The following is a 144,179-nucleotide window of genomic DNA, read 5'->3' on the forward strand; positions in this document are numbered from 1 at the left end:
AGTTTTGTTTAACTGATTTCTTTGCTCCGCCAACTGATAGGTGGGACCCAGAAACCATGTGACAATTTAACCAGTAAACAAGTGCCACGTCAACTATGTGGCCGGTCAGTAGGGTGTAATACGGTGCTCTACGATGAGCTAGTGATCATATAGTCGATGCGAAACTATATATAGTGACCGTAAAGAGCATATTGTTACATACATTGACCGCCAGTGTATTTTTCTTGTTTCAAATTAAGCCATATTAATCGGAAAGGACGCAGTATGGACTACTACTAGTACTAGTACTGCTTTGATGTGTCTCATCAACTCGCCAAACAAGGAGAAGCTTGCTTACTACGCCTCTCCCTCGCCCATGCGCGCGGTGGTTGCCAGGACGAGGAGAGGGTTTTGACTACAGCGCCCTCTCCCTCTTCCTCTCCCTTGCCCTCGCGGTGGACGTGCAGCAGTTCAATCGGTGTCAGATTGCCAGACGCATATTGTACTGTAGTATCATCATTGTTGGACCTTCCGAAGAGGCGAAGAGGCAAGTGCAAGGTTCACACGAGTATGAACTGTTGAACCTCTCGAAGAGGCAAAGAGCCAAGCGCAAAGTTTTATAGGAGTTGTCGTCCTAGTAGGAGTGTACTACAACTATAGCGAACGATGCTACTGTATGATGCCGCCACATCACATATATCCAAAGCTGTGCCACCTTTTTTTCTCAAAGAGCGTGTTGGAGCCCGTGCAACAACCACACAAGTTGCACGTACACATAACACATTTACTAGTAATAAATTCTAAAGTACAAATGCCAGTATGCCACACAAGTTCATCTCCAATTCATGTGATAAATTTGTGCATGACTAGTCTACATATATTCACAGCGCTACCGTTCACAATTACCGTTCTCCACTTACACGTTATAGATGGGCTACATGCATGTCCTCCTCCAGGTTCCAGTCCCAGGTGTTCTTCATGGATGGCACGATCCATAGCAATGGGCAACGGGAATCATTGTCGCAGCTTTCTAGTCTGGTTCCACACGATGGAGACTCATCCAAGCTGAAGCGGCATAAATCAGGGATAGCGTGTCCCAGCATGTCGTTCATCCGGCGGTGCGCAATGAAGACACAACCATGCTTCATGAACGGCAGGCCTTCCGCGTCGTGCACGGAAGATGGCATCCGCTTCACAATGGGGTAGTTGTCCCCGATGAAAAGCGAGTACTCTCCAAGAGTGTTCCTCGGCACCCACGTAGCATTACGGGGGTCGAACTCGGCGCCGTTCATCTGGTACACGCGGCATCCCAGATCTGGACACATGGTGACGTACATAGTCAAGGTCCATGCATAATAATGTTGTGCTCAAATATGGCAGTCAGTAATACTGTGCATCAAATAGTACTACTCCGGTATAGAGGAAGTAAAATAACCGACTTATTATATATAGCCACTCTTGGCTACATGGATGAGATAGTAAGACATGGAAAAACAAAAATGGTGGCAGCTAGTGGGTTCAAGTCTTCAAGGGCCCAGCTAGCTATACGCGTCCTCCAAGGTAAAAAGTACTCCTACTAGTAGTACTAAGTATACTTCTAGTACAACAATGAAAGAGAAGGCGAGAGGGTTCAAAAATGGAATACCTGGGTAGATGGTGACGCTCCGATCGTGGTAGATTGTGTGATCATGTTGCACATCAGTGGTACCATGGGTAACGACTGCTAAGATAGTTGATCCCAATATGACAAAGTCAGCTACAAGATTCCAGGTTAGACCGAATCGCGGATGCAAATGCACATCCAGGATCGGCGATCTTATTTTGATCGACGGATGACTGGTCCCTGCAAAATAGTGGAGTACCGTTAGGGATGCAAATGATGGTTTGTGCATTCCGTTTGTAATCTCCCGTACTGTAGGATGGCAACCAGATGAAACAAGTCCCCTAGCTTGTCACTGCGAAGATGCGTCCTAGATGGCGCACGGCGTCTTCGAACGTGTAGGGGTACAAATCTGCCGCCGCCAACATGCGCCAGCCTCTGCCGTTACTGCGTCTTGCATTGATGGCAATCCTTATGTCGAACACCGTGATGAGATAGTAATCGTCGTAGCCGCGTCGCTTTGTCGGCGGGTCCACAATTGCTATCTTCTTCAATCTCATGTAGGCATCATCATACGTATTCAAGCCCAGCCAGTCCGGAAGGCCGATCCCAATGGTGGAGAAGGGGTCTATCGGAACGGCCGCACTGCTGTGGATGTTGTGTAAAATGATGGTGGTATCCGATTGGAGGTATGGAAGCCAATCTTCATTGGCACCGACCCAGACCTATATATAAGATGGTGGGTAGCGGAGAAATTACGGGATGGAAATGGAATAACTAAGTACTACATGATCAAACTCCATTACTGACCTGATCATCGGACAAAATCCGACTACCTCTCAACGTCGGCAACTCTATCGGAGTCAACATGCAACCATGGCTAGGGAGCGGTGGACTATTCGAAGGATTGTCCATAGAAGAACCATCTCCTCGAGGACGCATGGAAGACCAACAAGCATGGCCTTTTCCCAAACCTGTTTAAGCAGTGTCTTAAAAATGTTGGTGCAGGAAGCACCGAGTCTTGCGGCGGTGAGGACGTCGGAGCAGCGTGCGATTTCTCCCAGAGGATCGTCGTCCAAGGTCTCCTAGCCCCGACGAGGAGGAGAACCGCCTGGCGAATCCATGGGAGCAGTGACGAACTGCCTTCTCTTCGGGGGGAGGGGAACTGGCGAGGAGGAGATAAGAGCGTAGTAACCGCAGGGCCTCGTCCCTTCCAACTGTAGATCGTTCCTCAGCGAAGGGGTGAGGCTATTATTTACTACTAGTACTAGCATTATGGAACGTTATGGGATTGCATTATACTGTAAATAATAGCACTAGTAAGAAATTTTTGGCACTGGGTAGTAGTTTTTGGCGTGGATTAAGAAATTTTGGGTATGTTTTTGCCATTTTTTGTACACGCCAACTAGTGTCAAAAAACGTTTTACATTATGTGACGGAGGAGTACGTACTCGTACTGTAGCAGTACCAGTACTACTTTTCCCAACTACGAGTATTAGTCCGATGTACTATACTTCTAGTCTAGTCTAGTCTAGTATAGTGCACCAGTTTTGAACTCTTGAATCTCAGGGCCAAGGAGCTACAGTTGGAAGTGGAGGGTACTACTATTCTCTAGAACCATCACTGTACTATCAATGCAGGGGAAGTACACCTGCGTAGTGGCCTAGTGGGTACTCTCGGTGCTATATTCAGCCACTCCTCTCACATAGGAGTAGCTGGCCTACTCAGCCGCTCCTCTCACGCACACACTAGTAGTCTGTTTATCAGTGACGGTTACTGCGGTCTGCGGGGGCAGAACATTTGAGTTATTTGACACAGCGAGACTAGGCTTTTCGCTTCCATTTGTGGAGGTGTAATGGATCTCGTCGAACTTTGTTAGTAGTTCCTTCTTTATGAATGAGATGAAGCAAAGCTTTTGCCTCCATTTCAAAAAAAAACATGTCAAGAGGAATTTCTTTTATAGTAGAGCCGATAATGGAGTGAAGTCCATGCGTGCAACGCCACAAGCTACAGAGTACTAGTAGTACAACACTTTACATAGAGTACGGAGCCATATTGCATAGTTCCCAATGCCCGCCAGGCTTTTTCGGCACCTCGGGCTTAATTTGGAGGCGCTAGTTTAAATATGCTACTACTAGCTGATGAGGAAGCTGCAAGCGAGGTGCGTCTAGGGCGAGCACGCGAGCCACGGGATGCTGGGAAGGAAAACCCGTTCACGTGGCTAGGCTGTCCAGTGCACCCAGATTGTGGGGCCGCACGTCCGTTTGACTTCAAAACTCAAACTACCCATGTAAAATATTGGCTCGCAGCAAAGTGTAGTACTAGTACTATTTTTTAAAAAAAGGCCGCCGTGCGTTCGGCCGAGATCGAACACACAAAACGAGGTATACACTCCCGCGACCACTAGTAGTACTCATTCGAGTACAACGCAACCTAGAATCGCCTTTTGTCGCTAGTAGTATGTATATAGTTCCTTAAAAGAACCCCTAATAATGCAAGAAACCACTAAAATGCCAAGAAACTACTACCACTTGCATACGTGGCAGACTTAAGATAAGACTACCTTATCAACCATTGTGCATGCTCTTACCAACCAAAATCCTCGAGTGACCTCCTACCTCCGGCCCGTCCACCTAGTCATCCTCGGCCATGGGACGCAGCTACCACTGCCGGCAAAAGGCGAGGTCAAAACCGCCGGCGGTGCAGAGCCCATGTTGCGGCAGCCCGGATGCCAGCTCCGTCCGGCGCTCGTAGCCGCTAGCTAGCCAAGATAGCTCCATCCAGCTGCTTGTCTGTAAGGTTTGCTAGCTAGATTGGCACGGCAGCGCGGCGGTTTGCTCGTGCGCGCCGCGCTCAGGCCAGCCATCTGGCTCGAGCGAAGGCCAACGCGGCGGCTTGCTCGCTCGTGAGTCACGCTCGGGCCAGCCTGCCAACCCGTGCGGAGGCCAGCGCGGCGTCCGGCCCGTCCGGCAGAGCGGCGGCCAACTCGCTCATCATCGGCGCCACCGACAAACACGCATCACTACTGTTTGAAGTAATGTTCAGGAAAAATAATGATTTGAGGGGGAATAATAGGATAGAAGGTCAGATGTGGCTCCCTCGTGTCAACGGTCAAACAAAATGTGTTGATTTAAGCTGCCTCGTCAGCACGGACATGTGGGCCAACCCAGTCATAAATGGGTTTAAACGAACCTAATCGGTATGAGTACTAGGTAGTACTACCTCTCTCTCAGTTTACACGGCGTGCGCGTACCCCTAGGTCATCAATTTGACCAACCTAATACAAGTCATATATTACAAAAAATATACCAACATAAACTATGGAGTTTCTACTTTCAAAAGGTATAATTTTTGTGCTATATAGTTTATATTAGGGTGATAAAATTGACAACCTAGATATACGTGCAAGACTTGTAAACTGAAACGGAGGTAGTAGTAGTTTTTGGCGTGGATTAAGAAATTTTGGGTATGTTTTTGCTATTTTTTGTACAATAGATTCTTCCTAGGGCTGGTTGAAAGTGGTAGTTTTTTGTTAAATACTCTACATATTGTAAGTAGGAGTGGAAGTTAAGCTTTGGAAGCCAATAAGCAAGGCTAGTTACATAGTGCATATGTGTACATGATTGAAAGTAAATATCAACCATGAGTGACTAATATCTTGATGGAAAACTCAAAACTATGGAATACTAGAAAAAAATACATGGTTCGAAATACTAGCAATGTTCATGTCCGTTGCAACGAATCATAATTAGAATAACACTTATTCACAAACTTGGTACAAAACACCCTAATTTTGATATACATATGTATATTATGTTTCAATTATAATATATTCCTTGGGCTGTTTTGGTGAGGTCAGGGAGGGATGTGGTTGGTTTTAAGATACTAATTATGGGTTTTTCTACAAATTGGTAGACAAGTGGGATGTTGGTGAGAAAAGGCAACAACTTACCTCACAATCATATGTAGATCTAATGGTCAGAAACGACGGATGGCAGACACACCAGCATCACCAACTTAGTCTTGTGTAGGAGTACTAGCAAGATCCGTGCATTAACGGAACATCAAGATGCATTTTTTTATAAAAACAATTGTTGTGATTGACCCTTGCGGGAGTAATCCCATGTGTAAAAACTAATGATATCTCGAGAAATATGAGATAAGGTGAAGAGGAGTTGGGTGTGGTGGTCGGACTGAGCGGAGGCATGGGGATTGACGACACTGGCAGCGGCCACTAGGCCAGTTTGTTCCAGAGGCTTCCTTTCTTAATTGCTCAACAATGAGGTTTGTTGGAGATAAGGATGAACAAGGGAAGGCCTTGTCTGCAAATGTGGAGAGAGGTGCGGGTATCTTTTAGTTTAATTTCCATCCGTCAGATATATATCAGATGGTCTATATTGCAAGATGGCACATGTACCATCATCACCAACTCGGTTTTTATAAAATAAGAAATATAAGTATGGAGATACAAACGTATTATCGATACTTTCTTTCGTAAACTAGCATCTACATTCTATTCAACGCCTCGGCATGTGGGGCCTTAGCACAATGACTTCTCGACTGTGTAAAACAAAGATTTTCCCATCGCCGACAAGGAGGGGGTGACGGTGGCGCACTTTTTGGCTTGCTCTAGTCCTAGTAGTCATACTAGGTGGTCTAAGCACGTGTAGATTTATTCTTTTTCACGTCTCGTGTTCGCCGTACTGCCACGATTGTTGATGAGTAGACGGTAAGTTATTCATGGGGAAACCCTTGTTGAGCGTGTTTGCGAGAGAGAGAGAGAGAGAGAGAGAGAGCGTGTGCGATATGTTAGAGACTGAGGCAATGATAACATATTCTTTGTGTCTATGTGTGTGGAGGATAGAGAGAGACATGTACATGGGGCTTTGTGTTGTGTAACGTGGAGACACATATACATAATTAGAGAGTGAGTGTGTGAGATACACATGCGGACATGGGGAGAGATGAGGATCCAGATAAATGGGTGTTTGTGCGTGTCTGTGTGTGTTTGTGCACGCGTTTGTGTGTGACAGGGAGAGAGTGTATGTGGAGTAGAGAGACCACTGATGATGTAAACCTAGTATAAGGGAAGGGGGAATGGTGTGACATGTGTAGTAGCGAGATAGAACGGGTGCGGGCGGGGGAGCAGACTATTTGGAAGAGACATCGAGTTTGTGTGTGGGAGAGGGGTGTGAGAGCGAGAGAAAGAGAGAGCTAGCAACGAGAGAGAGAGAGAGAGAGAGAGAGAGAGAGAGGAAGAGAGGGGGCGAGAGGGGTCGTTTGTGTGCATAAATGGCGTATAGATAGGGAGACAATGTTGATGTTGTCCGAAATTGGCCTATGAACGGAGACGCAGGGGAAGTGAGTCATCGTGTGTGTGATAGGGACTTCATGAGAGATCTAGAATAGATGGTGTAGAGAACAATGTGCAAAATCGAGAACGATTATACATTAGGGAGCTATGCAAAGAGTCACGACATATATGTATACAGGGAAGGAGCTGGGGCGGGTCCGCATGTGGGAGAGATAGAAAGAGGAGAGTGGTGCACAAGGAGACAAAGTGTGCTTGTTTGCAGTGGGGGTGGTGTGTGAGGTGAGTGCGCGAGAACCACATAACTAGGGAGATAGACGTTTGGGGGCGACGTTTTGTGTGTATGGGAAATATACACTCTACATAGTGCGTGTGCTTGGGTAAGAGAGATAGCGGGAGACCTAGAGAGTGAGGGAAGAGATGTGTGCATGCCCGGGAGACAAAGTGATAGAGACCTATGTTGGGGTCTGGACTTTACAAGAGAAAGGGGTGTTGATGTGCTCGTGTGTTGGTGTCTGGGGGAGAGAACGACTTCTCTATGTGTGTGTGTGTGTGTGTGTGGTGGGGGGGTGACTTCAGATAAAGAGTGAGGTGTCTATATTTGAGGGACTTTAGCGTAATTGAGATATTGTGCACTCATGGTTGATCAATTTGTTTCACAGTTTGTACTATGAGATAACGATACTTTCGAACATGCGTGATATACCTTGATGTACCAGAATTACAAACCTAAGATTGGAATTTTGGAATTTGACTCCATCATTAGCTTTTGTCATTCATTTAAACAGAGGTACATTTTTTAAGCCGGAATTTCGTGATTTCAAATTCATATATCAAACCTAGAGATATACACATATGGGCATGTTCAAACTTTATAATCATTCACTTTATTCATACACATAAACATTTTTGCTTTTGTCATCATATTTAGGATAAACACATTTGGAATTTCATTTGAATTGGACCATATGATGGTATTTGCTTGTAGTAGCTCAATGATCCATATTTGAATTGAATGGACAATCTAAGTTTCGAGTTGGAGACATTGATTTTCAAAACTTGCACATTTTTTTTGCATGCAAAACAAACAAATTGTCGGCCATGATATCATAGTCGGCCGTACGAGAGCAGAATACTTATAATTTTAGGCGCCAAAAGCTTTCAAACTTCCCGCTCACATCAAAATATCATGCGCCCGAAAGTTTAGCCCTGGATATTCCTGTTTTAACCCTGCCACATGAACGGAAAAGGGCTGCTTTGGTAACTCCATTGTTTTCCCCTCTTTGCCCCCAACATTCTTCCCTAGAGCCCCTCCCCTTCCCCTCCCCGACCCCTCAACCATGGCAAGCCGCCGAATCTAGTCCTCCGCCGCAGCGGTGGACCTCACACCCCGCCGGATCTACCTTCTGCACCTTGGAACCCCCAACTGCCAACTCACCACTTCACCGGAGCCGCTTCAGCGACTGGCTTGTCCACCACTCCAGATCTCCTTGACCGCCATCATGGTCCACCGCATCAGATCTGCTTAACCGGCACCCTCGTCCACCACAGTGTACGCCCTTCACAGACTCCCTCGTCCGCCCCTTTGCTGACCCTTCATACAAGCCCTCGTCCTCGGCAACAGATCCGCCTCACCGAAAGCACTGTACAATGCACCCGCCGAAGCCTTCGTCCACTGCACCGGACCTGCTCCATGGACGCCATATTCAACTACACCGGCCATGCTTTACCAACGCCGCAGCCTCATCAGGTTATTTCGATATGTACTCCTTCGGTTTTTCTCTTTATGGTGCAACTGTTCACTTACCACAGATGAGCTTTCTTGTATGTCAACAGGCACCGCAACCGTAGCACCGGAGCCGCTTCAGCGACGGCGACAGCCGGCCCAAACTCAACCGCAACACGAGCACCATCGACGATCCTTAGCTATCAAGTACGACAACGATACCCATACGCCGCCGAGAATCAGGTACTATCATCCAATGGCCAGGGCCTATGTTCACTTTCCTAGCATAAGCACCGCACCTTTGAATTTCTTCAGGGCATCATTCAGTTTTTCATGGGACGCGTTATTCTACTTGCACCTGTAGGGCCATACTTCTGGCAGTGAACATGTTACATGTGCTAAATTACATACCAGTGCACATATAGTTAATATGCTTTAGTTTTGTCTGATGCCACCTATTTGTTCCATCAGACAGGTTAATGTTCTCTATGCTTAATTACACATCAGCAAACTAGCATGTGGTTCCGCTGCTTTTTGTTCATTTTACCCTACATTTTCTGATGCTAGCTATTACATCACTGCTCCGAGCCTCTGTTCATTACTTGTTTGTGTGTTCTTGATCTTCCCTAGTTGCATGACTAATTTGATGCTTCTATTAATTATGGAGCTGCCAACCCCATCAAGCAAAATATTTGTTCTTTTGGGGTTGGCACCTCGAACAAGCATAAAAATAGAGGGAAGCAGATATATTGTCGTGTATGCACACACCCTTATTTCATTAGTTTAGATGAACCATTGATGATCAATTCGGACCAGTGCATGCGATTAAAATTAATTTTACCTAAATAGATGGTGCAGAATAAACTATAACAACTAGATTTGCAACCACAGGATGATGACGATATTTTCAAAGAACATTGCAACAGCAGCTAGGCTTAACAACAACATATGGTAAGCCAATGTGTTTTAGTACATGTGAAATGTAATGCGAGTGGGCTGCTTTCCTGGCTTGTGCCCTCAACGTGTAATCCTACCGAATTACAAATAGTTCAGTTGTCTGCTTTGCTGTATTTCTTGATTCGAATGCTTGTTTGTTGTTACACTATACCTGAGTTGGCCAATATGTCAGCAGTGCCTGTTGTACTATCGTAAAGAAATGCGTGCCTATTTCATTTGAGTCCTTAACTTTTCCTCTCAACTTCATCACAAGACTGTCTTTGTAGTTTATATGAGGCCACACTGTCAAGTGCTTTCTCAGATTATTTCAACTGCTTAGATTCCTTGGCAACTTAAATATAGCGGTTGTACACTCCCTTTCAACTAGGGATGTCAACTGGGTCCCGTTTAATCCCAATTAAAGTCCACTAGTGGTATGATAGTTCAGAAGAGTTTTTGTATTTTGAAGAAAATGAACTAGGGAGGTAGCAAAAACTAACTAGATGGGACTGGCGGATGTCGTTTATTTGCCACTTACATCCCTAGTTCCATCTTACCATTTTAATTTCTTTTCGGCTGATGCTGCTTCGAACCATTCAAATATAGTTTGCCATGCTCGGCAATAATTCGTCCGTCGTTTACCATGTAAGCTTACTGCCTGGATCAGATGATAACTATCTCTTACTTCTGTCTAGCGGAAACCTTTCAGGATGCCATTCACACTAGAACACAATGTACAACCCCAGAATCTATTTGTGGAAGCAGTGCGCCATCCATGTTACAAGATGGAAGCAGTTTAGAGGCAACACCGCCGGAGAGCAGTCTGAGCACAGCTATTATAGTGCTTGAGGCTCTACTAGAGGCAGAAAGAGATGGTGTGGCTGCCATGAATGAGGTAATCTTTATCTTGAGGCTGGAAATTACGGAATTAGCTGCACACATTATGCAAGCAACCCAAGAATTGGAGGAAGTAAGAATGTTGCATTTGAAGACGGAGGAGGTCCTGCTGTTTCTGCTATCTGAAGCCCAAGGTAATCCCGGTTCTTCTTTAGATACCAGTTGAAATTGTCATTAGATTATTGTACTTGCATGTTGTGTCATGTCTCTGAATGGATTATGTTGCAAGACCCCTATGTTGTCTGGAATTCCATGTTGTCCATGTGTTGTAATGATCCGAATTTTTTAGGCAAGGTAATCCTCAGTACTTGTATGATTGACATAAGGTGAACTGTTTTTCATGTGAGCATATTGTATTGGATGAAATAACTATTTGAATCAGAGTGTATCCAACCTACTAAATTCGAAGACCACAGAATTTCTAAATCATAATCATATATAAAGGTGGAATAAATCTTTGTTGTGGTGTTGAAGAAATAAATAACAAAATGTATAATTACCTATGGATATTCGTAATTGAATACAAATTGGATTTGAATTTAGTTTGCCATGTCCCAGGGCAAACGTGAATGCTAATTCTCCCAAGTTTTGAACGAAGCGGCTAAACACCCACTATAATTTGTGGGTTGCCCGAAGCAAGTGTTTGCGAGATGGAAATTACTGTCTACCCCTGACACTAAGTACATCCTTATCGACCGGATTTACACTGCTGTCGATAGGGGTAGACTAGTAACTTCAATCAGACGTGACACGATGGCCTATGAGCCCATTCAGACACGGTGGGTGCCCAACGTGGGCGGCAGAACACATTTGATTCAAGCTCGTCCGAAAGACATGTGTCTCTTCCTCCATTTCCCCATTCATACACGGTGGGCGGCAAAACAAACTCTCCTCGTCCGAAATCGATGTAGGCTAATATTTTAAATAGGAGCAGATGTGTAACTTCCATCAGACGTGACACAACCGCCCTACCTGTCAGCCCCGTTCGTACACCGTGGGCGCCAACCATGGGCGGCAAAACACCCTCTCCTCGCCCGAAATAGTTACCGGCAAATATTTGGGAGATGCGAGATTACCGTCCTATCCCCAACCGACTCGATGTCCGAAATTATAAATTGGGGAAAATTCGTAACTTTCCCCCATTTCAGAGAAGCGCGTCCCAAAGTTTGAGATCCCCCCTCCCCTCCATTTCCCCATTCATACACCGTCGGCGGCATGACAACCTCGGCACTGCGGCTAGCCTCCTCCGTCCGCCACCCCATCCTCCACCTTGCCGGAGCTGTTACCCCTACCCCGTCGTCCACTGCAAGAGATGGACGTCTCTCATCCACGGCGCTGGACCAGGATCCTTTCATCGCCTCCTCTCACTTCATCGGCGCCGTCATCCACCTTGCTGTTGCCGCTCCTACGACCGCCTCGTCCACGGCAACAGGATATATCCCCTGACCCGGCTGTCTGCCGTCTAAAGTCTTCTTCCCCGCCGCCGACAGCCATCGCACCCGCAGCACCCTCAACATATCAGCATAGGCCTACACGGCGTCACAAGAGAGGTGGTACTCTTCCATATGTGCTTAAGTTATTGATCTCACCCAAAAAATTGATCGTAATTTGTTTACTGTACTTTTCTTGTTCGTACCAAATCGTAGTGTCTAGTTGAAAGCAAACATTGGTTGCGAAGTAGCTTTGTGCGGTTTGCACCTTCAGATCCGCCATGGCACAGGCACTATACTCGTAAAGCTTATGGTTTCCCCCCCTTTATATTCACTACCATCATCGTAGCTGCTTCGTGTCGTGCTAGCACTGCTCCTCAAGACCTCAACCCAAAGCTTACGTGTTGAAATACGAATCTGATATGATGCTCATATCACTAAAATAGAGAATGTTTAATTGGTCACCTAATGTTCCTATATTCATTTCGAAAAGCATGTGCGCCACCCACTGGTCCAGCTAGTTTCACTTTCCTGATTTTTCTCTTGATGCTTAGGGTTTTCCCCTTTTATCTACTCTACTATGATCTGCGTAGGTGCTTTCTGTCGTACTGGCATTACTCCACCCTTCAAGCTAAACAACACAACACTCAGAATTCAAAAGCTAGTTGTTCAAATATGATTGTGATATGATACTGATATTAGTTAACCGACACTTTTAATTGGTTAGCTAAAGGTCCCACTTGAGTTTCCAAATGCATGTCGCGACATATAGAGAGACAACATAATTGCATTTCTTTGTCACTTGTTGACCGTACTTTCTTGTCCATACCAAATCTTAGTTGTTATTTCAAAGCAAACACCGGTTGCTAACTACCCTTTGCGCGGTTTGCAGCTTCAGATCTGCCATCCCACTGCCACGGTCAAGACTGTACTCATCATGCTTATCTTTTCCCCATTTTATGATGACCACAATAAGCCTATGTGGTTCGTGTCGTAATAGCACTGCTCCACCCATCGAGCTAAACAAGCTTAGTTGTACAAATTCATATATGATATTATTGCTGATATTAGTAAAACTGAGAGAGGTTTAATTGGTGAGCTAAATGTTCCTACTTTAGTTTCGAAATGCATGTGAGCCACATATGGAGAGACCGGGAAGAATAGTATTTCTCTGTGCGCTCTGGTTCATCATGGGTGGCCAACCGACATTGTATTGGAAGACCTGTAATATCTTCAACCTGCTTGCTCTTCTGCTCTTCTTTAAGATGATACTCTTCTCTTGCGGTCGACTGGTCAGGTCGAGTTGTTCTCCCTTAGTATATTTTGAATCTGTCAGGTCAGGTCAACTTGTTCTTCTTTACTATATGTTGAAGCTATCATCTTCGAAGTGTCATCACTTCTGGAGCTCTCATATTTTGAGTAGTAGGCCACATTATATTAATGCACACAACAAATTACAGCATGCATGACATCTTTTAAAAGAGTTATAGAGATAGCACAAAGGGGTTTACAGGGAGGCAGTATTGGATTAGAATCACTTCTGCATTACATAGAAAATCTCACTTGTTTTTATGTTTTCATGCATGTCAGATATTGAACATTATCAAAATAGATATGAGAATGGGCGCACGAGAGGAATATTGCGGAATGATCCACTGGCTAACAAACTTGGCATAGTGGAGGATGGCCTATCTTATTCACCCATCAAGGTGCTTGCTCTAGTTTTGCAAAGTTGTATTGGTCGCACATATTTTGCATCTGACCTCTTGCATTACTTCTACTTTGTTACACCATCTGCATAGTTTAAGCATCATATATGATTATATGCCATACGTATCCATTTTCTGTACCTATTCCATGTGTCGTCACACTATGTTTTTCCAGTCAAATGTTGTTCTTTCGTAATAGATGTACAAAAGGAAGAGGGTGAGTGCAGATCCTCAAGGAGTACAAACTATGTATTTGGAAAAGGTAGTGATACCTGTTAAATCAGATAGATCAGTAGCCACAGAAAACACAAGCCCAACTGTACCACACTTTACCCCTACTCCAGTGGCCAAACCCCTATTAGAACTGCTGGGAGCCCAGCGTCAGGTACTGTCTATGATATCAATTCAAAATTTGAACTCCTAAATTTCTTCTTGTGCCTTACCTTCTCTCTTGTATGACAGATGAATCTCCTTGCTCAAAGGATCATACGATCTCAAAACAATAATGGGCTCTGCATTTCTCTCGTCAGTACCTCTCTCCCTTTTGCCTTGTAATGCTGTACTTAATTAATTGCTATCTGATTATGTATCATCAGTCTGCACCTGAGCTTCATTATCCTCTATTTCTTCCAATATTATTTGATCTATATTTACTCTTTGCAAAATGTAGAATAATGGCAACGCTTATAAAGAATTTTCTTTGGGGAATTTATTGAATTATCCTTCCATCAACATGGAGAAGGGCTTTGTCCAGCCCGTGTTAGCATGTAATGTAAGTTCATCCTTCTCAAGCCTTCAAACTTTGTTCTAGTACAGAGTTGGATAGGCATCATTTCCTCCACTGCTGTTTGATTTGCTGTTTACATCTGATTGGATGTTTGCAACAACTACCAGTTTCAAATTGTAGTTGTAAAAACATGTTCCTTATGCAAAACAGATCCATTTATTTGCTTATATAATTGTGAAACATGTTACGTGTCTCCTTGTTTCTCTTTCAGAGTCGTATCTCTTACGCCAGGCAGAACTTTAGGGAAGATAGTGAGCCAAACCATCTTGTGGACAGTGAGATGACCCCAAGGTCCTGTCTTGATGAAGACAGTGAGTTGAAGCTACTCACCAGCAGGTGTGAGACAACCTCTGTGTAGTCGCTGCCCCAATCAGTTTGACTTCTTCAGTCTCAACTTAAAGCAGAAAGCCTTGCTTCAACTCAGCTCCGACTTGAAGTCAAAGATGCAATGAAGATGTCAGAGGACTGCCGTGTGCGCCATCAAGCCTTAAATCTCGTGTTGATGCATCTATTGTTGACACAACTGAGGTCTACTCAGCTTCTTCAGCTGTTTGGGGGGCCCTTCCTGGCCAGGCCTAGTGCCTTCTGAAGTGTTCTCAGATTTGTATATTCTTTTGTCGGCGCGTTTGTTTGCACTGGTGGCGAACTTTGATGCCTAGTGGATGTAATATGTGATAGTCATGATAGCCTAGCGTAAGTTGCTTGCTTACTTATTTCCTTGTTGTCTTGTTTATTTGTTTGCTTGTAGTCATTGTAGTTCTTTTTCCACGGTTTGCTAGTGGCTGCAATAACCTATTTTTTAAAACTAGGCTACAATAACCATGGGCTAATATTTACTGTAGTGACACTTGGCCTCCTACGGGCCGTAGAAACAGTGGGCCTTCTAAGGGTCGTAGAAACAATGGGCTTTCTAAGGGCCGTAGAAACAATGGGCTTTCTACGGGCCGTATCATCAATGGGCGTTATACGGGCAGTATGATAACATGGGCCAATAACAGGACGCATTATGGCCGTAAATGGGCTAGAGTTGGAATCGTCCGTTCATGGGCCGACCATAATGGGCCATCAATAGGCCGTATTTCATGACGCTATGAAAACGGCCCAATGTATTAACGGACCACAAATGGGCCGACTGTAACCACGGGTTGAATTTGGCCTACAAGCAAAAAATGACAGTAACGGGCCGTAAGTAAACGAATGCTGGAAATGAGCCCAAGAATAAATGGGCTCCGAGAAGGCCGAAAGATAACATGGGCTGGAAATGGCCCAACGGAGTAACGGGCCGTTAATGGGTATAAAGTGATACACTTTTCATTACGGGCCAGTTTCACCACGGGCCGTTAATGGGTGTAAAGTGATACACTGTTCATTACGGGCCAGTTTCACCACGGGCCGTTAATAGGCCAAGAGTTACATAGGGCCTCATATGGGCTGAAATACGTCATGGGACATACATGGGCCAAAAGTGAAAACGGGCTGGAATCATATTGGGTGGCCTAGATGACGCTACTGGGCCTAATTCGGATAGGGCGTAACGGGCCTTAGGTTAGCGGGCTGTAAATGGGCTATATGCGAACAGGCCATTAACAGGCTTTCCATGGGCCAGCCCGCCACATTTTGACCAAGTCAAACGGGCCGGCCTTTTCACAGGAATGGGCCTCTGTTGGGCGGTGCCACGTGTCGACGTATCATAAGCGCCTTCCGTCCAATGAGTGGATGACATCTGTCCCAACGATGAGCAGACACGTGTTTCCTCCAGCCAATGATGATTTTACACGTGGAAAATCCCCATTGGTCGAGGCTGTTAATGGGTTATCGGATCCAAAACCCGACCCGATAGCTTAACGGCGTTCCGTTATGGTGGATGCCATGTGTCGATCACCATTGGCGAAAGCACTTCTGTGACGCGCGATTTATCGTCATGGAAGTGGACACTTCCGTGATGATAATTTTGGTAATGTCATGGAACACTTCTACGATAGCACAGGTATGACTATCTTGATTCTATCATAAATTTGTCATGGATGTACATGCATGACAAAAAACACGACCTACTGTGACAAACACGTATCATCACGGAAGTGTATTTTTTTGTAGTGATAATGATATTCACCGCGCGCCTCAGCACTCATTGGATTGCAAACATCAAATGTATTACTTCCAACAAGTTGCTCTCTTGTTCCATCTCACTGAATACGAGGCCTTCAGTCATCTTGCCCATGTGGTATGATTTGCACGTCTCAAGTGATTCAAAATCAAGTGAGTCCAAACGATCCATCTGTATGGAGTTTCTTCATGCATATATACCAATAGACATGGTTCACATGTCTCAATCTTTTCAAAAACGAGTGAGTCCAAAGATCCATCAACATGGAGCTTCTTCATGCATTTTATACCAATATGACTCAAGTGGCAGTGCCACAAGTATGTGTTACTATCATTACTATCTTATATCTTTTGGCATGAACATGTGTATCACTGCGATCGAGATTTAGTAAACCATTCATTTTAGGTGCAAGACCATTGAAGGTATTATTCAAATAAACAGAGTAACCATTATTCTCCTTAAATGAATAACCATATTGCGATAAACATAATCCAATCATGTCTATGCTCAATGCAAACACCAAATAACAATTATTTAGGTTTAACACGAATCTTGATGGTAGAGGGAGCATGCGATGCTTGATCACATCAACCTTGGAAACACTTCCAACACATATCGTCATCTCACCTTTAGCTAGTCTCCATTTGTTCCATAGCTTTTTATTTCGAGTTACTAACACTTAGCAACCGAACCGGTATCTAATACCCTGGTGCTACTAGGAGTACAAGTAAAGTACACATTTAATATAACGTATATCCAATATACTTCTCTCAACCTTGCCAACCTTCTCATCTCCCAAGTATCTAGGGTAGTTCTGCTTCAGTGACCGTTCCCCTCATTACAGAAGCACTTAGTCTCGGGTTTGGGTTCAACCTTGGGTTTCTTCACTAGAGCAGCAACTGATTTGCCGTTTCATGGAGTATCCCTTCTTTCCCTTGCCCTTCTTGAAACTAGTGGTTTCACTAACCATCAACAATTGATGCTCCTTCTTGATTTCTACTTTCGTGGTGTCAAACATCGTGAATAGCTCAAGGATCATCATATCTATCCCTGATATGTTATAGTTCATCACGAAGCTCTAGTAGCTTGGTGGCAATGACTTTGGAGAACCATCACTATTTTATCTGGAAGATAACTCCCACTCGATTCAAGCGATTGTAGTACTCAGACAATCTGAGCACATGCTCAATGATTGAGCTTTTCTCCCTTAGTTTGCAGGTTTAAGAAACTTGTCGGAGGTCTCACATCTCTTGAGGTGGGCACGAGCCTGAAATCCTAATTTCAGCTCTTGGAACATCTCATATGTTCTGCGACGTTTCAAAAAATGTCTTCGATGCCTCAATTCTAAACCGTTTAACATTACACACTGAACTATCACGTAGTCATCAAAACATGTATGTCAGATGTTCGCAACATCCACAAACCACGCTCGAGGTTCAGCACACCGAGTGGTGCATTAATGACATAAGCCTTCTGTGCAGCAATGAGGACAATCCTCAGTATACGAACCTAGTCCGCATAATTGCTACTATCAACTTTCAACTAAATTTTCTCTAGGAACATATCTTAAACCAGTAGAACTAAAGCGTATGCTACGACATAATTTGCAAAGACCATTTGACTATGTTCATGATAATTAAGTTCATCTGATTATTTAATGAACTCCCACTTAGATAGACATCACACTAGTCATCTAAGTGATACATGATCCGAGTCAACTAGGCCGTGTCCGATCATCACGTGAGACGGACTAGTCATCATCGATGAACATCTTCATGTTGATCGTATCTACTATACGACTCATGTTCGACCTTTCGGTACCTTGTGTTCCGAGGCCATGTCTGTACATGCTAGGCTCGTCAAGTCAACTGAAGTGTTTTGCGTGTGTAAATCAGGCTTACACCCGTTGTATGCGAACGTTAGAATCTATCACACCCGATCATCACGTGGTGCTTCGAAACAACGAACCTTCGCAACGGTGCACAGTTAGGGGGAACACTTTCTTGAAATTTTAGCGAGGGATCATCTTATTTATGCTACCTTCGTTCTAAGCAAATAAGATGTAAACATGACAAACATCACATGCAAATCATAAAGTGACATGATATGGCCAATATCATCTTGCGCCTTTGATCTCCATCTTTGAGGCGCGGCATGATCACCTTCGTCACCGGCATAACACCATGATCTCCATCATCATGATCTCCATCATCGTGTCTTCATGAAGTTGTCTCGCCAACTATTACTTCTACTATTATGGCTAACGGTTAGCAATAAAGTAAAGTAATTACATGGCGTTTTCAATGACACGCAGGTCATACAATAAATTAAGACAACTCCTATGGCTCCTGCCGGTTGTCATACTCATCGACATGCAAGTCGTGATTCCTATTACAAGAACATGATCAATCTCATACATCACATTCTTTTGGGCCATATCACATCACATAGCATACCCTGCAAAAACAAGTTAGACGTCCTCTAATTGTTGTTGCATGTTTTATGTGGCTGCTACGGGTTTCTAGCAAGAACATTTCTTACCTACGCAAAGCCACAATGGTGATATGCCAATTTCTATTTACCCTTCATAAGGACCCTTTTCATTGAATCCGATCCGACTAAAGTGTGAGAGACTGGCACCCGCCAGCCACCTTATGCAACAAGTGCATGTCAGTCGGTGGAACATGTCTCACGTAAGCGTACGTGTAAGGTCGGTCCGCGCCGCTTCATCCCACAATGCCGCCAAATCAAGATAAGACTAGTAACGGTAAGTATATTGAACAAACCAACGCCCACAACTACTTGTGTTCTACTCGTGCATAGAATCTACGCAATAGACCTAGCTCTGATGCCGCTATTGGGGAACGTAGCAGAAATTCAAAATTTTCTATGCATCACCAAGATCAATGTATGGAGATTCTAGCAACAAGAGAGGGAGAGGATGAGCATCTTCATACCCTTCAAGATCGCTAAGAGGAGGCGTTACAAGAACGTGGTTGATGGAGTCGTACTCACGGCGATTCAAATCACGGAAGATCTGATCTAGCGCCGAACGGACGGCGCCTCCGCGTTCAACACACGTACAGCCCGGGGATGTCTCCTCCTTCTTGATCCAGCAAGGGGAGAGGAGAAGTTGAGGGAGAACTCCGACAGCACGACGGCGTGGTGGTGGTGGAGCTCGTGGTTCTCCAGCAGAGCTTTGCCAAGCACTACGGAGGAGGAGGAGGTGTTGAAGGAGGGAGAGGGCTGCGCCAGGGAAGAGGTGCGGCTGCCCTCCCACCCCTCCACTATATATAGGGGCAAGGGGATAGGGGGAGGCGCCCTAGGGTTTCCCCTAGGGGCGGCGGCCAAGCAGATTGGATCTCCCTAGGGAAAATCCTAGGGAGACTTGGCCCCCAAGCCAAGTAGGTGGAGGATTGCCTCCAAGCCAGGTGGAGGCACCCCACCTCCCCAAATAACGTGGGAAAGGGTGTGGGGGGCGCACCACCCCTTAGTGTGCTGGTTTTCCCCTTCCCCTTTGGCCCATGAGGCCCTCCAACACTTGCCGGGGCTCCCGAAACACCTTCCGGTCATGCTGGCCATAGCATGGTACCCCCGGAACACTTCCGGACTCCAATACCCTTCGTCCAATATATCGATCTTCACGGCCGGACTATTCCGGAACTCCTCGTGACGTCCGGGATCACATCCGGGACTCCAAACTACTTTCGGTAAACACATACTATTTCCCATAACAACTCTAGCGTCACTGAACCTTAAGTGTGTAGACCCTACGGGTTCGGGAATCATGTAGACATGACCGAGACATCTCTTTGGCCAATAACCAACAACGAGATCTGGATACCCATGTTGGCTCCCACATGTTCCACGAAGATCTCCTCGGATGAACCACGATGTCGAGGGTTCAAGCAATCCCGTATGTAATTCCCTTTGTCAATCGGTACGTAACTTGCCCGAGATTCGATCGTTGGTATCCCAATACCTCGTTCAATCTCGTTACCGGCAAGTCACTTTACTCGTTCCATAATGCATGATCCCGTGACTAACTACTTAGTCACATTGAGCTCATTATGATGATGCATTACTGAGTGGGCCCAGAGATACCTCTCTGTCATACGGAGTGACAAATCCCAGTCTCGATTCGTGCCAACCGAACAGACACTTTCAGAGATGCCTGTAGTGTACCTTTATAGACACCCAGTTACGTTGTGACGCTTGGTACACCCAAAGCATTCCTACGGTATCCAGGAGTTGCACAATCTCATGGTCTAAGGAAACGATACTGGACATTAGAAAAGCTCTTAGCAAACGAACTTTACGATCTTGAGCTATGCTTAGGATTGGGTCTTGTCCATCACATCATTCTCCTAATGATGTGATCCCGTTATCAATGACATCCAATGTCCATAGTCAGGAAACCATAACCATCTATTGATCAACGAGCTAGTCAAATAGAGGCTCACTAGGGACATGTTGTGGTCTATGTATTCACACATGTATTACGGTTTCCAGTTAATACAATTATAGCATGAACAATAGACAATTACCATGAACAAGGAAATACAATAATAACCATTTTATTATTGCCTCTAGGGCATATTTCTAACAGTCTACCACTTGCACTAGAGTCAATAATCTAGTTCACATCACTATGTGATTTTAATGAATCCAATACCCATGGCGTTTGATTATATCTCACTTGTGAGAGAGGTTATTAGTCAACGGGTCTGAACCTTTCAGATCCGTGTGTGCTTTACAAATCTCTATGTCATCTTGTAGATGTAGCTACCACGCGCTACTTGGAGCTATTCCAAATAGCTGCTCTACTATATGATCCAGTTTACTACTCACAGTCATCTGGATTGGTGTCAAAGTTTGCATCGACGTAACCCTTTACGACGAACTCTTTTACCACCTCCATAATAGAGAATATTCCTTAGTCCACTAGTTACTAAGGATAAGTTTGACCATTTTGATGTGATCCATTCCTGGATCACTCTTGTACCCCTTGATTGACTTCATGGCAAGGCACACTTCAGGTGCGGTACACAGCATAGCATACTGTAGAGCCTACGTCTAAAGCATAGGGGACGACCTTCGTCCTTTCTCTCTCTTCTACCGTGGTCAGATCTTGAGTGTTACACAATGCTCACACCTTATAACACAACCAAGAACTCCTTCTTTGCTGATCTATTTGAACTCCTTCAAAATCTTGTCACAGTATGTATTCATTTGAAAGTACTATCAAGCGGTTTTGATCTATCCTTATAGATCTTGATGCTTAATGTTCAAGTAGCTTAATCCAGGTTTTCCATTGAAAAACACTTTTCAAATAACCCTATATGCTTTCCAGAAGTTCTACATCATTTCTGATCAACAATATGTCAACAACATATACTCATCAGAAATTTTATAGTGCTCCCAGTCACTTCTTCGGAAATACAAGTTTCTCATAAACATTGTATAAACCCAAAATCTTTGATCATCGCATCAAAGCGTATATTCCAACTCCGAGATGCTTACTCTAGTCCTTAGAAGGATTGTTGGAGCTTTGCATACTTGTTAGCATCTTTTAGGATTGAGAAAAACCTTCTGGTTGTATCACATACAAACTTTCCTCCAGAAAATTGTCGAGGAAACAATGTATTGACATCCTATCTGCAAGATTTCATAAATAATGCAGTAACTGCTAATACAATTCCAATAGACTCTTAGCATCGCTACGAGTGAGAAAGTCTCACCGTAGTCAACTCCTTGAACTAGTCGGAAAACATCTTAGCGACAAGTCGAGCTTTCTTAATGGTGACACTTACCATCATTGTCCATCTTCCTTTTAAAATCCATCTGTACTCAACAGCCTTAGGACCATCGAGTAGTTTTTCCAAAGGCTATACTTTGTTTTCATACATGGATCCTCTATCGGATTTTATGGCCTTGAGCCATTCGTCGAAATCCGGGCCCACCATTGCTTCTCCATAGCTCGTAGGTTCATTGTTGTCTAGCAACATTACCTCTAAGACAGGAGCATGTACCACTCTGAAGTAGTACGCATCCTTGTTGACCTACGAGGTTTGGTAGTGACTTGATTCGAAGTTTCATGATCACTATCATAAGCTTCCACTTCAATTGGTGTAGGCGCCACAGGAACAACTTCCTGTGCCCTGCTACACACTAGTTGAAGTGATGGTTCAATAACCTCATCAAGTCTCCACCATCCTCCCACCCAATTCTTTCAAGAGAAACCTTTCCTCGAGAAAGGACCCGTTTCCAGCACTTTTGCTTCCGGATCTGAAATAGGAGGTATACCCAACTGTTTTGGGTGTCCTATGAAGATGCATTTATCCGCTTTGGGTTCGAGCTTATCAGGCAAAACTTTTCACATAAGCGTTGTAGCCCCAAATTTTTAAGAAACGACAACTTAGGTTTCTCTAAACCATAGTTCATATGGTGTCATCTCAATGGAATTACGTGGTGCCCATTAAAGTGAATGCGGTTGTCTCTGATGCCTAACCCATAAACGATAGTGGTAATTCGATAAGAGACATCATGGTATGCACCATATCCAATAGGGTGCAATTATGATGTTCGGACACACCATCACACTATGGTGTTCCAGGCGGTATTAGTTGTGAAACAATTTCCAGAATGTCTTAATTGTGTGTTAAACTCATAACTCAGATATTTATCTCTATGATCATATCATAGACATTACATCCTCTTGTCACGATGATCTTCAACTTCACTCTGAAATTACTTGAACCTTTTAATAATTCAGGCTTTTGTTTCATCAAGTAAATATACTCAACATCTACTCAAATCATGTGTGAAGTAAGAACATAATGATATTCACCGCGTGCGTCAGCACTCATTGGATTGCACACATCAAATGTATTACTTCCAACAAGTTGCTCTCTTGTTCCATCTCACTGAATACGAGGCCTTCAGTCATCTTGCCCATGTGGTATGATTTGCATGTCTCAAGTGATTCAAAATCAAGTGAGTCGAAACGATCCATCTGTATGGAGTTTCTTCATGCATATATACCAATAGACATGGTTCACATGTCTTCATCTTTTCAAAAACGAGTGAGTCAAAAGATCCCTCAAACATGGAGCTTCTTCATGCGTTTTATACCAATATGACTCAAGTGGCAGTGCCACAAGTATGTGGTACTATCATTACTTCTTATATCTTTTGGCATGAACATGTGTATCACTGCGATCGAGATTCTAGCAACAAGAGAGGGAGAGGATGAGCATCTTCATACCCTTGAAGATCACTAAGTGGAGGCATTACAAGAACGCGGTTGATGGAGTCGTACTCACGACGATTCAAATCACGGAAGATCTGATCTAGCGCCGAACGGACGGCGCCTCCGCGTTCAACACACGTACAGCCCGGGGACGTCTCCTCCTTCTTGATCCAGCAAGGGGAGAGGAGAAGTTGAGGGAGAACTCCGACAGCACGACGGCGTGGTGGTGGTGGAGCTCGTGGTTCTACAGCAGAGCTTTGCCAAGCACTACGGAGGAGGAGGAGGTGTTGAAGGAGGGAGAGGGCTGCGCCAGGGAAGAGGTGCGGCTGCCCTCCCACCCCTCCACTATATATAGGGGCAAGGGGAGAGGGGGAGGCACCCTAGGGTTTCCCCTAGGGGCGGCGGCCAAGCAGATTGGATCTCCCTAGGGAAAATCCTAGGGAGACTTGGCCCCCAAGCCAAGCAGGTGGAGGATTGCCTCCAAGCCAGGTGGAGGCACCCCACCTCCCCAAATAACAAGGGAAAGGGTGTGGGGGCGCACCACCCCTTAGTGGGCTGGTTTTCCCCTTCCCCTTTGGCCCATGAGGCCCTCCGACACTTGCCGGGGCTCCCGAAACACCTTCCGGTCATGCTGGCCATAGCCTGGTATCCCCGGAACACTTCCGGACTCCAATACCCTTCGTCCAATATATCGATCTTCATGGCCGGACTATTTTGGAACTCCCCGTGACATCCGGGATCACATCGGGACTCCAAACTACCTTCGGTAAACACATACTATTTCCCATAACAACTCTAGCGTCACTGAACCTTAAGTGTGTAGACCCTACGGGTTCGGGAATCATGTAGACATGACCGAGACATCTCTCAGGACAATAACCAACAGCAGGATTTGGATACCCATGTTGGCTCCCACAAGTTCCACGATGATCTCCTCGAATGAACCACAATGTCGGGGGTTCAAGCAATCCCGTATGCAATTCCCTTTGTCAATCGGTACGTTACTTGCCCGAGATTCGATCGTTGGTATCCCAATACCTCGTTCAATCTCGTTACCGGCAAGTCACTTTACTCGTTCCATAATGCATGATCCCGTGACTAACTACTTAGTCACATTGAGCTCATTATGATGATGCATTACTGAGTGGGCCCAGAGATACCTCTCTGTCATACGGAGTGACAAATCCCAGTCTCGATTCGTGCCAACCGAACAGACACTTTCAGAGATGCCTGTAGTGTACCTTTATAGACACCCAGTTACGTTGTGACGCTTGGTACACCCAAAGCATTCCTACGGTATCCAGGAGTTGCACAATCTCATGGTCTAAGGAAACGATACTGGACATTAGAAAAGCTCTTAGCAAACGAACTTTACGATCTTGAGCTATGCTTAGGATTGGGTCTTGTCCATCACATCATTCTCCTAATGATGTGATCCCGTTATCAATGACATCCAATGTCCATAGTCAGGAAACCATAACCATCTATTGATCAACGAGCTAGTCAAATAGAGGCTCACTAGGGACATGTTGTGGTCTATGTATTCACACATGTATTACGGTTTCCAGTTAATACAATTATAGCATGAACAATAGACAATTACCATGAACAAGGAAATACAATAATAACCATTTTATTATTGCCTCTAGGGCATATTTCTAACAGTCTACCACTTGCACTAGAGTCAATAATCTAGTTCACATCACTATGTGATTTTAATGAATCCAATACCCATGGCGTTTGATTATATCTCACTTGTGAGAGAGGTTATTAGTCAACGGGTCTGAACCTTTCAGATCCGTGTGTGCTTTACAAATCTCTATGTCATCTTGTAGATGTAGCTACCACGCGCTACTTGGAGCTATTCCAAATAGGTGCTCTACTATACGATCCAGTTTACTACTCAGAGTCATCTGGATTAGTGTCAAAGTTTGCATCGACGTAACCCTTTACGACGAACTCTTTTACCACCTCCATAATCGAGAATATTCCTTAGTCCACTAGTTAATAAGGATAAGTTTGACCATTGTGATGTGATCCATTCCTGGATCACTCTTGTACCCCTTGATTGACTGAATGGAAAGGCACACTTCAGGTGCGGTACACAACATAGCATACTGTAGAGCCTACGTCTAAAGCATAGGGGACGACCTTCGTCCTTTCTCTCTCTTCTACCGTGGTCAGATCTTGAGTTTTACTCAATGCTCACACCTTATAACACAGCCAAGAACTCCTTCTTTGCTGATCTATTTGAACTCCTTCAAAATCTTGTCACAATATGTATTCATTTGAAAGTACTATCAAGCGGTTTTGATCTATCCTTATAGATCTTGATGCTTAATGTTCAAGTAGCTTAATCCAGGTTTTCCATTGAGAAACACTTTTCAAATAACCCTATATGCTTTCCAGAAATTCTACATCATTTCTGATCAACAATATGTCAACAACATATACTCATCAGAAATTTTATAGTGCTCCCAGTCACTTCTTTGGAAATACAAGTTTCTCATAAACATTTTATAAACCCAAAATCTTTGATCATCGCATCAAAGCATATATTACAACTCCGAGATGCTTACTCCAGTCCTTAGAAGGATTGTTGGAGCTTTGCATACTTGTTAGCATCTTTTAGGATTGACAAAAACCTTCTGGTTGTATCACATATAACCTTTCCTCAAGAAAATTGTCGAGGAAACAATGTATTGACATGCTATCTGCAAGATTTCATAAATAACGTAACTGCTAATACAATTCCAAGAGACTCTTAGCATCGCTACGAGTGAGAAAGTCTCACCGTAGTCAACTCCTTGAACTTGTCGGAAAACATCTTAGCGACAGGTCGAGCTTTCTTAATGGTGACACTTACCATCATTGTCCATCTTCCTTTTAAAATCCATCTGTACTCAACAGCCTTACGACCATCGAGTAGTTTTTCCAAAGGCTATACTTTGTTTTCATACATGGATCCTCTATCGGATTTTATGGCCTCGAGCCATTCGTCGAAATCCGGGCCCACCATTGCTTCTCCATAGCTCGTAGGTTCATTGTTATCTAGCAACATTACCTCTAAGACAGGAGCATGTACCACTCTGAAGTAGTACGCATCCTTGTTGACCTACGAGGTTTGGTAGTGACTTGATTCGAAGTTTCATGATCACTATCATAAGCTTCCACTTCAATTGGTGTAGGCGCCACAGGAACAACTCCCTGTGCCCTGCTACACACTAGTTGAAGTGATGGTTCAATAACCTCATCAAGTCTCCACCATCCTCCCACCCAATTCTTTCAAGAGAAACCTTTCCTCGAGAAAGGACCCGTTTCCAGCACTTTTGCTTCCGGATCTGAAATAGGAGGTATACCCAACTGTTTTGGGTGTCCTATGAAGATGCATTTATCCGCTTTGGGTTCGAGCTTATCAGGCAAAACTTTTCACATAAGCGTTGTAGCCCCAAATTTTTAAGAAACGACAACTTAGGTTTCTCTAAACCATAGTTCATATGGTGTCATCTCAACGGAATTACGTGGTGCCCATTAAAGTGAATGCGGTTGTCTCTAATGCCTAACCCATAAACGATAGTGGTAATTCGATAAGAGACATCATGGTATGCACCATATCCAATAGGGTGCAATTATGATGTTCGGACACACCATCACACTATGGTGTTCCAGGCGGTATTAGTTGTGAAACAATTTCCACAATGTCTTAATTGTGTGTTAAACTGATAACTCAGATATTTATCTCTATGATCATATCATAGACATTACATCCTCTTGTCACGATGATCTTCAACTTCACTCTGAAATTACTTGAACCTTTTAATAATTCAGACTTTTGTTTCATCAAGTAAATATACTCAACATCTACTCAAATCATGTGTGAAGTCAGAACATAATGATATTCACCGCGTGCGTCAGCACTCATTGGATTGCACACATCAAATGTATTACTTCCAACAAGTTGCTCTCTTGTTCCATCTCACTGAATACGAGGCCTTCAGTCATCTTGCCCATGTGGTATGATTTGCATGTCTCAAGTGATTCAAAATCAAGTGAGTCCAAACGATCCATCTGTATGGAGTTTCTTCATGCATATATACCAATAGACATGGTTCGCATGTCTTAATCTTTTCAAAAACGAGTGAGTCCAAAGATCCATCAAACATGGAGCTTCTTCATGCGTTTTATACCAATATGACTCAAGTGGTAGTGCCACAAGTATGTGGTACTATCATTACTATCTTATATCTTCTGGCATGAACATGTGTATCACTGCGATCGAGATTCAGTAAATCATTCATTTTAGGTGCAAGACCATTGAAGGTATTATTCAAATAAACAGAGTAACCATTATTCTCCTTAAATGAATAACCATATTGCGATAAACATAATCCAATCATGTCTATGCTCAATGCAAACACCAAATAACAATTATTTAGGTTTAACACGAATCTCGATGGTAGAGGGAGCATGCGATGCTTGATCACATCAACCTTGGAAACACTTCCAACACATATCATCATCTCACCTTTAGCTAGTCTCCATTTGTTCCGTAGCTTTTTATTTCGAGTTACTAACACTTAGCAACCGAACCGGTATCTCATAGCCTGGTGCTACTAGGAGTACAAATAAAGTACACATTTAAATGAAAAATATTCATTTTGCCTCTTAAACCCTAGCTAAACTCTTTGACCTCCAAAGCAACCCTCATTTCTGTTTCCCTAAAAATCTTGAGAAAAATCCCAAATATTCTTTGGACCCTAGGGCACATTTCTGAGCAAACATATTTCACGACTCTTTGGAGTATTTTGGTTACAGAAAATATTTTCACTTCTGGGCTGAAATGGTAGTTTCTACAACAACTACCTTTTTACTAGCTCCAATGTAGCTAGTTTTCCCTGTGCTTATTCACCTTAGTAAGAGTCAGTAGAACCCCCAAAGCTCAGCCCTTGAATCCCTGTGGTGTGACCACAGTAACTGTTCAAAGTTTCTGTCCAGAAACTTAACCTCTTCACCATTTCACTTCTACTACACCTGGGAACAAACCAAGCCGTGGTAACACCCTAGTTTACTAAGGACTACGCGCCAGACATCATGGTTAGTGCATATGAGGCATGATGTCACGGTCCATGCGGTGACCGCGTTCGTCCGAGGGTGCTGGCATGCCAAACGCGCGCTCTGCGCATCGCCAGTGCCTCTGTGGCGCGCGTGCTCGCTGCTCGGCCAGCCAGAGCGTGTCCCCCCTCGCCACCATCCTTGTCTCCACCCCCTTTACTCCTCCCTGCCGCTCGCCGACGCCGGAGCTCGCCGCAGTGAGCAAGGGCAGGGTCCGGCCAACGGCACAGTGCCCGCGCACTATGTTCGTCCCTTTCCTCCTCGCTCCTGTGCTCGTCCGCGTCCGTGCACAGCTCCCGCGTGAACCCTGTCGCCTTCCCCCTCTCTCTCTGGCACCATTCATCGCCGGGCACCGGAGACAGCTCTCCTCCGGCAGAGCCCGAGCCCTCCTCGCCGCCCCGCCTATAAAACCTCCCTCCACAGCCTTATGGAGCATCGCAGCTCACCACCACTCCCTCCTATAGCCACTAGAAGCCGCAGCACGGCCGGGCAGGCCGCGGGCTGCGGTCCCCGAGCCGAGCTTGCCGGCGATCCCCTCCAGATCGTCCCCGCAGCTTCGGCCGCCCCAAGCCAAGGCGACCCCGCCAAGGCCTCCGCGTCTCCTCCGTGACGCTAACGCGCCAAGCCCAAGCCCCTGGAGCCACCGCTAGCCGTCATCTTCCTCATCTCCGGCGACCACCGTGTTCTGCCTCCGCTTGCGAGGAAGAATCTGATGTCGTCCGGTCACCATTAGCCAAGCTACGGGTACTGGCAGTAGCGCAAGAACCTTCTCCGTTGATCCCTCCCTCTCGTTTTCCTCCAAGATGCCTCAACACCGGCGTAAGCTCCGGCAAAGGGCCGCGCCTCTCTGTTTCTTTCTCCCCTCCCTCTGACCTGACTAGCCGAGCCCGCTAGTCAGCCACTCTGCGCGCGAAGCGGTATGAGTGGTGGCGCCTAGGGAAAATACGCCATCGACGTCACCCCCCCCCCTCTGTTTTCTTTTTCAAATTTACTTAAATTCCAGTAGCATTCAAACAGCCATAACTTTTATTCTACAAGTCCAAATGCAGTGATTCTTTTTGCATTGTGTTCTTTGTCCAAAAATCTAACGGCTCCCAAAAGATGGGATTTTTCCTTGCTGTCTAGATTTTCTGGCAATTTTCAGAAGGTTTCTTGATATTTTTCAATTGTGGTTTTTGAATGTTTTCAGAGGAACCAGCTTGTCTTGAGGATCACCAGGAGCTTTGTGAACCTCATCAGTATTAAGGCAAGCCACAATAACATTCTCATGGTGCCACTTCAATATTTTTGATTTTTATACTTTAACTTATGAATATTGGTGCATTCAAATTTGTTATATAATAAGTATATTATGTTATATGCTTGCTATGTTAAAATGCTTGAACTTCAGTGTGTTTGAAGTAAATATTGTTGGTAAGATAATGAGAACTGAGTTGCAAGAGTTAAATAAATAATATGGTCATAGAATTTGATGAGTAGTTTAAATATTATTTTGCATGAGATATAATGATGGTTATGTTAGAAATAGTTCTGGTATGAGTAAAGAGAGGTTTTTACCAGTATAGTAGCATGAGTTTATGTTGGCTCCGTCGGAGCGCAGTTGGTGCAGTTTTGCACGGTTATGTGTTGCATATATTAAGTGATGCATGGTATGGCAGTATGACAATGGTTATTTTCTTTTTACACTAAAGTTGAACCTGATTAATAATTCAACTTGAACATGTTGCTGACCGGGACGTGGTGCCGGTTAAACGAGTCTTTCCCAGTGTAACCACATTTGCCGGTATGGGACGGCCTTAATGCGTTTCATTGTCGTGCCTCTGGTTGGTACCTCAATTTAGGGAAGGTTATGGGCGTGCTGTACCCTGGCCCGGTAGGCAAGCATAATCTTGTGAGCCCGTTGTTAAGTTAAGTTTGGTATCGGATCCCAGTGTGGATCGTGGCCACGACGGTGGTCGAGGTGTCTGGAGGTAGACACGGGGCCACCCAGGACTAGCCCGGTGGGGTCTGAGTCAGAGGGGCCGGGAGAGTGTCATGACAGTGAAATGGTTTCTTCGGAACGGTGTTGGTCCACTCAGATTGGAGAGTGAGGCCATGGGTTCCGTAGTGTGGGTACAGTGTACTAACCTCTACAGAGTGTATTTAATCTATCGATAGCCGAGTCCACGGATACGGACACGCTCAAAAGTAAGGTACACCATGGGTCAACACTTAATAAATATGCACACTAAATTGCACTAAGGATGACAGTGAGGTCATCGTGTTGAGTTGCACATGAGTTGTCGGGTTGTGATTGCCATAAGGATCACGGGCCACAAGTTGGTCGGGTTGTGATCGCCGTAAGGATCACGGGCCACGAGTTGGTCGGGTTGTGATCGCTGTAACGATCACGGGCCATGAAATGGTCGTGTTGTGATCGTCGTAATGATCACGAGTATGTTTTGGTAATATTATGTTTGTTGGTCACACCGGGTAAGCAAGTTGGGAGAATGAGTACCTGTTGAGAATAGTCACATCATGTTGGTTATATAGTTGTATTGTTGATTAAATTGGATAAATATCATAATATTGTCTGTCATCTTGTTTATGCTTATTGTGAGCTTGCAAGTACATTCAATGTACTGACCTGGCATGTCATGCCAGATTTCAAGAAAGTTCCGTTGGAAAGGAGTGTTGTCCGAGTCTAGACCGTGTCACGTCTGTGTCCTTGTGCTATGGAGTCCCGCTACGATGTTGTTCCGCTGCCGAGTAGTTTTCATGATCGAGGCCCCTTTATGTTCACTAAATAATGTACATATTGTTCAGCCGCACCGTGTGTGCCTCTTGGCCTCGCTAACTGTTGTAATATGAACTATGTTCCACTAGCCTGAATAAAGCGGTTGTTTTCTATACCATGTCATTGTGTGTTGCCAGAAGACAAGATCTCTGGGCTGGTAATGCAAGGTAAACCGGTCGCTCTGAGCCGGGGTGCCACAATGCTTGGTATCAGAGCCACGCTGACTGTGGGCCATGCTAGACTAAGCCGAGTTAACTGGACGCTAGATATGAGTTGTAGCTGAGTGCCGGTAATAGTTGTAGCTGGTTGTTGCATTTCTTGCACTGATTATTATTTTTCTATGCTAACCTGCTAATGGTTGTGAGTGTAGATGGCTCCGGTGCTGTATCTGTGCCAGGTGCAGCTGATGCCGTACACGTCGCCACATCTCCTTCGTAACGTGTGGCGTCGGCTGTACCCTCACGGAGACGATCTCGTCTATCGTGTGTACCGAGAGCGCCTAGCTGACTCAGTGTATGAGTATCACATCGTGGTTACTCTGCGCACCAGTTCCGATTCCAGTTCTTACACTCGTACCTCTCGTAGCGGCTACACTTCTTCCGCTTCTCGGGCTTTCCAGTTTGCTGCATTCGAGATACTTGTTGAGCTCCGCTACAACGAGGTCCGAATGCAGAATCACCCATGTTTCCATTCTTACCCTTCTCTCCACGATAATGGCAGTGTTTGTTTCCCTGTCATTGATCCGGAGTCCGATAGTGTCACTAGCCACCTTTCTCGCTACATCACTGCTAGCTATTTTCTGATCTACGAGCTGGCTCGTGAGCTGAGTCATGTCCGTACTGCTTTAGCCTCTACTTTAGTCTCTGCTCGCTCAGCCACTACTTCTCCATCTATGGGAATTATTCCCTACGTTCCTGCTAGTTCTAGATCCCCTGTTTCTCCGGTTACTCCCCTGAGTAGCTCGGGCACTGCGACTGCGAGTCCCCTTAGTGCTCCTGTAGAGTGGGTTTCACTCCTCGCCACTCCTGCAGCCCCAATGATCCGCCCTCCACCTGCCCCTGAGGGAGAGCCCTCGAGGCAGCGTCGTCGTGTCACTTTTAACCCGGAGGTCTCCGTTAAACCCTGTTAGTTCTGGATCCGAGTCCGCATCAGGAGAGGACCCCGCAGCACCAGCCGAGCAGTAGAGCTTTCGAGTATTCTCAGTTGTCGGGATGGAGTATGGTTGTAATCGTGCTAGTCATGATGTCTCGTTTCATGTATGAGGGTAGTTGGACCTGGCATGTTGTTATCTTTCATGTATGAGTCTATGTATAATTATGTTGGACTTTATTCGCCGTATTTTCTTCGTCTTTTCGGTTTCGCTTGGTTTTTGTTGCTGGCTTCTCCCTAGTTTTTGTTGAATGCTTCTCATCTCGGTTGCGTTGACTTGGGAAAAATCATATTAGGATGACGCGGGGAGGCTGCAGTAGTAACGTTCGTTAGGGTTCTCCTGTTTGGCGTTCCGCACGACAGGCAGGACAATCACCCGAGCCATACGTTCCACCACTGCCTCCACCGCCAAATCCGCCCTCCACCGAGTAAATTATGCGTATGTTCGAGGAACGATGAAACAATGATCTAATGGAAATATCCAGAAGTATTCAAGCAATGGTTGGGCAGAATGGGAATCAGCCTGCCTCTCACTCCAAGCTATCTGATTTTCAAAGGACTAAGCCTCCCAGTTTCAGTAAGGCCATTGATCCCTTGGATGCAGATGGTTGGTTAAGAACCATGGAAAAGAAACTTGAGGTTGCTCGAACTGATGAAGAGGATAAAGTTCCATTTGTAACACATTATCTAGAAGGCGCTGCTACCATATGGTGGGAAAGTGAGAAAGCCATAGGGACAAAAAATGCAGCAATTACCTGGTCAAGATTCAAGGAGCAATTCTGAAAGTATCACATCCCTGCGAGAATTATGAAGACCAAGCAGCGTGAATTTCTAGCGCTCCTCCAAGGAAGTCAGTCAGTGGGAGAATATTTACAAAAATTCAATCACTTGTCACGTTACTCTCAATATGACGTGGCCACTGAAGAAAGGAAGATGGACCGAATTCTTGGTGGATTAAACCCGCAACTTCGTTGTGCTCTCAGTATGTTCGACTTTCCAGATTTCCAAACCCTGGTGAACAAGGCTTTCATTGCTGAAAGGGAACACAAGCTCGTGTCAGATACTAAGTCTGCCCATACCGATCACAAATGCAAGTTTGAGCCCAAGAAGGAAATACAACCAGCGCAGAAGGTTCGTACCTGGCAGCCAACTCCGATGGCATACCAGCCCAGTTGGCAACAAAATGTTAACAAGACCACCACCCAAGTGAAGAATGATGTGCTCAACCCAGTTATGGAGAATCGCCTGCGCAACAATTCCTGTTATAGTTGCGGACAAACCGGACATTATGCCAAACAGTGTCCCAAGAACACCCGGACCAATGCTACGTTCAAGCCTCAAATCCATTATTTGGAAGCCGGTCCAAGTCAGCACGACGTCACGGGATACGCTCACCACATTTCAGCTGATGAATCCCAAGAAAATCCCGAAGTCATCATTGGTATGTTCCATGTTAATAATAATTTTATTTGACTCTGGGGCTTCCCACTCTTTTATTTCTCAGAGTTTTGTCGCCCAAAACAAGTTTCCTTGTTCGCTTTTGGGCAAGAATATGTTGGTACAAACCCCAGGATCTATTATTCAAAGCAATCTTGTCTGCCGCAATTTGGAAGTCAGGATCAACGAAACCGTTTTCGAGGTCTTTGATACTAATTGAGTCTGAAAAATTGGATGTCATCTTGGGTATGAATTGGCTGACTCAGTACCAAGTATGCATAAATTGTGCGACCCGGGAAGTCAATTTGACCGGACAAGAGGGACAAGCTACCAAGTTTATTGCTCGTAGAAGCATACCCTCCAAAGAAATGGTTTTTACAGCAATAGCAGAAATGGAATTAATTCCCGTGGTCAGTGAGTTTCCCAATGTATTCCCAGAAGAACTGCCAGGCATGCCACCTGACCAAGAGCTTGAGTTTGCAATAGAACTTGTGCCCAGAACCACACCAATACACTAGAAATATTATTGAATGCCGTCATCCGAATTGGTGGAGCTAAAGAAACAGCTTGATGAAATGCTCCAAAAAGGATATATCCGCCCCAGTTCCTCGCCATGGGAATCACCCGCTATTTTTGTGTACAAGAAAGATGGCAGCCTTCGTATGTGTGTGGATTACTGATAGTTGAATGATTTCATGATCAAAAACAAATACCCTCTACCAAGAATTGATGATTTGTTTGATCAGCTCAGTGGAGCCAAGGTATTCTCAAAGATTGATTTGCAGACTGGATATTACCAGCTCAAAATTAAAAAGGAGGATATTCCCAAGACCTCGTTCACCACTCGCTAAGGTCTTTATGAATATACCGTCATGTCCTTCGGCCTCACCAACGCCCCCGCCTTCTTCATGCACATGATGAACAAAAGTGTTCATGTATTTCCTCGATAAGTTCGTGGTCGTCTTCATCGATGATATACTTATTTATTCAAGAAGTGAAGAAGAGCATAAAGGACACCTCCACGCAGTACTACAACGACTCCGTGAGTACCAGTGGTATGCCAAGTTCAGTAAATGCGAGTTTTGGCTCAAGCAAGTTGGATTCCTCGGGCATGTACTATCCGCTGAAGGAATAGCCGTGGACCCAAGCAAATTAAAATACGTGCTCGACTGATTGCCACCCGCCACCGTGTCTCAGATCCGGAGTTTTCTTGGATTAGCCGGATATTACTGTCGTTTCGTTGAAGGGTTGATGTATATTGCGCCGGTATTAGCACTTCCAGATATCTACCGCAGCTTTGACATATATTGCGACACTTCCCGACAAGGACTTGGGTGCGTGCTTATGCAAGATGGCAAGCTAGTAGCCTAGGCCTCACGGCAGCTACGACCCCATGAAGGCAATTACCCCACTCATGATTTGGAATTGGCCGCGGTAGTTCATGCTTTAAAAATTTGGAGACACTACCTCATTGGAAAAAGGTGCCAAATCTTTACCGACCACAAAAGTCTCAAATACATATTTACTCAGCCTGATTTAAACCTCCGTCAGCGAAGATGGCCGGAGTTGGTCAAGGATTATGATCTTGGAATAAATTACCATCCGGGTAAAGCCAACGTGGTTGCTCATGTACTCAGTCGAAGGCCCGTCAGTTTAAACGTCATGCTAGAGTCTCTGCCTTCCGAACTCAAAGAAGAAATTGCTCAGCTCAACCTGGTCATTGTTGGGGCTAGTCTTGCCAATATTCTGATGGTCGCTCCTACTCATGAGGAAGAAATCCACAAGGCCCAGCCCGACGATGCCAAACTGCAGAAACGCATCAAGTCATCCGATTTTTCGAAGGATCAGTACGGTACCCTCCGATTCAGGGGAAGAATTTGTGTGCCTAATCAAGCTAACCTAAAGCATAAAATTTTGTCAGAAGCCCACGAGTCCTCGTATTCAATCCACCCTGGAGGCACAAAAATGTATGAAGACCTTCGACAAATATTCTGGTGGGATGGAATGAAGAAAGACATTGCTTATTTCGTGGTCTGTTGCGACATATGCAACAAAGTTAAGGAGGAATATCAGAAACCAGGCGGACTTCTCCAACCACTGCCCGTGTCACAATGGAAATGGGACGATGTCTGTATGGATTTCATCACAGGATTACCCAGGACCCGACGAGGCAATAATGCGATCTGGGTCATAGTGGACACGTTAACCAAGGTGGCTCACTTTCTCCCAGTCAAAACATCATACCGAGCAGATGAGCTTGCCCGACTGTATGTATCCAGGATTGTCAGTTTGCATGGAGTTCCCAGAACCATCACTACTGACGAAGGCTCACTTTTCACCTCTACTTTCTGGACTCGTCTCCATCAAGCCCTTGGGATGGAATTAAAATACAGCACTGCTTATCCTCCTCAGACGGATGGGCAAATGGAAAGAGTAAATCATATACTCGAAGATATGCTCCGAGCCTGTGTTTTAGCCCAAGGACCACAATGCGAAGATTGCTTGCCATACGCCAAGTTCTCGTATAACAATGGGTTCCAGACCAGTTTAAAGATGTCACCTTATGAAGCTTTGTATGGCCGTAAGTGCCGCACTCCATTAAATTGGTCTCAAACCGGAGACAGCCGTATTTTTGGAACAGATCTCATGCTGGAGGCCGAAAAGCAAGTCAAGGAGATCCGAGACAGATTACAGCTGGCCAAATCATGACAGAAAAGCTATTACGATGCAAAGCACCGGCAGATCAGTTTTGAACCCGGAGAACATGTCTATCTTTGAGTCACCCCCATGAAGGGAGTAAGAAGATTCCAAACCCGTGGAAAATTGGCACCCAGGTTTATTGGTCCATTTCCCGTCATGACACGAGTAGGTGCTGTGGCATATCAGTTGGAACTGCCTCCGGAACTGTCCAACGTGCACAATGTGTTCCATGTTTCACAACTGCGATGGTGCATCTCACCACCCAAGAAAAAGACCAATTTGACAGAGATAGAGCTAGCAAAGGATTTGACCTATGAAGAGAGGCCAGTGAAAATTTTGGATCAGATGGAAAGAGTCACTCGCAGTAAGTCACGAAACTTTTACAAGGTTCAATGGATGCATCATACCGAGTCAGAATCAACCTGGGAATCAGAAGAATTTCTAAGGGCATGTTATCCAGAATGGTTTTCCCAAGCAACCGAATCTCGAGAAAGAGATTCATTCTAAGTGGGGGAGGTTTGTCACAGCCTGGTTTTTGCCCTTTTCTTTGCTTGATTTTCAGTTGAGTTGATTTTGGATTTGGAGTTTTGAATCATTCCATTTGGACTTGATCACTTGGGTATCCCTTGATTTTCACCCAAGTGCCCCCTCTCCTCTTCTAATCCATCATTTCACCCCTGGCCAACCCAACAATATTGTTTGGAATATTTTTCTTAGATGAAAAATATTCATTTTGCCTCTTAAACCCTAGCTAAACTCTTTGACCTCCAAAGCAACCCTCATTTCTGTTGCCCTAAAAATCCTGAGAAAAATCCCAAATATTCTCTGGACCCTAGGGCACATTTCTGAGCAAAAATATTTCACTACTCTTTGGAGTATTTTGGCTACAAAAAATATTTTCACTTCTGGGCTAAAATGGTAGTTTCTACAGAAACTACCTTTTTACTAGCTCCAATGTAGTTGGTTTTCCCTATGCTTATTCACCTTAGTAAGAGTCAGTAAAACCCCCAAAGCTCAGCCCTTGAATCCCTGTGGTTTGACCACAGTAACTGTTCAAAGTTTCTGTCCAGAAACTTAACCTCTTCACCCTTTCACTTCTACTGCACCTGGGAACAAACCAAGTCGTGGTAACACCCTAGTTACTAAGGACTACGCGCCAGACATCATGGTTAGTGCATATGTGGTCTGATGTCACGGTCCACGCGGTGACCGCGTTCGTCCGAGGGTGCTGGCATGCCAATCACGCGCTCTGCGTGTTGCCAGCGCCTCTGTGGCGCGCGTGCTCGCTGCTCGGCCAGCCAGAGCATGTCCCCCCTTGCCACCATCCTCGTCTCCACCCCCTTTACTCCTCCCTGCCGCTCGCTGACGCCGGAGCTCGCCATAGCGAGAACGGCCATGGTCCGGCCAATGGCACAGTGCCCGCGCACTGTGTTCGTCCCTTCCTCCTCGCTCATGTGCTCGTCCGCGTCCGCGCACAGCTCCCGCGTGAACCCCGTCGCCTTCCCCCTCTCTCTGGCACCATTCATCGCCGGGCGCCGGAGACAACTGTCCTCCGGCGGAGCCCGAGCCCTCCTTGCCGCCCCGCCTATAAAAACCTCCCTCCGCAGCCTCCTGGAGCATCACAGCTCACCACCATTCCCTCCTATAGCCACTAGAAGCCGCAGCCCGGCCGGGGAGGCCGCGGGCTGCCGTCCCCAAGCCGAGCTCGTCGGCGATCCCCTCTGGATTGTCCCCGCAGCTCCGGCCGCCCCAAGCCAAGGCGACCCCGCCAAGGCCTCCGCCTCTCCTCCTTGAAGCTAACGCACCAAGCCCGAGCCCCTGGAGCCGCCCCTAGCCGTCGTCTTCCTCATCTCCAGCGACCACCGGTATCTGCTTCCGCTTGCGAGGAAGAATCTGACACCGTCCGGTCACCATTAGCCAAGCTACGGGTACGGGCAGTTGCGCAAGAACCTTCTCCGTCGATCCCTCCCTCTCGTTTTCCTCCAAGATGCCTCAACGCCGGTGTAAGCTCCGGCGAAGTGCCGCGCCTCTCTGTTTCTTTCTCCCCCCTTCCGGCCTGACTAGCGGGGCTAGTCAGCCACTCACTACACGCGCGAAGTGGTATGAGTGGTGGCGCCCAGGGAAAATACGCCATCGATGTCACCCCCCCTCTATTTTCTTTTTCAAATTTATTTAAATTCCTGTAGCATTCAAACAACCATAACTTTTATTCTACAAGTCCAAATGAAGTGATTCTTTTTGCATTGTGTTCTTTGTCCAAAAATCTAACAACTCCCAAAAGATGGGATTTTTCCTTGCTGTCTAGATTTTCTGGCAATTTTCAGAAGGTTTCTTGATATTTTTCTATAGTGGTTTTTGAATGTTTTCAGAGGAACTAGCTTGTCTTGAGGATCACCATGAGCTTTGTGAACCTCATTAGTACTAAGGCAAGCCACAGTAACATTTTCATTGTGCCACTTCAATATTTTTGATTTTCATACTTGAACTTATGAATATTGATGCATTTAAATTAGTTATAAAATATTCTGTTATATGCTTGCTATGTTAAAATGCTTGAACTTCAGTAGTAAATATTGTTGGTAAGATAATGAGAACTGAGTTGCAAGAGTTAAATAAATAATATGGTCATAGAATTTGATGAGTTGTTTAAATATTATTTTGCATGAGATATAATGATGGTTATTGTTAGAAATAGTTCTGGTATGAGTAAAGAGAGGTTTTTACTAGTATAGTAGCATGAGTTTATGTTGGCTCCGTGGGAGCGCAGTTGGTGTAGTTTTGCACGGTTATGTGTTGCATATGTTAAGTGATGCATGGTATGGTAGTATGACACTGGTTATTTTCTTTTTACACTAAAGTTGAACCTGATTAATAATTCAACTTGAACATGTTGTTGACCGGGTCGTGGTGCCACTGAAACGAGTCTTTCCCAGTGCAACCACATTTGCCGGTATGGGACGGCCTTAATGCGTTTCATTGTCGTGCCTCTGGTCGGTAACTCAATTTAGGGAAGGTTATGGGCGTGATGTACCCTGGCCCGATAGGCAAGCATAACCTTGTGAGCCCATTGTTATGTTAAGTTTGGTACCGGATCCCAGTGTGGATCGTGGCCACGATGGTGGTCGAGGTGTCTGGAGGTACACACGGGGCCACCCAGGACTAGCCTGGTGGGGTCTGAGTCGGAGGGGCCGGGAGAGTGCCATGACAGTGAAATGGTTTCGTTGGAACGTTGTTGGTCCACTCGGATGGGAGAGTGAGGCCATGGGTTTCGTAGTGTGGGTACAGTGTACTAACCTCTGCAGAGTGTATTTAATCTATCGATAGCCGAGGTCACGAATACGGACATGCTCGAAAGTAAGGTACACCATGGGTCAACATTTAATAAATATGCACACCAAATTGCACTAAGGATGACAGTGAGGTCATCATGTTGAGTTGGACATGAGTTGTCGGGTTGTGATCGCCGTAAGGATCACGGGCCACGAGTTGGTCGGGTTGTGATCGCCGTAAGGATCACGGGCCACGAGTTGGTTGGGTTGTGATCGCCGTAAGGATCACGGGCCATGAAATGGTCGGGTTTTGATCGCCGTAAGGATCACGAGTATGTTTTGGTAATATTATGTTCGTTGGTCACACCAGGTAAGCAAGTTGGGAGAATGAGTACCTATTGAGAATAGTCACATCATGTTGGTTATATAGTTGCATTGTTGATTAAATTGGATAAATATCATAATATTGTCTGTCATCTAGTTTATACTTATTGTGAGCTTGCAAGTACATTCAATGTACTGACCTGGCGTGTCATGCCAGATTTCGGGAAAGTTCCATTGGAAAGGAGAGATGTCCGAGTCTAGACCGTGTCCACGTTGGTGTCCTTGTGATATGGAGTCCCGCTATGACATTGTTCCGCTGTCGAGTAGTTTTCATGATCGAGGCCCCTTTATGTTCACTAAATAATGTACATATTGTTCAGCCGCACCGTGTGTGCCGCTTGGCCTTGCTAACTGTTGTAATATGAACTATGTTCCGCTAGCATGAATAAAGTGGTTGTTTTCTGTACCAAGTCGTTGTGTGTTGCCAGAAGACAAGATCTCTGGGCTGGCAATGCAAGGTAAACCGGTCGCTCTGAGCCGGGGTGCCACATAGATATACCAAACCCTCCGTCCGAAATTACTTGTCGAAGAAATGGATGTATCTAGACATATTTTAGTTCTGGATACATCCATTTTTTCATTTGTGCAACAAGTAATTGAGGACGGATGGAGTACTTAAAGGGGAAAGAGCCTAGGTTGCAATTCAACATATTGGCAACACGCAATGCCTCTATGGTAGACCCACCAGTGACAATAACTTCACTTTTAGAGAAATTAATTTTAAACCAAAAAGTGCCTCCAAATAGAGGAGGATAATATTCAAGTTAGCCACACATAAGTTGTTCGATTCCACCAAAATGATAGTATCATCAGTGTATTGAAAGTGAGACACCCCAAAGAGGATCAAGTGAGAGACCACTGGGGTGATGTGACCAGAACTGGCAACCCTATTTAGGAGGCAGGATAGAACATCAGCAACGAAATTGAAGAGAATAGGAGAGACGGGGTCACCTTGCTACAACCCAGGGCCGTTAGGGAAAGAGGGGCCAACTACCCCATTAACGCTAACTGTTGTGTGTGTTGGGGAACGTTGCAGAAAATAAAATTTTTGCTACGATTTCACCAAGATCCATCTATGAGTTCATCTAAGCAACGAGTGATAGGAGAGAGATGCATCTACATACAACTTGTAGATCGCGTTCGGAAGCATTCAAGAGAACGGGGTTGAGGTAGTCGTTCTCGTCGTGATCCTATCACCGGAGATCCTAGCACCGAACGGACGGCACCTCTGCGTTCAACACACGTACGGTCAGCGTGACGTCTCCTCCGTCTTGATCTAGCAAGGGGGAAGGAGAGGTTGATGAAGATCCAGCAGCACAACGGCGTGGTGGTGGATGCAGCAGGACTCCGGCAGGGCTTCGCCAAGCTATTGCGGGAGGAGGAAGAGGTGTAGCAGGGGGAGGGAGGCGCCAAGACACAGTGTGTGGCTGCCCTCCCCCCTCCTTTATATCGGCCCCCAGGGGGGCGCCGGCCCTGGGAGATCCAATCTCCCAAGGGGGGCGGCGGCCAGGGGGGTGGAGTGCCCCCCAAGTTAAGTGGGGCGCGCCCCCCACCTAGGGTTTCCAACCCTAGGCGCAGGGGGGGGGGCAGGGGGGTGCACCAGCCCACTAGGGGCTGGTTCCCCTCCCACTTCAGCCCACGGGGCCCTCCGGGATAGGTGGCCCCACCCGGTGAACCCCCGGGACCCTTCCGGCGGTCCCGGTACAATACCGGGTGACCCCGAAATTTTCCCGATTGCCGAAACAGCACTTCCTATATATAATTCTTTACCTCCGGACCATTCCGGAACTCCTCGTGACGTCCGAGATCTCATACGGGACTCCGAACAACATTCGGTTTGCTGCATACTCATATTCATACAACCCTAGCATCACCGAACCTTAAGTGTGTAGACCCTATGGGTTCGAGAGACATGCAGACATGACCGAGACGGCTCTCCGGTCAATAACCAACAGCAGGATCTAGATACCCATGTTGGTTCCCACACACTCATCGATGATCTCATCGACTGAACCACGATGTCGAGGATTCAAGCAACCCCGTATAATATTCCCTTTGTCAGACGGTATGTTACTTGCCCGAGATTCGATCGTCGGTATCCCAATACCTCGTTCAATCTCGTTTGCCAGCAAGTCACTTTACTCGTACCGTAATTCATGATCCCGTGACCATACAATTGGTCACTTTGAGCTCATTATGATGGTGCACTACCGAGTGGGCCTAGTGATACCTCTCCGTTATACGGAGTGACAAATCCCAGTCTCAATCCGTGTCAACCCAACACACACTTTCGGAGATACCTGTAGTGCACCTTTATAGTCACCCAGTTATGTTGTGACGTTTGGTACACCCAAAGCACTCCTACGATATCCGGGAGTTACACGATCTCATGGTCTAAGGAAGAGATACTTGACATTGGAAAAGCTCTAGCTAAATGAACTACACGATCTTGTGGTATGCTTAGGATTGGGTCTTGTCCATCACATCATTCTCCTAATGATGTGATCCCGTTATCAACGACATCCAATGTCCATACTCAGGAAACCATGACTATCTGTTGATCAACGAGCTAGTCAACTAGAGGATCACTAGGGACATGTTGTGGTCTAAGTATTCACATGTGTATTACGATTTCCGGATAATACAATTATAGCATGAATAAAAGACAACTATCATGAACAAAGAAATATAATAATAATCCTTTTATTATTGCCTCTAGGGCATATTTCCAACAGTCTCCCACTTGCACTAGAGTCAATAATCTAGTTACATTGTTATGAATCGAACACCCATAGAGTTCTGGTGTTGATCATGTTTTGCTCGCGGAAGAGGTTTAGTCAACAGATCTGCGACATTCAGATCCGTATGTACTTTGCAAATATCTATGTCTCCATCTTGAACATTTTCATGGATGGAGTTGAAACGACGCTTGATGTGCCTGGTCTTCTTGTGAAACCTGGGCTCCTTGGCAAGGGCAATAGCTCCAGTGTTGTCACAGAAGAGAGTGATTGGCCCCGACGCATTGGGTATGACTCCTAGGTCGGTGATGAACTCCTTCATCCATATTGCTTCATGCGCTACCTCCCAGGCTGCCATGTACTCCGCTTCACATGTAGATCCCGCCACAACGCTCTGCTTGCAACTGCACCAGCTCACTACTCCACGATTCAACATATACACGTATCCGGTTTGTGACTTAGAGTCATCCAGATCTGTGTCGAAGCTAGCATCGACGTAACCCTTTACGACGAGCTCTTCGTCACCTCCATAAACGAGAAACATGTCCTTTGTCCTTTTCAGGTACTTTAGGATATTCTTGACCGCTGTCCAGTGTTCCTTGCCGGGATTACTTTGGTACCTTCCTACCAAACTTACGACAAGGTTTACATCAGGTCTGGTACACACCATGGCATACATAATAGATCCTATGGATGAGGCATAGGGGATGACACTCATCTCTTCTTTATCTTTTGCCGTGGTCGGGCATTGAGCCGAGCTCAATCTTACACCTTGCAATACAGGCAAGAAACCTTTCTTGGACTGATCCATTTTGAACTTCTTCAAAATCTTATCAAGGTATGTGCTTTGTGAAAGACATATGAGGCGTCTCGATCTATCCCTATAGATCTTGATGCCTAATATGTAAGCAGCTTCTCCAAGGTCCTTCATTGAAAAACCCTTATTCAAGTAGGCCTTAATGTTGTCCAAGAGTTCTATATCATTTCCCATCAAAAGTATGTCATCTACATATAATATGAGAAATGCTACAGAGCTCCCACTCACTTTCTTGTAAACGCAGGCTTCTCCATAAGTCTACATAAACCCAAACGCTTTGATCATCTCATCAAAGCGAATGTTCCAACTCCGAGATGCTTGCACCAGCCCATAAATGGATCGCTGGAGCTTGCATACTTTGTTAGCATTCTTAGGATCGACAAAACCTTCCAGTTGCATCATATACAGCTCTTCCTTAAGATAACCGTTAAGGAATGCCGTTTTGACGTCCATCTGCCATATCTCATAATCATAGTATGCGGTAATTGCTAACATGATTCGGACGGACTTAAGCTTCACTATGGGAGAGAAAGTCTCATCGTAGTCAACCCCTTGAACTTGTCGATAACCCTTAGCAACAAGTCGAGCTTTATAGATGGTGACATTACCATCCGCGTCCGTCTTCTTCTTAAAGATCCATTTGTTTTCTATCGCTCGCCGATCATTGGGCAAGTCAGTCAAAGTCCATAATTTGTTTTCATACATGGATTCTATCTCTGATTGCATGGCTTCTAGCCATTTGTTGGAATCTGGGCCCGCCATCGCTTCTTCATAGTTCGAAGGTTCAACGTTGTCTAACAACATGATTTCCAGGACAGGGTTGCCATACCACTCTGGTGTGGAACGTTTCCTCATGGACCTACGAAGTTCAGTAGCAACTTGATCCGAAGTACCTTGATCATCATCATTAATTTCCTCTCCAGTCGGTGCAGGCACCACAGGAACATTTTCCTGAGCTACACTACTTTCCGGTTCAAGAGGTAGTACTTCATCGAGTTCTACTTTCCTCCCACTTACTCCTTTCGAGAGAAACTCTTTTTCCAGAAAGGATCTGTTCTTGGCAACAAAGATCTTGCCTTAGGATCTAAGGTAGAAGGTATACCCAATGGTTTCCTTGGGGTATCCTATGAAGACGCTTTTTTCCGACTTGGGTTCGAGCTTTTCAGGTTGAAGTTTCTTGACATAAGCATCGCATCCCCAAACTTTTAGAAACGACAGCTTAGGTTTCTTCCCAAACCATAATTCATACGGTGTCATCTCAATGGATTTAGACAGTGCCCTATTTAAAGTGAATGTAGCTGTCTCTAGAGCGTATCCCCAGAATGATAGCGGTAAATCGGTACGAGACATCATAGATCGCACCATATCCAATAGAGTGCGATTACGATGTTCGGACACACCGTTACGCTGAGGTGTTCCAGGCGGCGTGAGTTGTGAAACGATTCCACATTTTCTTAAGTGCATACCAAATTCGTGACTTAAATATTCTCCTGCATGATCCGATCGTAAGAATTTTATCTTTCGGTCATGTTGATTCTGTACTTCATTCTGAAATTCCTTGAACTTTTCAAAGGTCTCAGACTTGTGTTTCATCAAGTAGACATACCCATATCTACTTAACTCTTCAGTGAGAGAACATAACGATATCCTCCGCGAGCCTCAACACTCATTGGACCACACACATCAGTATGTATGATTTCCAATAAGTTGGTTGCTCGCTCCATAGTTCCGGAGAACGGAGTCTTGGTCATTTTGCCCATGAGGCATGGTTCGCATGTGTCAAATGATTCATAATCGAGAGACTCTAAAAGTCCATCAGCATGGAGCTTCTTCATGCGTTTGACACCAATGTGACCAAGGTGGCAATGCCACAAGTATGTGGTACTATCGTTATCAACTTTACATCTTTTGGTATTCACACTATGAATACGTGTAACATTACGTTCGAGATTCATTAATAATAAACCATTGACCATCGGGGCATGACCATAAAACATATCTCTCATATAAATAGAACAACCATTATTCTCGGATTTAAATGAGTAGCCATCTCGTATTAAACGAGATCCAGATACAATGTTGATGCTCAAACTTGGCACTAAATAACAATTATTGAGGTTCATAACTAATCCCATGGGTAAATGTAGAGGTAGCGTGCCGACGGTGATCACATCGACCTTGGAACCATTCCCGACACGCATCGTCACCTCGTCCTTTGCCAGTCTCCGCTTATTCCTTAGCTCCTACTGTGAGTTATAAATGTGAGCAACGACGCCGGTATCAAATACCCAGGAGTTACTACGAGTACTGGTAAGGTACACACCAATTACATGTATATCACATATACCCTTGGTGTTGCCCGCCTTCTTGTCCGCTAAGTATTTGGGGCGGTTCCGCTTCCAGTGACCCTTCCCTTTGCAATAAAAGCACTCAGTCTCTGGCTTGGGTCCATTCTTTGACTTCTTCCCGACAACTGGCTTACCGGGTGCGGCAACATCTTTGCCGTACTTCCTGAAGTTCTTCTTACCCTTGCCCTTCTTGAACTTAGTGGTCTTATTGACCATCAACACTTGATGTTCTTTCTTGATTTCAACCTCTGCTGACTTCAGCATTGAAAATACTTCAGGAATGGTCTTCACCATCCCCTGCATATTGTAGTTCATCACAAAGCTCTTGTAGCTCGGTGGGAGCGACTAAAGGATTCTGTCAATGACCGCCTCGTTCGGGAGGTTGATCTCCAGCTGGGACAGGCGGTTGTGCAACCTAGACATTTTGAGTATCTGCTCACTGACAGAACTGTTTTCCTCCATCTTATAACTATAGAACTTGTCGGACACTTCATATCTCTCGACCCGGGCCTGAGCTTGAAAAACCATTTTCAGCTCCTCGAACATCTCATATGCTCCGTGTTGCTCAAAACGCTTTTGGAGCCCTGGTTCTAAGCTGTAAAGCATGCCGCACTGAACGAGGGAGTAATCATCAGCACGTGACTGCCAAGCGTTCATAATGTCTTGGTTCTGTGGGATGGGAAAGCTTCACCTAGCAGTCCTTCTAGGACATATGCTTTCTTGGCTGCTATGAGGATGATCCTCAGGTTCCGGACCCAGTCCAAATAGTTGCTGCCATCATCTTTCAGCTTGGTTTTCTCTAGGAACGCGTTGAAGTTCATGTTGACATGAGCGTTGTCCATTTGATCTACAAGACATATTTTGCAAAGATTTTAGACTAAGTTCATGATAATTAAGTCCATCTAATCAAATTATTTAATGAACTCCCACTCAGATTTGACATCCCTCTAGTCATCTAAGTGTTACATGATCCGAGTCGACTAGGCCGTGTCCGATCATCACGTGAGACGGACTAGTCATCATCGGTGAACATCTCCATGTTGATTGTATCTTCCGTACAACTCATGTTCGACCTTTCGGTCTCTTGTGTTCCGAGGCCATGTCTGTACATGTTAGGCTCGTCAAGTTAACCCTAAGTGTTTATGCATGTGTAAAACTGTCTTACACCCGTCGTATGTGAACATAACGATCTATCACACCCGATCATCACGTGGTGCTTCGAAACGACGAACTTTGGCAACGGTGCACAGTTAGGGGGAACACTTTCTTGAAATTATTATAAGGGATCATCTTATTTACTACCGCCATTCTAACTAAACAAGATGCATAAAACATAATAAACATCACATGCAATTATATAAAGTAGTGACATGATATGGCCAATATCATATAGCTCCTTCGATCTCCATCTTCGGGGCTCCATGATCATCTTCGTCACCGGCTGACACCATGATCTCCATCATCATGATCTCCATCATCGTGCCTCCATGAAGTTGCTCGCCAACTATTACTTCTACTACTATAGCTAACGATTTATCAATAAAGTAAAGTAATTACATGGCGTTAAATCATTGACACGCAGGTCATACAATAATTAAGACAACTCCTATGGCTCCTGCCGGTTGTCATACTCATCGACATGCAAGTCGTGATTCCTATTACAAGAACATGATCTCATACATCACAATATATCATTCATCATTCATCACAACATCTGGCCATATCACATCACATGACAATTGCTGCAAAAACAAGTTAGATGTCCTCTAATTGTTGTTGCATCTTTTACGTGGCTGCAATTGGGTTCTAGCAAGAACGTTTTCTTACCTATAAATAACCACAACGTGATTTTGTCAACTTCTATTTACCCTTCATAAGGACCCTTTTCATCAAATCCGCTCCAACTAAAGTAGGAGAGACAGACACCCGCTAGCCACCTTATGCAACTAGTGCATGTCAGTCGGTGGAACCTGTCTCACGTAAGCGTACGTGTAAGGTAGGTCCGGGCCGCTTCATCCCACAATACTGCTGAAGCAAGAAAATACTAGTAGTTGCAAGCAAGTTGACAAGATCTACCCCCACAGCAGATTTGTGTTCTACTCGTGCAATAGAGAACTACGCATAGACCTAGCTCATGATGCCACTGTTGGGGAACGTTGCAAAAAATAAAAAATTTGCTACGGTTTCACCAAGATCCATCTATGAGTTCATCTAAGCAACGAGTGATAGGAGAGAGATGCATCTACATACCACTTGTAGATCGCGTGCGGAAGCGTTCAAGAGAACGGGGTTGAGGTAGTCGTTCTCGTCGTGATCCTATCACCAGAGATCCTAGCGCCGAACGGACGGCACCTCCGCGTTCAACACACGTATGGTCAGCGTGACGTCTCCTCCGTCTTGATCCAGCAAGGGGCAAGGAGAGGTTGATGAAGATCCAGCAGCACAACGGCGTGGTGGTGGATGTAGTAGGACTCCGGCAGGGCTTCGCCAAGCTATTGCGGGAGGAGGAAGAGGTGTAGCAGGGGGGGAGGTGCCAAGACATAGGGTGTGGCTGCCCTCCCCTCCTCCTTTATATAGGCCCCCAGGGGGGCGCCGGCCCTGGGAGATCCAATCTCCCAAGGGGGGCGGCGGCCAGGGGGGGTGGAGTGCCCCCCAAGGCAAGTGGGGCGCGCCCCCCACCTAGGGTTTCCAACCCTAGGCGCAGGGGGGCCCAGGGGGGCGCACCAGCCCACTAGGGGCTGGTTCCCCTCCCACTTCAGCCCACGGGGCCCTCCGGGATAGGTGGCCCCACCCGGTGGACCCCCGGGACCCTTTCGCTGGTCCCGGTACAATACCGGGTGACCCTGAAACTTTCCCGATGGCCGAAACAGCACTTCCTATATATAATTCTTTACCTGCGGACCATTCCAGAACTCCTCGTGATGTCCGGGATCTCATCTGGGACTCCGAACAGCATTCAGTTTGCTGCATACTCATATTCATACAACCCTAGCGTCATCGAACCTTAAGTGGGTAGACCCTACGGGTTCGGGAGACATGCAGACATGACCGAGACGGCTCTTCGGTCAATAACCAACAGCGGGATCTGGATACCCATGTTGGTTCCCACATACTCTTCGATGATCTCATCGGATGAACCACGATGTCGAGGATTCAAGCAACCCCGTACACTATTCCCTTTGTTAGACGGTATGTTCTTGCCCGAGATTCGATCGTCGGTATCCCAATACCTCGTTCAATCTTGTTGCCGGCAAGTCACTTTACTTGTACCTTAATGCATGATCCCGTGACCAGACACTTGGTCACTTTGAGCTCATTATGATGATGCAATACCGAGTGGGCCCAGTGATACCTCTCCGTTATACGGAGTGACAAATCCCAGTCTCGATCCGTGTCAACCCAACACACACTTTCGGAGATACCTGTAGTGCACCTTTATAGTCACCCAGTTACGTTGTGACGTTTGGTACACCCAAAGCACTCCTACGGTATCCGGGAGTTACACGATCTCATGGTCTAAGGAAGAGATACTTGACATTGGAAAAGCTCTAGCAAAACGAACTACACGATCTTGTGCTATGCTTAGGATTGGGTCTTGTCCATCACATCATTCTCCTAATGATGTGATCCCGTTATCAACGGCATCCAATGTCCATAGTCAGGAAACCATGACTATCTGTTGATCAACGAGCTAGTCAACTAGAGGCTCGCTAGGGACATGTTGTGGTCTAAGTATTCACACGTGTATTACGATTTCCGGATAATACAATTATAGCATGAATAAAAGACAACTATCATGAACAAAGAAATATAATAATAATCCTTTTATTATTACCTCTAGGGCATATTTCCAACAGTGTGCCCACCACACACAAATTGCATCAAATTGTGCACATAAGCACCATCAAAACCTTTGGCAATAAGCACGCTCCTCAAAAAATCTCAACTCATCTAGTCGTACACTTTCTCTAAGTCTAACTTGAGGATAACGGCCTTGTTCCCTCTAGAGCTAATATCATGGATAATTTCATGGAGGCTAAGAATACCAACAAGAATAAAGCGACTGTTAATGAAAGTTGGCTAGGTTCGACTAATAACCCTATGGGCAACATGGCTAAGATGAGTTGCAAATGCCTTAGCCGGGAATTTAGTAAAGTAATTAATGAGAGTGATGGGTCGAAATTGATGAATAGAGTTAGCACCTTTAACCTTGGGGATTAGAGAGAGCACAACATAGTTAAGACGCGAGATGTCTACCAATCCTAGGCAGAATCCTTGGATGACAGCACAAACGAGCGATTTGAGAACGGGCCAGAATTTCTTGAAGAAGGAAAAAGAAAAGACATCCGGTCCAGGCGCGGAGTTAGTGTTAGAGAAAGCTACAACCTTGTCAATCTCCTCCAAAGAAAGTGGAATCAAGAGGGAGGAGTTTTTGTCGTCAGAAACTTTGGACCCAGCGTCCTGGTAACCCACAAGTATCGGGGATCAATTGTAGACTTTCTTGATAAGTAAGAGTGTCGAACCCAACGAGGAGCTAAAGGTAGAATTTCTATTCCCTTCAAGTTCTATTGACCACTGATACAACACTACGCGCACTTAACGTTCGCTTTACCTAGAACAAGTGTGAAACTAGAAGTACTTTGTAGGTGTGATACGATAGGTTTGCAAGATAATAAAGAGTACGTGAATAAAATATAGGGGCTGTTTAGATAAAGAAACAATTAAGTTAGTTTTAGTAGAGAGATTTTTGTCACAAGAAAGTTATTTGTCCCTAGGTAATCGATAACTAGATCGGTAATCATTATCGCAATTTTATATGAGGGGGAGGCATGAGCTAACATACTTTCTCTAGTTGGATCATATGCACTTATGATTGGAACTCTAGCAAGCATCCGCAACTACTATAGATCATTAAGGTAAAACCCAACCATAGAATTAAGTATCAAGTCCACTTTACTCCCATACGCAACAACACACTTACTCGCGTATGTGCTTCTGTCACTCACGCCACCCACCATAAGCGAAACATGAACATATTGCAACACCCTACATCGGGGATCCCTCACACTTGCGCGACATGAAGAGCACCATAGGACAGCACCAATAATAAAACCTATGACTCAAACCAATCATGATCATCAATCAACCAATAGGACAAAGGGGGTCTACTCAAACATCATAGGATAGCCACATATCATTGGATAATAATATATAGCGTTGAGCACCATATTTAAATAGATATTATAGCAGGGAGAAGAGGTGTTACACCGCTGCATAGAGGGGGAGAGAGTTGGTGATGGCAGCAGCGAAGTAGTTGGTGTAGATTCTTGTCATGATCCTTGCCCCAGCGACACTCCGACGCCATCGGGAGAGAGGGGGAGAGAGCCCCCTCCTTCTTCTTCCTTGACCTCCCCCTAGATGGAAAGAGGGTTTCCCCTCTGGTCCACGGCCTCCATGGCGGTGGAGGGGCGGGAGCCCTACCGAGATTGGATCTCTCTTTTTGTTTCATGTTCTGTTTTCTAGCCTTTCACTGTTTCTTAAATTCGCGGAGATCTAACTCTGATTGGGCTAAAAATTTAACAGTTTTTCTTCCAAATATTATCTTTCTTGCAGCGAAAGAAGGGCACCAACCGCCTTACAGGGGCCCCACAAGCACGCTGGCCGCACCTAGGGTAGGGGTACTCCTCTCGAACTTGTGCCCCCCTCGGGCATCGTCTCGCATTGATTCTTTTTCCCAAAAATCACAAATATTCCAAAATAAATCTCCATAAATTTTTATCATGTTTGGACTTTGTTTGGTATGGATATTCTATGACACAAAAAACATGCAACAAAGAGGAACTGGCACTGGGCACTGCTACGTCTTGAGCTTGCGTTGGTTTTCCTTGAAGAGGAAAGGGTGATGCAGCAATAGTAGCATAAGTATTTCCCCTCAGTTTTTGGGAACCAAGGTATCAATCCAGTAGGAGGCTCCTCAAAAGTCCCACGCACCTACACAAACAAACAAAGAACTCACAACCAACGCAATAAAGGGGTTGTCAATCCCTTCACGGCTGATGAAGCTATGTACCTAGGGTAGGGTCATGGACCTGTCCAAACTACCCTCCCCAAGGACATCTCTAGGAGAAACCACCTTTCAATCGACTCAGAAGTGTTCCACTCGACGGACTCGAAGACACTCGAGCATGAAGCCAACCACTCGATAGCCAGGAGATCTAAAGTCACTCTCCATGCAAACGGTCGGTCATTAAGTAGCTTTTATGGTCATCATAGCACTTTATTTGTGGTGTTACCAGTAACGCCTGATCTTAATGTACCTTAAACCCTACATAACTGAGGGCCGGAGGGGTCTGGTGAACTCTATATAAGCCACCCCCCTCCTCAGTATAAAGGTTTCGCACCCCTATAACTCATACACACATAATCCTGTCGACCGCCTCCGGGCTCCGAGACGTAGGGCTGTTACTTCCTCCGAGAAGGGTCTGAACTCGTAAACCTCTTGCGTATACAACTACTCCATAGCTAGGATCTTGCCTCTCCATTCCTACCCCCCTACACTACTGTCAGACTTAGAACCACGACAGTTGGCGCCCACCGTGGGGCAGGTGTCTTAGCGACTTATTGGAGAAGTTGCGATTTTTCCAATCTCCTTCATCATGGTTTTAGGCGGAGTTTTGGTTGAGGGCCGCGAGGTCCGTCTCGGCGTGCTCACGTTCATCACCGACGACTCCGCTTGGCTTCAGGAGGCTCCGCTCGACATCGATGCGCTCCTTGTCCGCGGGGCGACGCACTTTCGCGCGTGCGTCCGCGGCGTCCTCCTGCGGCAACCGTCAACCCAGTATCAGTCGGCCCCTGTGTCGTCCTCCCTCCCTATTTCTCGCTGGCGCAAGCGCTCCGGTCGGTCGAGGCTTCAGTGGTGGGTGAGGCACGCGGTGGCTTGCCAGTTGGCCACCCCCCAAGTCACGGTGATCGAGCCCGACGAATCTCTCTACGGCCTGTTCGACTGGCTCCGCAGAGACTGCATCCGAGTGTGACAGCAGTGATCTAGCGGCGGACATTCTGATGGTCGATGGACCATGCAGTCCTCCCGGCTTTCCCCGCATTGACGGAGGCAACGGCGGAGGCGATCCATCGCATGCCCACGAAGAGTATCTCCCCAAGCCCCTCACTTCGCTATAGAGGGAAGAACTTCGCTGCCGGAACATGGATGCACTGCACACTCCAATCGTTGGAGAAACCCTCGAGGCTCGCGCCTTAGAGGACGCGCGCTTGGCCAACTTGGCTGAGCGCACTCGACTGGAGAACCTCCAGTGAGCACTCGACAAGTGTGTGCGACAACGGGTTCGAGAATCCAGTCGACGCCAACTCTTTCCACCATCGACTCAGGTATATCAAACTCCGATTCAGAATTTAGCAGCTGCAGCTCGTATAGCAGAGTCGATTCAGACTTCCCAGTCATAGGCTGGCAGAGGCTTTTTACAGATCAGAGCATTACTCCGGGTGGCAGGAGATCAAAATTCAGCTGTATCACAGTCGCGGAATAGGATCCACAGCAGATTCGTCGCTGCAAATACAGTCCAGTCGGCCCATAGCCCAAGATCACCCCTGAGGTGTGAGGGACGTGGGGACCGGCGTGATTAGTACAAGAACCGTGAGCAGTATGATCACCGACTCGATCGTGATGATCGATGTCGAGTGCCCACCCCTCCCCCAAGGAGTGGATCGTACGCGCCTCGACAGCAGGATGACAGACGCCCTCATAGTGTTGGGCGAAGGATTCCAGTCGACCCCAGGGAACCAGGCTTTGATGCGAGATCCATTCTCATTCAAGGTTTGGTCGACAGGAACAGAGCTCACTGGGAAGGTCATGACAGAGATGTACCCACCAACAGCAGAGTACACGTCTCAGGGCCAGAGTGCTTCAGCAGAGCCATCAGGTCCGCGGTGATTCCTCCCAACTTCAGGTTGGCGACTGGAGTCAGTAAGTTCACTGGTGAGTCCAAGCCTGATACTTGGCTTGAAGACTACCGAGTGGTTGTTCAGATTGGCGGCGGCAACGATGAAGTGGCCATGAAACACCTGCCTCTTATGTTGGAGGGCTCGGCCAGAGCATGGTTGAATCAGTTAGCACCCAGCAGCATTTACACTTGGGAAGATCTTGCCCGAGTGTTTGTCAGAACATTTGAAGGAACTTGCAAGCGACCAGCAGGGTTGACAGAGCTGCAGTCTTGTGTGAAGAAGTCGAATGAAACTTTGAGGAGAATGTATCTGATCACCAGGCAGTCTGTGCCTTCAAGGAAGGCGTTAAGTACAGAGAGCTAAACCTGAAATTCGGTCGAACCGGAGACATGTCTCTGAGTCAAATGATGGATATTGCCACCAAGTGTGCCAATGGTGAAGAAGAGGATCAGCTCCGGAGTGGCAAGCACAAGTCAGTCGCCCACAAAACCGGAGGAGGGAACTCCAGTCGGAAGCAGAAGCGGAAAGCCGAGCCAGCTGCTCCTGGAGAAGCCTTGGCCGTGACTCAAGGTAAGTTTAAAGGGAAGCCCAAAGGGCCTTAGAACCCTAAGAAAGTGAAAGACCAAGACGGAAATGATGTGTTGGATTTTCCATGCCACATTCACACAAAGAAGGATGAAGAGCGTAAACTCATCTACCTGAAACATACCACTCGACAGTGTCAGCTGTTGATTCAGCAATTCCAGGGGAAACAACCCAAAGATAAGGAAAATGAGTTGGACAAAGTTGAGGACAAAGAACATAGTGATGATGGATATCCCCAGGTCAATTCCACCCTAGTGATTTTTGCTGATGTTGAAAGCAAAAGTCGATTGAAAGTTATCAACCGAGAAGTGAATATGGTTGCTCCGGCGACACCCAGTTATCTGAAATGGTCTCAGGCTGCCATCACATTCGACCAGTCCGATCATCCGACACACATAGCCACCCCTGGGAGGCAAGCTTTGGTGGTCGACCCAGTCGTCAAAGGCACTCGACTGACTAAAGTTTTGATGGATGGTGGCAGTGGCCTGAATATACTATATACAAAGACGTTGAAAGGGATGGGCATTCCGATGTCCAGACTCAGTACCAGCAACATGAGTTTCCATGGAGTCATTCCTGGAAAGAAGGCTGAGTCACTTAGCCAAATTGCTCTTGATGTGGTTTTCACTGATTCCAAGAATTACCGCAAAGAAAAGTTGACGTTTGAAGTTGTGGATTTCAGAGTGCTTATCACGCTATTTTGGGTAGGCCAGCTTATGCACGTTTCATGGCTCGACCATGTTATGTGTACCTCAAATTGAAGATGCCTGGTCCCAAAGGTGTGATCACTATTACTGGCAATCGGAAGAAGGCAGAAGAGTGCTTTCAGAAAGCCTCAAAGATCACCGATGCTCATATTGCAGTGGTAGAACTGCAGGAATACCAGAAAACTGCAAACCCGAGTGATCTATTGCGAGCCAAGAACCTCGCTACGGAATCAGCATTTCAGTCGTCCGGTGAGACAAAACCGATTCACATTCACCCGACCGACCCCAGTGTTGCTCCGACTCATATCTATACAACACTCGACTCCAAATAGGAAGAAGCGCTCATCCAGTTCCTCCGTGAGAACTGGGACATCTTCGCATGGAAGCCTTCTGACATGCCGGGTGTTCCTAGGGGCTGGCTGAGCACCGTCTATGGGTCGACTCAAAAGTGAAACCTGTCAAAGAACATCTTCGACGGTCCGCCGTCCAAAAGAGAAAGGCCATTGGCGAGGAGGTGTCTCGGCTCTTAGCGGAGGAGTTTATCCGAGAGATTTACCACTCCAAGTGGCTCGCCAATGTTGTCATGGTCCCCAAGAAGGACAAGTCACTTTGCATGTGCATTAACTTCAAACATATCAATCCGGCCTGCCCGAAAGATCATTTTCCTCTCCCCCACATCGACCAAATAGTCGACTCGACTGCGGGATGTGAGCGCCTGTCTTTTTTAGACGCCTATTCCGGTTACCATCAGATCCGTCTTTATGGACCCGATGAGATCAAAACAGCTTTCATCACTCCATTCGGGTGCTTCTGTTATGTCACCATGCCATTTGGCCTCAAGAATGCCTGCGCCAAGTTCATGAGGATGATTTAGAAGTGTTTGCTCACTCAAATCAGTCGGAATGTGGAAGCATACATGGATGATATTGTGGTGAAGTCACGGAAGGGTTCCGACCTACTGACTGACCTTGCTGAGACATTTGCCAACCTCAGGAGGTATGATATCAAGCTTAATCCATCAAAGTGCACATTCGGAGTTCCTGGAGGAAAGTTACTCAGTTTTCTCGTTTCCGAACGAGGAATCGACGCCAATCCAGAAAAAGTTGGTACTATACTCCGAATGAAACATCCTGTGTGTGTGCACGATGTCCAGAAGCTTACTAGTTGCTTGGTCGCTTTAAGTCAATTCATCTCTCGTCTCGGTGAAAAGGCATTGCCTCTTTACCGACTGATGAAGAAGTTAGACAAGTTCGAGTGGACGCCTGAAGCTGATGCAGCGTTTGCAGAGCTAAAAGCCCTGCTCTCCACCCAGCCGGTGCTTGCTGCCCCAATCAGCAAAGAGCCTTTGCTGCTTTACATTGCAACCACGGGACAAGTCGTCATTACAGTACTTACGGTCGAGCGGGAAGAAGAAGGAAAAGCCTTTAAAGTTCAGCGCCCAATATATTATGTTTCTCAAGTTTTGACCCCATCAAAGCAAAGATACCTTCATTATCAGAAGCTTGTATATGGGATTTATATGACCACGAAGGAGGTTGCTCATTACTTCTCTGACCATTCCATTACAGTCGTCAGCGACACTCCATTGTCAGAGATTCTGCACAACAGAGATGCAACTGGTCGAGTGGCAAAATGGGCGATTGAACTCCTTCCCCTAGATATCAAGTTTGAAGCAAAGAAAGCCATCAAGTCACAAGCAATAGCAGATTTCGTCGCCGAGTGGATTGAACAGCAACTGCCGACTCAAGTTCACTCGGAGCACTGGACCATGTTCTTTGATGGTTCTAAGATGCTGAATGGTTCCGGTGTTGGGGTAGTGTTGGTTTCCCCCCGAGGACATAAACTCAGATGTGTGCTCTAGATTCACTTTGATTCCTCCAATAATGAAGCAGAATACGAAGCACTTTTGTATGGGTTGCGTATGGCCATTTCACTCGGCATCCGTCGCCTCATGGTCTATGGCGACTCAGATTTGGTGGTTAGTCAAGTGATGAAGGAGTGGGACATCAGAAGTCCGGCCATGACTGGTTACTGCAATGCAGTGAGAAAGCTAGAAAAGAAATTCGAGGGGTTAGAGCTTCATCATATACCCTGACTGAAAAATCAAGCGGCTAATGATTTGGCAAAAATAGGTTCCAAGAGAGAAGCCATTCCCAGTAATGTGTTTTTGGAACACATCCACACACCATTAGTTCAAGAGGATCCTTTCACCGAAGAAGCCTCGCAGCCAAAAAGTGCCACGGATCCGGCTGAAGTTGGGGTTCGAGCTGTGGTCGACCTGATCATGGAAGCTTTGTTCATCACTCCCGACTGGATAGTGTCGTACATCGCGTATATTCTAAGGAAAGAGCTCCCAGAGAATGAAGAAGAGGCTCGACAGATCGTCCGTCGATCCAAGGCCTTTACTGTTATAAAGGGACAGTTGTACAGAGAAAGCGCGACTAGAGTCAGTCAGAAATGTATAACACGAGAAGAAGGTCAGATAATTCTTAACGATATCCACTCGGGGACCTGTGGTCATCATGCGTCCTCTTGGACCATTGCGGCTAAAGCATACCGAGCGGGGTTTTACTGGCCAAGAGTAAATGAAATGGCGAAAGAGATAGTCGACAAGTGTGAAGGATGTTAGTTCTATTCCAATATGTCACACAAACCCGCCTCAGCCTTGAAGGGCATTCCACTCATGTGGCCCTTCGCTGTTTGGGGATTGGATATGGTTGGACCACTGAGAACTGGCAGGAGCGGCTTCACCCATGTATTGGTGGCAGTCGACAAGTTCACTAAGTGGATTGAAGCTAAGCCTATCAAGAATCTTGATGCCTGCACTGCTATCAGCTTCATCAGAGAGTTGGTATTCAGGTATGGAGTTTCGCACAACATCATCACTGATAATGGGTCAAACTTCGATTCCGACAAATTCAGAGCCTTTTGCGCTTCTCAAGGCACGCGAGTCGACTACGCTTCCGTCTCTCACCCACAGTCGAATGGACAAGCAGAAAGAGCAAACGGCCTAATTCTCAAAGGACTGAAACCCCGGCTGATGCGTGATCTCAAGCACGCAGTAGGCGCGTGGGTCGACGAACTTCCATCAGTTCTTTGGGGGTTGAGGACCACCCCTAATCGGTCAACTGGGCGAACTCCATTCTTTCTGGTCTATGGAGCTGAAGCAGTTCTGCCGAGTGACCTGCTTCACAATGCACCCCGAGTCGAGCTCTACTCTGAAGATGAAGTAGAACAAGCCCGGCAGGACGCAGTAGACCTTCTAGAAGAAGAAAGAGAGATGGCCATGATCCGATCGACTATCTATCAGCAGGACTTGCGTAGATTCCATGCCAGAAACGTGAAGAGTCGAGCCTTCCAAGAAGGAGACTTGGTCCTCCGAGTGGATCAATAGAAACCACACAAGCTCGCTCCTACTTGGGAAGGCCCCTTCATCGTCACCAAAGTTCTCCACGATGGAGCATACCGTCTTTACAATGTCGATCGCCAGATTTATGAGCCACGAGCTCGGAATGCGGAGCTTCTCCGCCCCTTTTATACTTAAGTACTCACTCGGATGAGATGTAATAAAAAGTACCTTGGTAGTTTGTTTACCAAAGACAAGAGTGTTATAATTTTCCCAGTGATTGTTGTTGCTTTTGTTTACGTGAGAAATCCCCCAGTGGGTGGCTTAGCTGCGAATCTGTTTCGCATAAGTTTGTAAAAAAATTCCTACCGAGTGACGAGCAAGCCTCTCACTCGGGGGCTTAGCTGCGAATCTGTTTCGCCTAAGTATTTAAAAATCCTACCGAGTGACGAGCAAGCCTCTCACTCGGGGGCTTAGCTGTAGTCCAGTACTCACCTAAGTATTTGAAAATCCTACCGAGTGGAGAGCGAACCTCCCACTCGGGGGCTTAGCTACAGTCCGGTACTCGCCTAAGTATCTAAAAATCCTACCGAGTGGAGAGTGAACCTCCCACTCGCGGGCTTAGCTGCAGTCCAGTACTCGCCTAAGTATCTTAAAATCCTACCGAGTGGAGAGAAAACCTCCCACTCGGGGGCTTAGCTGCAGTCGAGTACTCGCCTAAGTATTTAAAAATCCTACCGAGTGGAGAGCAAACCTCCCACTCGGGGGCTTAGCTGCAGTCCAGCACTCGCCTAAGTATTTAAAAATCCTACCGAGTGGAGAGCAAACCTCCCACTCGGGGGCTTAGCTGCAGTCCGGCACTCGCCTAAGTATTTAAAAATCCTACCGAGTGGAGAGCAACCCTCCCACTCGGGGGCTTAGCCGCAGTCCAAGTACTCGCCTAAGTATGAAATCCATCCCGATCCGCAAGCACGACAAGGTGCAGGTTGACTGCTACCTTCTCCTTCGGAGCTGCGCCACAAGTACAACGTGCACTCCATTCCGATCCGCAAGGATGACGAGGTGCAGGTCAACTGTTACCTTCTCCTACGGAGCTGCACCACAAATACAACGTGCGCTCCATTCTGATCTGCAAGGACGACGAGGTGTGGGTCGACTACTACCTTCTCCTTCGGAGCTGCACCACAAGTACAACATGCGCTCCATCCCGATCTGCAAGGACACAGGTCGACTGCAATCTGTGATCCATCCCTACCTGCAAGAATGATGAAGTGCAGGTCGACTAGATTTTCCACCTCAGAGCTGTGTCTCAAGCACTAAAGTATATTCCGAGTGAAGAACAAAGTTCGCTCGAAGGCAAATGCAAGCATATTCAACGATAAGCCAAGTTCAGATAACAAACTACGGATTAGAAGTGCTCGGGCATCAAGCCTGTAAAAGTTTATCAGTTACAAAACCACTCGGCATTCCGAGGAAAATTTAAGGCGAAGCATAGAAGTTTTTCTTACTCCTCAGGTGGAGGACTGGAGGACGCGACAAACTGGTCCAAGTCAATTACGTCAGCGATCCGAGTGGCAGTAGCAATGAAGGTCTCCGTGAAAGATTGGAAGTCGTGCTTCTTGGTATTGGCAACTTTGATGGACGCCAACTTTTCCTCTCGCGCATCCTTGCAGTGAACATGGACCAGGGACAGAGCGACATCAGTGCCACACCTGGCAGAAGACTTCTTCCATTCTTGCACTCGACCTGGAACTTCATTCAGTCGAGTCATTAGAGACTCGAGGTCATTTTGAAGCGTTGCTCCTGGCCAGAGTGCCGTGTCGATTCGCGACGCCGCAACCTTCAGTCGAGCAAGGTAGTTGACCACACCAGCGACACGAGACTCCAGTCGAAGCACGTTCATATCAGCTTCATCCTTCACAGGAGAGTTAATGGGGTCCGAGCTTGTCTCCACTCGACTGGTCTCCTCCTTGAAGTTTTGGCAGAATTCTGTAAACACAATTCAAAGATAAACCAGCAGTTCTATGATGAGTCGATGATAACAAGTCAGTCGGGTAGGAGAGATTACCCTCAAGCATGATGAATAACTTCTTGGCGAGCCCTCCCAGATAAGCCTCCATATCGTTCCTCTTCCCCACCAGTTCACTAGCCTTGTCATTCAGAGCTATCTTATCATTCTTCAGACGGCTGACCTCCTTGTTGGCCGCGTCGAGAGCAGCTTTCAGATTGGTGTTCTCCTCTTCAAGTTTACCGACTGAAGCCAGTTTTTCTTCCGCAAGCTTCGTTTTGTCCAAAGCCGCCTTCTGCACCTCGGCAAGGTCATGGTCCTTCTTCTTCAGAGCCTCCTCCATTTTTTCTGCAAAATGACAATGAGATCAGAATCAGGAGTGGGCAAAAAGATAAAGACAGTCGTCAAGTTCTCACCAGCCATACCTTTTGCTTCGTCTCTCGCCTTCTGAAAGTTCTCTTGAGTAAGCTTCAAATCAAGGTTGAGCTGGATCTGTTTGTTTTCCAATTCAGTATGGCGAGCCACAAGCTTGCAGGATTTCTGCGAAGGGTCAGTCGACAGACATCAAAGATAGGTTGCTTCCGAGTGACTAAGAGAAAAATCGTAACATTTCTAAGACTACAGCCGAATCAAAATATACAACAGTAGTCTCGGGGACTACACCCAGTGGGTACACTCAGCGTGCCCCCATTGGTTCTACCGACTTGGTACGATCAGTCGACCGAAAGAGACAAAGAGGTTATGATCTTAAACCATAGCTAAGTGCCAGCAGTCAGCCACGGTCTCATCATGATCTACCAAAAAAAACACAGGTTCTTCAGACCTTAGTCGACTGCCAGCAGTCGACCATGGTCTCAGGGACCACACCCAGTGAGTGCACTCAGCGTGCCCCAACTGGTTCCAAGATTCCATTCGACATGGTCCGACCAGACTGAGTGAAGAAGTTACAGTGAAGAAACTCAAAATACAAAGACTGCAGTCGACTGCTAGTAGTCCACCATAGTCTCGGGGACTACACCCAGTGGGTGCACTCAGCGTGCCCCCACCAATCCAAAAATTCAATTGACACACCCAGTGGGTGTACAGATACAAAGATCTTCGGAAAGAGAGTCTTCATATAGCATATCCTAACAGAACAAGCGGTGACCAACTAACCTGGACGTTGCTCTGAAGAGCTGAGCTAGCATCATAGGCCGCTTGGCTGGCTTCCTGGACCGCCTTCACCTGCTCCATCATGATCCCCGCCTGGCGTATAGCCTCTTTCGCAGCACCCACTTGGTCCTCTGGGACGTGATGTGTAGTGAAAAGGGAGGGCGGGTCAACAGTCGACGATGAAGGCCGAACACTCGTCAGCGGCACAGCGAAGGACACGGAAGTCCGAGTGATATTGCCACCCTCCTGAACCAATGTCTCAGGCACTAATGCAATCTGAGTAGTCTTGCCAGCCGGCGCCTTTCTATTCCTCCTCGGCCTCAGCGGCGCGTTGTCGTCATCATCAGGGAGATCAATGACATGAGGAGGAGCTACAGGAAAAATCCAAAGTTAAAAACGAAAATCCAATCGACCAAAAGTGAAACTATAGAGATTTTACCAAGGTTGGAGGTGCCAGCATCTTCCATTTGATGGTCTTCGTTCCTGGCGGAGGTCTTGGAGGTAGCAGCACTGCAGATTTCAGAAACTAGTCGGTTAGTCAACGAGTCGACCAAGAGTCTGTCCATGCTAAACGAGAAAACACAAGTTCTGTTGTTACTCGGAAATGGTGGGAATGGTCATTCTCATCTTCAAGGCCTTCGGCGGCTTTGATGACGCCACTCGTGGATGCTTCGGCGCTTTTTCAGTCGGCGCCGGAGAAGCCGTCCGAGGGAGTTTTGACGACTTCCCAATAGGCCCACTCGCTTTACCACGCTCGCTCGCAGGGTCGTGGGTGAGCTTGGATCGCCTTTCCATGCGAGGAGGATCGACTTCCTCCTCCTCCTCTCCACTGGAGCAGTCGTCATCCTCTTCCCCCTCACCATCAGATTGCCACTCCTCCTCACTTTCACCCCCGCTTGCCTCCCCCTCCTCGGCCTGTTCTTGCACCCCATTGGGCATCGAGTACATCTCAGTAATGATCTAGAAGACAACAAACAAGACAAAAGTCAATCGATTGATTTTAAGCAAACAGAATGAAGAAAGCAAGGTCACAGTCAGAGATGCAGAATTGGACCTGGTCTACTTCGTATGATTGGTCGAGTGGAGGAATCCTCCTGGCTCCTCGGGGGTTGTCTTTGTTCCATGTGATACTTGACAACCACCCCTCCAACGTGGCCTCGTCGACCTCCTCCGGGTGAATCTGAGTGGTGTCATCGAGACCCGAATACATCCACATCGGATGGTCACGAGCTTGGAGCGGTTGGATATGTCTCCGGAGGAAGACCTCTAGCAGATCCATACCAGTCACCCCGTCGTGGATGAGATGAACCACTCGACCAACCAACACTTTGACTTGTGCCTTCTCTTCCGGTGTCACTTTCAGAGAAGAAGGTTTTTCTGCTCAGTTCAGGGAGAAAGGGGGAAGACCCGTCGCCTGTCCTAGAGTCGGCTGGTCTCTATAGTAGAACCAGGTCGACTGCCACCCACAGACTGAATCAGGAAGAATCATAGCTAGAAAAGAACTTTTGCTTCTCATCTGGATCCCAAGACCCCCGCACATCTGAATCACTTGCGTCTTATCATCACTCGACTTGGCTTTCTTAACCGACTGAGAACGACAAGTGAAAATGTGCTTGAAGAGGCCCCAATGAGGATGGCAACCCAAGAAATTCTCGCACAAAGACACGAAGGCAGCAAGATACACGATGGAATTTGGAGTAAAGTGATGGAGTTGCGCTCCGAAAAAGTTCAAGAAACTCTGGAAGAAAGGATGAGGGGGCAAGGAGAATCTGCAGTCGACGTGAGTGGCGATAAGGACACACTCACCCTCGCGAGGCTGCGGCTCGATCTCATTCCCCGGGAGGCACGCAGATTTGTGAGGAATGAATCCCCCCTCGATCAGGTCGTCAAATGTCGTCCTGACGAATCTCCGAGGGCATCCAATCGCCCTGGATCCAGCCCGGCGGCAAGGCAGACCTCGAGGAAGATCCGCCCTGACCGGAATTCTTCGCCTTCGCCTGCGCCATCGCTTTTTTCGCGCGCTCCAGGGCCGCCGTCTTCTCCTTCACCATCGCCGCAGATGAAGCTCGTACAGACCGATGACACCGGGGCGAGAGCAGAGGTGGCGGAGGAATTCGAGAAGAAAGGCGAAAAATGAAGGCGCATTGTTCAAAAGCCCCGGGCCAGCGGCTTATATGGAGTTGCTTCCGAGTGACTGACCTGTAGGCCCAGACGATCCTGTCAAATCCCGCAATAGTTGCGCGTGCAATACGTGGCGAAAAAGGTGGAGCAGAGATCGAGGCGGCGCCACCCTATCCCATCCGATTACTGCGGCCTCCTCCGCCCCGCGTGATTCCCGAAATTCAAATCCCGTGAAATCCGCGATCAGCAGAACAACTTGTCAGACGGAGGATCTCCTCCACACCGTCACTCGGAGCTTTTCAAGTAAATAAACACACTCGACTAATATCAAGAATGGATCAAGGTGACTAAAAAATAAGTTGGTGTCGTTACATAGGTTCATGGATCCGGAACAAGATATACTCGTAGCACGAAAAATGGGTCGGAAGAGTTCACAACTCCTTCCCCACTCAAACCTCGATCCATTCGGGGGCTAATGATGAAGCTATGTACCTAGGGTAGGGTCATGGACCTATCCAAACTACCCTCCCCAAGGACATCTCTAGGAGAAACCACCTTTCAATCGACTCAGAAGTGTTCCACTCGACGAACTCGAAGACACTCAACCATGAAGCCAACCACTCGACAGCCAGGAGATCTAAAGTCACGCTGCACGCAAATGGTCGGTCATTAAGTAGCTTTTATGGTCATCATAGCACTTTATTTGTGGTGTTACCAGTAACGCCCGATCTTAATGTACCTTAAACCCTACATAACTGAGGGCCGGAGGGGTTTGGCAAACTCTATATAAGCCACCCCCTCCTCAGTGTAAAGGGTTCGCACCCCTGTAACTCATACACACATAATCCAGTCGACCGTCTCCGGGCTCTGAGACATAGGGCTGTTACTTCCTCCGAGAAGGGCCTGAACTCATAAACGTCTTGCGTATACAACTACTCCATAGCTAGGACCTTGCCTCTCCATTCCTACCCCCCTACACTACTGTCAGACTTAGAACCACTACAACGGCCACTTGCGAAAGTGAGATCTGATAGAGATAGTATAATAAGATAAATATATTTTTGGTATTTTATAATATAGATTGGAAAAGTAAAGATGCAAATAAAAGTAGATTGAAAGCTTATATGATAAAAGATAGACCCGGGGGCCATAGGTTTCACTAGTGGCTACTCTCAAGATAGCATAAGTATTATGGTGGGTGAACAAATTACTGTCGAGCAATTGATAGAAAAGCGAATAATTATGAGATTATCTAGGCATGATCATGTATATATGCATCACGTCCACGACAAGTAGACCGACTCCTGCCTGCATCTACTACTATTACTCCACACATCAACCACTATCCAGCATGCATCTAGAGTATTAAGTTCAGAAGAACAGAGTAACGTATTAAGAAAGATGACATGATGTAGAGGGATAAACTCAAGCAATATGATATAAACCCCATCTTTTTATCCTCGATGGCAACAATACAATACGTGCCTTGCAACCCTTTCTGTCACTGGGTAAGGACACCACAAGATTGAACCCAAAGCTAAGCACTTCTCCCATGGCAAGAAAGATCAATCTAGTAGGCCAAACCAAACTGATAATTCGAAGAGACTTGCAAAGATAACTCAATCATAAATAAAAGAATTCAGAGAAGATTGAAATATTTCTCATAGATAAACTTGATCATAAACCCACAATTCATCGGATCTCGACAAACACACCGCAAAAAGAGTTACATCAAATATATCTCCACAAGAGAGGGGAGAACATGGTATTGAGATCCAACAAGAGAGAAGAAGCCATCTAGGTAATAACTATGAACACGAAGGTCTGTGGTAAACTACTCATAACTCCTCGAAGGGGCTATGGTGTTCATGTAGAAGCCCTCCGTGGTCGATTCCCCCTCTGGCGTAGCGCCGACGAAGGCTCCAAGATGGTATCTTATGGATACAAAAGGTTACGGAGGTGGAAATTGTTTTTCATTGGCTCCCTGGATGTTTTCAGGGTACATGGGTATATATAGGAGGAAGAAGTACGTCGGTGGCTGCCCGAGGGGCCCACGAGACAGGGGGGCGCGCCCCCCTCGTGGCCGCCTCGGCTACTTCTTGACTTGCACTCCAAGTCCTCCAGATCACGTTCGTTCCAAAAAATCACGCTCCTGAAGGTTTCATCCCGTTTGGACTCCGTTTGATATTCCTTTTCTTCGAAATACTGAAATAGGCAAAAAAAACAGCAATACGGGTTGGGCCTCCAGTTAGTAGGTTAGTCCCAAAAATGATATAAATGTGTAAAATAAAGCCCATAAACATCCAAAATGGGTAATATAATAGCATGGAACAATCAAAAATTATAGATACGTTGGAGATGTATCAAGCATCCCCAAGCTTAATTCTTGCTCGTCCTCGAGTAGGTAAATGATAAAAACATAATTTTTTATGTGGAATGCTACCTAGCATAATTCCCAATGTAATTTTCTTTATTGTGGTATGAATGTTCACATCCAAATGATTCAAAATAAAAGTTCATATTGACATAAGAAATAGTAATACTTCAAGCATACTAATAAAAGCAATCATGTCTTCTCAAAATAACATGGCTAAAGAAAGTTCATCCCTACAAAAATCTTATAGTTAGGCTATGTTTCATTTTCATCACACAAAATAATCCCATCAAGAACAACCCCGGTTTCAGCCAAGCAATTGCTTCATACTTTTTAACGCACTTCACCTTTTTTCAACTCTCACACAATACATGAGCGTGAGCCATGGATATAGCACTATGGGTGGAACAGAGATGATGGAGGTTGTGTGGAGAAGACAAAAAAGGAGAAAGTCTCACATTGATGAGGATAATCAATGGGCTATGGAGATGCCCATCAATTGATGTCAACATGAGGAGTAGGGATTGCCATGCAACGGATGCACTAGAGCTATAAATGTATAAAAGCTCAACAAAAGAAACTAAGTGGGTGTGCATCCAACTTGCTTGCTCACGAAGACCTAGGGCATTTGAGGAAGCCCATCGTAGGAATATACAAGCCAAGTTCTATAATGAAAAATTCCCACTAGTATATGAAAGTGACAACATATGAGACTCACTACATGAAGGACATGGTGCTAATTTGAAGCACAATATATGAGACTCGCTATATGAAGCACATGGTGCTACTTTGAAGCACAAGTGTGGAAAAAGAGATAGTAACATTGCCCCCTTTTTATTTTATTTTCTTCTTTCTTCTTTTTTTCTCTTTTTCTTTTTTCCCTTTTTTGGGCTTTCTTTTTTTCTTTTTTTTTTCTTTTTGGGGACAATGCTCTAATAATGATGATCGTCACACTTTTATTGATTTACAACACATGAATTACAACTCAAAACTAGAACAAGATATGACTCTATATGAATGCCTTCGGTGGTGTACCGGGATGGTGCAATGAATCAAGAGTGACATGTATGAAAAATTATGCATGGTGGCTTTGCCACAAATACGATCTCAACTACATGATCATGCAATGGCAATATGACAAAAGTAATGCGTGTCATGATGATAAACGAAACGGTGGAATGTTGCATGGCAATATATCTTGGAATGGCTATGGAAAGGCCATAATAGGTAGGTATAAGGAGGTTTATCTATGATAGAGCGTATCATATCACGGGGTTTGGATGCACCGGTGAATTTTGCACCAACTCTCAAGGTGAGAAAGGGCAATGCACGGTACCGAAGAGGCTAGCAATGATGGAAAGGTAAAAGTGTGTATAATCCATGCACTCAACATTAGTCAAAAGAACTCATATACTTATTGTAAAAGTTTTATTAGCCCTAGAAGAAAATTACTACTACGCATGCTCCTAGGGGGAGGTTGGTAGGAGTTAACCATTGCGCGCCCCTGACCTCCACTCAAGGGAAGGCAATCAAAAGAGCACTCTATGCAATAAATTTGTTACACAACTTTCACCATATGTGCATGCTATGGGACTTGCTAACTTCAACACAAGCATTTTTTAAGTTCATAATCACACAACTAGCATGACTTTAATATCACTACCTCCATATCTCAAAAACATTATCAAGTATCAAGTTGATCATAGCATCCAATTCACTTCCTATGATAGTTTTTATTATACCCACCTTGGATGCCTACCATTCTAGGACCAATTTTATAACCATAGAAAATACCATGCTGTTCTAAAAAAATCTCAAAATTAATATAAGTGAAGCATGAGAGACTAGAAATTTCTACAAAATTAAGCCACCGCCATGCTCTAAAAGATATAAGTGAAGCACTAGAGCAAAAACTATCTAGCTCAAAAGATATAAGTGAAGCACATAGAGTATTCTAATAAATTTCAATCAAGTAGGATTCTCCCAAAAGTTGTGTACATCAAGGATGATTGTGTAAAACTAAAAAGCAAATACTAATATCATACACGACGCTCCAAGCAAAACACATATCATGTGGCGAATAAAAATATAGCTCCAAGTAAAGTTACCAATGAACGAAGATGAAAGAGGGGATGCCTTCCCGGGGCATCCCCAAGCGTAGGCTTTTGGATACTATTGAATATCTTGGGGTGCCATGGGCATCCCCAGGCTTAGGCTTTTGCCCCTCCTTGTTCCATAGTCCATCAAATCTTTACCCAAAACCTGAAACCTTCACAACACAAAACTCAACAGGAAATCTCATAAGCTCCGTTAGTGAAAGAAAAAAAACCACCACATATGGTACTGTAATGAACTCATTCTTTATTTATTTTGGTGTTAAACCTACTGTATTCCAAGTTCTCTATGGTTCATACCACTTAATACTAGCCATAGATGCATCAAAATAAGCAAACAACACACAAAAGACAGAATCTGTCAAAAACAGAATAGTCTGTAGCAATCTGTAACTAATGCAAACTTCTGGAACGTTAAAAATCCTACCAAAATAGGAAGTCCTGGGAAATTTTTCTATTGATCAGCAGCAAAAATAATCAACGCAAAAGCATGTTTCTGTGATTTAACAATACTAAATTCGTGCGCGCAAAGTTTCTGTTTTTCAGCAGAATCAAATTAACTATCACCATAGGTTATCCTATACGTTCTACATGGCACAAACACTAATTAAAACATAAAAACACATCTAAACAGAAGGTAGATGCAAAATTTATTCCTAAACAGAAACAAAAACAAAAACACAAATAAAATTGTGTTGCCTCCCAACTAGCGCTATCATTTAACGCCCCTAGCTAGGCATAAAAGCAAAGATAGAACTAAGTAGTGTCATCTTTGGCACTCAATTCATAAGTAGCCCGCATGATAGATTCATAAGGTAATTTGACTTTCTTTCTTGGAAAGTGCTTCATGTCTTTCCTTAATGGAAATTGGAATCTAATATTCCCTTCCTTCATATCAATAATCATGCCAATCATTCTAAGGAAAGGTCTACCAAGAATAATAGGGCAAGAAAGATTGCAATCTATATCAAGAACGATAAAATCTACGGGCACCAAATTTCTATTTGCAACAATGAGAACATCATTGATCCTTCACATTGGCATTTTAATGGTGGAATCCGCAAGGTGCAAATTTAAAGAGCAATCATCAAGATCATGGAAACCTAGAATATCACATAAAGTTTTCGGATCGTGGAAACACTAGCACCCAAATCACATAAAGCAAAACACTCATGATCTTCAATTTTAATCTTTATAGTAGGTTCCCACTCATAATTAAGTTTTCTAGGTATAGAAACTTCCAAATTAAGTTTTTCATCATAAGATTGCATCAAGGCATCAACGATATGTTTGGTAAAAGCATTATTTTGACTATAAACATGAGGAGAATTAACAACGGATTGCAACAAGGAAATACAACCTTCTAAAGAACAATTATCATAATCAAATTCCTTGAAATACGAGATAGTGGGTTCAATGCTATTTAAAGTCATGACCTCTCCAATCCCACTTTTACCAAATTTAGCATTAAGATATAAAAACTCCGAATTATTGGGATGCCTTCTAACTAAAGTTGACTCATCTCCAGTCCCATTATTGTTAAGATTCATATTGCAAAACAAAGATCTAATAGGAGACACATCAATAACTTTAAGATCTTCATCATTATTTTCATGGAAACTAGAAGAACACGCCTTTACAAAGCAATCTTTCTTAGCACGCAATCTAGCGGTTCTTTACTTGCACCCATCAATGGAAATTCTCATGGATTTGAGAGACTCATTGATATCATGCTTAGGAGGAGTAGATCTAAGTTTAAGAGAATCAACATCAAGCGAAAGTCTATCAACGTTCCTAGCCAAATCATCAACTTTGAGCAATTTTTATTCAAGCAAAGAATTAAAATTCTTTTGAGAGATCATAAATTCTTTCACACTATTCCCAAAATCAGAGGGCGTCTTATTAAAATTACCATAAGAATTATTGTAGGAATTCCCATAATTATTAGAGGAGTTACTAGGGAATGGTCTAGAATTAAAGTTACCTCTATAAGCATTGTTTCCAAAACTATTCCTACCAACAAAATTCACATCCATAGATTCATTATTATTCTCAATAAAAGTAGACAAAGGCATATCATTGGGATCAGGAGGAGTATTTATAGTAGCAAATAATTTCATAAGTTCATCCATCTTTCCACTCAAAACATTGATTTCTTCTATAGCATGCACTTTTTTACTAGTAGATCTTTCGGTGTGCCATTGAGAGAATTAGCCATAATATTATCAAGGAGTTTTGTAGCATCTCCTAATGTAATTTCCATAAACGTGCCTCCCGCGGCCGAATCTAAAAGATTGCTAGAAGAAAAGTTCAAACCGGCATAAATGTTTTGTATGACCATCCATAAATTCAAACCATGAGTAAGGCAATTCCGAATCATCAATTTCATTCTTTCCCAAGATTGGGCAACATGCTCATGATCAAGTTGTTTAAAATTCATAATATCGTTCCTAAGAGTGATAATCTTAGCGGGAGGAAAATACTTAGAGATAAAAGCATCTTTGCACTTGTTCCAAGAATCAATACTATTTTTAGGCAAAGATGAAAACCAAACTTTAGCATGATCTCTAAGTGAAAATGGAAATAACTTCAATTTAACAATATCATTATCCGTATCTTTCTTCTTTTGCATATCACACAAATCAACAAAATTGTTTAGATGGGTAGCGGCATCTTCACTAGGAAGGTCGGCGAATTGATCTTTCATAACAAGATTCAGCAAAGTAGTATTGATTTCACAAGACTCAACTTCATTAAGAGGAGCAATCGGAGTACTAAGGAAACATTATTATTGGTATTGGAGAAATCACACAATTTGGTATTATCTTGCGCTATGGCGACAAATAATCCAACACACAAGCAAACAGAAAAAGGCAAGCGAAAAAGAGAGGAGAAGATTGGGAAAGAGAGGGCGAATAAAACGACAAGGGTCAAGTGGGGGAGAGGAAAACAAGAGGCAAATGGCAAATAATGTAAATGCGAGGGAGATGAGTTTGTGATGGGTACTTGGTATGTCTTGACTTGAGTGAAGACCTCCCCGGCAACGGCGCCAGAAATCCTTCTTGCTACGTCTTGAGCTTGCGTTGGTTTTCCTTGAAGAGGAAAGGGTGATGCAACAATAGTAGCGTAAGTATTTACCTTAGTTTTTGAGAACCAAGGTATCAATCCAGTAGGAGGCTCCTCAAAAGTCCCACGCACCTACACAAACAAACAAAGAACTCACAACCAATGCAATAAAGGGGTTATCAATCCCTTCACGGCCACTTGCGAAAGTGAGATCTGATAGAGATAGTATGATAAGATAAATATATTTTTGGTATTTTATAATAAAGATTGGAAATGTAAAGATGCAAATAAAAGTAGATTGAAAGCTTATATGATAAAAGATAGACCCAGGGGCCATAGGTTTCACTAGTGGCTTCTCTCAAGATAGCATAAGTATTACGGTGGGTGAACAAATTACTGTCGAGCAATTGATACAAAAGAGAATAATTATGAGATTATCTAGGCATGATCATGTATACAGGCATCACGTCCGCGACAAGTAGACCGACTCCTGCCTGCATCTACTACTATTCCTCCACACATCAACCGCTATCCAGCATGCATCTAGAGTATTAAGTTCATAAGAACAGAGTAACGCATTAAGAAAGATGACATGATGTAGAGGGATAAACTCAAGAAATATGATATAAACCTCATCTTTTTATCCTCGATGGCAACAATACAATACGTGCCTTGTAACCCTTTTTGTCACTGGGTAAGGACACCGCAAGATTGAACCCAAAGCTAAGCACTTCTTCCATGGCAAGAAAGATCAATCTAGTAGGCCAAACCAAACTAATAATTCGAAGAGACTTGCAAAGATAACTCGATCATACATAAAAGAATTCAGAGAAGATTCAAATATTTCTCATAGATAAACTTGGTCATAAACCCACAATTCATCGGATCTCGACAAACACACCGCAAAAAGAGTTACATCGAATAGATCTCCACAAGAGAGGGGGAGAACATGGTATTGAGATCCAAAAAGAGAGAAGAAGCCATCTAGCTAATAACTATGGACCCGAAGGTTTGTGGTAAACTACTCACAACTCATCGGAGGGGCTATGGTGTTGATGTAGAAGCCCTCCATGGTTGATTCCCCCTCCGGCGGAGCGCCGGTGAAGGCTCCAAGATGGGATCTCGCGGATACAGAAGGTTACGGTGGTGGAAATTGTTTTTTGTTGGCTCCCTTAATGTTTTCGGGGTATATGGGTATATATAGTAGGAAGAAGTACGTCGGTGGCCGCCCGAGGGGCCAACGAGACAGGGGGGCGCGCCTTGTAGGGTTGGGCGCCCCCCCACCCTCGTGGCCGCCTCGGCTGCTTCTTGACTTGCACTCCAAGTCCTCTAGATCACGTTCATTCCAAAAATCACGCTCCCAGAGGTTTGATTCCGTTTGGACTCCGTTTGATATTCCTTTTCTTCAAAATACTGAAATAGGCAAAAAAAACAGCAATACGGGCTGGGCCTCCGGTTAGTAGGTTAGTCCCAAAAATGATATAAATGTGTAAAATAAAGCCCATAAACATCCAAAATGGGTAATACAATAGGATGGAACAATAAAAAATTATAGATATGTTGGAGACGTATCAGGCACTAGATCAATATGTTAGTCCCAAAAATAATATAAAATGTTGCCAAAAGTTTATGAAAGTTATAGAATATTGGCATGAAACAATCAAAAATTATATATACGATGGAGATGTATCATACCCTAGAGAGAGGGAGAGATCGAAAACTTGAAGCAGGGCAAGCCTCAAGCAGGTCCGAGAAAAAGTCACATACATGGCTCATAATGGTTGTAGGCTCAGAGACAGAGATGACGTTAATGTTGAGACTCAAAATCGTGCATTCGCGCCTCCTTCCATTAACAATTGTGAAAAATAGGTAGTTAATGTGTCCCCTTTAAGGATCCAGTTAATGTAACTGTGTTGCTGCCAATATACCTCCTCTTGGCGATTCAACTCCATAAGAGAAGCCTTAGGGGCAAACCTCAAGGCCCAACCAGCCTGGTCTAGGCCGGCCCCATCCGCCTACAAATCCAGGGCTTCAATCTATCCCAAGAAGACAGATTAATCCCTATGAGCATCCACCTCCCTATTCCTACCCCAGCCATGGAGGAACTGCCTTAAGTTCTTAACACATAAGCTCTAATTATCAATCGGACCAAAAGAGTGTGGGACTAATGTTAGGTCATATTTCTCTCTTGGTGGTTTTGGTAATTGATGACAATACTTTTGCGGACTAATCATGTGCATTGAGCATTTCAGATATTCTATCATATGGCACAAGACTATTCAAGCCCGTCGGAGTTTTAGAGTGAAGATGGTTTATTTTCCTTTGTTTCATTTTCGATGGACTTGAGTCCTAGGAAAAACCATGCTATCAAGAGAGGTCAGCTCAGAGCAACATTCTAGTGTGGTGAAGCTTCGTTGTGATGTTGAGAGCCTCCAATTTAGTTGTGGAGATTGCCCCAACCTTGTTTGTAAAGGTTCGGTCGCCGCCTTCAAGGGCACCACTAGTGGAATCATGACATCTTGCATTGTGCGAGGGTGTGAGGAGAATACGGTGGCCCTAGTGGCTTCTTGAGGAGCATTGTGCCTCCACACCACTCCAACAGAGACGTACTTCCCCTCAAAGGGAAGGAACTTCGGTAACACATCCTCTTCTACACCGGCTCCACTTGTCGTTACTTATTACCTTTACTTTCTGCAAGCTATATTCGTGTTGTATCCTTTGTTCTTGCTAGCTGATTGCTTGTATCTGTGTTGGTATTTTCCCCGAAGAGGAGAGGATGATGCAACACAACAACAATAAGTATTTCCCTCAGTTATGAAACCAATGTATCAATCCAGTAGGAGGATCCACCAAACTATGCAAGCAGTACCTTCACACAAATAACAAAAACTTGCAACCCAACGTGTAATGGGGGTTGTCAATCCCTCCTCGGTATTGAGATAGATTAAATTATATGAGATTGGATAAATAGATCTTGCAAAAACACAAAATAAAGTAAGTAAATAAAAATTGCAGCAAGGTATTTTTGGATTTTTGGATTAATAGATCTAAAAACAATATGATAGAAAATAGACCCGGGGGCTATAGATTTCACTAGAGGCTTCTCTTGAGAAAATAGCATACTCGGGTAAACAATTACTATTGGGCAATTGATAGAAGAGCAAATAATTATGATGATATCCAAGGAAATGATCATGTATATAGGCATCACGTCCAAGATTTGTAGACCGACTCCTGCCTGCATCTACTACTATTACTCCACACATCGACCGCTATCCATCATGCATCTAGTGTATTAAGTTCATGAAGAAATGAAGTACGCAATAAGAATGATGACATGAGGTAGACAAGATCTATTCTTGTAGGAATAGACCCCATCTTTTTATCCTTAATGGCAACGATACATGCATGTCATGTCTCTTTCTGTCACGAGATTGAGCACCGCAAGATCGAACCCATCACAAAACACCTCTTCCCATGGCAAAAAAAATCAATCTAGTTGGTCAAACAAAACCAACGTTTCGGAGAATAAATACAAGGCTATAACAATCATGCATATAAGAGTTCAACAAAGACCCAAATAATATTCATAGATAGATCTGATCATAAACTCACAATTGATCGGATCCCAACAAACACACCGCAAAAAAGAGTTACATCAAATAGATCTCCAAGAACACCAAGGAGAACATTTTATTGAAGATCAAAAAGAGAGAGAAGAAGCCATCTAGCTACTGACTACGGACCTGTAGGTCTATGGTAAACTACTCACGCATCATCGGAGGGGCAAGGGTGATGATGAAGAACCCCTTCGTGATCGTTGACCCCTCTGGCAAAGTGCCGGAAAAGGCCTCTAGATTGGATCTCGTGGTTCTGGAACTTGCGGCGGTGGAGACTCTAATCTCCCGACTCCCCTGGGGTTTCTTGAATATTTGGGTATTTATAGAGCTAAGAGGCGACGAAGAAGATTCCCATGGGCCCCACTACCCATCAGGACGCGACAGGGGCCTCCGGCGTGCCCTGGTGCCTAGTGAGCCCCATGGGCTTCCTCTGGTGCAACTCTTGGGCCTCTTGGGTGTCTTCTGGGTAGAAAAAAATCTCCACAAATGTTTGGACTCCGTCTGATATGGATATTCTATGAAGTAAAAAACAAGCAAAAAACAGCAACTGGCACTAGGCACTATGTCAATAGGTTAGTCTCAAAAAATGATATAAAGTTGCTATAAAATGAATATAAAACATCCAAGTTGATAATATAACATCATGGAATAATAAAAAATTACAAATACGTTTGAGACGTATCAGCATCCCCATGCTTAATTACTACTCGTACTCGAGTAGGTAAATGATAAAAACGAAATTTTTTATGTGGAATGCTGCCTAACATATACATCACATATTCTTTTCTTTTGTAGCATGGACATTTGCACTTTTAGATGATTCAAAGAAATAGTCTATATTTGACATGAGGACATTAATAGTCAAGCATATCAATAAGCAACGGTGTCTTTCAAAATATCAACACAAAGAAAGCTATCCATAGCCCATTATACTCAATCATTGATCCATTCATGAAACACACTCAAATATTAACTATGCCCAATGCACAAGTATGATAATAGTGCTCCCTAGTTGGTGCTTTATAAGAGAAGATGGAGACTCAATAAAACAAAAATTGCATAAAGTAAATAAATAGGCCCTTCGCAGAGGGAAGAAGAGATTTGTAGAGGTGCCAGAGCTCAAAGCTTAAATTGAGAGATAAAATTATTTTAAGAGGCATGCTTTTCCTGTCAATGGAAACGACCGAGAATTCCCAATACTTTCCATGCTAGATAAATCATAGGCGCTTCCCAAATAGAAGATAAAGTTTATTACATTTTCCACCATTCTTTCACAGTCCATGGCTAGCCGTATCCACTGGTGCCTTCCATACCAACACTTTCCAAGGAATTTATTATTGAACAACATAAATAAAATTTCTTTCATTTTGGGATTGGGCATCCCTATTACCTTGCCACACTCTCGTGCAATAACATGTGAATAAACACTCATCTTGAGAATAAAATATCTAGAATGGAAAATATTGGCCACCCCCGCGGCTTCATGAGCGGTACGGGCACACAAAAAGGAAATTCATTTTGAAAATTAGAGTTGGCACATAAAAATTTAATTGGAACGGCATGGAAATACCGCATATAGGTAGGTATGGTGGACTAATTTGGCACAACTTGGTTTGAGGAGTTTGGATGCACAAGTAGTATTCCCACTTATTACAAATAGAGGCTAGCAAATAGATTGAGAAGCGACCAACCAAGAAACGAAAATGATCATAAAAGAGCATTCAACATAACTAACACAGAATAGTGCACCACAAGTAGGATGTAACTTCATTGCATAACTATTGACTTTCATGCTTGCATAGGGAATCACAAACTTAACACCAATATTCTTACCAAAGCATAATTACTCACCAACATGACTCATATATTACTATCATCATATCTCAAAACTATTACAAGTAATCAAGTTTTTAACATCCAATGATCTTCATGAAAGTTTTTATTATATCCCTCTTGAATATCTATCACTTTGGGACTAATTTCATATATTACCATTGCTGCTAACAAAGCTCTCAAACAAGTTTAAGTGAAGAACAAGAGCACAAGTTTCTTTAAAATAATTTTCATCTCCCAAAATAATATAAGTGAAGCAATGAGAGGATATTTCTCCAAAATTAAAACGCCATCGTTCTCAAAAGGATATACGTGAAGCACTAGAGCAATTCCATAGCTCAAAAAATATAAGCGAAGCACATAGAGCAATTCTAACAAATCATGGCATCATTATGGCTCTCTCAAATAGGCGAGTCTGGCAAGGATAATTGTGACAAACTAAAAATCAAAAGAAGCAAAGACTCATATAATACAAGATGCTCCAAGCAAAACTCATGGTATGTGATGAATAAAAATATAGCTCCAAGCAAAATTACTGATGGTCGTTAGAAGAAAGAGGGCATGCCTTTCGGGGCATCGCCAAGCTTAGTTGCTTGGTTCTCCTTGAATATTACCTGGGGGTGCCATGGGAATCTCCATTCTTAGGCTCTTTTCACTCCTTATTCCTTCATCCATCGTGATCTCACCCAAAACTTGAAAACTTCAATCACACAAAACTTAACAAAAACGTTCGTGAGATCCGTTAGTATAATAAAGCAAATCACCACGTTAAGTACTATTGCAAACCCACTCATATTTTATTATTGCATTATACCTACTGTATTCAAACTTTACCATCGCTTATACCCCCCGATATAGTCCATAGATTCATCAAAATAAGCACAAATGCAACAAAAACAGAATCTGTCAAAAACAGAACAGTCTGTAGTAATCTGGACTTTGACCATACTTCCGTAACTCCAAAAATTCTGAAAAATTAGGATAATGTAGGAAATTTGTATATCAATCATGTGTGGAAAATTCAGAATTTTAGTAGCTTCTGTGATTTTTAAATTTTTGCAACTGGACGCAAAAGTTTCTGTTTTTAACAAGATCAAATCAACTATCACCAAACTTGATCCTAAAGGCTTTAGTTGCCACAAACACTAATTAAAACATAAAAACACAATCATAATAGTAGCATAATTGTGTAAACACATAACAACAGTAGGAAAAAGGCAAAAATAAATTTTATTCATTGGGTTGCCTCCCAACAAGCGCTATTGTTTTATGCCCCTAGCTAGGCATAATGCATAGATTCAAGTATTATCATCTTTAGTTCCCAACTCCTCAATCACACAACCATAATTCTTATAAGATCTAGCATACATATTTTCAATAATCACGCTCCTAGGAATAAAATTAAAGAGTTCACTCTTGAAGGTAGGGTTTTTTAGCACTTCAACAAAGTCGGGGTGAATACTAATCATTTTAAGATCTTCATTGTTGCTATTAGAACTAGCACCCTTGTTATTGGGAACATGTGTATACTTGAATTTTTTTTCAATAGTTTTAATGGAAGAAAAAGATGAGATGAAGTTACTAAAAATTTCTTCCAACTTGTGAATCCGAGCAGGACTCTCTTCTGCCCTTTCGTTAACTACGGGTTTTTTCTCTTTTAGTAATTTAAGGGTATCTCCTACCTTCGACCCAATTTTATTAGCAAGATTATGAATCCTTTTATCCAAATTTTCAACATGTTCTTCGGTGAGCATTTTCTTTTCAATAGCATCTAGCCTTTGCATAACATGCTCAAGACTTAAACGTGTTTCACTAATAATGATAGGAGGTTATCCCACTAAATTTCCCATAGCATTAAAAGCATCCAAAGGAGGACACATCAAGAAATTCCCTCTGGTAATAGTATCAAGAACAAATCTATACCAAGTAGTAATGCCCAAATAAAATTACGGAGAAGAATAGTAGTAGATTGCTTTCGAATAGATATATTATGACCATCACAAATTCTATACCAAGCATCTTTTAAACTTTCTCCTCCCCTTTGCTTAAAATTGATAACTTAATTCTCAGGGGTACACGTAGTAGGGGGAGGACTACCCATAGTGATAAAGTAGACAAGCAAGATCATGAGCAAAAGATCGAAAGAGAAAGAGGCAAACGAAAAAAGAAAGCAAATAAAAAGGCAAAAATTTCTGTGTTGTTCTGAAAACATTTTAGAAGTGGGGGAGAAGAAAACGAGAGGCAAATGGAAAATAAAGTAAATTCTAAGGAGATGAGATTTGTGATTGGGTACCTGATAGATATGGACTTGATCCTCCCTAGTAATGGTGCCAGAAATTCTTTCTGATTGCTTGTATCTGTGTTGGTATTTCCCCGAAGAGGTGAGGATGATGCAGCACAACAACGGTAAGTATTTCCCTCAGTTATGAAACCTAGGTATCAATCCATTAGGAGGATCCACTAACTATCTAAGAAGTACCTTCACACAAATAACAAAAACTTGCAACTTGATAACCCACAAGTGTAGGTGATCGCAACAGCTTTCGAGGGTAAAGTATTCAACCCAAATTTATTGATTCGACACAAGGCGAGCCAAAGAATATTCTTGAGTATTAGTAGTTGAGCTGTCAATTCAACCACACATGGATAACTTAGTATATGCAACAAAGTATTTAGTAGCAAAGTAGTATGATAATAAAGGTAACGGTACCAAAAGTAATATTTTTGGGTTTTGTAGTAGTTGTAACAGTAGCAACGGAAAAGTAAGTAAGTGAAGAACAATATGTGAAAAGCTCGTAGGCAATGGATCAATGATGGATAACTATGTCGGATGCGATTCCTCATGTAATAGCTACAACATAGGGTGACACAGAACTAGCTCCAGTTCATCAATGTAATGTTGGCATGTATTCCATAAATAGTCATACGTGCTTATGGAAAAGAACTTGCATGACATCTTTTGTCCTACCCTCCCATGGAAGCGGGGTCCTAGCGAAAACTAAGGGATATTAAGGCCTCCTTTTAATACAGAACTGGAACAAAGCATTAGCACATAGTGAATACATGAACTCCTCAAACTACGGTCATCACCGAGAAGTATCCCGATTATTGTCACTTCGGGGTTGTCGGATCATAACACATAATATGTGACTATAGACTTGCAAGATAGGATCAAGAACACACATATATTCATGAAAACATAATAGGTTCAGATCTGAAATCATGGCACTCGGGCCCTAGTGACAAGCATTAAGCATATCAAAGTCATAGCAACATCAATCTCATAACATAGTGGATACTAGGGATCAAACCCTAACAAATTTAACTTGATTACATGGTAAATCTCATGCAACCCATCACCGTCCAGCAAGCCTACGATGGAATTACTCACGCACGGTGGTGAGCATCATGAAATTGGTGATGGAGGATGGTTGATGATGACGACGGTGACGAATCCCCCTCTCCGGAGCCCTGAAGGGACTCCAGATCAGCCCTCCCGAGAGAGATTAGGGCTTGGCGGCGGCTCCGTATCGTAAAACGCGATGAAACTTTCTCTCTGATTTTTTTATCCCCGAGTGTGAATATATGGAGTTGGAGTTGAGGTCGGTGGAGGTCCAGGGGGCCAACGAGACAGGGGGCGCGCCCAGGGGGAGGTGGCGCACCCCCAACCCTCATGGACAGGGTGTGGGCCCCCTGGTCTTGATTCTTTCGCCAGCATTTTTATATTTTCCAAAAAGTGCCTCCGTGGATTTTCAAGACATTCCGAAAACTTTTGCTTTCTACACATAAAACAACATCATGGCAGTTCTGCTGAAAACTGCGTCAGTCCGGATTAGTTTCATTCAAATCATGCAAGTTAGAGTCCAAAACAAGGGCAAAAGTGTTTGGAAAAGTAGATACGACGGAGACGTATCAACTCCCCCAAGCTACTTCCATGATGTTAGATGTATTTGTTAGATGTTTTCAGCCTTGTATTAAAGCATGAACGTGATCCCCTTTGGTGTTAGTCTACTCCCCTTGGTATTGAGTAGACTAACATTTGGTTCTTCATCTCTGCCATGATGTTAGTCTACTCCCCCAACTCCCCCAAGCTACTGCCATGAACGTGATCCCCTCGGTGTTTTTGTTAGATGTATTTATCCAATCTCATACAATTTAATCTACTCAATACCGAGGAGGGATTGACAACCCCTCTTACGTGTTGAGTTGTGATATATCATGCTTGGACTAACAAATGTGACTTTTGCCAAATACCGAGGGGATCACGTTCGTGGACTGACAAATGTGAGTTTTGCCAAATATCATGCTTGCAGTGCTTGTATTGAAGGAAAGCTACACGAAACGGCTCACTGACCCACAACTATCATCTACTCGAAGAGGCCCTTGGAGCTCCTTCACATGGATCTCTTTGGTCCTCCATGCTTTGATAGTCTTGGGGGAAGAAAATATTGCTTAGTGATTGTGGATGATTACTCAAGATATACATGAGTATACTTCTTCAAGAGGAAGAGTGAGATCCAACAAACCGTCATCAACGTTGCAAATGAAGCTCAATGTCAACATGAAGCAAAGATATTGATGATATGTAGTGACAACAACACCGAGATCAAGAACTACACCATGGATGAGTTTCTTAGTGACGAGGGGATCAAGCATCAATACTCCGCACCTTATACCCCTCAACAAAATTGCATGGCAGAGATGAAGAACCAGATGTTGATGGATGTGGAGAGAACCATGATGGCGGAATTCAAATCTGCGTACAACTTTTGGGCCGAAGCCATCAACACCGCATGTCATGCATCCAATAGACTCTATCTCCACAAAGGCTTGAACAAGACTCCATATGAGATACTTACCGGTAACAAGCCCAACCTCAAGTACTTTCGGTGTTCGGGTGTAAGTGTTTCATCCTCAAGAAAGGTGTTCCTTTGTCTAAATTTGAACCTAGAGCTCAAGAGGTCATATTTGTTGGTTATGCTACAAACTCCCATGCTTACCGTGTCCCCAACAAGTACAATGGACTCATTGAGGAGACGTGTAATGTGGAGTTTAATGAAAATAACGGCTCCCAAGTGGAGAAAAGTGGTCTTTGTGATGTAGGTGATGGGATTCCTCCCCAAGCCATAAGAAGAATGGGGATTTGTCAAATCCTCCACATTGAGGAACCCCTTATGGCTGAAGGAGAAGGACAATGTTCCACGCAAGTGGAACCATCACCGACGCTAGACACACACGCTTTCGAAGAACAAAGTGAAGGCCCTCAACCAAGTGAACAAGATCAAGGGCAAGATCAACCCCATGATGATGGTGATGCACCAAGTGATGCCCATGATCAAGTTCAAGACTCCGAGCAAGCTCAAGATCAAGAGCAAGGTCAAGACGGTGCTCAAGATGAAACTCCTCAAATGCCCATTGAGGAGCTATGGGAGCGTCGTGCCGCCAAGGTGGCTTCCAAGCTAAAGCATCGACAACATGTCATGGAGAATGTGCTTGGAAGCTTGAGGAAAGGGGTAACTACTCATAGACAATTAACAAACTTTTGTGAGCATCACATGTTTGTTTCTTGTGTTGAACCCCAAAATGTAGATGAGGCGCTTGACGACGTGGATTGGCTTGAGGCCATGCATGATGAACTCAATAACTTCAAGTACAACCAAGTATAGGAATTAGTGGCATGGACAACAGAGAACCACAATGTCATTGGAACCAAATGGATCTTCAAGGACAAGCAAGATGCGAATGGTGTGGTTGTTCGCAACAAGGCAAGATTGGTGGCACAAGGCTACTCCCAAGTTGAGGGTATCGACTATGGTGAAACATTTGATCTTGTTGCTCGTCTTGAATCTATTCACATGTTTCTTGCATATGCATCTCATCATGATTTTAAGTTGCAACAAATGGATGTGAAGAGTGCATTTCTTAATGGTCCCTTGAATGAGTTGGTATATGTTAAACAACCCCTGGGATCCAAGGACCCCCACGCTCCCCAATCATGTATATAAACTCAACAAGGCGCTCTATGGCATGAAACAAGCCCCACGTGCATGGTATGAGCAGCTTACTGAGTTGCTGCAAGATTGTGGGTTTGAAAAAGGGGAAATCAATCCCAGTCCTTTTACTAAGAAGGTCAAAGGGGATTTGTTCATATGCCAACTATACGTTGATGATATTTGATACGTCTCCATCATATCTACTTCTCCAAACTCTTTTGCCCTTCTTTTGGACTCTAATTTGCATGATTTGAATGGAACTAACCCGGACTGACGCTGTTTTCAGCAGAATTGCCATGGTGTTATTTTTGTGCAGAAATCAAAGTTCTCGGATTGACCTGAATATTTACGGAGAATTTTTGTGGAATATATAAAAAATATTGGCGGAAAAAGATACCAGAGGGGGGCCACCCAGAGGTTGATACATCCATTTTGCATCATGTTTACCTACTGTTATTTATATTGTTTTATTGTATAATAATGCCTTTTAGAGTAATTCTAACACGTTTTCTCTCATAATATGCAAGGTACACACAAAGGGGGAGAATCCTGGCAGCTGGAAATCTGGACCTAAAAAAGCTACGTCAGGCTACCTATTCTGCACAACTCTAAATGAGATGAAACTTTACGAGGATTTTTTATGGAATATTTGAGGAATATTGGAGCAAATAAGTACCAAAGGGGGCCCACCAGGTAGGCACAACCCACCTGGGCGCGCCAGGGAGCCCAGGAGCGCCCTGGTGGGTTGTGCTCACCCAGGCCCACCTCTAATGCCCCTCTTCTGGTATATAAGTCATTTTGACCTAGAAAAAAATAAGGAGAGGACTTTTGGGACGAAGCGCCGCCGTCTCAAGGCAGAACCTCGGAAGGAGCACTTTTGCCCTCTGGCAGAGCGATTCGGCCGGGGGAACTTCCCTCCCGGAGAGGGAAATAATCGTCATCATCATCAACGACAACTATCCCATCTTGGGGAGGGCTATCTTCATCAACATCTTCAACAACACCATCTCATATCAAACCCTAGTTCATCTCTTGTGTTCAATCTTTGTACCGGAACTATAGATTGGTGCTTGTGGGTGACTAGTAGTGTTGATTACATCTTGTAGTTGATTACTGTATGGTTTATTTGGTGGAAGATTATATGTTTAGATCAATTATGCTATTTAATACCCCTCTGATCATGAGCATGATTATCATTTGTGAGTAGTTACTTTTGTTCTTGAGGTCACAGGAGAAATCATGTTGCAATTAATCATGTGAACTTGATATGTGTTTGATATTTTGATGATATGTATGTTGTGATTCCCTCTGTGGTGTCATGTGAACATCGGCTACATGACACTTCACCATATTTGGGCCTAAGGTAATGCATTGTGGAGTAGTTATTAGATGATGAGTTGCGAGAGTGACAGAAGCTTAAACCCTAGTTTATGCGCTATTCCGTAACAGACCGATTGGATCCAAAAGTTTAATGCTATGGTTAGAATTTATTCTTAATACTTTTCTCATAGTTGCAAATGCTTGCAAGGGGGTTAATCATAAGTAGGAGGTTTGTTCAAGTAAGAACATCACCTAAGAACCGGTCCACCCACATACCAAATTATCAAAGTAGCGAACACGAATTAAGCCAACATGATGAAAGTGACTAGATGAAATTCCCGTGTACCCTCAAGAACACTTTGCTTATCATAAGAGACTGTTTTGGCCTGTCCTTTGCCTTAAAAGGATTGGGCTACCTTGCTGCACTTTTGTTACTACTATCATTACTTGCTCCTTACAAATTATCTTGCTATCAAACTACTCTGCTACCTACAATTTTAGCACTTGCAGACATTACCTTGCTGAAAACCACTTGCCATTTCCTTCTGCTCCTCGTTGGGTTTGACACTCTTACTTATTAAAAAGGCTACAATTGACCCCATATACTTGTGGGTCATCAATGCTATTTTCTGGCGCCATTGCCGGGGAGTAAAGCGCTTTTGGTAAGTGGAAATTGGTAAGAAAACATTATTACTACATGCTGAAATTTATTGTCACTTGCTACTATGGAAAACAATTCGTTGAGGGGTTTGTTCGGAGTATCTTCATCTTGAACAGAACCACAATTAGTTGCCCCTCAACCTACTGCACCTACTGAAAGTATTGAATATGAAATTCCTTCGGGTATGGTAGAACAAGTGCTAGCTTATGCAGGAGATGGAACCGAACATCCTGATATGCACTTGATATATGTGGATGAAATTTGTGGATTGTTTAAGCTTGCAGGTTTGCCCGAAGATGAATCTAAGAAGAAGGTTTTCCCTTTATCTTTGAAGGTAAAAGCATTAACATGGTATAGGCTATGCGATGATATTGGATCTTGGAACTGGAATCGGTTGAAATTGGAATTCCATCAAAAAATTATCATATGCATCTAGTTCATCGTGATCAGAATTATATATATAATTTTTGGCCTCATGAAGGAGAAAGTATCGCTCTAGCTTGGGGGAGGCTAAGTAAATGTTATATTCATGCCCCAATCACGAGCTCTCAAGAGAAATTATTATTCAGAATTTTAATGCTCGGCTTTCTCGTAATGATCAATCCATGCTCAATACTTCTTCTACTGATTCTTTCATGAAGAAGACTATTAAATTCTGGTGGAATCTTTTAGAAAGAACTAAAAGCAACTCTGAAGATTGGGAACTCGAGAAAGGTAAAGAGTCAGGTATTAAACCTAAGTTTGATTGTGTTAAATCTTTTATGAATACCGATGCTTTTCAAAAGTTTAGCACTAAATATGGACTTGACTCTTAGATAGTAGCTTCCTTTTGTGAATCTTTTGCTACTCATGTTGATCTCCCTAAGGATAAGTGGTTTAAATATCACCCACCTATAAGAAGAAATTAAAGAACCTGTAAAAGCTAAATAAGAAACTACCGTTTACAATCTTGATCCGGTTGTTCCCACTGCTTATATTGAAAAACCACCTTCCCCTATTAGGATGAAGGAACATGCTAAAGTTTCAACTTTGGTCAACAGAAGTTATATTAGAACACCCAAACCAGCTGAACAAATCAGAGTTGAACCTAGTGTTGCTATGGTTAAAGATCTCTTAGTCGATAATATTGATGGGCATGTTATTTACTTCTGTGATGAAGCTGCTAGAATTGCCAAACCCGATGAAAAAGATAAACATAGACCAGTTGTTGGCATGCCTGTTGTCTCAGTTAAGATAGGAGATCACTGTTATCATGGTTTATGTGATATAGGTGCTAGCATGAGTGCTATTCCTTTTTCCTTATATGAAGAAATTAAGAATGAAATAGCACCTGCTGATATAGAAGACATAGATGTTACTATTAAACTTGCCAATAGAGATACTATATCACCAACTGGGATTCTTAGAGATGTTGAAGTCTTGTCTGGGAAAATAAAAATACCCTACTAATTTTCTTGTTCTTGGTTCCCCACCAGATGACTTTTGTCCCATTATCTTTGGTATACCGGAGAAACAAATTGTCAGTGTTAGCTTTGGTGATGAATCTCATGAATTTAATTCTTCCAAGTTTAGTAGAAAACCTCATAAAAAGATCTGCCTAGTAAGGATAAAATTATTGGTCTTGCTTCTATTGCCGTACCTCCTACTGATCCTTTAGAACAATATTTGCTAGACCATGAAAATGATTTGCATATGCATGAAAGAAATGAAATAGATAGAATCTTTTTCAAACAGCAACCTCTACTTAAACACAATCTACATATTGAAACTCTAGGAGGTCCTCCTCCACCTAAAGGTGATCCTATGTTTGAATTAAAACAATTGCCAAACACTTTGAAATATGCTTATCTTGGTGAGAAAAAGATATATCCTATTATTAGTAGTGCTAACCTTTCAGAACATGAAGAAGAAAGACTACTGAAAGTTCTAATGAAGCACTGAGCTGCTATTGGATATACTCATGATGATCTTAAGCGCATTAGTCCCACTCTATGTCAGCACAAGATTAATATGGAACTTGATGCTAAACCCTTTGTTGATCACCAACGTTGGTTAAATCCAAAGATGAAAGAAGTGGTAAGAACAGAAATATTGAAACTTCTGGAAGCATGTATAATCTACCCTATAGTTGATAGAAGATGGGTATGTCCTGTTCATTGTGTCCCTAAGAAGGGAGGTATAACTGTTTTTCATAATGATAAGAATGAACTTATTCCACAAAAAATTGTCACAGGCTAAAGAATGGTAATTGATTACAGAAAATTAAATAAAGCAACTATAAAAGATCATTACCCTCTGCCTTTTATTGATCAAATGCTAGAAAGATTATCTACGCACACACATTTTTGCTTCCTTGATGGATATTCTGGTTTTTCACAAATACCTGTTTCACAACCTGATCAAGAAAAGACCACTTTTACTTGTCCTTCTGGAACTTATGCTTATAGGCGTATGCCTTTTGGTTTATGTAATGCACCTGCTACCTTTCAAAGATATATGGCTGCTATATTCTCTTAGTTTTGTGAAAAAGATTGTTGAGGTTTTCATGGATGACTTATCTGTTTATGGGAAGTCTTTTGATGATTGTTTAAGCAATATTGTCGAGTTTTGTAGAGATGTGAATAAACAAATCTTGTCTTGAATTGGGAGAAGTGCCACTTTATGGTTAACGAAGGTATTGTTTTGGGCCATAAATTTTTTGAAAGAGGCATTGAGGTGGACAAAGCCCAAGTTGATGCAACTGAGGAAATGCCATGTCCTAAAGACATGAAATGTATTCCTAGTTTCCTTGGTCATGCTGGTTTCTATAGGAGGTTTATCAAAGACTTTCCTAAAAATTATAGGCCTCTTAAAAATCTTTTGCAAAAGGATATTCCTTTTGTGTTTGATGATGATTGTTCGGAAGCCTTCGAAACACTAAAGAAAGCCTTAATTACTGCACCCATTGTTCAACCACCTGATTGGAACTTGCCTTTTGAGATTATGTGTGATGCTAGTGATTATGCTATTGGTGATGTTCTAGGACAAAGAGTTGATAATAAATAAAATGGTATCCATTATGCTAGTAAAGCTCTAGATAGTGCTCAACGAAATTATGCTACTACTAAAAAGGAATTTTTAGCAGTGGTGTTTGCTTGTGATAAATTTAGATCCTACATTGTTGATTCCAAGGTGATTGTTCACACCGAACATGCTGCTATAAAATATCTTATGGAAAAGAAAGATGCGAAACCTAGACTCATTAGGTGGGTTCTTCTGCTACAAGAATTTGATTTGCATATCACTGATAGAAAAGGGGTAGAGAACCCCGTAGCTGATAACTTGTCTAGGCTTGAAAATATTCTTGATGACCCACAACCTATTAATGATAGCTTTCCTGATGAACTGTTAGCTGCAATAAATGTTTCTAATAGTACACCTTGGTATGCTGACTATGCTAATTATATTGTTGCTAAATACATACCACCTAGTTTCACATACCAACAAAAGAAAAAAAATCTTTTATGATTTAAGACATTACTTTTGGGATGTCCCACATCTTTATAAGGAAGGAGTAGATGGTATTATTAGATGTTGTGTACCTGAGCATGAACAGGAACAAATCCTATGGAAATGTCACTTTGAAGCTTATGGAGGACATCACGCTGGAGACAGAACCGCTCATAAGGTATTACAATCTGGTTTTTATTGGCCTACTCTCTTCAAGGATACCCGTAAGTTTGTCTTGCTTGTGATGAATGTCAAAGAATAGGTAATATCGATAAGCGTCAAGAAATGCCTATGAATTGTTCACTTGCTATTGAACCATTTGATGTTTGGGGATTTGATTTCATGGGACCTTTTCCTTCCTCTAATGGGTATACTCATATTTTGGTCGCTGTTGATTATGTTACTAACTGGGTAGAAGCTATTCCAACTAGTAGTGCTGATCACAACACCTCTATTAAAATGCTTAAGGCAATTATTTTCCCAAGGTTTGGAGTCCCTAGATATTTAATGACTGATGGTGGTTCACACTTTATTCATGGTGCTTTCCGTAAAATGCTTGCTAAGTATGATGTTAACCATAGAATCGCATCACCTTATCATCCTCAGTCTAGTGGCCAAGTTGAACTTAGCAATAGAGAAATAAAAATAATCTTACAAAAGACTGTCAATAGGTCCCGGAAATATTGGTCTAAGAAACTAGATGATGCACTTTGGGCTTATAGAACAGATTATAAAAATCCTATTGTATGTCTCCTTATAAAATGGTTTATGGAAAAGCTTGTCATTTGCCCCTTGAGTTAGAAAATAAAGCATATTGGGCAATCAAAGAACTCAATTATGATTTCAAACATGCTGGTCAAAAGAGGTTATTTGATATTAGCTCATTAGATGAATGGAGAACCCAAGCTTATGAAAATGCAAAGTTATTCAAAGAAAAAGTTAAAAGATGGCATGACAAAAGAATCCAAAAGCATGAGTTCAAGGTTGGAGAATATGTTCTTTTGTACAACTCTCATTTCATATTCTTTGCAGGAAAACTCCTATGTTATCGAGGAGGTTTATCGATCTGGAGCTATCAAAATAAATAATGCCGAAGGTACTAACCCAAAGGTTGTTAATGGGAAAAAATAAAACATTATATCTCAGGTATGCCCATTAATGGAAAGCAATATTATCCAAACTATGACACCGAAAGAACACATAAAAGAAAACCTTCTGGAACACTCCAGAATCGTAAAAAAAAGAGGTGGTACGTGATACGGTAAGTAAACGAACTCCGAAAAATCAAAAAAAAATTGTCAGTTCTGGAATATTTCAAAAATTAGGAAAATAAGAAACTGCCAGGAAAGTAACCCTGGTGGGCACGATACATCAGGGCGCGCCTGGTTTGCCACGCGCACTCCCGGTGGGTTGTGCCCACCTCGGGTACTTTCCGGATTCCTTTTTTCTTCTGTTTTGCTTGTCCCCTAAGATAAAAAATCTTCATATACCCCCCTCCCTGAACCTGTTGACCTCCGTATCGTGGAGAAATTTCCTGTTTTCTTTTCTTGCTGTTTTCTATCAGATCTAATACACCATGGCCGCTTCAAGCTCCTCCAAGGATAAGTTTTTCAAGAACGTCATCAACCCATATCTGAGTGATGCAGCACCCTCAAGCTATCCAGATGCGCTATGGGATGCGCAAGGCCCCAAGGGAACTAGATCTATGGAGGCAAGGCTTGAAGCTATGGAGCAGGAAGTTTTCCGCTGCAAGGGGATGGTGGAACATGGACTCAATGCCAATCACCTCATGATCGCGGATTACACCCGCGATATCAAGGTGGATGGCAAGTCCATGAAGGACAGCGTCTTCTCCTTCAATGAGCAAATCAACTTCCTCTAGAGCCAGATCTACGACCTCCAAAACCAAGTCTTTGAATATGAGGCAAAGTTTAAAGGTATGAGTTTGGCTGCCAGTTGCAGGACCCGAGAGACTCACTCTTCCTCTTATGATGGTGAGCCTCTGCCGTGGAAACCTGAGGACAAGATCGCTTCTACTTCGTCACCACCACCTCCTTCTTCATCACCAAAACAAAATTGAGTATCGGGTATGGGCACTCCCCTTGGTTTTAACCAAGCTTGGGGGAGGTGCCCCGGTATCGTATCATCTACACTATCTTTTGCCTTTACTTTTCTTAGTTCGATCCATAGTTATATTTTGCTTTAGATGAACAAAAGTTTAGTTCGGTACTTTCTTTTCAAGAGTTTGCTTAGTGTTCAATCTTTGTAATCGTGTGCGAGATATATAATAAAGTTTAGTTTGAGTTTTGCTTTCTTTACTTTCTTGTTTGAATGAAAAGAAAAGAAATAAATGAAAAAGATCATATGCTAATCTTATGGTAAGTGATGACATTACACAAGGAAAAGTATAAGTAGAAAATTTTATTGTTGATTGACAAACATAGCATTGGTAAATGATGCAACTCATTAAAGAATTAATAAGGGAAGACAAGATTCACATACAAATACACTATCTTGGAAATCTTTTGTGATTGTGATGCCAAAATTGTTGACGTTGGACAAGGAAGACAACGTAATGATTTATGTTTGTTCATATTCACATAGAAGTTAAATTGTCATAGATCCTTCAACATGTGGTTCTTGCCCCTATCTTTGCTAGCCAAAAATTCCGCACTAAGTAGAGATACTACTTGTGCATCCAAAACCCTTAAACCCAAATCTTGTTTGAGAGTCCACCATACCTACCTATGGATTGAGTAAGATCCTTCAAGTAAGTTGTTGTCGGTGCAAAAGGGCAATAAAAATTGCTTCTTAAAGTGTAAGATCATTTAGTGTAAGGGAAAATTGAGCGTTGTATGAACTTGTGATGGCAAAGAATAAAAGCAACAGACTGCATAATAAATGTTGCCATCATAAGGGGCAATATAACATGATGTTCTATTGCACTAAGGGGTTGAGCATACAAACAAAAAGCACATGGCAACCTCTGCTTCCCTCTGTGAAGGGCATATCTTTTACTTTTATGTATTTTCTTTCATGCAAGAGTCAAAGTTCTTCTCTCTATTCCTTTTTATTTTCTCCTTTGACAAGCATCATGTGGTGAGGAAAGATCTAGGCACATATATTCAGTTGAATATGGGAAGCATGATTTATTATTGTTGAGATCACCCTTGAGGTGAATACGTTGGGAGGCGAAACTATAAGCCCCTATCTTTCTATGTGTCCGGTTGAAACGTTTTTCTCATGTGTACGCGATGAGTGTTAGCAATCATAGACGACTAAATGATGGTTGAGTATGTGGACTTGCCTAAAGGCTCTGATATGTGACCCTTCCTGAAAAGATGATGAATTGTAGTTGCAAAGTTGACTGAGATCATAGTTTGTTGGTTTCCAATAGAGTTTATGCTTTATACTTCGATGTTGTGATGAATTGTCACTTGTTCATGAGAAGTCTATGATAAAAGCTTCATGTTAAAGTTTGTTGCTGTTATAATAAGTTACATGATGCAGCTATGTCCGTATTTTTGTTTTTATCGATACATCTCTCTCTCTAAGCATGTGGACATGTTTTTCGATTTCAGTTTTCGCTTGAGGACAAGCGAGGTCTAAGCTTGTGGGAGTTGATATGTCCATTTTGCATCAAGTTTACCTACTGTTATTTATATTGTTTTATTGTATAATAATGCCTTTTGGAGTAATTCTAATGCCTTTTCTCTCATAATATGCAAAGGTACACACAAAGGGGGAGAATCCTGGCAGTTGGAAATCTAGACCTAAAAAAGCTACGTCTGGCTACCTATTCTGCACAACTCCAAATGAGATGAAACTTTACGAGGATTTTTTATGGAGTATTTGAGGAATATTGGAGCAAATAAGTACCAGAGGGGGCCCACCAGGTGGGCACAACCCACCTGGGCGCGCCAGGAAGCCCAGGCGTGCCCTGTTGGGTTGTGCTCACCTAGTCCCACCTATGGGGCCCCTCTTGTGGTATATAAGTCATTTTGACCTAGAAAAAATATGCAGAGGACTTTTGGGACGAAGCGCCGCCGTCTCGAGGCGGAACCTGGGAAGGAGCACTTTTGCCCTCCGGCGGAGCGATTCCGCCGGGGGAACTTCCCTCCCGAAGGGGGGAATCATCGTCATCATCATCACCAACAACTCTCCCATCTTGGAGAGGGCTATCTTCATCAACATCTTCAACAACACCATCTCATCTCAAACCCTAGTTCATCTCTTGTGTTCAATCTTTGTACCAGAACTATAGATTGGTGCTTGTGGGTGACTAGTAGTGTTGATTACATCTTGTAGTTGATTACTATATGGTTTATTTGGTGGAAGATTATATGTTCAGATCCATTATGCTATTTAATACCCCTCTGATCATGAGCATGATTATCATTTGTGAGTAGTTACTTTGGTTCTTGAGGTCATGGGAGAAATCATGTTGCAAGTAATCATGTGAATTGAGCGTGTCTAATATTTTGATGATATGTTTGTTGTGATTCCCTTAGTGGTGTCATGTGAATGTCGACTACATGAAACTTCACCATACTTTGTCCTAGGGAATGCATTGTGGAGTAGTTATTAGATCATGGGTTGCGAGAGTGACAGAAGCTTAAACCCTAGTTTAGGTCCTATACCATAAGGGACCGATTGGATCCAAAAGATTAATGCTACGGTTAGAATTTATTCTTACTACTTTTCTCATAGTTGCGGATGCTTGTGAGGGGGTTAATCATAAGTAGGAGGTTTGTTCAAGTAAGAACAGCACCTAAGCACCGGTCCACCCACATACCAAATTATCAAAGTAGCGACCATGAATTAACCAACATGATGAAAGTGACTAGATGAAATTCCCATGTACCCTCAAGAACACTTTGCTTATCATAGGAGACCGTTTTGGCCTGTCCTTTGCCTCAAAAGGAATGGGCTACCTTGCTGCACTTTTGTTACTTCTATCGTTAATTGCTCGTTACAAATTATTTTGCTATCAAACTACTATGCTACTTACAATTTTAGCACTTGCAGACATTACCTTGCTAAAAACCACTTGTCATTTCCTTCTGCTCCTCGTTGGGTTCGACACTCTTACTTATCGAAAAGGCTACAATTGATCCCATATACTTGTGGGTCATCACATGCCACAAGCCATGGGGGCACGCCTACCCCCCTGGGCGTGCACTGCAGGCTTGTGGGCCCCCTGGACCGTCTTCAACCCTAATTCCAACTCTATATATACCTATTCATGGAGAAAAAACATCGGAGAGAAGGATTCATCGTGTTTTTCGATACGGAGCCGCCGCTGCCTCCTATTCTTCATCGGGGGGCTGATCTGGAGTCTGTTCGGGACTCCGGAGAGGGGGATTCGTTATCATCAACCTTCCTCCATCACCGATTCATGATGCTCGCCGTCGGGAGTGAGTAATTCCGTCGTAGGCTTTCTGGACGATGATGGTTTGGATGAGATTTATAATGTAATCGAGTTCGTTATGTTAGGGTTTGATCCCTAGTATCCATTATGTTCTAAGATTGATGTTGCTATGACTTTGCTATGCTTAATGCTTGTCACTAGGGCTCGAGTGCCATGATTTCAGATCTGGACCTATTATGTTTTCATGAATATATGTGAGTTCTTGATCCTATCTTACTAGTTGTAGACACCTATTACGTGTTATGATGCACATACCCCAAGGTGACAATAATTGGGGTTCTTTCCGGTGGTTACCGTACTTTGAGCAGTTAATGTATTCACTAAGTGCTAATGCTTCGTTCTGATTCTCTATTAGAAGGAGGCCTTAATATCCCTTAGTTTCCTTATGGACCCCGCTGCCACGGGAGGGTAGAACAAAAGATGTCATGCAAGTTCTTTTTCATAAGCACATATGACTATATACGGAATACATGCCTACATTACATTGATGAATTGGAGCTAGTTCTGTGTCACCCTAGGTTATGACTGCTACATGATGAATATTATCCAACACAATTATCCATCGCCAATCCAGTGCCTATGAGCTTTTCACATATTTATCTTTCTTTAGTTACTTTGCCTTTGCTACTGTTACAATCACTACAAAACTGCTACTGTTACTTTTGCCACCGTTATCGTTACTTCTGTATTACTTTGCTACTAAAAACTTTGCTACAAATATTAAGTCTTTCAGGTGTGGTTGAATTGACAACTCAACTGCTAATACTCATGAATATTCTTTGGCTCCCCTTGTGTCGAATCAATAAATTTGGGTTTTATACTCTACCTTCAAAAACTATTGCGGTCCCCTATACTTGTGGGTTATCAAGACCTTTTTCTCGCGCCGTTGGTGGGGAGCGTAACTCTATTTTCTGAGTCACTTTGGATTTATATCTATTGATCACTACGAAGAAGCTGAAAGATACCAAAACCAAGATTTTTTTCCTCTAGGACGAGGGGAAGTAAGGAACTGCCATCTAGCTCTGTACTCGATTCACCTTCTTTTTTGAGTAAGCCTGCAACACCTACACCTGCTATTAATCATGATATGTCGCAAGTAATTGATGATGCTACTTATGCTATGAATGATGCTTCTGATGATACTAGTACTTTGCTTGATAATACTGTGCCGCTGGGTGAATTTCCTGATGAACAACTTGCTAGAGCTAAAGATATTGAGAATGCTGAAACTGATAATATTTCTGAAACTGATGAAATTATTTAAGCTGAAAACTTTGAAACACCCATTAGGCCTAGCACTCCTAGGTATGAATTTCCTGATATAACTGAGGGTTAGGTTATGGATGGAGAGGTGGCTATGGACTTTCTTGCTTGTAAGATAGAGTGGATCTTAAGAAATTACTAGTCAAGTTGAAAGAAAAATCTTTGAATGCTAGAATGCAATATGATCCTAAGTTTTCTACTTCACCTATCTTTGTCACTGATAAGGATTATGAATTCTCTGTCGATCCTGAGTTAATTACTTTGGTTGAATCTGATCCTTTCCATTAGTATGAATCTGAAACTGTTGTGGCACATCTTACTAAATTAAATGATATAGCCACCCTATTTGCTCGTGAGGAAAAAATTCGCTATTAGTATATTCTTAAGTTGCTTCCTTTCTTGTTAAAGGGTGATGCTAAGATATGGTTCAATTCTCTTGCTCCTGGTTTTGTATGTAGTACCCAGGATATGATATATTACTTCTCTAAAAAAATATGTTCCTGCTCATAAGAAACAAGTTGCTTTACAGGAAATATTTAACTTTGTACAAATTGAAGAAGCGAGTCTCCCACAAGCTTGGGGAGGCTTCTCAAATTACTTAATGCTTTTCCTGATCATCCTCTCAAGAAAAATGAAATAATTGATATCTTTTATAATGGACTAACTGATGCTTCTAGGGACCACCTAGATAGTTGTGCTGGTTGACTTATCAGGGAATGAACTGTTGAACAAGCTGAAGTATTATTGAATAATATATTAAGTAATAATAATGATTGGACTGTTCCTGAACCACCACCTAAGCCAACCCCGAAGAAAAGAGGTATTCTATTTCTCAGTCCTGAAGATATGCAAGAGGCAAAAAAACTATGAAAGAAAAAGGTATTAAAGCTGAAGATGTTAAGAATTTACCGCCTATTGAAGAACTATATGGTCTTAATGCCACGACACATGTAGTAGAGGTAAATTCTCTCAATAGATTTGATGAAGGTGATATCCCTTATAATAAAATCTGCTAGTAAATGCTTGGATGAATTTGATAACTTTACTATTAAACAAGAAAACTTTAATGCATATGTTAGTAGATAATTGAAACGAAATGCTTATATGATTAAATGCTCGGGTGACTATATGTTTAGAACTATTAATGATCTCAAGGTTGTTAGTAAACATGCTTCTATGGTAAAAACTCAAGTAGAACAAGTTCTCAAGGCACAAAATGATTTGCTTAATGAAATGAATAGTAAAAAGAATGATCATGTTATTAGAGTTATAACTAGAGGTGGTAAAATGACTTAGGAACCTTTGTATCCTAAGGGCCATCCTAATATAATTGAGCAAGATTCTTAGATAATTAATACTGATGCACCAAGTCCATCTAAAAAGAAAAAGAAAGATGATAGGACTTTGCATGCTTCTAGTGAACCTATTTTAGACACACCTGAGAATCCAAATGATATTTATATTTCTGATGCTGAGACACAATCTGGTAATGAATATGAACCTAGTAATAATGATAATGATGATGTTCATGTTGATGCTCACCTAGTAATGATCATGATGTGGAGATAGAACCTGATGTTGATCTTGATGATCCATAACCTAAGAATAAAAGGTATGATAAGAGAGACTTCATTGTTAGGAAACATGGTAAAGAAAGAGAACAATGGGTTCAGAAACCCATGCCCTTCCTTCCTAAACCATCCAAGAATAAGAATGATGATGAATTTGAGCGCTTTGTTGAAATGCTTAGACTCGTCTTTTTGCGTTTGCGTTTGACTGATATTTTGAAAAATGACTCCTTATGCTAAGTATATGAAAGATATTTTTACTAATAAAAGAAAGATACCGAAAGCTTAAATTTCCACCATAATTGCTAATTACAAATTTAAGGGTGGAATATCAAAGAAACTAGGAGATCCAGGAATACCAACTATACCATGCTCCATTAAAAGAAACTATGTTAAAACATGCTCTATGTGATTTGGGAGCCGGTGTTAGTGTTATGTTGAAAACGCACAAGTGTAGGGGATCTATCGTAGTCCTTTTGATAAGTAAGAGTGTCGAACCCAACAAGGAGCAGAAGGAAATGATAAGCGGTTTTCAGTAAGGTTTTCTCTGCAAGCACTGAAATAGTAGGTGATAGATAGTTTTGTGATAAGATAAATAGTAACGAGCAACAAGTAAATAAAGTAAATAAAGTGCAGCAAGGTGGCCCAATCCTTTATGTAGCAAAGGATAAGCCTGAAAATTTCTAATAATGAGGAAGGAGGTCCCGAGGACACATTAGGAATTATCATCAAGCTAGTTTTCATCATGTTCATAAGATTCACGTTCGGTACTTTGATAATTTGATATGTGGGTGGACCAGTACTTGGGTACTGCCCTAACTTGGACAAGCATCCCACTTATGATTAACCCCTATTGCAAGCATCCACAACTACAATAAGAAGTATTAAGGTAAACCTAACCACAGCATTAAACATATGGATCCATATCAACCCCTAACGAAGCAACGCATAAACTAGGGTTTAAGCTTCTGTCACTCTAGCAACCCATCATCTACTTATTACTTCCCCATGCCTTCCTCTAGGCCCAAATAATGGTGAAGTGTCATGTAATCGACGTTCACATAACACCACTAGAGGAAAAGACAACATACATCTCATCAAAATATCGAACAAATACCAAATTCACATGACTACTAATAGCAAGACTTCACCCATGTCCTCAGGAACAAACGTAACTACTCACAAAGCATATTCATGTTCATAATCAGAGGAGTAATAATATGCATAAAGGATCTGAACATATGATCTTCCACCAAGTAAACCAATTAGCATCAACTACAAGGAGTAATCAACACTACTAGCAACCCACAGGTACCAATTTGTGGTTTTGATACAAGATTGGATACAAGAGATGAACTAGGGTTTTGAGAGAAGATGGTGATGGTGAAGATGTTGATGGAGATTGACCCCCTCCCGATGAGAGGATCATTGGTGATGACGTTGGTGATGATTTCCCCCTCCCGGAGGGAAGTTTCCCTGGCAGAACAGCTCTGCCAGAGCCCTAGATTGATTCCGCCAAGGTTCCGCCTCGTGGCAGCGGAGTTTCGTCCCGTAAGCTTGCCCACTATTTTTTCCAGGGTAAAAATTATGATATAGCAGAAGATGGACACCGGAGGCCCACCAGGGGGGCCAAGAGATAGGGGGCGCGCCCTATAGGGGGGCGCGCCCCCTGTCTCTTGGACAGGGTGTGGGCCCCCTGGCCTATTTCTTTTTCTCATAAATTCTTATTAAATCCAAAAAGTTGTTTCGTGGAGTTTCTGGACTTTTGGAGCTATGCAGAATAGGTTTCCAACGTTTGCTCCTTTTCCAGCCAGAATTCCAGCTGCCGGCATTCCCCCTCTTCATGGTAAACCTTGTAAAATAAGAGAGAATAGCCATAAGTATTGAGATATAATGTGTAATAACAGCCCATAATGCAATAAATATTGATATAAAAGCATGATGCAAAATGGACGTATCAACTCCCCCAAGCTTAGACCTCGCTTGTCCTCAAGCAGAAGCCGAAATCGAAATATATGTCCACATGTTTAGAGATAGAGGTGTCGATAAAAAACGGACATGAGGGCATCATGATCATTCTAATAACAGCAACATATATAGATTTTGTCATATGATTTCCTATGCTCAAGTAATAAGCAATTCACAATGTCAAGTATGGTTCAAAAACTTCATTGGGAACTAACAAACTATAATCTCAGTCATTGAAGCAATTGCAATTTATCGTAACTTCAGAAAGAGTCAATAATAGAATTTCAGATGGACACTAAGAAAGATAGGGGCTTATTGTGTTGCCTCCCAACGTATTCACCTTTAGGTGATGTCAACAATAATGGCCCATGCTAACTTACATCCAATTGGATATATATATCATGATCTTTCAAACACGAGGAGCTTGCCAAAGGATAAAATGAAAAAAGGAAAGGTGAGGATCACCTTGACTCAAGCATAAAGTAAAAACATGAAGTAAAAGATAGGCCCTTCGCAGAGGGAGGCAAAGGTTGTCATGCGCGTTTAGGGTTGATGCACGAAATCTTAATGCTGAAGAACGTCACTTTATATTGCCCCTTGTATGTGGACCTTTATTATGCAGTCCGTCGCTTTTATTACTTCCACAACAAGTTTGTACAAAGCTTATTTTCTCCGCACTAATAAGTCATACATAATTAGAGAGCAATTTTTATTGCTTGCACCTATGACAACTTACTTGAAGGATCTTACTCAATCCATAGGTAGGTATGGTGGACTCTCATGGCAAAACTGGGTTTAAGGATATTTGGAAGCACAAGTAGTATCTCTACTTGGTGCAAGGAATTTGGCTAGCATGAGGGGGATAGGCAAGCTCAACATGTTTGGAAGGTCAATGACAATATACTTTAACTGAGGTGTCGGAAAACATAAACCATTACGTTATCTTCCTTGTCCAACATCAACTCTTTTAGCATGTCATACTTATTGAGTGCTTCACAATCATAAAAGATGTCCAAGATAATATATTTATATGTGAACCCCTCTTTCCTTATCACTTCCTATTAATTGCAACGATGACCAAGGCTACATTCATCAACTCTCAACATTTTTATGCCTCATACTTTCTATGTGTGAAGTTATCACTATCCATAAGATCAATATGAACTCTTTTATTCTTTCTACTTTCTCAAGATCATAGCAACATAGCAAAGCCCTTGACTCAACACTAATCTTTATTATAGATAGCACACGGACTCGATTACATAAAGATATCACAAAGCAAAACTCAAAACTACTTGATATCTAAATTTCAAACTACTAGAACAAGATACTATGAAAAGGATCGAACTAAATAAAGAGGTAAAGATAGGAGTGTGATGGTGATACAATACCGGGGCACCTCCCCCAAGCTTGGCAATTGCCAAGGGGAGTGCCCATACCCATGTGATTATTTCTCCTTCTTCACGGTTGGTGTTATGATCTTCTTGGCGATGATGCCCTTCAGGATACGGTTCTCCTCCTTGAGCTTATTGACTTGTTGTTTGAGGTCCATAATTTCTTTACGGAGCTTGCCTGTAACGGCCAATGCTCCTTTATCCAAGGATGTTGCATAGCTTCTGGGGAACACATGAAACTCTTTTTCATATTTTCATAAGAAAGAAATCTAGAGTTGGAAGGGATGACTGAAGCAGGGACAACCAGGCTAGGTAGTTCCCCCATAGTAAATTCTACTTGGAGACGAGAGGTAACTTCTTGATCTTCCTCCATGGCATCTATCCTTTTCAAATCAGCCTCCATCTCATCCTCCGTTGATGGTCCAAAGTGATAGGCATCGCTATTTGCTCCTGGACCTGGCGTTGGGTGAGACACCCGGCTCTCCCCAACTGACTCCTGAGAAGACATCTTGCTTTATTCTGCAATAGGAACAGCTCGAAACGAAAATAGAGGATATTTGCGTGATACGGTGGTCAAAACCTTCGGGAGTATATATAATGAATTTTTACCGACCAAAATACATAACATACAAGAAAACGGAGTCTGGGAGGCACACGAGGTGCCCATGAGACAGGGGGGGCGCGCCCTACAGGGGGGGCGCGCCCTCCTCTCTCGTGGGAGCCTCGTGTCCCTTTTGGACTACTTCTTTCTTCCTAAAATTCTTAAATAATCCAAAACTGATAAAAATTGCCATTGGAGTTGTTTTGGAGTCGGTTTACTTTCCGTACCACATACCTATGCCTTCTCGAAGTCTGGAACGTTCTGGAAAGTGTCCCTTATGTATTCCTCAGGGGTTACGGTTTCAATAATATTAGTTTCAACATTGATAGGATTACCTGAAATATAATGTTTAATTCTTTGACCGTTTACCAACCTCGGATTTGTGCCTTCGAAGTTGTTGATATTTATAGCACCAGAATGATAGACCTCCTCAATAACGTAGGGACCTTCCCATTTTGAGAGAAGTTTTCCTGCAAAAAATCTTAAACGAGAGTTGAATAATAACACATAATCTCCTACGTTAAACTCACGCTTTTGTATCCTTTTATCATGCCAGCGTTTGACTTTTTCTTTGAAAAGCTTGGCGTTCTCATAGTCTTGGGTTCTCCATTCATCAAGTGAGCTAATATCAAATAACCTCTTCTCACCGGCAAGTTTGAAGTCATAATTGAGCTCTTTAATAGCCCAATATGCCTTGTGTTCAAGTTCAAGAGGTAAATGACACACTTTTCCATAAACCATCTTATAAGGAGACATACCCATAGGATTTTTGTATGCAGTTCTATAGGCCCATAATGCATCATCAAGTTTTTTGGACCAATTCTTTCTAGATCTATTCACAGTCTTTTGCAAAATTAATTTGAGCTCTCTATTGCTCAACTCTACTTGACCACTAGACTGCGGGTGATAAGGAGATGCTATTCTATGATTGACATCATACTTAGCAAGCATCTTACGGAAAGCACCATGAGTAAAATGTGAACCACCATCAGTCATAAGATATCTAGGGACTCCAAACCTCGGAAAAATAACTTCTTTAAACATTTTAATAGAAGTGTTATGATCAGCACTACTAGTTGGAATAGCTTCTACCCACTTAGTAACGTAATCAACAGCAACTAAAATATGTGTATAACCATTGGAGGCAGGAAAAGGTCCCATATAATCAAAGCCCCAAACATCAAATGGTTCAATAACAAGAGATTAATTGATAGGCATTTCTTGACGTCTACTAATGTTACCTATTCTTTGACATTCATCGCAAGATAAGACAAACTTAAGAGCATCTTTGAAGAGAGTAGGTGTCGGTGTCAAAACCGGCGGATCTCGGGTAGGGGGTCCCAAGTAGTGCGTCTTAGGATCAATGGTAACAGGAGGCAAGGGACACGATGTTTTACTCAGGTTCGGGCCCTCTTGATGGAGGTAAAACCCTATGTCCTGCTTGATTAATATTGATGATGTGTGTTACAAGAGTGGATCTACCACGAGATCAAGGAGGCTAAACCCTAGAAGCTAGCGTATGGTATGATTGTTGTTGTATATGTCTATCAACTAGCCTGGCCCCGGTTTATATAATGCACCAGAGGCCTAGGATAACAAGTGTCCTAGCCGAATACGCCGGTGGGGGAGGAGTCCTTGTCTTGATCACCAAGTCTTGTGGATTCTTCCTTGTATGCGGCAACTGTCTGGACTGGCCCATGAGTATACGGCCATGGGGGTCCTCGGACCAATCCAACTGATCGGGAGACGACGTGTTGAGTACCCCCTAGTCCAGGACACCGTCAGTAGCCCCCTGAACTGGTCTTCAAGTTAGGGACGCTCCTCGATTCTTCCGAACTGTTCTTCATCTTCGGTTGCCGGTCTTGAAAATTGGTTCAACAAATCTTCTCATCTTCTATCTTGAGGATCGCCGAAATGCATTCGACGAGTTTACACGTCGGGTATCCGAGGAGCCCCTTTAAGTTTCCGGCCTTTAGCAATGCCTTGTTATTTTTATGCCACACTTCGGGTTTGAAGTTTTTCTCGGGCGGCAGCGTCCTCTTGCGTCCGAGCTCCAATGCCGGACTACATTCAAAGTATCTTTTGCAGCCGAGCACCAACGCCGGACCGCTTCCCAGCTCTAACGCCAGAATGTATCCGAGCTCCAACGCCGGACTGTGTATCCGGGCTCCTACGCCGGACTGTATCCGAGCTCCAACGCCGGACTATGTATCCGAGCTCCAACGCTGGACTGTATCCGAGGTGTCGTAAATCACCTTAGTTCAAAGAATTTTGAAGGAGTTTAGCCGAGCTTAATGCCGGAAATGCCCTCTATGGAGCCAGCCACTAGTGCCCGAGCTTTATGCCGGACTACTTCCGAGGTTGTGCACCACCCCGAATGTGGGCCGATTTTTGTCAATATTTTTGATTTGGTGCAATTTATTCTCTGCCGAGATACATAGCCAGTAGCCCTCAAGGTGGGTATCGGTCTAAAACCCGAGATGCCCATGAAGGATGACATAAGACCGCTGATCCCTGTAGCCGCTGAGACTCAGGTTGATTTGCAAAATCGGTCTGAGGATCAAGTCCTAGCTCGGCAAAATACTTCGGGACACAAAAAGCGGCGTGCTCAGTCCTCAAGACTCAGGTTGGGTGCGGCCGACCAACCCGAGGATCAAAATCTCCTCGGAGACTGTATTACACTTAAAGCTTTCTGCATTGGACAGGCAATGCAGTAGCCCCCGAGACACTGGTCGGGTGGCAACACCAGATTAGGGGATCGATGTGCCCCTTTAATATTTGTAAATAATAAGCCCGAAGCCCGGTAGCCCCCGAGCCTTAATGCAGGCACGGGAGGCCGAATTAAGGATCGATATCCATAGTAAAATCACAAATTATGTGTAATGACTCTATGTATCCAAGTACTTTACGTCATTAATGCTCGGATCCGTATTGTACAAAACTTTGTTGACCGACCATCAGCTTCCACCTCCTCGGCCAATAGCCGGGGAGTGTTTGTCCTACTTTATAAAGCCTTTATGAGGGCAAAGATTTACAACAAACAAGGCAATCTGGCCATACGGTTTTATAAACAAAGGTACGCGGAGAGACATGTTATATTACTGTTTAACAGAAGAAATGTCTTCCAAAGAAAATAGTCCCTCTATCGGTACCTTTCTTTGGGTTGTCATGCTAAGCATGATCATGAAACCTCAGCTCCAATGTAAGAGCAAAATATCGAGGATTTAGTTTGGGAGGCCAGTTAATAGCCCCTAGTAGTGTTCGGTGACAGTCGAGGTCAAGCCGTAAACACTTCGGCCATTGTTATGAATGGCCCATCGTTTAACACCGTCATCGGATCGCCGACCAGTTTACGCTTATTGTGACAGTCAGTTTTCGGCTTTCTCCACCGAGGTGCTTAACCATGTGAGCTGGAAGCACAATCGCAGTGGTTCTCCCTTTGCACACCTAGCCGAACAAAGCGGAACATAGGAGGCAAGCGCAGGAGCCGGGCAACCCAACTATTGACCGAAGACACAATTCGAAACCGATGCATATATAGCAATATCCGAGTATGTTTTTGCCGAATCTCTAAAGGTGTCCGGCGTTGCACTGCGAGACTTGTGCTGAAAACACACAAATAGTTTAAAAGTGCCATGGGCTCGAAAAGCCAAAAAACTTATTCAAAAGGTTAATGTCCGAACTAGATCAAGTGTTCAGTGCCAATCCGAAAATTGGACTTTAAAGAAAAAAAAGTGCTTCTGCCGTGCTTTAACATGACACATCCAATCTCAAAACTTTCAAGCGGGTCAGCCTATGGCTTCAACCTCCTATCCCGAAGGTGGAGTACTTCTTACGAGAGAGAAATTAGGCTCCCCGCCTAGTGACCGCACACTTGTGTCGAAAAAAGGAGTGATAAATAATAATAAAAACTTTGCAACGACTAAGAAGAAAAACACTTATCATAAAACGGCTCATATAAATTTAAGAGCCCCCAACTGACGTGGGTAAAAGAATGATTGCATGTACCAAAGTACTTATATCATATCTATGTTCAACCGAACTTTAAACGCGTCTTAACCGACCGTCGGCTTCTCCCTCTTCGGTCAAAGACCGAAAAGTGTTATGTACTCCATCCGTCAAGAATATCGACGGTGTTTCCAATAACCAGGCAATCAGGCCATAAGGCTGTAACAGACAAAGCGCGCTCAGGGAACTTATGCTATATTACTGCGAAGAGTAAGAAGCATCTTCAAAGAAAATAGTACCCCCACCGATACCTTTCTTCGGTGCTCATTGTTATTATGAGACTTGTGCAATAGATTTTTTGTACTTATGAGTTCCGTTGTGTGCCGACCATAATTGAATAACAATAAGAGCGCTAGCTTTCGGCTTCACCCAGTCTGAGGTCCGGCTCGGTTGACCCGATCGTGACAATCGCAGAGGTGCTCCCTTTACTCCCTAGCCGAACAATCGGGAATGTAGGGGTAAGCACAGGAGCCAGGCAACCCAGCTTGCAAATCGCTTAAGTCAATATGGTGCATATTGTGGCGTAATACACGAACAAGGAACGAAGCCGTACAGGTATAACCATATGCAAGAGGAAAAAGCTTCATGAAGGAAGCCCCCAAGTAAACGGGGTATTTGAATTTGCATGTCACAAACAAAGTTTGGACAAGGAAATTTTTACAAGCAACTTTTTTTCAAAAAAGTATAATGCTTGGCCGAGCCGAACACAAGTTAAGAATCTAAAACTTTGAGCATGAAGACAACTTAGCTGGTTAATGTGTTCGGTATTGATGACGCGGTCCGAGCTTGATGCGAGACAAGGTTCCATCCCCGAGCCGGTCCCGAGGTGGCAGAGCAAAGACGGCAGGGTGATGCCAAAGTCCCCGACATGGGGTAATGAAGTGTTGACGAAGCCCCCCGTCCAGCCGAGGTGACGCCAAAGGATATAGTCCGGCTGGATCATTTTCCTGTGCATGAAAGATAGTGCAAACCGAAGATAATAGTAATAATAAAAAAAATCGTTGCATAACAAATAATTTATGCAAAGTGAGTAATAAAAGAAATATGGCCTGGCGCCGAAGTCAATGTCGATGCAGGGCAGCGGCATGATGCGGTAAAGGCATGGCAAGGCCTGAATTCACAGGTCAGTTCGAGTTCCGGATGTGGCGTTTGCCGGACTATGTACGGAAACTGACCGAACCACCATGCGACCGTCGTTAATGCGGCCACTATTTGATAGACCTGCGTACATATGACGGACAAACCAGAGTAATAATTTATTGGGAAAAATGAACCCTAACAAGCAAAAAAAAATACTAGGATTAATAGCACTTGGCTTATTTGTTGTAGCAATCCGAAGAAAGGTGATTCCCAAATTTGGGACTCAATCCGCACACCTATCGCTTGATGGGCGATAAAGCAACGGCATGGCGATGCTGGCAAAGGTTGGCTCACCGAGGCAAAGCCCTCGGTCCAGCTAACGTGATGGAGCTGGTCGGCCAGCGACGCCGAAGTCTCCAGAGTAGGTTGATGAAGAGATGATGAAGCCCCCGGTCCAGCGATGCAGGTCGTGACGTGGTCGATGCCGGCTTGATGAAGTGACCGTGTGGTGATGCAGGTGTGCCCGCTCCGTGTAATCCGTGGGGCGGCGATGTTGGTGACGATTTATCCTTCATGATGTCAAACTATTGTTCAGCTGGCCGAGATGATGATCCGAAGAAATTGAGCTCGGCTCAACAAAGCGACGACGTGTCTAATGCAGGTTGGCCGCCGTGGAGTGATGTTGTCGAGCTGGTTTGACACCAGCGCGACGGTGAAGTTCGTATTGCAAGAATACTTTTAATACTACTGGGATGTGTTTGAGAATAGAGCGCAACACCCCATACGAAAACTTCCTTCAAAAAGGATGTCCGAGATCCCGTTCATAAAGAAGATGAATTCGGGTCGGATTCGTTCTCGCGCAGAAAGTAGATCCAAAAAGTGATGCACTAATCGGAAGTTTCCCGGAGTTTGGACGGTCGGATCGAGCTGAATTTTGGGCAGGTGGTAGATACGGTAATTCCGCAGCAAATCAAAGGTTGGATCTTCCAAAGGACATCTGAGCTAGATGCTGGATACCACGCCCTAAACTCATCCGGATTCTCATCCAGATTCAACAGAGCTCCGGTATATCAGAGATTGTCGAAGATTCCTCCATCGGAAGTCGACGAAATTTTTGCAGGGTTGTTGTAGACTTAATTCCGCATAACTCCACTGAAGTAATCGTTTAAGCGACACTCGAGGAGGCGGTGGCGGCGGATACAAGTTTGTTGTCTAGAAAAACAGCACGGTCGCCTGAGGCCAATGTTGACGTTGAGCCCCCGAGCTCCATGGATGACTCCTCCATGATCTTGACAGAGATCGGAGTTGGTGTTGATGAAGGCCTTCATCCGAACCTGACGATCGGAGGTAGGGCGCAGCCATCGGTCAAGCCAAGGTGACCAGTCGAGCTGGTGACGAAGAAGCCGACGTCGCAGTTGACCTGCAGTCGAGCCATTGATCCTTTCGTCGATCACACAGTGGAACTCTCAATGAAAGCACCAATGTCGGTATCAAAACCGGCGGATCTCGGGTAGGGGGTCCCAAGCAGTGCGTCTTAGGATCAATGGTAACAGGAGGCAAGGGACACGATGTTTTACCCAGGTTCGGGCCCTCTTGATGGAGGTAAAACCCTACGTCCTGCTTGATTAATATTGATGATGTGTGTTACAAGAGTGGATCTACCACGATATCAAGGACGCTAAACCCTAGAAGCTAGCCTATGGTATGATTGTTGTTGTATATGTCTATCGACTAGCCTGGCCCCGGTTTATATAATGCACCAGAGGCTAGGATAACAAGAGTCCTAGCCGAATACGCCGGTGGGGGAGGAGTCCTTGTCTTGATCGCCAAGTCTTGTGGATTCTTCCTTGTATGCGGCAACTGTCCGGACTGGCCCATGAGTATACGGCCATGGGGGTCCTCGGCCCAATCCAGCTGATCAGGAGACGACGTGTTGAGTACCCCCTAGTCCAGGACACCGTCAGTAGGCCAATAAAAACCAGATTGTAGTACCTTGTGTGCAGTTCTATCTCTAGCGTGGTGTCCTCCATAGGATTTAGAGTGACACTTGTGTAGGATCTGGTCCTGTTCATGCTCGGGCACACAATGTCTAATAACACCATCTACTCCTTCTTTATAAAGGTGTGTATCATCCCAGAAGTAATGTCTTAAATCATAAAAGAAGTTTTTCTTTTGCTGGTATGTGAAACTAGGCGGTATATATTTAGCAACAATGTAATTAGCATAATCAGCATACCAAGGAGCAACACGAGAAGCATTGATGACCGCTAATTGTTCATCAGGGAAGCTATCATTAATAGGCAGTGGGTCATCAAGAACATTCTCTAACCTAGACAAGTTATCTGCACGGGGTTCTCAGCTCCCTTTCTATCAATAATATGCAAGTCAAATTCTTGGAGAAAGAGAACCCATCTAATGAGTCTAGGCTTAGCATCTTTCTTTTCCATAAGATATTTAATAGCAGCATGATCAGTGTGAATAGTAACTTTGGAATCAACGATATAAGGTCTAAACTTATCACATGCAAACACAACTGCTAAAAACTCTTTTTCAGTAGTAGCATAATTTCTCTGGGTAGTATCAAGAGTCTTACTAGCATACTGGATAACATTCAATTTCTTATCGACTCTTTGCCCTAAAACAGCACCTACGGCATAATCACTAGCATCGCACATAATTTCAACAGGTAAATTCCAATCAGGTGGTTGAACAATAGGTACAGTGATCAAAGCTTTCTTAAGTGTTTCAAATGCTTCTACACAATCATCATCAAAGACAAAAGGAACATCTTTTTGCAATAATTTAGTCAGAGGCCTAGAGATTTTAAAAAAGTCCTTAATGAACCTCCTATAAAAACCGGCGTGACCAAGGAAACTTCTTATACCTTTTATGTCCTTGGGACATGGCATCTTTTCAATAGCATCAACTTGGGCTTTATCAACTTCAATACCTCTCTCTGAGATCTTGTGCCCCAAGACAATGCCTTCATTAACCATAAAGTGACACTTTTCCCAATTCAAGACGAGACTAGTGTCTTCGCATCTCTGCAAAACTCGATCAAGGTTGCTCAAACAATCGTCAAAAGAGGATCCATAGATTGAGAAGTCATCCATGAATACCTCACAAATCTTTTCACAAAAATCAGAGAATATAGCCATCATGCATCTTTGAAAGGTAGCAGGTGCATTACATAAACCAAAAGGCATATGTCTATAAGCAAAAGTACCAAAAGGGCAAGTAAAAGTAGTCTTAGATTGATCCTTCATTGACACAGGTATCTGAGAGAAACCAGAATAACCATCTAGAAAGCAAAAATGTGTGTGTTTGGATAGCCTTTCTAGCATTTGATCAATAAAAGGTAAAGGGTAATGATCTTTCTTAGTAGCTTTATTTAACTTATGGAAATCAATTACCATCCTATAACCTATAATAATTCTTTGCGGGATCAATTCATCTTTATCATTAGGAACAACAGTAATACCTCCCTTTTTAGGGACACAATGGACACGGCTTACCCATTCACTATCAGCAACGGGATAAATAATACCTGCCTCAAGGAGCTTTAGTATCTCTTTTCTTACCACTTCCTTCATCTTGGGGTTTAATCATCTTTGAGGATCTCTAACTGGCTTGGCATCTTTCTCCACTAAAATTTTGTGTTGACATAATGTGGGACTAATGCCCTTAAGATCATCCAGAGTATACCCAATAGCAGCTCGGTGCGTCTTCAGAGTTTTCAATAATCTTTCTTCTTCTTTCTCTGAAAGGTTAGCACTAATAATAACAGGATATATTTCTTTTTCATCAAGATAATCATACTTAAGATTATCTGGTAATGGTTTGAGTTCAAACACGGCATCACCCTTGGGTGGAGGGGGATCCCCAAGAATTTCAACGGGAAGGTTATGTTTTAGCATAGGTTCCTGTTTAAGGAACACTTCATCTATTTCTTCCCTTTCCTTCATAAACATATCATTATCATGGTCTAGCAAATATTGTTCTAACGGATCAGTTGAGGGAACAGCAATGGAAGCATGACCAATAATTTCATCCTTACTAGGTGGTCCCCTTTCACGAGGTTGTCTACTAAACTTAGTGAAATTAAACTCATGAGACATAAAATCTATGCCAACAGTGACAATATTCTTTTCACAATTAATCTTAGCACTAGCAGCATTCAAGAAGGGTCTACCAAAAATAATGGGACAAAAATCATCTTGTGGGGAACCAAGAACAAGAAAATCAGCAGGGTATTTAACCTTCCCACACAAAACTTCAACATCTCTAACGATCCCAATAGGTTTAATGGTATCCCTATTAGCAAGCTTGATAGTAACATCAATGTCTTCTAATTCAACAGGTGCAATGTCGTGCATAATTTATTTATAAGGATCATAAGGTATCGCACTAGCACTAGCACCCATATCACATAAGCCATGATAACAATGATCTCCTATTTTAACAGAAATAACAGGCATGCCTACAACAGGTCTACGTGTCTTAGTATTAGGTCTAGCAATATTAGCAGTCTCACCCAAGAAAGAAATAACATTCCCATCTAAGTCCTCATCCAAGAGATCTTTAATCATAGCAATACTAGGTTCAACATTAATTTGCTCAGGAGGTGTATAAGTCCCAGTATTACTCTTACGAACAACAGTCGAAGCCTTAGCATGATTGATACGTCTCCAACGTATCTATAATTTTTTATTGTTCCATGCTATTATATTACCCCTTTTGGATGTTTATGGGCTTTATTTTACAAATTTATATCATTTTTGGGACTAACCTACTAACCGGAGGCCCAACCCATATAGTTGTTTTATTGCCTGTTTCAGTATTTCGAAGAAAAGGAATATCAAACGGAGTCCAAACAGAATGAAACCTTCGGCAACGTGATTTTTTGGAAGAATATCATCCTGGAGACTTGGAGTTCACGTCAGAAGATACTCGAGGAGCCCAGGAGATAGGGGGATGCCCCCCCTATAGGGCGCGCCCCCTGTCTCGTGGACCCCTCGAGCACCCCCTGACCGACTTCTTTCGCCTATATAAGCCTACTTACCCTAAAAACATCGAATACGAAGATAGATCGGGAGTTTCGCCGCCGCAAGCCTCTGTGGCCACCAAAAACCTCTCGAGAGTCTGTTCCGGCACCCTGCTAGAGGGGGAACCCATCACTGGTGGCCATCTTCATCATCCCGGCCCTATCCATGACGAGGAGGGAGTAGTTCACCCTCGGGGCTGAGGGTATGTACCAGTAGCTATGTGTTTGATCTCTCTCTCTCGTGTTTTCTCTATGGCATGATCTTGATGTATCCCGAGCTTTGCTATTGTAGTTGGATCTTATGATGTTTCTCCCCCTCTACTCTCTTGTGATGAATTGAGTTTCCCCTTTGAAGTTATCTTATTAGATTGAGTCTTTTAGGAGAACACTTGATGTATGTCTTGCCGTGCTTATCTGTGGTGACAATGGAATATCATGAGCCACTTGATGTATGTTTTGGTGACCAACTTGCGGGTTCCGCCCATGAACCTATGCATAGGGGTTGGCACACGTTCTTGACTCACACTCTTTGAAGTACTTTGTGTTGGTTGGATGAATCTAAGATTGTGTGATGCATATCGTATAATCATGCCCACGGATACTTGAGGTGACAATGGAGTATCTACGTGACATTAGGGTTTTGGTTGATTTGTGTCTGAAGGTGTTATTCTAGTACGAACTCTTTTATAGATTGATCTGAAAGAATAACTTTGAGGTGGTTTCGTACCCTACCATAATCTCTTCGTTTGTTCTCCGCTATTAGTGGCTTTGGAGTGACTCTTTGTTGCATGTTGAGGGATATATATATGATCTATCTATGTTATGGTTGTTGAGAGAACTTGCACTAGTGAAAGTACGAACCCTAGGCCTTGTTTCCTATCATTGCAATACCGTTTACGCTCACTTTTATCTTTAGTTACCTTGCTGTTTTTATATTTTCAGATTACAAATACCTATATCTACCATCCATATTGCACTTGTATCACCATCTCTTCGCCAAACAAGTGCACCTATACAATTTTCCATTATATTGGGTGCGTTGGGGACACAAGAGACTCTTTGTTATTCGGTTGCAGGGTTGCTTGAGAGAGACCATCTTCATCCTACGCCTCCCACAGATTGATAAACCTTAGGTCATCCACTTGAGGGAAATTTGCTACTGTCCTACAAACCTGTGCACTTGTAGGCCCAACAACGTCTACAAGAAGAAGGTTGTGTAGTAGACATCAATGATCTTTTATCCTAACAGGAAAAGGAGGTTTTTCAACATAGGCAGTAGGAACAATAGGATCACTATAGGTAATAGTCTTTTCTTCGACTTTAATAGGTGCAACTACTTTCACTTAAATGGGAGGATTATATTTAAACCACTTCTCTTTAGGGAGATCAACGTGAGTAGCAAAAGATTCACAAAAAGTAGCTACTATCTCAGAGTCAAGTCCATACTTAGCGCTAAATCCACGGAAAGCATCGGTATCCATAAAAGATTTAACACAATCGAACTTAGGTGTCATATGTGACCCCTTACCATCGTCGGAACCCCAATCTTCAGAGTTGCGTTTAATTCTTTCCAATAAGTCCCATTTGAAATCAATAGTCTTCAGCATATAAGAACCAGCACAGGAAGTATCGAGCAGGTTGCGATTATCAAGAGAAAGCCGGTCATAAAAAATCTGAATAATCATTTCCCGAGAGAGCTCATGATTGGGGCTTGAATATAACATTAACTTAAGCCTCCCCCAATCTTGAGCGATGCTTTCTCCTTCGCGAGGCCATAAATTATATATGTAATTACGATCATGATGAACAAGATGCATAGGATAGAACTTCTGGTGAAATTCCAACTTCAATCGCTTATAATTCCAAGATCCCGTATCATCACTTAGCATATACCATGTCAATGCATATCCCTTTAAAGATAAAGGGAAGACCTTCCTTTTGACAACATCATCGGGAATACCTGCAAGCTTAAATAATCCACAGACTTCATCCACAAAGATAAGGTGTAAATCGGGATGCAATGTTCCATCTCCTGCAAATGCATTAGCTAGTAGTTTTTCTATCATACCTGAAGGAATCTCAAAGTGAATATTTTCATAAAGTTCAGTAGCTTGAGGAGCAACTCTTTGCTCTTCTGGTTGGGGTGAAGATACCCCAAACAAGCCCCTCAAAGGATTAGTTTCCATAGTGACAAGTAACAGAAAATTTCAGCACACTATATAAATGTTTCCTTACCAAGTTCCACTCACCAAAAGCGCTACACTCCCCACAAGTGTAGGGGATCTATTGTAGTCCTTTCGATAAGTAAGAGTGTCGAACCCAACGAGGAGCAGAAGGAAATGATAAGCGGTTTTCAGTAACGTTTCCTCTGCAAGCACTGAAATAGTAGGTGATAGATAGTTTTATGATAAGATAAATAGTAACGAGCAACAAGTAAATAAAGTAAATAAAGTTCAGTAAGGTGGACCAATCCTTTATGTAGCAAAGGATAATCCTGGACAATTTCTAATAATGAGGAAGGAGCTCCCAAGGATACATTGGGAATTATCGTCAAGCTAGTTTTCATCACGTTCATAAGATTCGCGTTCGGTACTTTGATAATTTGATATGTGGGTGGACCGGTACTTGAGTACTGCCCTAACTTGGACAAGCATCTCACTTATGATTAACCCCTATTACAAGCATCCGCAACTACAATAAGAAGTATTAAGGTAAACCTAACCACAGCATTAAACATATGGATCCATATCAACCCCTAACGAAGCAACGCATAAACTAGGGTTTAAGCTTCTGTCACTCTAGCAACCCAGCATCTACTTATTACTTCCCCATGCCTTCCTCTAGGCCCAAATAATGGTGAAGTGTCATGTAGTCGACGTTCACATAACACCACTAGAGGAAAAGACAACATACATCTCATCAAAATATCGAACGAATACCAAATTCACATGACTACTAATAGCAAGACTTCACCCATGTCCTCAGGAACAAATGTAACTACTCACAAAGCATATTCATGTTCATAATCAGAGGAGTAATAATATGCATAAAGGATCTGAACATATGATCTTCCACCAAGTAAACCAATTAGCATCAACTACAAGGATTAATCAACACTACTAGCAACCCACAGGTACCAATTTGTGGTTTTGATACAAGATTGGATACAAGAGATGAACTAGGGTTTTGAGAGGAGATGGTGCTGGTGAAGATGTTGATAGACATTGACCCCCTCCCGATGAGAGGATCTTTAGTGATGACATTGGTGATGATTTCCCCCTCCTGGAGGGAAGTGTCCCCGGCAGAACAGCTCTGCCAGAGTCCTAGATTGATTCCGCCAAGGTTCCGCCTCATGGCGGCGGAGTTTCGTCCCGTAAGCTTGCCCATGATTTTTTTCCAGGGTAAAAGTGATGATATAGCAGAAGATGGACGCCGGAGGCCCACCAAGGGGCCAGGAGATAGGGGCGCGCCCCCTGTCTCCTGGACAGGGTCTAGGCCCCCTGGCCTATTTCTTTTGCTCATAAATTCTTATTAAATCCAAAAAGTTGTTTCGTGGAGTTTCTGGACTTTTGGAGCTTTGCAGAATAGGTTTCCAATGTTTGCTCCTTTTCCAGCCAGAATTCCAGCTGCCAGCATTCCCCCTCTTCATGGTAAACCTTGTAAAATAAGAGAGAATAGCCATAAGTATTGAGATATAATGTGTAATAACAGCCCATAATGCAATAAATATTGATATAAAAGCATGATGCAAAATGGACGTATCATATGCCTCTCTCTTTATATCATAGACTTGATTTGAATAAGTTGACATCCACTAAAATTTCTTTGCAAATGGCCGGTAAGTCAACTGCTATACCCATCAGTATTTGTGAGGATGTGCATGTCGTAGTTGCAAATGTTACTATGTTAACGAACTTTGTTATTCCTGATATACCCGAGGACGCGTGACACCAAGTCAATCATCCTTGGTAGACCCTTTTTGAATACTGCAGGGTCTATTATTGATTGAAATATAGGCAATGTCACTTTCCATGTTAATGGTAATGATCATACAGTAACTTTGCAAAGAAACAACCTCGAGTGAATAGTATGATTCTATTGGAAAATTTTCAACAATTACTATTGGAGATTTTGAATTCCCTATTCCTACTGTCAAAAATAAATATGACATTGTTATTATTGGGGAGATGCATATCCCCGTTGAGGTAACCTAGTGCTATACGAAGGTTCTGAGGTTTCATGCCATTTGGAAGAAGTTTGTTAATAAGACTTGATCAACTTTGTTAATGGATTCCTTTTGGCATGCATGAGATGGATGAATTTAGTAAACACAACCTTCTGTGCCCACTTTTTACTTTTTGTTATTTAGAATTAATAAAGTAGAAATGCTATTGTTTTACTGTTTTCTGAATTTCCCGTGCAATAAAAAATGACAAGAAATAAAAGTTCTCCAAATGCCCTGAAAATTTAGTACGATTTTTATGCAATATTTAAGAATTTTTGGCAGTGAACACACCCAAGGGGGTGCACCTATGAGCCACAAGCCCATAGGGCGCGCCCACCCCCTGGGCGCGCCTAGGTGGTTGTTGGGCCCATGTAGGCCCACTCACTTATTCCATCACCCATCCACTTTGTCTTCCTCCAGAAAAAATCACACCATTGCTCAAACTCGTGTTCTTGCTCATCTTGCTGCCATTTTTGATCTATTTCCTCGGAGCTCCATTTCCAAAACTGTTTTAGGGGATTGTTCATCGATATGTGGCTCCTCCATTGGTCCAATTAGTTTTTGTTCTTGTGCTTTATATATTGTAAATTTTTGTTATTGTGGTGACCATGTTCTTGAGCTTGCATGTCAAATTTATATGGTCCAAAGTAGTTTTGTTGCATGATATAGCCTCTAGACACTTGTGGGAGTAGTTGCTATTAGTTTTGTTGAGTTTGGTTCACTTTTATTTTGAGTCATTAAAAATTTCAGAAAATTTCAGAGGAAAGATAAACCATGAGGAGGTGGTTAAGGGGTTCTTCAAGCCAGAATTCGGAAGGAAATGAAAATGAGGAGAAGAAGAAGCCCAAGTACAACCTTCCTCGTGTGGCGGAGGTTCAGCCGTGTGAATGGCCTAGCGACACATTCTTGAGGGAGGCAGGATTATATGAGGATTTCTACTATTTGGCGGACAAGGCCGGCATCATTCCCTTCCTACAAGATAATTGTGACCAATACCTCCTACTCACCAATACGTCCGTGCAAAATTTCCGCTTTCATGCTAGGAAGGACCCTCCCATGGTAGAATTTCACTTGTATGATGAGCCTAAGGAAATGACATACGATTTTTGCGATGTTTGCAAAATACCTTATGAGGGCACCACCACTAAGCCACGTCTTATAGACATGGCGGATTTCATCACTGACACTACTGTGGGGGAACATAGAGGAGTGTTAGAAGCTAGAGGAGCTAGTTTACATTTTACCCATTTTACATTACTATGCATTATTTGTCGGGAGATGTCTGACTGGTCGTGGGGAGAGTGGAACTCTCAGTTCACATGACCTTGCTATTTTGTGCCATGCTTTATATGCTGATAGAAATTTTAGTTTGGACGCTATAGTTGCTCGGCGGTTTAAACACAAACAGGGTAGTATTTTTAGAGGTGTCTATGCCTCCCGCCTTGCTAAATATTTTGAGATACCAATTAGGCACGATGAGAAGGAGGAGAGGTTGTTAGCCACTAAATATTTAGACTATGCTAGTATGGTAGCACACGATTTTATTGCCAAGGACGATGATAAGCGGCTCCTCTACAACTTAGTATTCAGTCAGGGTACTTGTGAAATTATTACCTTCCCTGCACCTTCTTTGTTTGATATTTATTCGGGCAGGTACATTATTATGCCCGAGGACATTTATGCATACTGGAGCTTAGCGCAACCTCCAGCACCTGAGCCAACACCAGTTCCTGATCCATATTAGGAGCCTATTTACCAGTGGGAGCCACAGGAGCTCGCCAACCAGCGGAACCCTCAGGACCCTCCGCAGTACCCAGGAGAGGGTTACTTCGATTCGTGGCCATAGACCAACTTAGGCCAAAAGCCTAAGCTTGGGGGAGTACGTATCCCTCACCGACATTACATTCATGTATCACACATTCATTCTACTTGTCAGTGTTCATCCTTTTTCGTATATTATCAATGTTAGTTTATTTCATTTTTCTTGCTTTCTTCTTGTATGTTTGAAAAACTTCGATAAAATATAAAAATATTTCTAGCTTCTTTTCAGTTTTTCTTTCTAGTTTAATTAGTTGTAGTATTAAAAGAAAACCCCAAAAGATTTCTTGTTCTTGTTTTGATTGTTGGGAGCTTTCGCGTGTAAATAGTTTTTCTCGTTTTTGTTTCACTTTCTTCAGAAAAACAAAAACTCCGAAAATATTTCAGTGTGTTTCTTTGAAATTATTTTTCTTTTCTTTTGGGTCGTAAGGAGAAGACCACGATGAAAATGTTGAGTGGCTCTCAAATGCATTATTGTTGATCTAACAAAGAGGCTATATTACCTTGTCTTCTCCTTTAAATAAATGTTTGTAGATTCCAGCTTAGTCCAATGCATGTGCACTCTTATTATTATTCACATCGTTCAATCATGCAAGTGAAAGGCAATAATGACGATATTAGATGAAATAGTTGAGATGAAGAAAAGCTGGTATGAACTCGACCTATTTTGTTTTTGTTAATATGATTAGCTCACCGTTCCTGATTCAGCCTATTATGAATGAAACATGTTTTCAATGACAATTAGATATTATAGCTACTCATGCAATGCTTAATTAGCTACGAGTGGATAATGGTTTGTCTTGTGTGCCAACATGCATTTAAAATGGTCATGATGTAGTATGATAGGTTGGTATCCTCCTCTGTATGATTCGGGTGGCTTGACTTGGCACATGTTCACGCATGTAGTTGAATCAAAATCAACATCGCCCCCATGATATTTATGTTCATGGTGTTTTATATCCTACTCATGCTTGCATTTAGTGTTGATTAATTTCAATGCGTGTTTATGACCATTGCCGCTCTCTAGTTGGTTGCTCCTCCATCTTTTTGCTAGCCTTCACTTGTACTAAGTGGGAATACTGCTTGTGCATCCACTTACTTAAACCCAAAGTTGTTCCATATGAGTCCACCATACCAACCTATATGTGGTATTTACCTGCCGTTCCAAGTAAATTTGCATGTGCCAAACTCTAAACCTTCAAATGATAATCTGTTTTGTATGCCCAAATTGCTCATGTAGCAACTGAGGGCTGTGAGTATCTATCATGATATGTGGGTTATTATCATGATGAGTGTTTATTCACTTGTCATTCATGAGAGAGTGGCTGGTATTTGGAATGCCCAGTTCCATGATCAAAATCAAAAAACAAAATATAATAATGAAACAAAACTCCCCCAGGACTATTCTTGGTATGGATGGTACCCGCGGATTCGGCTAGCCGTGGAGTGTGTTTGTTGGTGGAGGGGGAGTAAAACTTTACCATTCTGTTTGGGAACTGCCTATAATGTGTCTAGCATGGAAGAGAGTGATATCTCTTGGTTTTTATGTTGACATTGAAAACATACCGCTCAAAATTATATTCATCTCTATTTTAAAAGCTTCGAGCTCTGGCACTTCTACAAATCTCTGCTTCCCTCTACGAAGGGCCTATCTATTTACTTTTATTGTTGAGTCATCATCTTCTTATAAAAAGCACTAGTTAGAGAGCACCATTGTCATTTTTATGCTTTGTTATTAATTGATATTGAGTATGAGTGTGACTGGATCTCTTTTGCCATGAATTACAATGTCCAGTAAGTCCTCGATCTTCAGGGGTGCTCTGCATTTATGTTTTGCGGACTCAGAAAGGGATAGCGATATCATTATGTCATATTATATCATGATTGTTTTGAAAAAGTGTTGTCATCCCAGATATCTTATTATTGCTCGCTAGTTGATTATGCCATTGATATGAGTAAATGTCAGACCTAAATGTTATTATGAATATGGTTAGTTCATAATCTTTGTTGAAAACCTGAATATTGGCTAGACATATTTGCAACAACAAGATCAAACAGAGTTTGTAAAAGTTTTTCTTTGTCAGTTTCAGTTTGTCAACTGAATTGCTTGAGGACAAGCAATGGGTTAAGCATGGGGGAGTTGATACATCTCCATCGTATCTACTTTTCCAAACTCTTTTGCCCTTGTTTTGGACTCTAAATTACATGATTTGAATGGAACTAACCCGGACTGGCATTGTTTTCAGCAGAATTTCCACGGTGTTATTTTTGTGCAGAAATCAAAGTTCTCGGATTGACCTGAAAATTTATGGAGAATTTTTGTGGAATATATTAAAAATACTGGCAGAAAATATACCAGATGGGGGCCACCCATAGGCCACAAGCCCTGGGGGCGCGCCTACCCCTGGGCGCACCCTGCAGGCTTGTGGGCCCCCTGGACCGTCTTCGACCCTAATTCCAACTCTATATATACCTATTCATGTGAAAAAATTAGAGAGAAGGATTCATCGTGTTTTACAATATGGAGCCGCCGCCGCCTCCTGTTCTTCATCGGGGGGGGGGGTTGATCTGGAGTCTGCTCGGGGCTCCAGAGAGGGGGATTTGTCGCTATGACTTTGCTATGCTTAATGCTTGTCACTAGGGGCCGAGTGCCATGATTTCAGATCTGAACCAATTATGTTTTCATGAATATGTGTGAGTTCTTGATCCAATCTTGCAAGTTGTAGACACCTATTATATGTTATGATCTACATACCCCAAAGTGGCAATAATTGGGATTCTTTCTGGCGATTACCGTAGTTTGAGGAGTTCATGTATTCAGTAAGTGCTAATGCTTTGTTCCTATTCTCTATTAAAAGGAGGCCTTAATATCCCTTAGTTTCCTTATGGACCCCGCTACCACAGTAGGGTAAGACAAAAGATGCCATGCAAGTTCTTTTCCATAAGCACGTATGACTATATACGGAATACATCCCTACATTACATTGATGAATTGGAGCTAGTTTTGTGTCACCCTAGGTTATGACTGCTGCATGATGAATATTATACAACACAATTATACATCGCTGATTCAATGCCTACGAGCTTTTCACATATTGATCTTTGTTTAGTTACTTTGCCTTTGCTACTGTTACAATCACTACAAAACTGCTACTATTACTTTTGCCACCATTATCGTTACTTCCATATTACTTTGCTACGAAAAACTTTGCTACAGATATTAAGTCTTTCAGGTGTGGTTGAATTGACAACTCAACTGCTAATACTCACGAATATTCTTTGGATCCCCTTGTGTCGAATCAATAAGCTTTGGTTGAATACTCTACCCTCGAAAACTATTGTGATCCCCTATACTTGTGGGTTATCAATATTTTATTTGGTTCTCCTAACAAATCTTTCAATGATTACTTTGCCACACTAATGGTCGAGAAGTTTGAGATGTCTATGATGGGAGATTTGACGTTATTTCTTGGGTTCGAACTCAAGCGAAGGAGAGAAGGAACTTTCATCAACCAAGCCAAGTATACCCAAGACATGTTGAAGAGGGTCAAGCTAGATGATGTCAAGACGGTCAAGTCTCCTATGCCAACCAAATGCAAGCTTGACATTGATCCCAATGGTAAAGTCGTGGGTCAAAAGGTATATCGCTCCATAATTGGATCCTTGCTTTACCTATGTGCATGTAGACCGGATATTATGTTGAGTGTGGGAATGTGTGCAAGGTTCCAAGCCGCACCTAAGGAAAGTCACTATGTGGCAGTCAAGCGAATCTTCTGATATTTAACTCATACCCCAAACTTTGGCTTATGCTACCCCAAAGGATCAAGCTTTGATCTCATGGGATATTCAGACTCAGATTAGGCGGGAGACATTGTGGATAGGAATCAACTTCCAGAGGGTGCCAATTCCTTGGTCGCTCTTTGGCGAGTTGGTTTTTGAAGAAGCAAAATTGTGTGTCTCTCTCCTCCACCAATGCCAGGTATGTTGCCTCCACAAGTTGTTGTGCACAATTTCTATGTATGAGGCAAACTTTAAAGGATTATGGTGTCACTTGTGACAATTTGCCTCTTCTATGTGACAATGAAAGTGCAATCAAGATCTCCTACAACCCGGTGCAACATAGCAAGATGAAGCATATTGAGATTCGTCGTCATTTCATCTGGGATCACACCGAGCGTGCAGAGATTGAGATTATCTACGTCAACACTCAAGAGCAAGTAGCGGATATTTTCACGAAGCCTTTGGATGAAGCAAGATTTTGCGAGTTAAGACATGAGCTAAATATCATCGATACGAGCAATGTGGCTTGAATCTAGGCACACCCCACCGCATTCATCATGATATCTTGTTCTAGGTGTAGGCATGGACATAGGGGGAGTGTTGTTCTCTCAATGAACTCTCCCTCCCCCCATTATGCATGAATCGATCAAGTCTTTCACATTAGCCATTTTTATGGTACTTGTACTTCAAAGATGAGTTTTGGTCATGGGTCCAAGGTTAAAATCTTCACGGTGCCATACCAATTGACTCAAACATAGGTGGTTTCGGCCAACGCCCTCTCATTGAGAGGTAGTCACTTGTGTTGGTTGATACATCTCCGTCGTATCTACTTTTCCAAACACTTTTGCCCTTGTTTTGGACTCTAATTTGCATGATTTTAATGGAACTAACCCGAACTAAGGTTGTTTTCAGCAGAACTGCCATGGTTTTATTTTTGTGCAGAAATAGAAGTTCTCGGAATGACCTAAAAATCCATGGAGCAACTTTTCAGAATTAATAAAAAATATTGGTGAAAGAATCAATGTTAGGGGGCCCACACCCTGTCCACGAGGGTGGGGGGCACGCCTCCTCCCCTAGGGCGCGCCCCCTGCCTCGTGGGCCCCCTGGACGTCCACCGACCTCAACTCCAACTCCATATATTTGCTTCCGCGGAGAAAAAAATCGGAGAGAAAGTTTCATCACATTTTACGATACAGAGCCGCCTCCAAGCCCTAATCTCTCTCGGGAGGGCTGATCTGGAGTCCGTTCAGGGCTCCGGAGAGGGGGATTCATCGCCGTCATCATCATCAACCATCCTCCATCACCAATTTCATGATGCTCACCGCCATGCGTGAGTAATTCCATCGTAGGCTTGCTGGACGGTGATGGGTTGGATGAGATTTACCATGTAATCAAGTTAGTTTTGTTAGGGTTTGATCCCTAGTATCCACTATGTTCTGAGATTGATGTTTCTATGACTTTGCTATGCTTAATGCTTGTCACTAGGGCCCGAGTGCCATGATTTCAGATCTGAACCTATTATGTTTTCATGAATATATGTGAGTTCTTGATCCTATCTTGCAAGTCTATAGTCACCTATTATGTGTTATGATCTGACAACCCCGAAGTGATAATAATCGGGATACTTCTTGGTGATGACCATAGTTTGAGGAGTTCATGTATTCACTAAGTGCTAATGCTTTGGTTCGGTACTCTATTAAAAGGAGGCCTTAATATCCCTTAGTTTCCATTAGGACCCCGCTGCCATTGGAGGGTAGGACAAAAGATGTCATGCAAGTTCTTTAACATAAGCACGTATGACTATATTCGGAATACATGCCTACATTACATTGATGAACTGGAGCTAGTTCTGTGTCACCCTATGTTATAACTATTACATGAGGAATCGCATCCGACATAATTATCCATCACTGATCCAATGCCTACGAGCTTTTCACATATTGTGCTTTGTTTATTTACTTTCCTGTTACTACTGTTACAATTACTATAAAACTGCTACCATTACTTTTGCTGCTGTTACCGTTACTTCCATACTACTTGGCTACTAAATACTTTGCTGCAGATACTAAGTTATCCAGGTGTGGTTGAATTGACAACTCAACTGCTAATACTTGAGAATATTCTTTGGCTCCCCTTGTGTCGAATCAATAAATTTGGGTTGAATACTCTACCCTCGAAAACTGTTGCGATCCCCTATACTTGTGGGTTATCAAGACTATTTTCTGGCGCCATTGCCGGGGAGCATAGCTCTATTCTTTGAGTCACTTGGGATTTATATCTGCTGGTCACTATGAGGAACTTGAAAGACGAAAGAACTAAGATTTATCCCTCAACTACGAGGGGAGGTAAGGAACTGCCATCTAGCTCTGCACTAGATTCTCCTTCTGTTATGAGTAAGCTTGCGACACCTAAACCTGCTTCTGCTATTAATTTTGATATTGTTGGAGATATGCCCTAGAGGCAATCATGTATGATGATATTTCCTATGTGTTTATGAATAAAGATAGTCCTTGGACATTATCAATGATGTGTATCAGCAAGTACGTGACTTGTTTGTGGGACTATGCATTGTATGATGACTGTCCTAAAAGGTCCCTGGTCGAAAGGGCTGTGTGGACGCGCAGCCGACTAGACTAGCATATGACACGGTCGATGGCTTGGTCTCATTGGCCATGGAGCATTGGATGCTAACGGATAATATGGACTTGGAAAGGTCTGGTCGGATTCGACATAGTCGGATCCGAGTCGAGATAAGGTCCGAGTCGGATAGACCCAACTATGAGACGCAGCGATATGTCATCTGTGAGTCTCTAGTACAACATACGTTCTATGTCCTAAGACCTGAGCTGACGCATGTACTCGAGATGGTGACAGACTTGCTTTGGGCCGACCAAACGCTACTCCGTGACTGGGTAGTTACAAAGGTAGGTTTCGTGTTTGTCCAGTCCCATGTTGTGAGACATGGTCGAGCAAGATGGGATTTGCCCCTCCGATCAGGAGAGATACACTCTGGGCCCCTCGTGTGATCCGACCAGGATAAGCATGGCCATGCGACAGGGATTATGAGATAATCCGGTTTGTGGTCGGTATCACTGGAACGAGAAAGAGGTCAGGCTAGCACAAGGATGACAGTCTCGCCTTGAGCCCGACAACATATATCATGCGGCAAAGGGAACAGAAGTGTGACACGTTGTACAGGTTCGCCTAACCAGCGTCATAGTCTACTTGGTGGTCGGCACGCCTTGCTAGAGGCTGCTACCAACCATGCAGGTCGGAGGTGATCCGAACTGTGACCAAGCCGACTTGAACCTAAGGGGTCGCACGCTTAAGGGAAGGAACCTACGAGGTCGGTTCGTAGGACACTGGTCGGATGTGATCCGAACTGGACTAGGAACGTGACCGAGTAGACTTTGGGCTTTAGGGTCCATGCGAGGCCCAAGTGTTGAGCCTACGACGGGCGCCTATATAAAGTGGAGGTGCGGCACACTCATGTGGTTGATCGCTTCGGCGCTGAGACTAGGGTTTGCATGTGTTGCGAATAGCCACCTCCACTCACCGCCGACTATGTGATCGGACCTAGCAGTCCGCCGCACGGTGTTCCTCCTGCACGCGCGGATACCGTTAGAGGCGGTGCACTTGCGCCGCTCAGGCGAACTTGTACGTGGGATCAGACGACCGACTGTTCAAGGGATATCGAACAAGGGGAGACGATCCATGCGGACGCGCTGCCCCAACTCTTCTTCCGCAAGGCACTGCACGTCTAGTGGTAACAAACTGTGATTCATCTCCCGTAGCATGTTCTTGGTTGTTCTGCGCGTAGGAAATTTTAATTTGCAGTCGACGCACCCTACCGTAGAACTCAATAGTGGTATCAGAGCCTCTGCTATAGGATTTGGATTCAGATCATATGCATATTAGATATGTGGAGGCAGTAGATGAGATCTGTTGTTCTTGATCAGATCGGCTATGTGCACGGTTGATGTGATCATCTGCACATGGGGATCGTTGAGGCTATGTTTTCTGTCAATCGAGATCGATGAGGTTGTGACACGATCTACCCCTACCGGTCGGTCATCCGCCATCGGGATTAACAGTGAAACGTAAATCCGAATCGGATTCGTGATGATCGATATGATCGGTCACATCAGAAAATTCGGTGTGAACAGAGTTCAGATGCAATCTGTGATTTCCAAAAACGTGTGCATAGCACCGTGTATTTCGTACCCGACACACAAACCGGTAGAATGCGATTCTATACATAACTTTGTTTTGCATGTTTGATGTGAATAGTATGGCTCATGTGTATGTGATGCATGTGTGTAATTTATACATGGCCTGCGTGACATGTTTGTCAGCTGGCAGGAGCCAAAGTGCTGTCATTATATTGTATAACGACCTGCGTGTCGACTTGTGATTATCTATGTAAAATTCCTTACTAGTTGTAGTAGTTGGATAATAGAGATCAGGTTGGTGGCTTGGCGTCCCGGCGTACAAACAAGATGGAGTTCGTAGATGGTCATCGGAGTCGGAGCCGACCTGGAAGAACGTCCATGAAGGAGCCATACTATTTCACAATATGTGTTATTTGTGATTGTTATTCTTCTTTGTTTCTATGCATGTTAGAATGGTAGAAAGATCCCTCATGAATATCAAGCGAATTGCCATCCCCGATGTTGCACCTTCGCACGTCAAGTACGTCTAGTAGTGGGCTCATAAAATTGGGGTGCTGATGGGTGTCCTTGAACTGAAGGGTTTGTGTCGGACATGGACATGCACTGCATCAGGTTAACTTCACAAGGCTATCAAAATAGTTTGGGCCTTGTGGCAAAGAAGGTTGGGAGCCGGGGTATAAGATACCTTCCCGACCGACAGGAGTCGTATAGAGATACGATTAGCTAGGAGTTGCTTACCGGATAGGTATGTTGGCTAGCAGTGATGCTAAAGCTCGCTAGTCGCATGCGCTAGTCGGATCCTGAATCACTGAGAGTTTGCGGAGGGATGCTGACTTCAGTGGGAGTATTTCAGTTTAGGCTAGAATTACTCTACATAAACACATTGCTTAGTGATTGCATATTTTCTGTTGTAGATCAATGGCACCACCTGCTCAACCCAACTTTACATTGAAATCAATTCTGGAAAAGGATAAACTGAATGGAACAAACTTTACCACCTGGTATAGAAATCTGAGAATTGTTCTCAAGCACGATAAAAAGGACATGTTCTAGAGGATCCACTTCCAGAGGAACCTGCCGATAATGCTAATGCCACAACTAAGAATGCCTACCAGAAACTCGTTGATGAATCAACAGAGATCAGTTGTCTGATGCTGGCTTGTATGGAGCCCGATTTGCAATAGCATTTCGAAAATGTTGAGGCTTACGATATGATCGAGAGTCTCAAGAGCATGTTTCAGACACAGGCTAGGACCGAAAGGTTCAACGTCTGGCGATCCTTGATGGATTGCAAGCTGAAGGAAGGTGATCCACTGAGCCCACATGTGATCAAGATGATCGGATATGTGCAAGCTTTGGATCGTTTGTGCTTCCCCCTCTTGGATGAGCTGGCTACTAATGCTGTTCTGGGTTCTCTTCCGCCCAACTATGGGACGTTCATCTCGAACTATCATATGCATGGCATGGATAAGAAGCTCACTGAATTGCATGGGATGCTCAAAGTGGCAGAGCAGGATATTAAGAAAGGCACGCATCAAGTGTTGATGGTGCAGAAATCGGCTAAGTTCAAGAAGAGTTGGTCCAAGAAAAAGGCTAAGGCAAAGGGCACGGAGACGGTAACCTCCGCCGCTGTGCCAAAGTCTGGACCGGACTCGAAGACCGTTTGCTTTCACTGCAAGGATACCGGTCACTGGAAGAGGAACTGTAGCAAGTGGCTTGCAGAGCATGGCAAGAAGGCCGGAAATGCTTCTTTAGGCAAAGGTACACTTGCTGCATATGTTATAGACATTTACCTTGCTGACATACCTAGTAGCTCTTGGGTATTTGATACCGGATCGGTTGTTCATATTTGCAACTCGATGCAGGGGCTGGTAAGAACTAGGCGTGTGGCACAAGGGGAGATTGACATCAGGGTCGGCAACAAAGCAAGAGTTGCTGCGTTGGAGGTCGGTATGATGCAGCTCCAGCTTCCTTCCGGATTCATTATGGAATTGAATAATTGTTATTACATTCCTGCACTTAGTTGGAACATTATTTCTGCCTCATGTTTGATGAGTCAAGGTTATGAATTCAATTTAAAGGACAATGGTTGTTCGATATTTTTGAATGGTATGTTCCATGGCTATGCACCCATTGTTGATGGGCTATTTATATTGAATCTAGAACAGGAACCGGTCTATAACGTAAATGTCAAGAGGCATAAGCCTAATGAGATAAATTCGACATACTTCTGGCATTGCCAGCTTGGACACATTAGTCTGAAACGCATGAAGAAGCTCCATGAAGATTGGCTCCTAACTTCGTCCGACTTTGGGTCGTTCGAGACATGTGAATCATGCTTGCTTGGCAAGATGACTAAGTCTGCCTTCGCAAAGAGTTGCGAGAGGGCGTCCGAGCTGTTGGAACTTATACATAGTGATGTGTGTGGTCCAATGAGCACAACTGCCAGAGGTGGCTATCAGTACTTCGTGACTTTTACCGACGACTTGAGTAGATATGGATATATCTATTTGATGAGGCACAAGTCGGAGACTTTTGAAAAGTTCAAAGAGTTTCAGAACGAGGTTGAGAATCAGCTCGGCAAGACTATAAAGCTTCTGCGATCTGATCGTGGAGGTGAGTACATGAGCCAGGAGTTTGATGATCATCTGAAAAGTCGAGGTATAGTACCTCAGCTCACACCTCCGGATACGCCACAGAGAAACGGTGTGTCCAAGCGGAGGAATAGGACCTTGTTGGACATGGTCCGTTCTATGATGAGCAAATCGGATTTACCCTTGTCATTTTGGGGAAACGCTCTAGAAACTGCAGCTTTCACACTTAATAGGGTACCATCAAAATCCGTAGACAAGACACCACATGGGATGTGGACCAGGAAGAGTCACAGTTTGTATTTTCTAAAGATTTGGGGTTGTGAAGCATTTGTCAAGCAACTTATGTCGGACAAGCTTACACCTAAGTCGGATAAATGCATATTCATGGGATATCCGAGGGAAACCTTGGGATATAGCTTCTACAACCGGGAAGAGAACAAAGTGTTTGTTGCTCGGAATGGGGTTTTCCTTGAGAAAGAGTTTCTCAGTCGGGAGGCCAGTGGGAGGACGGTTCGACTCGAAGAAATTCGAGGACCACTCGGGGACGGCTCGGCTGGTGATGAGATCATACTGGAGTCAGTCAGGGAACCTGTAGTGGAAGCGGCACCGGAACCACGGAGGTCAGAAAGATTGCACGGAGTGCGTGATGTATTGTTGCTAGAAAGCGACGAGCCGGCCACATATGTGGAAGCGATGGTGAGCCCAGATTCCGAGGCATGGTTGGAGGCCATGAGATCCGAGCTAAAGTCCATGGATGAGAATCAAGTCTGGGACTTGGTTGATCCGCCACCTGGCGTAACTGCCATTGGTTGCAAATGGATCTTTAAGAAGAACACCTATGTGGATGGAAATGTTCAGATCCACAAAGCTCGGCTTGTCGCTAAGGGTTATGGACAAGTTCAAGGAATTGACTACGACGAGACTTACTCGCCGGTAGCGATGCTAAAATTGGTGAGGATTATACTAGCTATAGCTGCATATTTTGATTATGAGATATGGCAGATGGATGTCAAAACGGCTTTCCTACATGGAAATTTAACCGAGGACGTGTATATGATACAACCCGAGGGTTTTGTCGATCCGACTAGCACTAGTAAGGTATGCAAGCTCAAGAGATCCATTTATGGGTTGAAGCAAGCATCTCGGAGTTGGAACATTCATTTTGATGAGGTCGTCACTGGTCTCGGTTTCATCAAAAGCAAAGAAGACTCTTGTTTATACAAGAAGTTAAGTGGGAGCTCGATAGTGTTTTTGATCTTGTATGTGGACGACATACTACTTATCAGAAATAACGTTTCGATGTTGAACTCGGTCAAGGAATCATTGAATGGCAAGTTTTCGATGAAAGACCTTGGTGAGGCAGTGTATATTTTAGGCATTAAGATCTATAGAGATAGATCGAGGAGGCTTCTAAGTTTAAGCCAGAGCACGTACATAGATAAAGTGTTGAAGCGGTTCAACATGAGTGAGGCAAAGAAAGGGTTCTTGCCACTCTCACATGGTATAAGGCTAAGCGAGACTCAAAGTCCTTCGACATCTGATGAGCGAAGCAGGATGAGTAGGATTCCGTATGCCTCGGCAATCGGATCCATCATGTATGCCATGATATGTACAAGGCCTGATGTTGCTTTTGCAATAAGCCTAACAAGCAGATACCAGGGCAACCCAGGTGAGATTCACTAGGCAGCGGTAAAGACTATTTTGAAGTACCTGAAAAGGACTAAAGAAATGTTCCTAGTTTATGGAGGTGAGGAAGAGCTCGTCGTAAGGGGTTACGCCGATGCTAGTTTCCAAACCGATAGAGATGATTGTCGATCAAAGTCTGGATTTGTGTACGTCCTGAATGGAGGAGCAGTGCACTCAATGAGTTCCAAGCAGGATACGGAGGCCGATTCTACCATAGAAGCCGAATACATTGCGGCTTGTGAAGCTGCAAAGGAAGGTGTTTGGATCCGGCATTTTCTGGATGATCTTGGTATTTTCCCAGCCTCGGTGAAACCGTTGGACCTTTATTGTGATAATTCTGGTGCCATCGCACAAGCCAAGGAGCCGAGGAATCACCACAAGGTCAGGCACATAGACCGGAAATATCACCTGATACGAAAGATCGTAAAGAATGGTGATGTAGAATTATGCAAGATTCACACGGATGCAAATGTTGCAGATCCATTGACTAAGCCGCTTCCACAACCCAAGCATGAGGGGCACGTTAGAGCTATGGGCATTCGATGTCTATTTGATTGACTCTAGTGCAAGTGGGAGACTGTTGGAGATATGCCCTAGAGGCAATCATGTATGATGATATTTCCTATGTGTTTATGAATAAAGATAGTCCTTGGACATTATCAATGATGTGTATCAGCAAGTACGTGACTTGTTTGTGGGACTATGCATTGTATGATGACTGTCCTAAAAGGTCCCTAGTCGAAAGGGCTGTGTGGACGCGCAGCCGACTAGACTAGCATATGACACGGTCGATGGCTTGGTCTCACTAGCCATGGAGCATTGGATGCTAACCGGATAATATGGACTTGGAAAGGTCTGGTCGGATTCGACGTAGTCGGATCCGAGTCGAGATAAGGTCCGAGTCGGACAGACCCAACTATGAGACGCAGCGATATGTCATCTGTGAGTCTCTAGTACAACATACATTCTATGTCCTAAGACCTGAGCTGACGCATGTACTCGAGATGGTGACAGACTTGCTTTGGGACGACCAAACGCTACTCCGTAACTAGGTAGTTACAAAGGTAGGTTTCGGGTTTGTCCAGTCCCATGCTGCGAGACATGGTCGAGCAAGATGGGATTTGCCCCTCCGATTAGGAGAGATATACTCTGGGCCCCTCGTGTGATCCGACCAGGATAAGCATGGCCATGCGACAGGGATTATGAGATAATCCGGTTTGTGGTCGGTATCACTGGAACGAGAAAGAGGTCGGGCTAGCACAAGGATGACAGTCTCGCCTTGAGCCCGACAACATATATCGTGCGGCAAAGGGAACAGAAGTGTGACATGTTGTACAGGTTCGCCTAACCAGCGTCATAGTCTGCTTGGTGATCGGCACGCCTTGCTAGAGGCCACTACCAACCGTGCAGGTCGGAGGTGATCTGAACTGTGACCAAGCCGACTTGAACCTAAGGGGTCGCGCGCTTAAGGGAAGGAACCTACGAGGTCGGTTTGTAGGACACTGGTCGGAGGTGATCCGAACTGGACTAGGAACGTGACCGAGTAGACTTTGGGCTTTAGGGTCTGTGCGAGACCCAAGTGTTGAGCCTGCGACGGGCGCCTATATAAAGTGGAGGTGCAGCACACTCATGTGGTTGATCGCTTCGGCGCTGAGACTAGGGTTTGCATGTGTTGCGAATAGCCACCTCTACTCACCGCTGACTGTGTGATCGGACCTAGCAGTCTGCCGCACGGTGTTCCTCCTGCACGTGCGAATACCGTTAGAGGCGGTGCACTTGCGTCGCTCAGGCGAACTTGTACATGGGATCGAACGACCGGCTGTTCGAGGGAGATCGAACGAAGAGGAGACGATCCACGCGGACGCGCTGCCCCAACTCTTCTTCCGCACGGCACTGCGCGTCTAGTGGTAACGAACTGTGATTCATCTCCCGTAGCATGTTCTTGGTTGTTCTGCGCATAGGAAATTTTAATTTGCAGTCGATGCACCCTACCGTAGAACCCAACAGATATGTCGCGTGTTATTGATGATGCCACTTCTACTACATGATACTTATGATGAAACTACTTCTGTGCTTGTTACTACTATGCCATTAGGTGAATTTCTTGATGAACAACTTGCTAGGGTTAGAGAGAATGAAATTCTTGAAACTGATATTATTGAAGATAGTGATGATGAAGGTTCTCCCCCTAAATATGAATTGCATGTTGTTCCAGAGGGTTATGTTATGGATGAAGAAACTACTAGAGATATTCTTGCTTGCAATGATAGATCTGATCTTAAGAAGTTATTAGCTAAACTGAAACAGAAAACTCTGAATGCTAGAATGAAATATGACCCTGCTTTTGCTACTTCACCTATCTTTGTTACTGATAAGGATTATGAATTCTCTATCGATCCTGAGATAATTACTTTGGTTGAATCTGATCCTTTTTATGGCTATGAATCTGAAACTATTATGGCACATCTTACTAAGTTAAATGATATAGCCACCCTGTTCACTAATGATGAGAAATCTCGCTACTACTATATCCTTAAGATATTTCCATTTTCATTAAAGGGTGATCCTAAAACTTGGTTTAATTCACTTGATCCTGGTTGTGTGTGTAGTCCCCAGGATATGATTTATTACTTCTCTGCTAAATATTTTCCTGCTCATAACAAACAAGCTGCCTTGAGGGAAATATATAATTTTGTGCAAATTGAAGAAGAGATTCTCCCACAAGCTTGGGGGAGGCTTCTCCGGTTACTTAATGCTTTGCCTGATCATCCTCTTAAGAAAAATGAAATACTTGATATCTTTTATAATGGACTAACTGATGCTTCCAAGGACCACTTGGATAGTTCTGTTGGTTGTGTTTTCAGGGAAAGAGCAGTCGATCAAGCTGAATTGCTATTGAATAATATGTTGACTAATGAAAATAATTGGACTCTTCCTGAGCCAACTCCTAAACCTACTCCGAAGAAGAGAGGTGTTCTATTGCTTAGTCCTGAAGATATGCAAGAGGCAAAGAAATCTATGAAAGAAAAAGGTATTAAAGCTGAAGATGTTAAGAATTTACCTCCCGTTGAAGAAATACATGGTATTAATATACCACCTATTGAATAAACACATGATCTTAATAAGCCGACACAGGTAGTAAAGGTAAATTCACTCTATAGATATGATAAAGTTGAAATCTCGTCTACTAAGTTTGCTAGCCAATGTTTGGATGAATTTGATGACTTTATGGCTAGACAAGAAAATTTCAATGCTTATGTTGGTAGAGAATTAAAGAGTAATGCTTATATGATTGGATGCTTGAGTGATTATATGGCTAGAGTTAAAGGTGAACTTAAACTCATTAGTAAATATGCTTCTATGGTTACCACTCAAGCAGAACAAGTACTTAAAGCAAAAAGTGATTTGCTCGATGAATTAAATAATAAACATGATTTTGCTGTTATAGTGGCTACTAGAATTGGTGAAATGACTCAGAAACCTTTGTATCCTGAAGGCCATCCTAAGAGAATTGAGCAAGATTCTCAGAGAAATAATTTAGATGCACCTAGTCCCTCTAAAAAGAAGAAAAAGAAAAATGATAGGACTTTGCATGCTTCTAGTGAACCTGTTGTAGACACACCTGAGAATCTCAATGATATTTATATTTCTGATGTTGAAACACAATCTGGTGATGAACATGAACCTAGTGATAGTGTTAATGATAATGTTCATGTTGATGCTCAACCTAGTAATAATAATGATGTAGAGACTGAACCGGCTGTTGATTTGATAACCCACAATCAAAGAATCAACATTATGATAAGAGAGACTTTGTTGCTAGGAAGCACAGTAAAGAAAGAGAACCATGGGTTCAGAAACCCATGCCTTTTACTCCTAAGCCATCCAAGAAAAAGGATGATGAGGATTTTGAGCGCTTTGCTGAAATGATTAGACCTATCTTCTTACGTATGCGCTTAACTGATATGCTTAAAGTGAATCCTTATGCTAAATACATGAAAGATATTATTACAAATAAAATAAAGATATCGGAAGCTGAAATTTCCACCATGCTTGCTAATTACACTTTTAAAGGTGGAATATCAAAGAAACTTGGAGATCCAGGAGTACCAACTATACCATGCTCCATTAAAAGAAACTATGTTAAAACTGCTTTATGTGATCTTGGAGCCGGTGTTAGTGTTATGCGTCTCTCTTTATATCGTAGACTTGAATTGAATAAGTTGACACCTACTGAAATATCTTTGCAAATGGCTGATAAATCAACTGCTATACCTGTCGGTATTTATGAGGATGTGCCTGTTGTGGTTGCAAACATCACTATCTTAATGGACTTTGTTATTCTTGATATTCCCGAGGACGACAGTATGTCAATTATCCTTGGTAGACCCTTTTTGAATACTGCAGGGGTTGTTATTGATTGCAACAAAGGCAATGTCACTTTTCATGTTAATGGTAATGAGCATACGGTACACTTTCCGGGGAAACAACCTCAAGTTCATAGCACCAATTCTATTGGAAAAATTCCATTGATTATTATTGGAGGTTTCGAATTTCCTCTTCCTACTGTCAAGAAGAAATATGATATTCTTATTATTAGGGATGTGCATATCCCCGTTGAGGTAACCTAGTGTTATTCAAAATTTCTCTATTTCATGCGATTTGGAATGAGTTTGTTAACAAGACTTGATCAACCTTGTTAGTTGATTCCTTTTGATGATCATGAGATGGATGAAGTTAGAAGGCACAACCTTCTGTACCCTCCTTTTACTTTCTGTTATTTAGTTTAAATAAAGTAAAAAATAGTGTTTTCTGCCTGTATTCTGAATTATCCATGCAATAAAAAATACCCCAAAAATAAAAGTTCTCCAAATGCCCTGCAAATTTAGTATGATTTTTTCGGGAATATTTGAGAATATTTGGCACTGAGAACACAGCAGGGGGAGCTGGCACCTGGCCACGAGGGTCCAGGGCGCGCCCACACCTATAGGGCTCGCCCCTGCCTCATGGGCCCACGGTGGCCCCCTCCACTTATTCCTGCACCCACACACTTCTTCTTCCTCCCAAAAAAATCACCAGCCATCTCAAGCACGAGTTCTAGCTCATTTTGCTACGATTTTGATCTCCATGCTCAAAGCTCCATTCACAAAACTGCTTTGGGGGATTGTTCCTTGGTATATGACTCCTCCAATGGTCCAATTAGTTTTTGTTCTAGTGTTTTATTCATTGCAAATTTTTGCTTCCTAGGTGACCCTATTCTTGAGCTTGCATGTCAAATTTATATGGTCCCAAGTAATTCTAATGCATGATATAGTCTCTAGGCACTTGTGGGTGTAGTTGCTATCAATCTTGTTTAGTTTGGTTCACTTTTATTTTGAGTTACTAAAAATTTCAGAAATTTTCAGAAAATGATGAAGAGATTTTTCTTGAGGAGCTCTTCTAGCCAAGGCTCTAAGGATAAACAAGCTAAGGAGAATGAAAAGCCAAAGTATAATCTTCCTCGTGTGGCGGAAGTACGACCGTGTGAATGGCCTTGTGATGATTTCTTGAGAGCAACCGGGATTTATGATGATTTCTATTCATTGGTTGATAATGCGGGCCTCACCGACTTCCTCCACGACCAGATCGAACAATATATCTTACTCACCAATACTTTTGTGCAAAATTTCTACTATTATCCTAAGAAATCACCTCCTTCAGTAGAGTTTCATTTATATGATGTGGCTAGGGAGATGACACTATATGAATTTTGCACGGTTTGCAAGATACCTTTCGGGGGCAGCTTAGAGGAACCACATCGTAACTATGTGGATGGATTTATTGATACTATTACTGTAGGGGAAACGAGGAAGGTTTCCGATGCAAGAATTACTAGCATACATTTTCCTATTTTATGCTACTTTGCAATATTTGCTAGTCGATGCTTAATTGGTCGCGGAAACTATGGAAACCTTAGTGTTCCTGATATTATTATTTTGTTCCATGCTTTATTTCGTCATAACTCTGTTAGTATGGGCGCTATTATTGCTAAACGATTAAGCTTGAACCGTACAGAGGGCCCCATCTTTGGAGGTATCTATGCTTCACGCCTTGCTAAACACTTCGAGATACCTATTAGGCATTATGAGAAAGAGGAAAAATTGCTGCCACCTACCTTTCTAGACTATAAGAGCATGGTAGCATATGAGTTTATTGTTCAAAATGATGATAAGATGCTTTTATATAATTTGAGATTTCATAAGAAACACAGTGAGACTATTATCTTGCCTGCACACTCTTTGTTTGATTTAACTGCAGGCCCTTACCTCGTCTTGCCGGAGGCCGTCTATGCGCTCCGTGGCCAGACATCAGCTCCAGAGCCCGAGCCGGAACCACCACTTGACCCTTATCGTCCATCCTGTTATTAGTGGGATCCGGAGGAGATCGCTAGCCAGTGGCAGTATGATGACACTCCTCAGTACACCGGAGAGAGCAGCCGTGATCCATGGGCATAGACCAACTTAGGACAAAATCCTAAGCTTGGGGGAGTACGTATTTCTCACCGACATTACATTCATGTTCACACACTCACTCTAGTTGTCGGTGCTCATACTTTTTCATTGTATTACCCATGCTAGTTTAATTTATTTTTCTAGCTTTCTTCTTGTGTGTTTGATAAACCTTAAGAAAAACAAAAAAAATAGTTAGTTTAATTTCCATGCTTGTAGTAGTAATTAAAATAAAACCCAAAAAGATTTCTCGTTCTTCTTTTGCTTGTTGGGAGCTTTCCCGTGTAAATAGTTTTATTTATTTTCCTTTGGGGGTCGAGAGGAGAAGACCATAATGAAAATGTTTAGTGGCTCTCATATGCATGATTGTTGATTTAACTAGAGCCCATATTACCTTGTCTTCTCCCTTGAATTGAATGCTTGCAGATTCCATCTTAGTCCAATGCACATGCACTATTATTATTATACACACCATTTGGTCGTGCAAGTGAAAGGCAATAATGACGATATATGATGGACTAATTAATATGAGAGAAGCTGGTATGAACTCGACCTCTCTTGTTTTTGTAAATATGATTAGTTCATCGTTCCTGATTCATCCTATTATGAATAAACATGTTTGCAATGACAATTAGAGATTATAGTTGCTTATGTCATGCTTAATTAGCTAGGAGCTTATAATGGTTTACCTTGTGTGCCAACATGCTATTAAAATGGTTGTGATGTGGTATGATAGGGTGGTATCCTCCTTTGAATGATTCGAGTGACTTGACTTGGCACATGTTCACGCATGTAGTTGAAACAAAATCAACATAGCCTTCACGATATTTATGTTCATGGTAGATTATATCCTACTCATGCTTGCACTCGGTGTTGATTAATTTTATTGCATGTTCATGACTATTGTCGCTCTCTTAGTTGGTCGCTTCCCAGTCTTTTGCTAGCCTTCACCTGTACTAAGCGGGAATACTGCCTGTGCATCCAAACTCCATAAGCCACAAAGTTATTCCATATGAGTCCACCATACCTTCCTATATGTGGTATCTACCTTCCGTTCCAAGTAAATTTGTGCCAAACTCCAAACCTTCAAATGAAATTCTGTTTTGTATGCTCGAGCAGCTCATGTATCAACTAGGGTTGTTTGTATCTTCCATGTTAGGCGGGTTATTCTCAAGAGGAGTGGACTCCGCTCCTCATTCACGAGAAAATGGCTGGTCACCGGGATGCCCAGTCCCATGCTCAAATCAAATCAAAATAATTAAACAAAACTCCCCAAGGATTGTTGCTAGTTGGAGGCACCCGTTGTTTCGGGCAAGCCATGGATTGATGCTTGTTGGTGGTGGGGGAGTATAAACTTTACCATTCTGTTTGGGAACCGCCTATAATGTGTGTAGCATGGAAGATATCGAGATCTCATAGTTGTTATGTTGACAGTGAAAGTATACCGCTCAAAATGTTATTCATCTCTATTTCAAAATCGAGCTCTAGCACCTCTACAAATCCTTGCTTCCCTCTGCGAAGGGCCTATCTATTTAATTTTATGTTGAGTCATCACCCTCTTATTAAAAAGCACCATGCATTACTATTAGTTTATATTGGGTATGACTATGACTGGATCTCTTTTACCATGAATTACAATGTTTAGTCAGTCCTTGATCTTTAAAGGTGCTCTGCATTTATGTTTTGCGGTCTCAGAAAGGGCTAGCGAGATACCATCTTGTTATATCGTATTATGATTATTTTGAGAAAGTGTTGTCATTTGAGTTTTATTATTATTGCTCGCTAGTTGATTATGCCATTGATATGAGTAAACATGAGACCTAAGTGTTATTGTGAATACGGTTAGTTCATAATCTTTGCTGAAAACTTGAATGTTGGCTTTATATATTTACAACAACAAGAGCAAATAGAGTTTGTAAAAGTTTTTCTTTATCACTTTCAGTTTGTCAACTGAATTGCTTGAGGACAAGCAAAGATTTAAGCTTGGGGGAGTTGATACGTCTCCGTCGTATCTACTTTTCCAAACACTTTTGCCCTTGTTTTGGACTCTAAGTTGCATGATTAGAATGGAACTAACCCGGACTGATGCTGTTTTCAGTAGAACTGCCATGGTGTTATTTTTGTGCAGAAATAAAAGTTCTCGGAATGACCTGAAAATCCACGGAGCAACTTTTCAGAATTAATAAAAAATATTGGCGAAAGAATGAATATCAGGGGGCCCACACCCTGTCTAGGAGGGTGGGGGCGCGCCCCCTCCCCTAGGGCGCGCCCCCTGCCTCGTGGGCCCCCTGGACGTCCACCGACCTCAACTCCAACTCCATATATTTGCTTCCGCGGAGAAAAAATCGGAGAGAAAGTTTCATCACGTTTTACGATATGGAGCCACCGCCAAGCCCTAATCTCTCTCGGGGGGGGGGGCTGATCTGGAGTCCGTTCGGGGCTCCCGGGAGGGGGGATTCGTCCCCATCGTCATCATCAACCATCCTCCATCACCAATTTCATGATGCTCACCGCCGTGTGTGAGTAATTCCACCGTAGGCTTGCTGGACGGTAAAGGGTTGGATGAGATTTACCATGTAATCAAGTTAGTTTTGTTAGGGTTTGATCCCTAGTATCCACTATGTTCTGAGATTGATGTTGCTATGACTTTGCTATGCTTAATGCTTGTCATTAGGGCTCAAGTGCCATGATTTCAGATCTGAACCTATTATGTTTTCATGAATTATGTGAGTTCTTGATCCTATCTTGCAAGTCTATAGTCACCTATTATGTGTTATGATCCGACAACCCCGAAGTGACAATAACCGGGATACTTCTCGGTGATGACCATAGTTTGAGGAGTTCATGTATTCACTAAGTGCTAATGCTTTGGTCCGGTACTCTATTAAAAGGAGGCCTTAATACCCCTTAGTTTCCATTAGGACCCCGCTGCCACGGGAGGGTAGGACAAAAGATGTCATGCAAGTTCTTTTCCATAAGCACGTATGACTATATTCGGGATACATTCCTACACTACATTGATGAGCTGGAGCTAGTTCTGTGTCACCCTATGTTATAACTATTACATGAGGAATCGCGTCCGACATAATTATCCATCACTGATCCAATGCCTACGAGCTTTTCACATATTGTGCTTTGTTTATTTACTTTCCTGTTGCTACTGTTACAATTACTACAAAACTTCTACCATTACTTTTGCTACTGTTACCGTTACTTCCATACTACTTGGCTACTAAATACTTTGCTGCAGATAGTAAGTTATCCAGGTGTGGTTGAATTGACAACTCAACTGCTAATGCTTGAGAATATTCTTTGGCTCCCCTTGTATCGAATCAATAAATTTGGGTTGAATACTCTACCCTCGAAAACTGTTGTGATCCCCTATACTTGTGGGTTACCATTGGTCCAATTTGGTTTTATCTAGTCTTTAGGGCTTTATTTGTGCTTTGAGTCACTCCAGGTTTGCTCTCTTTTTGTTTGTCTTTTTGAACTCGGAGTGTCTCTTCCCATTTGCTGGTGTTTCGTGTCTCCAACCCAAGCCACATCATCTACAAACTCTCTCGATTGCATAAGCCATCATTTTCCAACTTGATCTTGCAAGTTCTCGCATGCGCGGTACTACCGCTGGTGTCTAGGCGGTACTACCGCTTGTAAGCGGTACTACCGTCAAGCACCATGCTACAATCGCTCGAGCGCTACGACCCGGCCTCGAGCCACGAAGTAGTACCGGGCGGTACTACCGCTCCTCCGAGTGGTACTACCGCTCTGTGAATGGGTGCAGTTATTTTGAGTCGGGCTGGGGGAGTTCCAACTCCCCCATATGCATTCGTCTCTCTCTCCCTCACCCTCTCCACTTCGACACCCTCTTTTCAATCATACATGCAAATGTGTAAGATCAAGATCAGGAACTCACGGGAAGATATCACAACACAACACTAGACACAAATTAAAATAATACAAGCATTATATTACAAGCCAGGAGCCTCGAGGGCTCGAATACAAACGAGTCAGCGGAAGCAAAAATATTTGAGTACAGACATAAGTAAACAAGTTTGCCTTAAGAAGGCTAGCACAAACATCAACGATGATGGAAAAGGCAAGGCCTCCTTCCTGGGAGCCTCCTAACTACTCCTGGGATCCTAGGGGTAGTAGTAGACATCGGCGGTGGCAGCTGGCTCCTGGGATCTATCATCTGACCGCTGCAATCGGGTATATGGGAAAGGAGTAGAAAAGCAACCGTGAGTACTCATCCAAAGTACTCGCAATACTTACATCAGATCTATTCTAAGTATGCATCAGTATCAAAGGAATGGGGCTATATCTTTGGACTAAACTACAGAAATGCCAGAAGAGGGGGAAAGCCTAGCCTATCAAAGACTAGCATCTTAAGCATCTTGCAACATTAGAATAATGCATATTAGCATATAATAAGTAGCAATCATGTGGTAGTATTAAATCCCAGAGATCCTTCCTCCACTCCCTGTGAGAAAGCAATCCCGGAGCCATCATATACAATTATAATCTCCAGTATCTAGTTCTACTTGTATAGATCGGGATACAACTCCAAGTCATCTTGTTACCATGGACACGGCTATTCGAATAGATAAACTTCCCTGCAAGGGTGCACCACATTACCCAACACGTTCGATCACTCTGGTCGGACACACTTTCATGGGTCATGCCCGGCCTCGGAAGATCAACACATCGTAGCCCTACCTAGGCTCAACAGAGAGGCCAGCATGCCAGTCTACATCCTAAGCGCGCATGGGGCTTGGGGCCATCGCCCTTTGCACTCCTACACATTGCGTATTCGACTGGTGAGCAGACCTATCCCCCTTAAACAAGCACAGGCATAACCAGTTCGACACAGCGTGCATCGCTCAATCGCTAACGTCCGATGAGCTTCGGCTAATACATACAACGCAGAGTGCTCATAACTGTTCCCGCATGGTGGTTAGGGCATATAGGTCAAAGACCAACTCAGAACAAATACCCAATCTCGTTAGTGTCTTGGGAGTGCACGATGACGATGAGTGCTCCTGTCGCCCCGTCGCGAGGACTTACGACAAGGGTTAGGCCCAACCCACTCCAAATCAGTCTGCCTGCCTGGTCGTGCCTCGTAATTATCTCAAAGATACCCTCCAGGTCAACCCGACTTCAATAACTCTCGCGGGTACCCCTCGGGGCCGACCCGACTTCATCATGCTTCTGTGGTAAAGTCAAAGTAACCATGTGTCCAAAACATCAAGGCGGGAATCCGAGGAATCACCCTCGATGGAATCCACTTGATGTAACCGTCAGGTGAACTTAGAGGAATCACCCTTGATGGTTCACACTTGAGGTGTTGCACGACAGAGTCGTATCAAGAGTGGTGAAGGAGGAATCATGCTTGATAGACCACGACTAATTAGCTACACTACAGAGTTATCATCGGGAGTTCGTTACGAGGTATCACCCTCGACACTCTATAGTTGCTCTGCAGAGTCGTACAACTAAAGGGGATGAGGTGATGTGTCAGACCCTGGATGTCGATCACGTTGATCGAGTCATCGATGATGAAGCAGGGGCAACAAGGACAAGGTGAGGGGTCACTAATGGATCACTAACCAACATATACTAAGCATATAGGATAAGCCGGTAAGGTACAAAAAGCAGGTTATAAAAGCAGGCTATGCATCAGAATAGGAGCAAATAAGGATGGCAATGGGTCGGGTTCGGGTTCGGCTCGGGTTGAACAATATCAAATCCATATCCAAATCCATGAAGACAGTATGTGCCCATCCACAAAAAATCCATGGGCGTAAAATTATGTCCATGTGCAAACCCAATGAATATCCATCAGGTTCTCTCAACACATATACGTCAGACCAAGCACAACATTCACATAAGCTCTTATATTCTCACGAAATGATGTAGAAAAAGTTCAGATCATCAAATAAGCTCTTAGATTCTCACAGAATAACATAGGCAAGTGCACATCTCCAAATAAGCTCTTAGATTCTCACAAAATGACATAACATCGAATAAACATAAGTACACAATTCTATGTCCTCACAGAATGTCATAGCAAGAACACAACATCATTTCTCAATCTCGATTGCTCATATCACGCCATTTCGCATAGGTGTGCTCTGCGTCGCAGCTCGAAGACTTGCATTGGCCCATCGCCGTACTCCCGCGTGTGACGAGAAGCCAACGGAGGGGTCAAGAGGATTTGGAGTTGGGCTCAGTGGTGTTGGATGCTGAAGTGTTACACACCTACACTACACCATATGTAGAGGTAAAGGCTAGCATCACTGACGGCTGCATCTTGGGCTGCGGGAGGGGTAAGTCGAGGAGACGGAGATGATGCTTAATGGCGATACATGTAACAAGGAGATAGAAGAATGAGAATAGGCAAAGTAAGTTATAGTGGAGACTGGGGATGGATTGCACAATTTCTTTTTCACCTTTTTAAAGAAAAATACATTGGAATATGGGATAGTGGGAATCACCAAATTTTTCCACATATGTCATACTATTGGATCGGGTTTGGGTATATCCACGGATACATAATTATATCGGTGCCCTACTGTAGCGACCCGACCCAATATGGTCAAGTCTCTGTGCTTTCTGTGCTATCACTAGATCAGTATGCTAGTACACACAGTACATCGATGAAATACCATAACATCACATGTTAAAATAAGTACCATAGATCCAGAGTATAGATTATATATCACAGCGGAAACAAAAGCATAAGGGTGTGGATTCCCATCAACGCCAACGACAAGTTGAGTGTAGACCGTAACCCTATATCATAACTCTTACTCGTCGTAGAAATATTTGCAACATGATAAGTTGCAGACATGTAGGTCAGTACATTGAATGTACCGGCAAGATCACAATTAAAATAGATGAAAAGGCTATTCTATATGCAATATGGTTGTGGTAGCTCTAAGTCTAAGTTTTTTTTGCATAAAATCCAGTTTTGTCCTAACTCAAAATTTTCATTAGAATTTTAATACTACGTGGATGTCATTTATGAGATGGTTCCGCCAACCAATTCTCATTCCTAGGTCATTATAATCCCAAATTCATTTAGTTGGTAAAAGTGTTGACAGTATCCAGATAATCCAATTCCAGCCCCTCAAATTTCTCGTAACCGGGGACATGGCTAATTGATTAGTTTAACACTCTGCAGAGGTTTGTGCAATTTTCCCTGCAAGACTCAGTCGCCTCCTTTGAAGTCCTCACACTGCCTGGTGTTTGAGAACAGGATGACCGAGACACGGTCTTTCCAAAGTACCCGACTATGCTCATAATAGCTTGCGGCTGCACATGGAAGTTTCTGGTATTGAAAATCCATCAATCTCTTTGAGCCCGGTGGCCTTCCGTAAAACTAGGTGATCACTAGTCAATCCCCCGGATCCCCTAGTAAAACTGGGTGATCACTAGTCAATCCCTAGGATCCCATCGTAAAATTGTAGCAGTAGGTGATCACTAGTCAATCCCTAGGATCCCCTCTTGAGTCTGGGTGATCACTAGTCAAGCCCTAGGATACCCTCTTGAGTCTGTAAAATGGGGTGATCACAATCCCTAGGATCCCCTCTTCTTGCAAGCAGTCCACCCAGAGGTGTATTGAAATCTTGAAGTCTTAGTCTTGAGGTTGATCCATATATTATTATCACACTCACATCTCACATGAAACACTCATACCAATCCCCGTCTACTGAAGCATAGCTGCATCTAACTTAACAACGATTCTCGGGGCTTGGTGACAAAGGCATGGGTTCCTACCTCATGATTCTACTCAAGCTACAAGTTTCAGTATTCCTATTGAATGCAAGAGGAAAAGTGGCACTAATGCAATAAAATTATACGTATTCAGAATATGATCAAAGTGAACTTGCCTGGTACTTGTTGATGAAGTCTCCGCACTCATAAATCCTAATAATTCTACTCGTCCCACTCCGAGAAATTTGTCGTAACCACACAATTACATACAAATAAGCAATCACTCCACAAGCAAAAGAAAGCATAAAGAAGAATAGGGAAAGCTTATGAAATACTCCGAGAAAACCAAATAAAGGTCCAAAAGTTTGAAACTAATGATTCTATTGGAGGTAGGAAGTCAATATGAGCGTGTAGTAAAAAGAATTACTAGATTGAGAATAACGAATCAATATATAATTAAGTAATTCAATATTTCATTGAATCTGCTTTGGACGATGTGTGGCAACATTTTTGTGGACTAATAGAGTAACT

Source organism: Triticum aestivum, chromosome 6B (assembly GCF_018294505.1).
Source record: "Triticum aestivum cultivar Chinese Spring chromosome 6B, IWGSC CS RefSeq v2.1, whole genome shotgun sequence".
In the NCBI taxonomy this organism is placed as follows: domain Eukaryota; kingdom Viridiplantae; phylum Streptophyta; class Magnoliopsida; order Poales; family Poaceae; genus Triticum; species Triticum aestivum.